The sequence below is a fragment of the Erpetoichthys calabaricus genome, chromosome 13 (genome assembly GCF_900747795.2).
Source record: "Erpetoichthys calabaricus chromosome 13, fErpCal1.3, whole genome shotgun sequence".
NCBI classification, from domain to species: domain Eukaryota; kingdom Metazoa; phylum Chordata; class Cladistia; order Polypteriformes; family Polypteridae; genus Erpetoichthys; species Erpetoichthys calabaricus.
The window spans coordinates 80085992-80230170 of record NC_041406.2 but is presented as its reverse complement, the minus strand read 5'-3'; the positions used below and the strand labels follow the sequence as shown (position 1 = coordinate 80230170).

The window sequence follows — 144179 nt, the reverse complement described above, 5'->3', positions numbered from 1 at the left end:
TCATTCTGGCCAACAGCGCATGACTTCATCTTATAGATGGAGTGATTCCATGAAGTACAAGATTTGTTATAAATATTATTCCATCTCTGTTAAATCAATATCTCTTTACAAGTTCATAGTGGTCCAGCATTTCAGAAACTTTCTGTTTTTCCTTTGATGTATGTGCCGACGTCTGCTTAAACTCCATTTTCTGGCAGCTCCTAGGAAGTTATGACAGCTCACAAGCTCTCCTAAATCCTGGTGAAGTTAGGAATAGTTTCCTATATTAGGAAAATTGATAAAATGCTCTTATACCTATATATCAGAGTAGGACCAAAGTTGTGTCACTCTGAGATTTTTGAGCCTGTTATGACCATTTTGCTACTCTGAGACACTTGATAAGAATGTGTACAGATCTCCATATATAACACTGTATAGCATGAGTGAAAAATAAGGAAGATGGAGAAGTTCTTTCAAACTAGTAGCGATAACACAAAGTTCAAAAGTAGGATTTGCATTATCAAACAAACAACAGTATGTAAAAGTGAAATGTGCAGTAAATAATTAGCCTATTTAACGGAGTGTTGTTGTCAATCACTTCAATGGCAGCATTTCCATGTATAAGCATAAAAAGTAGCATTTCATGTGTTAAAGAGATCCATCACTAGTGACTCCTGCTAAGGCTGTTTCCGTACGCTGACTACAAAATTTGAAGTAATTCTTAATTGTTCAGGTAAATATATTTTTAAGGCTACACTTTTTGATTAGACATTAGAAGGAAAATGAAATTTTGCAATTATTGTGATGAGCTTAAGTACATTGTAGGTTTTATTTCTGCAATAAACGTCTATCAGCAGTCACCTGAGATTCAAAAATGAACATGACCAGTTACAACGAAAGGGGCTTATTAAGACCATGAACTGATTTTTTCAGTACAACAATAAAAATGATGGTTGGTGTCTCCTTAAAATAAAGGCTTCCTAGTACAACTTTCCTTTATCTACTCTATCTATATTTAAAATCCTAAGCCTAAAAGTGCAACGATTTTGTGCAACGATTTTATGTGACTTTTTATGTCACGTTTTTTGTCACGCTTTATTTTAAAACCTACATATATATGTTTGGTATCATTCTTTTCAGAATTTACCAAACTTTAATGTGATGTTGTTAGATTTTCAGATTCTTATTCCTTTTTTAAACTATAAACTAAACTATCAAGAAAGTCGTGGTTTTTAATATCAAGAAAGTTGTGGTTTTTATTTTTGATCGAGTAAATTTTCTTTTACAGGAACAAACTATTAAAAAAATGATATATTCATAACACCAATGTTTGTATTTAGGTGACTTAGTTAGCTGTAGGTCGAGGCGTCAAAGGTGCCAGTGGGGCAAGCACCCCTAGTTTAGTAATAAATGTACAAAATGATGTTTGCACCCATTAGTTATTTGTCACATAACGTTCTTGTATTCATTGTCATAGGGAGCCCATTACTTTCTGAAAACTTTGAGAAAGCAGGAACCAATCATGAAGGGCATTTCAACCTCTTAATATGCTCGGTATGGTTTGCTTGTTATTTATTGATTGCTTCTGTGTAGTATCAGACAAAAGGAGTGCTTTAAGAGTCAGTGCCGAGTAAATATTAGGAAGCAATTAATTGTGACACTGCTGCTAACTTTTGTTCTATCTGCCTCCTTAGTATTGAGAAGTGGAAATGTCTGACAGACTGATGAAGTCATTTTTACTTCAGTGAAAGCCAATCCGCTTCCGGTCACACCGGTATATAACCCAGAGTTTCACCAGAAGTCGACGTTCAATTGTGGACCAGATTTTTAGCACTATGAATTTGTCTCCACTTTTCGTCATTCGGACACTTAAACAGGCCAGTGTGGGGGATACCAACCCTAACATCTTTCTTGTTTGCTACATTTTACAGTAAGTAAGAATAAAATTGAGGCACAATTTAGTAAACACACTGTGTTTGCGAAGTGTGTAATACAGTATTTATTTCACTGTATCTCGTGTCCTGTTGTAATACATTTTAGATATGTAATAATAATTTTAATGACTTATTACATTTTAAAATGTTGCATAATTTATTATAACTACAACATCAATTATAATCCCTTTTCTTAATTCATCCTTGATTTATTTCCATTGACCAGCTAACTCAGTCTGACTTTCTTGTTCTTAGTTCATTTCACATCCACCAGACACTTTCAAATGTAAGCAGGGCTGTCACAAACACAGCCATATCAGGTCCTCTGAAAAATGTAATATTAAACACTCAGACTCATACTAGTTCAAAAACATTTTTTTTCTTTTTTTTACATAAAATATACAGGATATACATTGGTGAAACTGGGATATGTCCATCCATCCATCTCCCTAACCCAGTTATGCAGGGAAGGGTTGCAGGGTAGCTGGAGCCTATCCCAGCATTCACAGGTTGCAAGACAGGAACAACACCCAGGCAGATCAGTAACATAGGGGGATATTTGGTGATCAATTCAAGGAGCATATTTAAGCCATTAAGATCTAAGATGTACTGTACAAAGCCTATTGTAGAATTCTTAAAAACCCTTGTTCACAACCATACTGAACTCTCTCAATAAAGGTTGAACAAGTCAAAGGAGGTTGTGTTCAAGATTTATAACTCACTGGTTAGACCTCATCTGGAGTACTGTGTGCAGTTTTGGTCCCCAGGCTACAAGTCCTCACAGGTGGCGCAGTGGTAGTGCTGCTGCTTTGCAGTAAGAAGAGTGTGGGTTCGCTTCCTGGTTCCTCCCTGTGTGGATAGCGCTTTGAGTACTGAGAAAAGCGCTATATAAATGTAATGAATTATTATTAAAAAGGACATTGCAGCGCAAGAAAATGTCCATAGAAGATCAATTAGGCAGATTCCAGGACAACACAAGATGAGTTATGAGGAAAGATTAAAAGAGCTTTTCAGTTTAAGCAAAAGGAGATTAAGGGGAGACAAGTGTTTACAATTATGAAATGAATTAGTACAGACTATTACTTTAAAATGTGTTCATAAAGAGCACGGCGACACAGTTGGAAACTTGATAAGGGTAAATTATGCACAAACATTTGGAAGTTTTATTTTACACAAACAGCCTTAGACACATGGAATAAGTTACCAAGTAGTGTTGTGAATAGTAGGACTTTAGGGACCTTCAAAACTTGACTTGATGTTATTCTGGAAGAATTAAGTGGACAGGACTGGTGAGCTTTGTTGGGATGAATGGCCTGCTCTCATCTAGATTGTTCTAATTTTCTCTCTTTGTGTTCTTTCACACGGTTTCAATAACACATTTAAAAGAAATTAGAAAAAGCAAAGCAATGCTTGGGTCACACATTTCCCCAAAATTAAATGACTGGTCGACTTTTTAATCTTTTCATTCATCTTCTCCACTGGCTATTTTTCACAACAATTCTAGGTTTTCATTATTTTAATCACCCCTAGCCAGTGCTTGAAGTGGGCCAGTACACATTGGTATGGAGTATTTATCAATATTTATCAGTTACTGTATATATTCTCTGTCAGTTCAACTCATCTAGCTCATTGATCAACTGTTAGTGTATTCGGGCGCTCGAAAGTATGGCACAAAAGTATTGTATGTCCACTTCAGGTACTGCCCCCAGCTTTGTCCCCCCGCCCCACCATAAATGTAACAGTGCTAAACACATACCATGTGTAATTAAACTTCATTCTTTCTAAATTTACACTCTTGTTTGTCTGAGATTGCAGCAATTCCTTTGAAACTTGTACAATCTCCAGCTAAAGTTAAATGTTTCACATGATACCAGCATGTTGTTGTTATTAACTATTTTTATTCCAGTTATTTTACATAAAATAAAACTCTGCTGCAATTAATTTTATGTTAATCATTTCAGCATATATTGGGAAATACTATTTTCTGCAACTAATCCAAATTAATTTTTTTTTTTAGAATTATAATTAGTCAAAGACGACTTTCAATTTTTATTGTCTAATCTTTTTTTTTTGCTAAATATTATATTTATTTATTACTTTGTCCATTCCTATGAGGATTCACTGTATCGTGGGTGTACTGTCTTGTGAAGCCTGTATCACAATATTGTATGCTGATTTAGTGTATCGCCTCAAACCAATTTTATGATGGGGATGGGATTGGGCTAAATGTCCCTTGACGGCATTATTTAAAGCACCGACCCTGTCTCTGACACAATTAAATGATATACCCATGAACGTTTGGTGTCTGTCTGTTAAAGGAGGATCTGTGTTTGAGGCAAAACAGAAGTAAGTAGAGAAAATGAAGACTGGGTCACAAATTAAAACCAGTCAATTTACAGACTTTCAGCTGTTTGCAGCAATATTCAGCTCTTTTAGGATCACAAGGTCATTTTTTGGAAGACTTATTTTTTTTTAAACTGACCGGCTGAAGAGAGTACATTCCATTTGTTTCCTTTAAGACAATTCTTATGCTTACACGGGTTCACTACAGGGGTATGTTCTATGACTCCTTTTGTCTTTTCTCAACATAAATGACTGTAGTAAAAAAGCTCATGATAGCTGCCATAATGTTACATTCTCCTCTCACTCTTTTCAGGACCTGAGCAGGATTACGGACTGGCATGCTGTAATTTCATAAACTGGTGTTGACTCTGCACTGATTGAGCTTAACATGTTCTGTTTGAATTAAAGGCTAATTAATTTCTGAAGTAATCAACCAAAACAAGTGTGGTAGCAAATCTTGCAAAACTCTTCATAATACTTTAGGACTATCACTGACAGCACCCCAAAGTCTAAGAGAAAAAACGGAAGCTAACATATAGATGGCAATGTTTCCCTTGAAGCAGATCTGAGTCTGTGTATTAACCCACCCTGCCAAACTTTAATGATTCCTTGATTGAAAGTATTTAAAATTTTGTCTGTATCTGCTGGTTCTCATCACACAGTTTTAGGAACAAGAGCCATTTTCAAGCCATATACTGTAAAACAGCTGCTTTGAGATCAACAGTATGCCTCACTGAAGTCTGGCCTTCTTTAAGAAGGAAGGCATTTTTAAATTCTGGGAATACATCACCCATATCTTTTATCTCTTGTTTGATCTGCTGGCCTTCAGATGTAACATGCTGCTCCCCAAGTGTAACTAATGGACTTTCTTTGAGCCTTAGGCCATCTGCCTGGTCAATAAAGCAGTAAATGACAATTCTTAAGGCTCCTGTGTTGGCGAAGGTTGCTGTTACCTTTTAAATAATGATTGTATTTGTTGTTGCTTGTTTTAATTGCTTACATGTGTATTTGTCCAGTTAGCCATCCTTTTCAAAGAAATTTGTGCTGCGCTCTATCTTAAAAAACTGCACCATGAAGTAGAATTAATTGCAATAATTTATTGAATTATTGTAATTTATTTCCAAGTCTAAAAATGAAACACAGCATAATATTCCCAAACCCGCTTAATCCATTTCAGGGTCATGGATGGGTAGACACTTTCCTGGCAGCATCAAGGACAAAGCAGCAACCACCCTAACAATTTCAGGTAAAAAATAAAAAAAATATTACATGTCACATATGCTTTTTAATAAAGCAGTATTTAGGAGGGAAAATGCTGTTGATTTGTTTTGTTATCTAGTTTGTTATAACACATAGCGTGAATACCCTCCAATTATAACTTCTGTAATTTAGATATGTGATCACATACAGTATGGACATTTGGTAGCACCACTTACAAACCAAGCACCAGCAAATGGTTAGAATTTATTTTGAATTTTAACTTTAGCTGCAATGATTAAGCAGTGGAGCTACTGAGAGTGTATGAGAAATCTGTGTTATAGTATAAATAAGCCAACATCAATTAAAAATTGTATGCCTGTTCCTTCTAATCTCTAAATAAAGCTTTATTTATGTTATGTTCTTATTGTTATGCCAATGATAAAACAATTGCAGGCCAGTAGGGCTAGTAAAAAGAACCAGGAGAGTTAAGAATCAAGCACCAAAACTCAAAATGTAAATCAAACTTAAAACAGAAAGCCTTGCAATAATTCCAGAACATAAGTTCATAAGAAACAGTAATGTACTGTACACAAAAAGAGATGATTCTTTTTATCCACAAACTTTAACAACATTAGCAAGTCATCATCTGCTTTACCGGTGCACCTGTTACATTATTTTCTGATACTTGCAGTGACGAAGAGATAGCAACAGTAACCCATTGCTAACAACAAAGTCCACAAAATGTTGATAAACAAACTGGCAGCTAAGAAAACAATAATAAATAATTAATTTACCAAAACCATAAAACCAAAATGAAAGTAAATAATAAACTGATTTAACAAAAGCAGCAAAATCATAACATTTTTGTTCTTTATTTGTTATGTGTATAAGCCAGGGTCCCATCACCAACTTATGTTTAAATTACTTTATGTTTTTTTATTTATTTGAAATTATTATAGTTTATATTGATATTATTTATGTTTATTCTTTACATAATTATGTATTTTTTGTCAGACCCAAAAATCCCCCAAAATTTAATCAGTCCATCAATTTTCATTTTGCTTAGCTGACTGAATGCATGTTTCTGATATTTATTCTACAGTTGGCGGGTGACTTTGGTCATTTTTTTTTCTACAATTCTGTCAGGTCATATCAAACACCAAGACAATGACGATTGTGTTTTTTTCAGTATTAATGAACTTGTTAGTAAATAGTTTTCCCTTGAACAGACTGTTAATCATCAACATTACACTGAACTACTGAGGCATCTGCTGGAAGAAAAACATCCTGAACAGTGGCACATGTGAAACAGCATTTTGCACCATGGCAGTGCACCTACACACACTGCTGCACCATGACAGTGCTCCAAAACATACCACATTATCAGTCAAAGTGGTTTTCACCAAAAACAAATGTGGTTGTTGCTTCACACCTCCCATATTTCGCAGATCTTGCTCCCTGTGTTATTTTTTTTCAACAACTATGGGGCTTTTCCCCCTGCTCACTTCCCTCGCCAACCCCCTCCATTAATAATTCATTCATTACATTTATATAGCGCTTTTCTCAGTACTCAAAGCGCTATCCACACAGGGAGGAACCGGGAACGAACCCACAATCTTCCACAGTCTCCTTACTGCAAAGCAGCAGCACTACCACTGTGCCATTCCCCCCCCACCCCTGCCTGCGCTATGTGCCGTTGTGAAGAGGGGGGCTGAACGCACCCCAAGGAGACCCGGTTGCTCCTCCAAAACCCCTCTTAAACGGTAATACAATGGGAAACAAATACAGGTTTTTTTACATACTCGATTGCTCGATCAGCTGCTGGCTTTTTGCTGCTGCTGTGCCGCGTGATCTGCATCTCGTGCGCCGCTTAGAATGTTTAAAAGCCTGTACAGCACCTGTCTTTTTGTCTCACTGCCCTGTCTCTCTTCTCCCCCAGACATCCTCAAATACTATTCAATCTCTTTTCGCTGTTTTGTTATTTCACCAAGTAATATTTTCCGTTTGTTTGCTAATATGATCTTTACCATCATTTTTTGAGACTTTTGAATTTTCCTACTTCCATTATCTCTAATCTGCTCTGCGATGTGAATTTCCCCTTGGGATTAATAAAGTCTATCTATCTATCTATCTATCTATCTATCTATCTATCTATCTATCTATCTATCTATCTATCTATCTATCTATCTATCTATCTATCTATCTATCTATCTATCTATCTATCTATCTATCTATCTATCTATATGTATCACTCCAATGTTTTTGAATTCTTTACGACGTTCTACTTTTCTGGCCCCGGGCGTGGTTAAATCTCAGCACAAAGTCTAGTCTTGCGTAACGCGAAAGTGTCTTTTTGAGAAGGTCACATCTCGTCTCTCTGAAAAGGTCTCATCTCGTCCCAAGTTTTTTTTATATAATAGAGAGATTAAAATTGAGACGGAAGGAAGACAATCACTCACTTCGAGATGTATAAAAACTAAACTTTCCGCATACACACTTTTCTGCTTGGTTTTGCAAACTGGTGGCACCCAGCGTCAAAGGCGCCGTCGCAGAATGAATGTGCTTATGTTCATAGAAAGCATTTCCACTCTATTAATGTGCAAATTATCTGTGATGCGAAAATGAATCTCATTAATGTTGTGGCGAGATGGCCTGGCTCAACTCATGATTTATTCATCCTGAGAAATAGTAGCATTGGGAACAAACTTGAAAAGGGTGTTGTGCTTGTGTGGCTGGCTTCTTGGTAAGATAAGACATTTAATATTACCCCTTTGGTCAATTTTGTAAATTATCTGTATGATGTATCCATATAACATAATTACTTAGGTGACAGCCAGTACACGCTGAAGACATGGCTTCTCACTCCGCTTGCCAACCCCCTGACTGAAAAAGAGTGACATTATAATGACCTCCATGATCGGGCTTGGGCTGTGGTAGAACGTACTATAGGGTAGCTTAAGGGCCATTGGCGCTGCCTGGATAAGACTGGTGGAGTGTTTGCTCTATCGCCCACAGAAAGTGTGTTGCATTGTGCATCACTATGTACAACATATTTTTCTTATCTAATATTTTTCACATTTTCAATAAATTCCTCAGAGAATTCATACTAAAATAGTTCCCTAAAGAATCAAGTGATCCATCATGATTTGATATTCTTTTAAAACACCTTCCAATTCAAAATTGTATAATCTTAGATATTGACATTTCTTTGCTCAGAAAAGCTATGAATAAAAAAAATGAGTAACTTGTGTGGAGAAGCAAATGAATAGCTATGACTTACAGTGTCTGTAATGGACTGGCAACATGTCCTGGGCTGTTTCCTGCCTTGTGCCCAGTGCTGCAGACATAAGGTCTGAATAACCCACACCTACAACCCTGAACTGGATTAGTCAGGTTTGAGAATGTCATTTTATATTATGACATGCTGCAGAAGTAAAACTATTCCATAGACTTAAATTTTTCAAAATAATTTTACATAGCTCACTAATTAGCAGTGTACTGTACATGTTTAATTGTTGCCCACCTCATTATCTTACATTTATCGAAAGCAACATTTTGTATTTTTTATTTTACTTGAGTAAGTGATCACTTTAACACCTCAAGTAAAAAATGCCCGGAATGGCTCACCAGGGTGCATTAAGCAAACAAACAATTGTGGAAGACTGATTACTTTTGGTCATGTCTGTCTCCTGCCAACCTTTTACTCTTTCGTTGTTACATAAATTTTAAGCTCCTGTGGAGAAGGAGCAGACAAGGTATCAAGGGTAGTGTTTCAAGTGTGATTGTTAGAAGCAGACATTGTGAAGCTACATGTCTGAAATAGATTTTTTTACATTAGTGGCATTTAAAAGAAATTCAGAAAAGTAGGATTTAAAAGAAGGCCAGTCTGCTTCCTAAAATAAATAAAATGTGTACAAATGCAACTAAGTACCACTTTAAGTTGGCAAAAATTATGTACTTCTGAGGTGGGCTGGCACCCTGCCTGGGGTTTATTTCCTGCCTTGCGTCCTGCGTTGGCTGGGATTGGCTCCAGCAGACTCCTGTGGCCCTGTAGTTAGGATATAGCAGGTTGACTAATGGATGGATGGATGAAAAATTATGTACTTGATGTTCATGAGCAAATAGTAAGTTTTCCTCATGTAAATTATCATAGTGTTGTTGGCAAAGAATGTCTAAATCTGCACATTTATTTTACAGGTCCAATAATTGCTGATTTGTTTTTCTTTCCTTAACATAATACTAAAATATCTTCTTCAAGCTCAAAATGCTAGAGGTTTGTAAAAAAAGAACATGAATAAATCTTTTAGTTGATTCATTTGATTTTATATGAAATTAGATCATTGAAAATGCAATAATTTTATATGTGCAACATTCTGATTATAGTTTTAACTGAAAAATGAATAATCTCAAGAAAAGTCATTTCTTTATATTCATTGTTTGATCAGTATGCATTATGCACCAGAAATAATATGTGTTCTAAATGATCCTCTTGCTTATGCTGGTAGCCTCTGTCTTTTTCCAATGAATGTGCACTGAGACAGTATGCTGCACTAATAATGATCAGAAGAGCAGTATGCTACATCAAGACAGCATAAAGGCTTGGGAAGATTTGTGGCAGTTGAAATTTAATGTAAGAAAATGTAACTTATTGCATGTAAGTAATTGTAAAGCATTAAGTAAAAATTTTACATTTGAATAAAAAATATGAGATCTGAAAATTCTTCTTATGGGAAGAATTTAGAACTCATAGTGGACTCGTCACTATCAAGTTCCAGACAGTGTTCAAAAACCTTTAAGAAAACTAACAGAATGTTAGGTTATACAGTAAAGCACAACATGGAGAGTACCCCTCCAAGAAGGCTATGCTCAAGCTTTATAACACACTGGTAAGGACTCATTTGGCATATCGTGTGCAGTTGTAGTCTGCAGGCTACAAAAAAGACATAGAAGCAATGGAGAAAGTCCAGAGAAGAACGGAAGGGCTGATTCTAGGACAGCAGATAGATAGATAGATAGATAGATAGATAGATAGATAGATAGATAGATAGATAGATAGATAGATAGATAGATAGATAGATAGATAGATAGATAGATAGATAGATAGATAGATAGATAGATAGATAGATAGATAGATAGATAGATAGATAGATAGATAGATAGATAGATAGATAGATAGATAGATACTTTATTAAACCCAAGGGGAAATTCACAAACGACAGACGATGACTTATGAGGAAATATTAAAAGACCTGAGTCTTTTCAGTTTTTGCAAAAGGACATGAAGAGATGGCATGACTGAAGTGTTTAAAATTATGAAAGGAATTAGTATAGTGGATCGAGAATGTTACTTTAAAATGAGTTTACCAAGCACAAGGGGGCACAGTTGGAAACTTGTTTGGGTAAATTTTTCTCAAAAATTAGGAAGTCTTTCTTCACAGAGAGTACCATAGACACATAGAGTAAATTATCAAGTAGTGTGTTAGACACAAAGTCAAACCAGCAGTACCCAAGGACTCTCAGAAAAGACACAGTACTGAAGGAGTCCAGTCTTCATCCCAGGTCACTGGATAGCATCCATGTCTTGCAACCATATAGAAAAACAGGAAGCACCAGGTCACTAAAGACTATGTCCTTTGTCCTTTTGTAAAGATATTGAGAGGGCCACACACCCCTTTCCAGTGATCTCATGATCCCCCCCCCCCCCCCATGCTGTCCCAATCCATCTACTGACTTCATAGGAAGAGTCATCAGAGACACGAATGTAAACCTCTTGATACAGTCAGTACACTCTCCATAGACAGACACACTGTTGATGGCTATACCTAAGAGGTCATTAAAGGTCTGGATCATGGTTTTTATCTAGGACCATCGCAAATATATACACTCAGACTCCTCGCTCAGTCTCTTGAGAGCCCTGATCAGAGCCTCCATTGATTCCATGAAGATCACTGCATCGTTGGCAAAGTCAAGATCATTGAATGTTTCTTCACCAACAAATGCCCTACAGCCGCTGGACCCGACAACCCTGCCCAACACCCAGTCCATGCAAAGATTGAACAGAGTAGGAGTAAGACCACACCCCTGAAAAAACCCAGAATCAACCAGGAAAGACACAGAGGTTTCACCTCCACTCTGCACAGCACTCACAGTACCAGTGTACAGGCCAGCCATGACATTCAGCAACTTCGGAGGGATCCTGTGGAGTCTGAGGATGTCCCACAGGACAGCATGATTAACTGAACTGAACGCTTTACAACAATCGACAAAGGCTGCAAAGAAACTCTGTCGATATTCATGTTTGCAGTCTATGAGAACACTCACTACCAGGATGCAGTTGATGGTAGACATTTTAGATGTAAAACCAGACTGTTCCCGGTCACTTAGTAGGTGAGCAAGTGATCATGGATCCTATTGAGGATGACCCCAGCAAGGACCTTACCCGGCACCGAGAGCAGTGTTATACCTCTCTAGTTGCTGCAATCCAGGCAATCACCCTTCCATTTCCAGATAGGGACAACAAGTCTGTCTTTCCAGTCAGTTGGGTTTTACTAACATTGTTTCAGTAAATTTACAGTAAATTACTGGCTACTAAATTGCAGTACTATTACAGTTACCATGTAAAAAATCAGGAATTACTGTAATTCAACAGAAGTGCACTGTTACATCACATTAATTGTGTGGCCCAGTTTATTGTGAAGTCACTGTAGAGTATTATATTTTTATTGGAATATCGTGTAATATGATACAGTAAAATACTGAGAAAGTGATGCAATTAGTAGGCACTCATTTACTGTAAATTTACAGTCATTTTTTTACAGTGTGGAGATCAGTGTCATTTTTAGCATAAATATTCTGTTGGGGATACAGCCATGTTTTCCTATATGTATGCAGACTTCTCTGACGTAAATATTAACTTTCATAACTAATTAGTTCTGTCCACTTTTCCTAATTATTAGAGAAATGAGATTGATGCACTTTTTGCTTTGCACCCTCCCCCACCATAACCTATAATCTATGGGGGGGCAAAAGCTTTAGATTCATCAAAAATTTCGATCTTCTGTTTTCGACAGATCTCAACATTTTAGGGACCCCTGATACCAAAAAACATTGATATCTCGATGATGGGTGTGTGTCTGTCTGTGTGTGTGTCTGTGTGTCAGTGTGTCACAGTTTCTTGAGGATGGTCTAGAGCTAAAATGGCTGGATGGAAAAATACCAAACTCAAAACTTGACCTGTTACGAGATGACGATGTGCTGATTCGTTTTTGAGCCAAATCGTGCAAGAGAAAGAGGCACTCTAGAGGAACCCTCAAATACCATAATTCTGCAATTAATTTTGAATTCTTCTCATCAATTGCTATCGTAATGTCCTATTTTATGATCAGAAAGATCAGCATCAGAGCGGTAAATAATTACTAAAATGTTCTAGAATAGTTCGGGAAACTTCATTCCTAGGGTGCATAGCCTACTGACACTCACGCCCCAAATTTTTGTGTCACAAAAAAATTAATCAAACAATGAGAAGCTGGTGCCTGGTGTGTCTTGAATTGCATCAGATAACTGTGATACCCACGGATGTCATCATCTGATAAAATACAACCATTTTAATGTAAAGGTTAAATAAACTGAGGGCCTTGTAAACACACACTGCTCAGAAAAATACATTGCCTAAGAACTGCCTAAAATGAAACAGCATCACCTGAAGTTTAGAATGAAAAAGCTATGAGACTAAAAAGGATAAGCCATAATAACATGGAAAGAATAAACTGACTACACTCACCGCACAACTCGAAATGTACACTTCCTGTCTAGTAATGCCACTAACTGACATATGGGCAGGTGTTTGCTGGTTTGCACAAGGCCAGAAAACAATTTAAACAAGTTTTTCTACATTCTTTCTGTCCAAAATTCTGCACTTCTTTGAAGTGGGAGCACCATAACATGGCTTATTTTCCACAAAGCAGAAGGAGTACACATAAACTTTCTTGGTGGCTTTTTCAAATTTAGTGTTGTCCTCCTCAGCAGTGGGTGAAAATCAAGATGCAGCACAATGTCTAGTGAATGATGCATTGCTGACAATATTGACCTCCTTTCTTTTTTCAAAGCATTACTGTGCCTACCTTTAAACAAGCAAGTGGCACTGGATTTTTTTGTACTTTTTCTGTGGCATGTGCTGCAAGGGCTCAACTGAGAAAAGTTTAAAACCATGATTTAAAAAAAAAGAAAAAAGAAACAACAAAAACAACTGGTGGTCCTCATTTTAATATAGACGATGAGCTTCAAGCCCCATTGCTAAATTGGAAACTTCATGTTACACATGCTTACACACAATGAAGGGTATGGAGAGCACTACAGGGACAGTTGGTCCAGTCCCTCAGCCAGAAACAGGCTTACAGTACCTGGCATAAAGATAATTTCACAATTTACAGTCTGTATTATTTTTCCAGCATTAAGCGTATGATAGAAAATTGGAAGGAATTGTTTAAAAAGACAAAGGTGAGGGTTGTTAGAAACATTTTAATAAAAAGTTAAATTACTGAGGGAAGCACTACTTTTTTTGCACAGCACTACTTTTTTTTGCCCCACTGGCCCTTAATGCAGTAACGCCACTTCTGGGGTAGCAATGAAGAGATGTGAAATATCTATCCATCCATCCATTATCCAACTCGCTATATCCTAACTACAGGGTCACAGGGGTCTGCTGGAGCCAATCCCAGCCAACACAGGGCACAAGGCTGGAAACAAACTCCGGGCAGGGCACCAGCCCACCGCAGGCCGCACACACACACACACCAAGCACATATTAGGGCCAATTTAGAATCGCCAATGCACCTGCATGACTTTGGACTGTGGGAGGAAACCAGAGCACCCAGAGGAAGCCCACGCAGACACGGGAGAACATGCAAACTCCACACAGGGAGGACCTGGGAAGCGAACCTGGGTCTCCTAACTGCGAGTCAGCAGCACTACCACTGCGCCACCGTTCCGCCCCAGGTGTGAAATATTGCACAAAAAATGTATTAATTAATAAAATACCATAGCTCCTTGGTTTTACTCTAGACAAAGAGTTCAATCAAGCAGGAGACTCATGTGTCTTCTAATTGTGAGAGTGGTTCACAGTCAACCTACCAACCTAAATAATTTATTAGATTATGACAAACAACAAACCCTCTTTAATATAAATCAGAATGATTAAAAAAAACTTAAAAAAAAAAAAAAGAAAACTTCTGACTTGACAATTACAGTTGTAGTATATCCACTATAGATAGGAGTTCTGTCTCACAATAATCATGTACTGGAAAAATGGGTTCAGCCCAACATACAATAATGAGCATTGTCTTGTTGCACTTTTAAACAAATGTTTAACAACTTTTTAACTTCAGGCTTATTGATTCTGTGTAATGATTTGATTTCTTTTATGATATTCACTGCAGCTTTACAGACGCATTGTCCCTGTGTCTCCATGAGCTTATCTACTATATTCCTAAAGATGTGGTGGTACCAAACTGGCCCGGTGCTTGTGTCAGCCCTTCAATGGACTTGGGCCTTGCTTTACTTCTGGTGTGGCTGGAATAGGTTCTAAATGTCCCAACCCCAATCCCCCCCAGGCGCCTTTGAGAACATCCATCCATCCATTTTCCAACCCGCTGAATCCGAACACAGGGTCACGGGGGTCTGCTGGAGCCAATCCCAGCCAACACAGGGCACAAGGCAGGAAACAATCCTGGGCAGGGTGCCAACCCACCGCAGGACACACACAAACACATCCACACACCAAGCACACACCAGGGCCAATTTAGAATCGCCAATCCACCTAACCTGCATGTCTTTGGACTGTGGGAGGAAACCGGAGCGCCCGGAGGAAACCCACGCAGACACGGGGAGAACATGCAAACTCCACGCAGGGAGGACCCGGGAAGCGAACCCAGGTCCCCAGATCTCCCAACTGCGAGGCAGCAGCGCTACCCACTGCGCCACCGTGCCGCCCTTTGAGAACATTATGCTAAATTTTTATTATGCAAAAAAAGAGGAAAATGATAATAACACATTCACAAAAATGAAAAACTAATTAAGTGTATCACAGATAAATGTTTGATTTTAAAAGTAATCTGCCTAAAAGTGGTACATCAAGTGTCTGTTTTCATATTGGGAAAGGTACCTTTAAACCATCCTGCTCTGAAATATTTTTGAAACCATCTACTTACCAGATTGAAGTCCTTGAAAAAAATAAAACACTAAAATGTGCAAATTCAGGCTTTCTGAAAGGAATTTGTGGAATTCTGTGCATGAATTATTTAATGGTCTGGGTGAACATTTTCAGAGATCAGGAAAACATCAGTTACAGCCTCATATGTTATTATGGAATATTTTACACTTGCACATAATCCTAATGGAATATTAATACTCTTTTTTGCCAGAGTCAAAATATTTACTTAAATATTGATTTAACATATGACCCTTTTCTGCCATAGGTTATCATCACATAGGACAAGCTTGCTTTCTTTGAATACCAGTGTAGGATCTAATTGAATATGGATAGAAAAGGTGATACATTATATAGTATTTCAATTTAATTTTCAACTTATACAAGATTAGACCTCTTACACATACTGTAATTGCCACTATCTTATGATAACAATATATTTCCACACCATATAACATGCATAGCAGTTTAAAACAACAGTATTATTCCTTTAATATAATGCCAGAGATATGGTGAAAAAGACAAAAGGTCCACAAAGCTCCAGCTTTCCTGAAAAGGTTTGTGGACATTTACAATAAGACACACCATTAAATGGAGGCTTCTGTTGTAAACAGTAACATCTCATTTAACATAAAACATATGAGAAAGTATTCTGTGTTACAAATGTAATTCTACAAAACTAATTACATTAGACTTTATTAACTGTTGCTCTGGAAATTGCCATGTATTTATTTCCTTTTACTTGATAAATTGCTATTTGGGAAGTGTAGCCTGTTGCCGGGGCGCCTCCACGCTGGGAGGATCGGGGGAGCAACCATGAACAGAGCATTACCTCCTTCGGGACGCTAGATGGCAACCCCCCTGGGTTGTAGCGTTGCTTCAGACTCCTACAGGGCTTCATGGGAATTGGAGTTCGATACAGCTCTGTTGGGATCCGCAGGCACCGCAAAGGGGTGCTGCAGCAAGAGTTACTGAGCCCTTATGTGCAGTTCTTCCGCCACACCTGGAAGTGCTAAGGGAAATGCGTAACCAAACACCTGGAGCACTTCCAGATGAACTATATAAGGGACCAGCAGACACCACTCCGGGAGCCAGCGTCAGGAGGAGAGGGATTAAGCTTGCCAGAGAGGAGTAGAAGAGAAGTGTGTGTGTTTCAGTGCTTATTGGGACTGTGTTGTGCCTGTGGGAAATGGGGAAGGCGTTTCCCACGTGCTGAAGAATAAATATAAAACATTTATTTGTTTTATAAGTGTACCTCCCGTGTCTATCTGTGTCGGGTCAGGCATTGATAAAACGCCTTTTTGTTGCAGAAGATAAACCCTGCCTAGAATACATAGCAAGGAGATAAAATTATTAAATATAATGTCAAATCTAGGAAACATTTCAATGGTTGATTTTTAAAAGAAATGTGTTGTTTCATGCAAAATAAACTAGGTACATAGTCAGTAAGACAACACAATTTAAATTACACTGGTTGAATAGAGGATTTAAACTCTATGCAACTGACAGGTCTGCACTATCAAAAGGTTTCCCTTTTCCTTTATCATTGATGCCACAACTGATGTGACACCAATGGAAATTTTTTAGCTACAAGAGTAGACTGGCTCCAGATCTTCTGAAAAACTTGTGATGTTTCTATTATTTAAGGTACAAAAATGTTTCTTGAATTTCATGAATAATCAGTCTTTTCTATGACAGTCCACTTCATCACTACCAACATTTAATTCTGTCCATCCATCCATCCTGAGCAGGGTGGTGGGGAATCTGGAGCTTATCAATCTATTATTGTAGATATTATTCCTTAAATTTCCTAGACCTTTCCAGATACCTAGCTTTAAAAGAAGTGCACATTTTACAAGTATCTAAACAGATTGATTTTAGATTTTTTATTACAAGGTGGCAGAGACCTGTAAGCTGTCAAGGTAACACTGAATGTGAGGCTCGGGTCAGTTGTCCTGGTGTGTGGACTGGATAATGTATCTCCATCCACAATCACACGGCCCCCCATCCAATCCCATCTGCCCCCCAATCCATACCACCCACAACTCATACTAGCTTTAACATGTCTCACACACACATCTTTGGAAACATGAAAAACTATACATATATGATATAGGGAATGTGTTGAGAGCTTGGAGGTAGAAACATTAACTGCTACATCATCCTGATGTAATTTAGTAAACAACATATAAGAGACTTTTCCAATTTCACAAGTTAATGATTAATTTCAAAATGGTTAGGTGGACACGGGAATACTGACTAGCTTGGCCATATATAAATGTAGTTAGCAAATGAGGAACATTGTGTAATGTTTACTGTCCAATGTGAAGGGTCTGAACTTAGGTTCTGTTGATGCAGGTTTACATGTTATACGTATAAGTTATAAGCAGCACTAACTGCTACATAAATTACAAGTGTTTTATTTTACATTTATGTTTATTTATTTGTCTGACGCCTTTATCTATTATATTTCAGATACAATCGGTTATATTTTTTTAACAATAAGAGCACAGTGACTTGCTCATGGTTACACAGAATCATTAGCGGGATTTGAACCCATAACCATAGGGTTTGATGTCCAAAGCTTTAACCACCATGTTAAATTAATAGAAAAACACTAAAGTAATCAACAGACTAAAGGGAAATACAACTACTTATAATGCAGAGACTGAAATGAAATTTAGGGTTTTTAAGTGATTCTCAGAAGAAAGACCTATTAAGCAGTAAGACCAATGAATAAAGGGATTGATCTGAGTAACATCCCAACCACAAATAAACATCAGATTTTTCTTCTTTACTGGGAATCTATGAGCCATAGAAAAATGTTATTTGCACCCCTGGGAGAGACTGAAAAAAGTAGACTGATGACTTCACTGCCAGCAAGTGTGCATTCATAACACGTAAAACATTCCTTTAATGTAGTATTATGATTGGGTCAAATATTATAAGAAATCAAAATATACAGAGTATTTGTCTGGTTGTTAATGTATTTCTTTTATTTTATTTGCTACAGATATGAGAACAGTCTTTTGTAACATCTAGTTATTTAACAAGGAACTATTTACATTACATATTATGTGAACATTTTTGTAGATAATAACTTTTCAAAATGGGCTAGCTTTAGAAACAGTTTTATCCTTCAGTGAGTCGCTCAATGGTATTTCATGTTTTCATTTATTGAGACTCATTTGAGAGTGATTGGTAGATCTGGCTAAATAACAGAAATATATACAAATATGCTGCCAAATAGTCAATTTATCTAAATTTCTATATCTTATGTACAGTAGTATACAAATATGTGCACCCAGTAAAGATCACCACGTTAACATGCACACTTGAAACGTTATACTCCATGTGGTGGTCCTTTGCAAGCAACAATTCTTAAGACTGCATCACTTGTCTGCAGTTTGTGCCCATCTGTTTTTTCAGTCAACACAGTGAATATGGTAGAATTTGTTAAGAGCTGCACATTACAACACAAATTTTGAAAGCACAAAACAGGATTTCAAGTATTTACTGGAGAAATATGTCAAAATAACCCAAACAATGAAATAATTTTGATCTTATCAAATTACATAATACACACTGCATTTTTGTGGTATTATGTCTCTAAGCATTCTCAGTTTAGAATACTTTGATATTTATTTTCTTTTAATTATTGAGTAACTGGCCATTTCCTTTAACAAACTTTACGTTTACTTTACACTGAAGCCATTTTTATGGAATTTTGTCTTAATTGTGGCCTTTTCTTGTAATAAGAGACCAATCAGCTAATCCTCCGTGAAAGCTACTCTAAGGGTTATAATAATGTCAAAACATTGCATGTACAAATTAACCTAATAAAAATTGTTTGAGCTTCACATAAATTTTTTTTTTCAGATTAACATGTTAAATTTAAATAAAACTTATTCTAAAAATCTAGTGCACTCTTCTGACAGCTGCTGTCTGTAAGGTTGTGCCCTTCAGTTGCTCAAATGGCTCTAGCAAAATGAAAAATGATATGAAGTGTGCCCTATGACCTTAAACTGGATTAAGTGGTTTCAGAAATTGATGGATGGATGTTAGTCATATAACTGCATACAAAAATGACACAAGAACTTAAGAGACCTATAACCCTCTGCTTCATTCCTACCAGTGGATTTGACTGTATCATTTGGATAGCCTCCTAAATAAATATTTATTAGTGGGAATGCATTTCTTAATATTCATCAATAGGAAGGTTTGATTAATTCACTAGTTTATAATAATTTCCTTCGAGGCTGTAAATTGTACTTCAAAGTAGAAAATATTCTTTCTACAAGGCTACCTAGAGACAAATGTGTATACCACATTTTAATAGGGAATTAAACAGCAATGAAAATACAAAGTCTGGGAGAGGCCTATATATGTCAGAAAGTTTACATTAGCACATGAATGAAATTTAACTTCACATTTACACACATTTGTGAACATACTAAACTCTAAATCATGTTTTTTTTTAACAATCTACAGTTTAAATATACTCTAAAGTGATGATTTCACTATGCTTTGTTATTAAGTTATTTTTGTCAATGCGTTGTTGCATATACCCTAGATATCCAGAGTATACTGGGCATACATTTCCATTGAGCCACTTACTCACGCTGACAGTTTTGTATATATTTAACCTAAAGGACGTTACCATGTGCTTTCCAGCTCTCTAACAGAGCATAAAAATAACCGAGCACTCAGTTAACTCAATGACACATTCTTATAGACCTGGAATATTGTGTTTCTGTTAACTGAAAAAGCTGTGATATCATCACAAGATACAAGATACACTCTAGATGTGCTACTCCAAATTTCCAGTAATGTTTCACTGAAGATTAAAATGATCAACAAACATTTATTACATTGTTCCTTGACACAACTTACTTTTAATAAGAGACCTAACTGAATCTGGTACAGTATGGAAACAATTGTGTTGGTATGGTCCATGGAAAGTACAGTCAGCAAAGTGACTGATTGAAATAAGCAGTGGAAATGAGGAGAATGTAAGAACATCATTGTGCCATATTGTGGCACTAGTCAGCACTCATTTGAGGGCATTATTAATGGCCATGAATTTAGAAAGAACTAAGATGTAATACAGGTATACAAATACTGTATGTGTGTTCTTTTAAAGCAGAAAAGAAAGAGCAGTTTGAAAATATCCATACATCAACATAGACGGACGGACAGACAGACAGACTAGGATTAAACTACTTATGACTTCAGCATTCACCATTATGAACTGGACTCAGAACATGATAACCTGATTGAACAGATGATGTTCAAATAATCAAAAATCAGGTATCAATGATCTAAATTTCCACTACTTCTTAAAACATTTGTTGACTGGCTTTGGCTAATGAGTCAACTGCATGTAATGTACAGTGGGACTAATAGTGCACTTTGGGAGTGAGCAAGTAAGCAAGCATTAATAACTCTGTGAGAAGCAGTTTAACAAAAGTGTCCTATAAATAATAAAAATACCTACTAATTTGAGATTCCCACAAAAATTCTGTAAAACAACATTTTAGCGGAATAAGTGAAATAATGGATACAAATTTTATTTTAATTTCTTTCTTAGGAACAGGAACCACATGTGGTATTTAGAAGGAAAGTAATTAAAGCCATTCAAATATAAAAAATACTGTTTTTACTACTTTTATACAAATATGTAATAATAACATTTTTTTTGCAATTTGTTTTAAATTGCTACATGAAAGTAATTCACTAATTACTCAAGTTAAAATTTGAAGAACAGACAAAACGGATTCACAGTGCTAAGTAATATGATGCAAATATAATTGTATGCATTTTTCAGATTCTTTAACTTACAACTAAGATTTCTGTTTTCTGGACAATCAAAGAATGTTTCCTCTTATCAAATTTGTTTTCTGAGACTGACTTTTGTTTGGACCCATGCATGTTTTGTTGCGCACCAGATGTTTTTCTTACTTACCCCAGTGTCAGCCATACACATTCTTGCCACCAGCACATTTTCCACCAACTAGGGCCCTAGTGAAAAGAATGTGGAGACTGATGAGGAATCGGATGGCTTGTCATTCTCAGCCTTGTCTTGTCGTCTTAAACATGTTTTTTATTGGAGCCAGTACTTGATAACAACTAAATAATCTAAAGAAATACAATCTTAGCAACTTTACTATCAAATTTCCACATCTCACATATGTAAATGAGGATTCCTTAAGAAATCTCAGAGAAATCTTTTTTTTTTTTTTTGCGTTACTACCCTACACAGTCAGACTCAGAACCTAAGGACACTTTCATCTGTTTATAGATAGATAGTTAGTTGAGATGCAATATGCATTTTTTCTCTTTGCCACTCTGCCATAAACCTGCCACTGGGGAAGCACCCATTCAACAGCTGTCATATGCACAATCTCTGCAGTCAGAGACAGTGTAGCATGCAACTCTTTCAGAGTTATCTCAGGTCTCTTGGTGGCCTCCCTTGCTAGTCTTTTTCTTGCATATTTACTAGGTTCGTGTGGATGACCTGCTCTAGGTAGATTTACAGCTATGTCATACTGTTTTCATTTCTTAACAGTGTGGTAGTTCAGCCTCGGCACAGACAGACACGGACACAATGTTCCAAAAACACACTCTTTACTAATAAAAGTCCAGCACACAACACAGTGCCCCTGCACCAAACACCCTTCTTCCGTCCTTTTCTCTCCTCTCTGGACTTCTCCTTCCACCTTCCCACCTCTCCTCCCCAGCATTGCCTTCTTCCTCCCGACTCGGCTGTCTCACTTGGAGGAGGCGACCTCTTTTATAATCACCTGGATGTGCTCCAGGTGCTCTCTGATGAGTTTTGTGTGTGGCGGAAGTGCCGCATGAGCACCCAGAAGCACTCCGGGTGTCCCTGGAATCTCTTCCACCAGCACTTCTGGGTATGGTGGAAGTGCTGACACCTAGGGCTCCACAGTCCTCTGGGTACCCCCCCTGTGGTAGCCATGGACCCCAATGGGGTTGAGCCTCCAAGCTCCGTTCCTGTGGTCCCCATACAGACCAGGGTGGCCACCCTCTCGTGGCCCAGGGGAGGTATAATCCCTCTCCTAGTCCTTCTAGACATTCCAGCCGGGCATGGGTCCTGGCCGTCTGACACAACAGACTGATCTAACTTGACTCCGAGGGACATATATCCCTGACTTATCATTTCAATCATCTTTTCACAGAGTTTCTTGGAGTAGATAGATAGATAGATAGATAGATAGATAGATAGATAGATAGATAGATAGATAGATAGATAGATAGATAGATAGATAGATAGATAGATAGATAGATAGATAGATAGATAGATAGATAGATAGATAGATAGATAGATAGATAGATAGATAGATAGATAGATAGATAGATAGATAGATACTTTATTAATCCCAATTTATTGTGAATACATAAGTTTATTGCAATGTTGTAGTTAAAAAAAATGTTTTAATATGGTTGACCACTCCAAATGTCACCATTTCTGTTTTTGTCAAATCTTTAAACCGTTCACAAGAGTGACCTACACGTCTTGCAGCAATTATTAATGCCATTACATTCTTCCTTTCTTTAAACAATTTATACGGTTGTTTTCTATGTTATAATATAATAGGATGTGTATAGAATATATGGATAACATACGGTTACAGCCTACACAAACACACATATTTTAAAAGTACTTGTCCTCTTTCCATTACTATAGAACTCAGGCGACAGTTTTATTTCGGGTACATTTTATCCCCGCCTTTTGTTCTTATACATTGTACTCCTTCCGTCGTTGATAAATGAGCTTGTCGTGTTGTGGAGAAGATTGGAAAAGGAGTGGTTTGTCTTTGGGGGTCCTGCATGTTCCTGTAGGGTGTTCCCCCCACTTACGAGAAAGTCAGTGATCTGTGGACCTCTCACCTAAAAAGAGAAAGCCTGTTTCTTATATCACAGCAGCCCCTGACAAACCGATGGCATTCGCTGCTCAATTCCTTGTGCGTATGTATTTCTGTGTGGGTGTGCTGGCTCTAAGCAGCCAATTTATAAGGCTATTTTGTAACGTTACTCTCTACGCATTTTTCGCTTTAGACGAAACAATGCAATTAACTTGGCTCTAGCCTATGGTGCGCATCGCCCAGTGACTCGAGAACTGATGCATTAAACTGCCCAAATTAGGCTGCGAAAATTTTCCTCCCTTAGCTGTTACTGAGGCGCGGTACGCGATCTCACACGGTCGGCTCTGCTCACTGGGGAGCGCAAGCGACCCGCATCGCCAGCTGTGTGAGAGCGACAAAGTGGAGCGTCCAGCTGCGCTCGAGCAGTTACTGCTCTCAGTGAGAGACGCGGCGCTGCTGTCTGTACTTCTCACGAAACAACACTGGAATACTGGCTGATCTGAGCAGACAAAGTAATCGGGTTAAGTGAGAGGGACCGGAGACTAAAGACACGTCGGATGTCACTCACCATGGCACTAGGACATTTGGTACAATATGTTGCAATAAGGATTACCGTGATCGTTCTGGCGATGACTGCTGGACACTGTCAAATAGGTAAGACTTCACCACTGCGTGTATTTTGCGCCTTATAACAAACTGACTTAGCCATTAAGCAGAGAGACTGAAAATCCTAAGCAGTTACTGAAGAAGTTCCTAAAGACATCTTTAAATTATTTTACCCTTTTCCAAATTTGAATGTATTTAAATTGAAGACCTTCAGTTATTATTTATTTATTTTTGCTCGCTCTGCTTTCTAAATAGTTTCAGGGTGTTAAGTTGGGGAATGTTTAAATTGCATTTTTGCACTCCATCAAAAACTCCATTACAATGCAATTTGAGCTAAATGCCTATCCCCCTAGCGTATGGGCAGAAAAAAATAAACACCACGTGTTTGCAACAACTGCAAAATGCGGGTTTGTTCGTGTCATATGGTACCGTAAAACCCGGGGGTCACTTCATTTACTTTCTTTCTTTCTGCAAGCTGACAGAGTTTTCTAACTTCTACTTTAAAATGCTGTAATAAAAGGAGAAACAAAATATTACCCTATTATAATTTTGAGTAGATTGTGAACAAAGTAAGTTACATTGATTTCCTGAACCTAAGAATAAGAAATATTTATTAACTGCGGATAATACACTATTATTATTATTTCCTGTTTTACAAAGAAATGTGTACACGTTTCCCCTCTAAACCTTACAAATAGCCACATGGGCACTACTTCTGGTTACACCTCTGTCTTTTATGACTAACCTTTCTGTATGGTACTGTAGACCAGAGAACAACTGCACAGTGCATTATCCTGAAGGCTTAATGGAATATTGAGTTTTTATGTGTCAATCTAGTCATTTTGTGCACTTGCTTTCTCTAGTACTGGGGAGTAGGTAATAAGAGTATTCACAAATGCAGATATACGACATACTGGACATCTACAATCATTGTAGACAATGAAAAATCAGTCCAGATCTTTATGCTTTTCTTTTTATGAGGTTTTAAAACCACAGATGTTCATTCATCATCTGGATTTCATTTTTAATAAGGCATGTCTGATACATTCTTACAGTTATGCACATAAACATTCATCAAAAAAGTTTAAAACTTATAAAACTCTAGAACAATTGTTTGGACAAGAAAAAAAAGAAAAAATAGTGAATGTATTTGCTTTGTAATGCTGTGTTAGGCAACACTGCTGTTTCAGTTTATTTTGTTTTTCAGTGTTCTTCCACTTATATGCCCAGTGTAATATACAATCATTCCAACTATAATATGAAAAAAATGTGCATTTTCAAAAGGAGCTCATTTTAAGTTTGTTTTAAGATTTCAAGTTAAACGTAAATTGTTTTTAGCATTGTTAGACCTGTCTTCTTGTTGATTCAGCAATTATAGTCAAGAATGAATGAAACAGCCATGCCCTGTTAAGGACTGGAAGCGCACAAGTGAGCTGTTTGTGTCCATAAACTGAAAAATAACAGAAAATATTCAGGAGTGCAGCATGCATGAGTGATAAGAAAGCATTAGCCTGACAACATGGGCTGTGTCACTGAGAAAGCAGAACTTTTGGGACATACACTGGGTGTAGATCAAAATTCCATTGGTACACTACAGTTTTAGATCATACACACAACATAAAAATAATTTCTTTCCTAGTAGGAAACAATGCAAAATTATCTGGAAAATGTAAAATTCAGCTAAAGATCAACATATCTCTCGATTATAATAAAAAAAATCCTGGGACAAGACAAGACTTTTTAGCCTGGGACAAGACGTGACTTTTTCAGACAGATACTTTCATGTCCCGCGAGACGAGACTTTGTACCAAGAGATTTAAGCACGCCCAGGACCAGAAATAAAATTCAAAGAGTAGATGACAAAGTAGAACGTCATAAAGAATTCAACAACGTTGGCGCGATACACATGCAGAGCAGGTTAGAGATAATGAAAGTACTAAAATTCGAAAGTCTCAAAAACACGACAGTAAAGATCACATTAGTGCAAGCAAATGGAAATTACTACTCAGTGAAATAACAGAACAGTGAAAAGAGATTGAATATATTGTTCGAATTTAAACTTTAAGTCGGAGACTTGTAGATCGTCTAATTCGTGTTGCCATCAGGGAAAAGTAGGGTTTCTTCCCAATGAAAAGGTGCATCTGCAAGAATTAAAAGATTTGTTGTTTGGTGAAAGTCAAATCCACATACGTGAGTGGCAGAGACACGAAGTGGCTGGCAGGTAGCGCAGGCCGGGGGGGCTGGCAAGCAAAGCGAGCAGGTGACACAGCCCCCTACTATTCATATAAAATTGACTACACCATAAATGTAAATTTACATTTTATACATTATTAGTATGGGGCGGCATGGTGGCACAATGGTAAAGCTGCATGCCTCACTGTAAGGTGACCAGGATTCACGTCACAGGTCCTCCCTGTGTTGAGTTTGCCTGTTCTCCCTGTGTCTGTGTTGGTTTCCTCTGGGTGCTCCAGTTTCCTGCCACACTTCAAAGACATGCAGGTTAGGTGAACTGGTTGGTGTGTGCATGTGTTCATCCTATGATGGACTGACACCCTGTCCTGGGTTTGTTCCTTCCTTGCACCCTATGCTAGCTGGAATAGGCTGAAGCACTCCATGGACCCTGGTCCAAATTAAGCAGTTTAGAAAATGACATTCTAGAATAACATTTTTGAAAAGTAATACTACATTATGGAGTTTTGCATTTACGATATCATGCACTTCAGTCCACTAAGACCAGGGGTTGAACCTGCTGAAATCAAGAAAAGCTCTGGTTCATCACATTCTAAGGTAAGATAAAGAAGGCACTAAAACTGACATGCTGAGTGGGTATATTCTGTTTATATTAATTGGAAACATTTATTACAGGAATATGCTTACAAGATGACCTTGAACAATTTCTAATATAGTAGTACTGATGTACAAATTTTGACTTCCAGAAAACCCTAGCTGTTTTACCACCTGCAGAGGATGTGGTGGCATGTTATTAGTACTGGTGGTATATAGGATAGCACTGCTCCTACGTTTTTCGTAAAAATCCTGGTCTGGTCACTGTAAAGTTTGTATATTATCCCTTGATTTGCATGGATCTCCCCTTGCTAGTTTGAGTTTTCTCCACATCTTGAAGACGAGCATATTAAATTAATAGGTGACCCTATTTTGGCTTGGTGTTTGAATAATTATACCATTTTTTGCAATGTAATACCTGTATAATGGCCTAGTGTTAGTTATTAGCTTACAACTAAAGAAATGCCCCAGAAAGATGAAGCAGGTTTGAGAATGGATGAATGGATTTTTGCAGGACCGCCCAGTGGGAATGGCCAGTTATGAGCACGTCATACAAACTTTCCCACTTGCACCAGCAAGTAAAAAGAAAAGAGTTGTAAATTGCACTACATGGACAATTTTGAAAAAGTAACCAACTTATTGAACTTCAGTGCACACATTAATAGTGTGGCACAACAGTACTAATATTAGCTTTTTCAGTCTCTAGACATGCAATAAATATCCATTTGCGACAGAACTCAAGCCATATAAACGTTTTACCATGTATCTTTAAAGTAGTTGAATGATCAAGTAGATAAACAAAGAAAACATGCAAAATGCAGTTTCTATAAAAAGTATTCTCTCCCCTTGGATGTTTTCACTTTTTTTTTTTTGCACAACATTGAATCACGGTCACTTTAATTTGTTTTTGTGGGTACTGATCAGTAGAAAAAGACTCTAATTTCAAAGTGAAAAGAGTTTTCTGTAAAGTGGTCTCAATCAAAAGCAAATATACAGCAAAAAATAACTGGTCACAGAGATATTCACCCCTTTTAATACGACACACCTAAATCATCAAAGGTACAGGAAATTGGTTTTAAAATTCATACAGTTGGTTAAACAGACACCACCTATCGATAGTCAAAGGGATTCGGTTTATCAGAGCATAAATGCACCTTAACAGGAAGGTCCACGTGTAGTGAGTCAGTATTGTCACCTAACCTACACAATGAAGACAAAAAAAACACTCCAAGCAACTCCATGAAAAGGTAATTGAAAAGAACAAGACAGAGGATGGATACAAGAAAATATCCAAGACATTGAATATATCTTGGTAGTCCAGTTAAATCAAGCATTAAAGGATTGTGGCACAGCTGTAAATCTGTGTAGATTGTCTAAAAAAACTGAGTGACTATGGAAGAAGACTAGTGAGGACGGCCACCAAGAGACCTATAAGAACTATGAAGGAGTTACAAGCTACAGTGAATTAAATTAGAAAGACTGTACATACAACATTTGCCTGAGTGCTTCACCACTCTCAGCTTTATGTGAGTGTGGCAAAGAAAAAGACACTATTAAAAACAGGATATGACATCTTAATTAGAATTTTCTAGAAGACCAATGGAGATTCTGAAGTCAGCTGGATGAAGATTCTATGGCTGATGAGGCCAACATTGAGGTTTTTGGCCATCAGTCTAAACTCAATGGTGGAAGTATGGTGGTGGTAGCTGCATGTTATGGAGATGCTTCTGTGAACCAGGCCCTGAAAGGGTAAAGGGAAATATAAATACAGCAATATGCAGGGGAATCCTGGAGGAAAACAAGATATCTACTCCTTAGAAGAAATTAGTTTTCTAGCAAGACAACAACACCAAGCATAAAGTCAAAGCAACACAGGAATGGCCTGAAAACAACAATATTAATATCCTGGAGTGACTGAGTCAGAGTCCAGATCTCATTCCAATTGAGAATTTGTTGGTAGACTATAAAAACGCTGTTCACTCATAATCCCAATACAACCAGACAGAGATTGTGCAGTTTTGCAAAGTAGAATGGGGAAAAACAGCAGTGTCCAGATGTGCAAAGCAAAGACAGACAGACTCAAGCCTGGAATGGCTGCCAAAAGTGCATCTAATAAATACTGACACGAAGGCAGTGAATATATACTGTATGTGATTAATGATTTTGTGTTTTTTGTTTGTAATTCATTTAGACCAATTTGAGATCTGTTTTTATTCTGACATTAAAGCATCTTTTTGTTGATCAGTGTCAAAAAAGCTAAATTAAATCCACTGTAATTCCATGTGCATAAGAATAAAATGTGAATATGTTTTATAGGCACTGCATATTAATTGTTTCTCTGTGCTGTTACATGCAGCCTCATGATTCACCTGGGGTCAAGGCTGCCTCTGCTGTAACAATGTTCAGCTTGTGAGTAAATTAGTGAGAACTGGTGGCACCGCCCCCCACAGATAGCAGGGATGCGGCCTGCTCAGAGCTCAGTCGTTCAGGTCAGTGATGTGTCCACTGTTCTGCAGGATTGCCAGCGTGAGGGCGTAAAACAAACGTCAGGGGTTAATTAAGGAGTAACCTGATCTTGTTTTTAAGGAAGGCAGAGTAGATTGATTGTTCATGTAGAACAGTTAATATGGACTTGTTCTGTATAGTAGAAAAATTAATCCAATCAGAGTGCTTAAGACTAAATTTGGTTGAATTATTTCTATTTCTAGTTTTTGGTTCAAGCATACAGTATGTGAAATACAGACCTCTGCGATACATAAGTAAATGTACTAAGAAATACTGTTTTAATTATGCAGTACAGTCACAGAAGTAGCACCAGAAGTGCTACTCTGTATTGATTTTGTTATGCCAGGCTTCATTCCTTTCTTTTTAAATTGTATCAACACCACATCAAGAATACTGCAATTATAATATCAAATCAGAAATTAAACGGTTTTAATTTACTAATAAGTGATGTTGGCAAAAAATGCTGTGTAATGTTGTATTGTGTAATGTTGTGTGTACTCACGTAGATTTGCAGAGCTTAATCTGCCTACCTGCAAGTTTGAGAAACTTCATTTAGTTACTGCGTCAATCTGTGTAACCTTACACTTTTTTCAAGCTTTAGTTCGTAGCTAAACATCTGAGACTTCTTTTTACTGTCATTCCCCTACATTTTGTACTATAGTTGGGTGAATGTCTATCAATAATAGCACTAAGTGTGAACAAAGCAAAGTCTCCTCTGGTGGGTGTTGGGGTCAAAGGAAGCAAGTATTTTTTTCTTAGACATGTCGTGATATAAAATTTCAAATCTGCTTAATCTATTTCATAGTCACAGGAGTCCACACCTAGCAACATATAAGGATAGAACATCCATATATTGTGCGTCCATTCATGCAGAACCCTTTTAGAACTGCCAGTTAACATAACACATACATCTCCAGAGTACTGGATAAAAACAGAAGTATTTGGAGGGCAACAGGAGGAAAACATGAAAACTCTACACAGACATCAACCAGCAAAGGGATTCCAAATCAGGACACTGGATCCACAAGGGAACCAACAATTGATAGGCCATCACACCAATCATTTCATAGACAGTCTTAATAAAATCTTATTATAGTTAACCAGTAACAGTGCACTGCACGATAACGTGCAGTGAATACACTTGACTTGAGCATTCATAGTTTTCATACTCTTTCTCTGTATGTTTAGCATTCGTTTGCTCAGAGGTTGATGCGCTTGCTGCTTCCTGAGCAGCTCTTCTTTTCTCTACCCTAGTGGCTCACTTCTTCTCTTCTTTCGTTGGCATCTTTTTGCATTAAAACTGATTAAGTCAGTGTTTGTGTTGCAATTACTTAGTACGTTTTCTTTAATTTTCACTTAAGCTGGCACTTAAATCTTCAATCTGCCTCAAGAATGATTTAAGATATGAAGAAGTAGGAGAAGTGACAGCAAAGGTGGTAGGGATTAGAATGGCGCCCATATGCATGCGCCACACGGCTGCCCTGCTGGCCGCTACCAACAGTTGATTCTGCAATAAAATAAAAATAAAAAGAGGAATAACCTTGGAGGTCAATCATCACCCCGAAAGCGGATAGTAGACGTCACGTAGTATATGTGTACCAAATTTCAGGTCAACAGTTCAAATGGATTGAGAGTTACGGGTGATTTAAAATCCTGGACAGACAAACATACAGCCATGGTAGTGCATTATATAAAAAGATTATTTAGGTAAAAAGGGCTTTTATCAAATAAAATGTAAAAGCCCTCAAGTATTTCCTCAGGCATATCCAATAAAAGCTGTGGAACAAGAAAACTATTCTACTTATCTAGAACAATTTTTGGGGTAGAGTGCTGGCTGTGAGGCTAAGGATCTGTGCCGGTATCTGCAACGTTGCCAGTTCAAATCCCCGTTACTGGCAAAGGAGATCCTACTCTGCTGGGCCCTTGAGCAAGGCCCTTAACCTGCATTTGCTCCAGTAACATTGTAAAATAGCTGACCCTGTGCATAAACCCCAAGGGGTATGTGAAAACTAAACAAGATTAAATAAAGAACAAATAATGCATATTATTTTTTTGTAGTTTCTAAAATAGTCTTTGTGGTTGGTTCTGTAGGCCTGTTTATGGGTGATGGGTCTGGTCCAACAGACCCTGCTTCCAGTGTCCCAGGTTCGCTCATGGGTGTATGAGGAGCACATGTACAACCTTAACACTTCAGCTCCAGCCAGCCTTTGGTCTCAGCATTAAAATGAGAGCTTCCTTATTTTTTTATTAATTGTGCATTTGCATTTCTGGTTCAAGTCTTTCCCAGTGAAGTCTATGTAGTGCAAGCCAGCAAAGAGACCAGAACCAATTGTTCCCTTGTTTGAAGAAAAAATTGCAGATCAATTTCAGGAATGCATTGAGCATAAGCCATTCACAGAATGGGCTTGAACAAGACATTCATCTTCAGCCAGCATTGAGAAGAACCACCTGGCAGTGCCAAATTTGGAAAAAAAAAGAAAATCTTACTTGAGGTCCTTCCACTACAGAGGGAAAAACAGCTAGCAGGTTGTCTCAAAGAAGCACTGAGTCCGAGTGTAGACTTAATAGGTGCACAGGGGTTAGAGCTGCTACTGGACAGCACCACAGATTTAATTACGCATTTTGCACAGCTCTTCATATTCTTTCTGAGTTAATGTGGATAGGCCCTTTTCAACCAAAAGATATTCGATACTAAAGTTGACATTTTGCTGTTTAAATATAGACAGGTCATAGACAATTTATCTGGTGGGTGGTTGTGAGGCTCTCTGTTTACTTTAAATCTATATGGATTTGCTTTATTTTATCATATAATAATGATGTCAGAGGACATCAAAATAATCTGACAATATTCAAAACAGACAAAGGAATCAGCTTTCCATGGACAGATGTTTTTGTAATGCAAGTGGTGTGTGTGATCTTGCATGATTTGCTAGTCATTAGGAATAGGGGGGCAGATAGTATTAATTGGGTAAATTAATGACAAAGAAATTTGACCAAAAGAAAAAAAAGAAAAATTCTGGTATGGTCTCACCAGAATGTTCAAGTCAAAAACGTCACTAATCATGATGTTTCCTGGAGCTCAGTGTGATTTATGCAGTAAAGTCTTATTTCCATCACCATAAATACACACACCCCCTTTCATAGTCTAACATCAGTTGCATTTGTTCTGTGGAAAGTGTAGAGTGTAGTGTTGCTTCCACCTCTTTCATTGACTATTGGTGTTATCCTAAAATAGTTTACTTGCCATTTTAATCATTGTACATGCAGGTAATCTGGATCAACAGTCTGATTATGAGAAATGTTGTAGAAAAGGGACCAAGTTCAACACACATCATCATTATTCGAGGAGATTTGTAGCATAAAAATAATGAAAGATATGTTTCATTGTAAAAGATTACTGGAAAAATTATATACTATGTTAATATTTCTATTACATTAAATCCAATATATTCTTATATAACATTACTTCTTTCTCAGTATACAAGCTTTGGCAGGTATATATCTGCAGGTAATTGCAGGTACAAACATTTGCTGATAAATTATTTCATCAGTGTACATAGTACTAGGGTGTTGTACTGTGTTAGCCATTATGGATGCAATGAGGAGTCAAGCAAAATGGCACCTTTTATTGGTTAAAAACTAAAAAGGTGTCATTTTGCTTGACTTCTCATCGGTGTACATGTTTATAAAAGAAAAATAATGAATATATATGGCAGTATAGGATAGAGATAGAGTACTGTATAGGAGTTAGGTGGAGAATTTTGCTTCTTGATGCAATGAGAATAGTCATAACTCAACATCAGTAAAATCAAGGAACTGGTTATGGGCTTGTACAACCAGTCAATATTCTGGGAGTGAATGTGCACATGGTACAATGTTCCAAGTACATAGGGGTCCACATTAATGATAAGCTAGACTGGTCTCATAACACAGAGGAACTCTAAGAAAGGTTAGAATAGACTCTTTTATCCTTGGGAGATTGCGTCTATTATAATTAGCCAAGTAAGAAGTTTTCCTTCTTTTTTATAATTTTTGTGTGTTTCTTTGAGAAGGATTCTTACTGTTTTTGTTTATTGTCATATTTCTAGACCTTATGGAAAAGGTAAATTTCCCATTGGGACAAATCAAGTACTTACTAACTATCTGTCCCTATAAGTTGCTCTGCTTGCTCCCTCTGACATGTCTCCTATCTCTCAGTTCTCTCTTTCTCTTGCCAGTGAAGCCCTCGTCCATACCGATTCTCACCATTCCAAGTGTACTATAAACTGGGAGTCTAATTTAATCCACAAGCCTTTGAGTAACTCAAAGGTGAATGGTAACATGAATTAATTTGGTTACCTTGATATGTTGTAAATTTGTCAGTACAAGAGTAGCATTGCTTCGTGAATCCATTGTCTTGGGTCCTATACCAGATCATTGTTCAAAGTTTCCACTTTCTCCCTTTGTCTGAATGGATTTTCTAGTGTTTCTTCTCACGTTCATAAAAAGACAGGTAGGTTTCGAAACTGGCTTTTGCAAGTCTTTTTTTTTTGTCAGAACAAGCACACAGATTATGGAGATTTGAAAATGTCATGCCATTATGCCATTTTCTATGATATTTTAGTTTAAGCTGCTTATTTAAACTAATTTTCCAGTCTTTCTTAAGCATAGAGTTAACAATTATTTAGGCATGGATACACCATCTCCTTGAAATATTAGTAATTAAAATGTTAATTATTATATAAAATTTTGCTTTAATACAAAAAAAAAAATAAAGCCCAAAAATAACAAAACACCAATTTTTATGGTCATGACCTTAACAATAAGTCCACTGTTATTCTAAACACAACCAGCATTCCATTTTCTGCAGTACCTCTGCAAAATCAATCTGAGTTGTCTCATGAGAGATAGTATAGTCAGACAGTTTTTTTGGTTCATTCTGCTTTTATTTTTAATATATGATTTTTTTTTGTATATGATTGAATCAAGTATAGATGACATGGTTGTTCAGTTTTTAGCAAATATGCCTCACACAGATCTAGACACATATGTTCAGGTCTGCTTTGAATTTACATGCTCTTCTACTAGAGTTTAGCTGGTAATGGTCTGGAATCCCATTCAGCGTTGGTTCCTGTCTTGTGGCCAAAATTACTGTGATAGGGTTCAAAAGCCCAGAACTACATAATGGATAAAGTAGGTTTATGCAAAGGAAAGTTGGATGTATGAATTAAGCTTAACAACAAAAGTTAAACAGCAGGTTCACTAACTATAATGTGTTATTTTTGTCAACTGTTAGCCATTTGTCCATCCATCCATCCATCCATTTTCCAACCCGCTGAATCCTAACTACAGGGTCACGGGGGTCTGCCGGAGCCAATCCCAGCCAACACAGGGCACAAGGCAGGAATCAATCCTGGGCAGGGTGCCAACCCACCGCAGTAGCCATTTGTCACTTTTGTTAATTTTGGAGTCTCAGAAAAAGTGACTATATTTAATAATTTTGGTTTTGCAAATTCAATGTACGGTAGTGCAAAATTCAGTCTATTCTGAAACGTGGTTCTCTGTAACCTTTAGCAATTTATTTTGTTTATGACACTTGGAAAGCAACTCTGAAAGGTGAATACAGAATATCATCCTGGAATAATCATACTTATAATTCATGGTGAAATATAGCAGTAGGTGAACTTTTAAGGGGTATTTTCCCTGTATCTCAATTGATAAAATAGAAGCAATAAAAATGTAACTCGCAGTGTCAGGTATAATCAGTACTTATTAATAAAAAAAAAGAAAATGTATTGTCAATTTCTGTAATAAATGAAGAGGAGGGCTGAGTTTGTAGTAACTATGGGTTTATCTGAGAAACTCTAGAAGGTCCAAACATAGTCTGACTTTTGTTCAGTGCAGTTGTTTTCCCCTTGAACGTTTAGAACCCTATTTGTTCAGCTTTTGTAGTTTACATAGTTGTTAGAGTTCTCAATTCCTAATGGAAGCAAAGTTTTGAGTCATTGGGTAATGCATTGTAATCACTGGAACCAATATGCTTTCAATGGTAATTTTCAAAAAATGTGCTTGCCCCTAAAAAGAAAAAGAAAAAAAAATTTTAGAAACAGAAAATGTGCAGCTGTGAAGCACACGTTGTTAGGGTAAAACAAAAGATTTTTATTCCTTTCCCAGGCACCTCTTCACAGTCCTCCAAATAACAAGACAAAATTATACAATAAATGAACACAAATCACACAATTCTTCCTGCTTCTCTCCTCCGCTGAGTGATGCCCATTAACTCTGACTCGTCCACATGTGGCAGCGGGCTTCCTTTTATGGTGGATCTGGGAATGTTTCCGGGCTATGCCACATCTTCTGGGAAGCATTTCTAAGCTATAATGAAAGTGGGGAGGTTCCACCCCCCTGCTGACAGTGCCCACTATCAAAATATTTATCTCCTTAGCACCCCTGTGGGTGTCTCGACTGGGTTCTATTATGAAGAACACTGCTTCCTAGCACATGGGGGATGGAGCCACTCCCAAGTTCCAGCTTCTGCTGGTCAATCCATTATCGTAAGTGTCTGTCCTCCCAGACGAACGTTGCTATAGGTGCATCCGCTACACAAACATGTGCAGCACCATGATGAGCTGGGGACCAATCAGCTGATGCCGGTACCTCACTTTCGTTTTCGATCTATATCTCAAAATCACTTGCATCAAAATCAGAATCTGATTCAGCGATAATACGTAAAAAGTCATCCACGGATTATTTTGCTTTGAGCATTCACTTTGGTATCTCTCCACATGCCATTTTAGAAGCTGCTTGCTTTTCACTACTCATGCACACACAGGGAATCAAGGTCAAATCAACAAAGCTAACTTTCCTTCTAGCAAAAGCGTATCGAAAAGCGCTGTAACAAGAAGATCACTGATCTCTATCAATCGCTTGTGAGACTGAGGCTTTCAAATAATAATAATAATAATAACAACAAAAACTGTGTTAACGTGTGATGAAATAATTGTCAGCATCTATATATATAATTCACTAAGCCGGAAGACAAGTAGCCACCCATGGAAAGCACGCCGGAAGGGGCGTGGATTCACTAAGCCGCTGACAAGTAAGCCGCCCATGGCGCACGCAGGAAGGAACCACGCCCACCAACTCTAAGACCATTGGATTAAGACGACAACTCGCAGAGCCACGCCCACCAACTTGGACGCGTCGACTGGGAAAAAACGCCGTCATTTATCTTCGTCTGGGCTACAGTACACATGCACCTCTGAGCCACGTTGACTTTTCGCTTACGACGCACGACCGCGTGCACCATAGCAAACTGTTTTACACGCTACATGCAGCAATTCGTTTCCGTGACAAACATACGTCTTCATAGATGGTCCTGCAGGAACACGGAAAACGTTTCCCGCCCACCAAAGCAGGACCATGTAAAAAGAGGCATGTTTGTTGCGGATGTGAATTGCTGAATGCAGCGTCTAAAACAGTTAATAGGCTGCAACAAAATTATGAAAGTACGGGCGCATTTTTTCACACAAGCTGTGTGTGTGTGTGGGTTGGTGTTAGTTAGTTAATTAGTTCCTCGAAAGATTTCAACATTTAATATGCACAAGCGGTAACACTGCAAAATCAGCCCAAACCAGAAAAGACGGCTGGCAAAAAGTGGCCGACAAATTAAACGCATGTGCATTGTACTTACTGAAAGCAGCGTTACGGATTTTGCAAATTTTCATTTTTTTCCCTCTGCTTAAAAAACATTTAAAAAGCGCCGTGATTATGCGGCGTATACTACGCCGTGGCTTGGTATGCAGCGTTTATAACAGTTTGTTTGTCGCGGATAATTTGCCTTTTACTATATAAAGGCATGTGCATTGTACTTACTGAAAGCAGTGTTACGGATTTTGCAAATGTTCATCATATATAATCCACCAAGTTGTCCGACCATGCGGGCGCATTTTTTCACACAAGCTGTGTGTGTGTGTGGGTGGGTTGGTGTTAGTTAATTAGTTCCTCGAAGGATTTCAACATTTAATATGCACAAGCGGGGTTGGTGTTAGTTAGTTAATTAGTTCCTCGAAGGATTTCAACATTTAATCATCATCATATATAATCCACCAAGTCGTCCGACCGTGCGATACAAACGACAGAGCACCGCCCAAGAACTCGAACCGCTAGAGAGACACGCCCACCAACTCTAAGAGCACCAACTCTAATATGCCTGCCCGCCTGACTGTTACCAGCGTTCACCGCAATGTGCTGGAGTGTAAAACCATCACAACTATCAGACGCTGTCTATATTTAACAAGACATATAGATGCTAATTATTCATCCGGCACGCGTCCACCCACGCTCTCAAGGAATTCACAGTGCCTGCTCATGTGCTCGAACACGACAACTCGCCACACACAAATCTTGCTTTATTTGACTCAACACGGGAAACCTCACCCTGCCCAGACACGGAGAGGATTGACAGATTGATAGCTCTTTCTCGAATTGTTCCCCACTAAGAAGAATACCCACTGAGTGCGGGTCATACGCTCCCTCTGGATACGTCCCTGCCCTGTGTACGCTCCCCACCCCCCTCCTACTACCATGGTCGGGTGACTTGGTGGATTATATATAGAAAAGCAGCCAAAATCGCAAAGAACAATGAAAGGACAACGTGGCTAAGAGGTGCACAGACGACATCGAGTCAGGTGAGGAGTTGGGGGCAGCAAGTCTTTGATAGGCTGCAACAAAATCATGAAAGAACCGGCGCATTTTTTTCACACAAGCTGGGTGGGTGGGTGTTAGTTAATTAGTTACTTGAAGGATTTCAAGATTTAATATGCACAAGCGGTAACACTGCAAAATAAGCCCAAACCTGAAAAGACGGCTGGCAAAAAGTGGCCAACAAATTAAACGCGTGTGCAAAAATCCGTTACGGATTTTGCAAATGTTCACTTTTTTCATTCAAAGCGCTATCCACACAGGGAGGAACCGGGAAGCGAACCCAAAATCTTCCACAGTCTCCTTACTGTTAACCAGCAACACTACCACTGCGCTACAAGGCAGAAAATGCAGTTAAAGAATGCACCGGGCTCAATTTTATTTTCACTTCTGTTTGGACAACTGTGTCGTTCATGAAGTGTTCACCCATCAATACATAATTATGCGGCATATGCTACGCCGCGGGTTGGCTAGTTAATTAATAAATGCATTAACGCGTTAATAATGTGTCAACTTGCCCATCCCTGATAAATATATATATATATATATATATATATATATTAGTGACACTAGGGTCGCCGTTGCCCTGTGAAACCCACAGACAACACGTCCAAACACCAGGTAAAAGTCCCAGTAATATTTTTAATATCTTCGATAAAGTGCACAAAGCAACTCCACCTCCACAATACTCAATAATCAATACAATAATAGCAATAATAATACAATAAATCAATCCTCCACTCCCAGCAGCTCCGTCACACTACCTCCCAACTCCAGTATCCAGCAGGGGTGTGAAGCCGAACTCCATTTTCCATGATGCCCTGGGGGGATCTGGATTACCTCCATGATGCAGGGAGGACTCCATCTAGCGGTCTGGTGGTGCTGGCCAGGATAAACTGCCGGCCGTCTCTCACAATATATAAGCAATGAAGGTTATTACTTCAACCTTGTACAGTATCCCAGTGTTCAAGCTTTACTAAATCACCCTTTGAAAAACAGAGTTGGCTTTATTAATAGCACAGAAATGGTTTCACAGTTAAATCTTCCTGTGCTTACATATATTGCCTTGACTTTGTATATAGGTAAAAATTAGGGTGAAATGACACCTTTTATTGGCTAACTAAATAGATTACAAATGCAAGCGTTCGACGCAGCTAAGGCCCCTTCATCAGGCAAGGTGAAGCTTGCATTTGTAATCTATTTAGTTAGCCAATAAAAGGTGTCATTTCACCCTACTTTTTCTGTATCAATCTATGGCTAACACGGTACAATACTCTACTGCAATGTATATAGGCAAAAGTAAGCGACGAACTGCACAATGGTCCAGACTGAGCCCAGGAATTCAGGTGAGTTGTTTGAGACATACATATATTTTTTAATTGTGCAGTTTGCAAACTCTGGCTTCTGTCTAGTTATCTTTAACACTGGGGAACTAATTTATAATACTGAGGGGTATAAATCATCTAGATAGCCATTTTATTGAAGTTAGTTATTCTTTTTTGAAATAACAATGTTTACATTACCCACTACTAATGTTGATCCAGAACAGAGACACCATTGATAACTTGTGGCTCCAGCAGATTTTGTCCTGTGGTCTGATTTCCTGACCCATAGACTGTCCTGCTGAGATCTGTGGGATACTTATCGAGGAACAGTAATCACTGTTGAGCCATCTTTTTATATTGCCTGACCACTTTGGTCTATCTCCACACTCTACAGTATACTTACCATTTAAGACGATGGTGAACAATATTAATAATCTAGTGTACGTCTATGAAAGAAAATGCTGTTTCTATGAATGTAATGTTTGTTTTTTATTCTCTGTAAAAATTATTCTACAGTAGAAGCATGTCACATTGTATATATTTCTGTCCATTTTATGAAAAGTATCATTTAAATACAGCAGGAATTATTACATTTTATCAATGAGAATAATTTATATGAATATAAAAATTATTTTGTGTGAAGTGGTATAATAAATATGATCAAAAATCTGTCAACTAAAAAAGACAATGGTACTTACACTCACCAATCATGGTGCCAGTGAGTGTTGACATATTGCATAATGATTAATAAATATAAGTAAGATTGTACTCTGAAAAATTGAGAATAATGACTCTATTAAACCTATAAAACACAAAACTAACTCAAAACACCAATAAAGTTCTATATTGTTAAATTAAAGCGACTCTACAAGGAATCTCCTGATCCAGATCACTGACCTGGTGTTAATATTGGGTGGAACTCATTTGAACTTCTGTCTGAGATACTTTATGCAGACATTCTGTGGCAAGTACTTTTTTGCAATAACCAAGGTGACGTTTAAATTGCAAGAAAGCAAGATTTCTTTATAATCTCATATTAGTATGTAGTGTGCCAATATTTCACATGTTCTTGGAACTTGGGACAGCGCTTACAACATTATCTAAGAGTTTTGAACGAACCTTGATTTTAGAAGACACGACACCAGTAGTTTTACAATCTTTCTTTCTTTCTTTCTTTCTTTCTTTCTTTCTTTCTTTCTTTCTTTCTTTCTTTCTTTCTTTCTTTTTTCTTTCTTTCTTTCTTTCTTTCTTTCTTTCTTTCTTTCTTTCTTTCTTTCTTTCTTTCTTTCTTTCTTTTTTTTTTTCTTTCTTTCTTTCTTTCTTTCTTTCAGCTACATATTATCAGTTTATTGGAAATTTCTGGTGAGTATTTTTGTTTTTGTTGGTATTTCAACCATTTTTTGCTTTGATCTTTAGATTATTCTATTATGTATTGTGACTTAGTTACCTGAAACCACTCCTTAAATTTTGTGTGTGACCTTTATGATATTTTGAGACTTTAACGTGCATTTGAACTTTAGAACTCAATTTCCTCATTTTGAGTCTGGTTAGAGTAAAGCCAGCAGTTAGTTATTGGAGGGGAACTGGTCAGGGGTGAGCTCTTCTGTGCTGGCCAGTGAAGGTTCTGGGCCAATGGGTATTTTTGGAGGCTTCATACCATTTAGTTATGTCCAAGACTCCAGTTCGAAACAAGATATGTTGCAGAAATAGAGTATAAAAGTCTATCTATCTATCTATCTATCTATCTATCTATCTATCTATCTATCTATCTATCTATCTATCTATCTATCTATCTATCTATCTATCTATCTATCTATCTATCTATCTATCTATCTATCTATCTATCTATCTATCTATCTATCTATCTATCTATCTATCTATCTATCTAAGGACACTTCCTTCCAGTAGCATATTGAGCTTGGAGTCATGAGGTGATTTGGACTAAACGCTTGACTCTCTGATGAGTTGTGCAGCAGGCAAATAGAAAGATAAACAGAGAGATTGGGAGATGAACAAAAGAATAGTTATATGACTAATTCACTGGGCTATATGCATTCCTGCTTTAATCATTATTTCTTTGTGCTTTTGGGTGAGTAAAGAACCTCATTTTGTTAAAGCTTTAGTTTAATTTTATCTAGGTGCCCTCCCCTATCCCTAAAGTCATACATATTAAGCTAACTGGTATTTCCAAACTGGCACTTGTGTGTGTGTGCGTGTGGGTGTGTGCGTATTTTTGTGTGCAGAGATAAGCTGCAGTTTCTTCTGGTTCTCAATTGGATTAAGTGAATTTGAGAAAATTATGTTATGAAACAAATTCTTTTAGGAAATACAGACAAGCTCAAACATGTGAAGGTGTTGCAATATACTTAACAAAGAATTTAAATACAACACTTCCTTAAAGAGGAAATTAGGCATATCTGGGGGCATCTTAAGTGGACTGGATAGGAGCAATGGCTTATGAATGTATGAGAGTAAAATCTAAAAAGGAAATTAGAAATTCCAAAAGAGCAGCTGGAGACAAATATTGCTTATAATGCAAAAGAGGTCCTTTCACTGTTTTAGCAGTAAGGACCAGGTGAAGTGTATTAAAATCAACATGTGGTACAAATTCATTCAGACAAAGATACCAAATAGCCTTAACTTATAGTTTATAATCTTATTACTGAGTTTCTGAAGAGCAGAATAATGCAAAAATATTATTCTGTATCACTTATACAAATACAATATTATTTTTTATACTTTTGACACATTAAATTTCTTTTCTACTTTATTCCCTACTATAGTACAAGTATATGACATTATAAAAAGCATCAATAAGAAAAGAAGGATCTACTGTCTACAGTTGCCTTGAAGGCTGGAAAACAAGACCTGACTCTAAGAAATATGTCATATTTTGTAGAACAGTTGGGTTGTTCCCCATTGAGTTATGTTACTTTATTTAATTGTTTTGAAATAGAAAGGCACGTCTTTAAAGTCAAAGGTGGTACAAGGTTTTTTTCAAATGAGAAAATTTAGTTTGTGAGCCACATAACAAAGTCTACTACATTGCAATAGCCATTAAAGATGGGTGTTTCATTAAGGATACTTTTAAAAAGGCCAATAAGAAGATAAAAGTTTGTTCCAAGGCCCTACAAACGCTTAAAACAGATGAATATTATTTGAGGGAAACGCTAAAACAAGTGTGTAAGCGCTATTGGTACTTAGTGCTGATCCAATGCACATCCATCCATCCATCCATTTTCCAACCTGCTGAATCCGAACACAGGGCCACAGGGGTCTGCTGGTCAATCCCAGCTGGCCAATCCCAGCCAACACAGGGCACAAGGCAGGAACCAATCCCGGGCAAGGCGTCAACCCGCCACAGTACAACACACACACACACGCACACACACACATACCCACACACCAAGCACACACTAGGGACAATTTAGGATCGCCAATCCACCTAACCTGCATGTCTTTAGACTGTGGGAAGAAACCAGAGCACCCAGAGGAAACCCATGCAGACATAGGAAGAACATGCAAACTCCACTCAGGGAGGACCCAGGAAGCGAACCCAGGTCTCCTTACTGCATGGCAGCAGTGCTACCACTCCGCCACCGTGATCCAATGCACATATAATTTAATTCTGGGTCAATTTTAAAAAGTTTGATCATAGAAAGTAGAGCTCTAAACTTAATTAAATTAATTTACAGCATAAACTAAGGAGGATTCATTCTTTTAGATTTGCTGTTTTGTTTGAGCTTTTTCAAACAATGATTGTTTTTTATGGTAGGTAAAGTATGTACTTTTGGAAATTCTGGTATATTACAATTAACAAAATCTCTAGTTTGGAAGAAATGAAAAATATGTTTTTGCAACTTGTTTTTCTCACAGAGTGGAATTAACCTCTATACATACATCACTAGGGGTTTCAGGGCTGCGCTCATGCCAGAAGATAAATACTTCATGTTTCAATGTTGCAATGAAACTGCAACAACAGAGTGTATGTAGCATCACACAAAGTACTGTACACCGTGCAAAGAGGAAGACATTCCAGATTCCTTGTTTATAGCAACCCATGAAGATACAGTCTGAGACATAAATAACTGATGTTAGACTCCCAGTCCATGCTTCTGCACAGTTGAGGACTCAGTAGCAGAGTATCACTTTTAGTCTTCCAAACATAAGCACCAGTCCCTTAAGTTAAATTATTTCTCTTTCATATAAAACCTTTACTTTTACCTTCATAAGATCTTCCACCCAGTTATAAATGACAAATAATAAATGTTTTGCTTGATGCTTACCTGGAGATCTGATTCCTAAATAACTTATTTACTAATTTTATAACATTTTGATTTGTCAGTGGCATTAATTTCGGAAACATCTGTTTTATTTTAAACTGATTAAATGTTATTTCTGTGTGGTCATAAATTGTGTGTATTTAGCAGACAAAAGATCACACTAGGTCAGAAGTTTTCATCTGTAAGTGTTTCTCTTTCAGCTTATTTATTTGGGTTTCATTCCTGCCCTTTACATTTAAATTTTACTTTTTTGTGATGCCCTCAAGCTGCTCTGGGTGTGGCCATATTGTCTCTGAAGGTATTTTATTGCAATTTGGGGTTCTTCACACCAGAAGAAAATGACTAAATCTACAAAATCCAACAAGTTTAAGGGTAATATATAATTTGTAATTATCACTTCTACTTTTTCACGTTCTCATTCTGGCAGTGCTGGATAACTCTGTATAGATAAAGGGTACACAGCTGAATAATTAAGACTTTTTTATGTTATTTATTGAATGAACAGAGCTATGCAACATCATCTGACACTGTGTGAAAATGTAATCACCCCTTAACTTGTTTACATAATACTGTAAATGGCTGAACCACCTTTAGCTGAAATTATAGCAACCAAATACTTTGTCAGTCTTCCACATTACTGTAGAGAAATTTTAGTTTATTCTTCCTAGCAGAACTGTTTTAAATCAGAAACAATGAGTAGGTTTTTAAACACAAATTGCTTTTTTTACATCCCACCACAGAATCTACATTGGGTTTAGGTCTAGACTTTGATCAGACCAGTACTCAACTTTAAATGCATTTCTTTTTCTGCCATTGTGTATTTTCGCTTGTGTTTTGAATCACTGTTTTGCTGCATGACCAAACTAAATTTCAGCTTAAGTGGATGACTGGACATTCTCATTAAGAATTTTCTCCTATGGATAGGATTCATGATTCCTTCAGCTATGTTAAGTCATCCTAGAGCTAAGGCAGCAAAGAACCCCCATCCTGTCTCACTTCTTCCACTATCTTTGATTGTTATTTGTACTACAGAACACTGTGATAGCATCAGACATAATGAGACGAAAATCATCCAAAAATGTCAATTTTTCTTATATGAGGCTATATAGATCATTTTCCCAAAATGTTGGGATCGTTCAGGTGCCTCCCAGCAGACAAATAATTAATTGGTTCTTCGTTACCTGTGGTTACTGTCTTGTTGCACTCCAATTTAACCCAGTGTCTAACTGGCTGTAGAGTCATTAACACTGATTTTAACTAAGATAAGGAAAGTTTGCAGATCATTGATTGTTTGTTTAGAATTCATTGTGACTTAATGGTTGACTTTATAAAGTACCCTTGGAGTAGTTCTGGTAAGCCAGCCACTCCTGTGAAGATGGTAAGGGTCAAATTAAGTTGAGGTTTATATTGAGCAGAGTTGCATGTAATCGGGTCTGGTTATGTTCAATCAGTTGACTTTAATTGTGCTTGTAAATGGGTTAATTTAACTTGGGGGCAATGACTATTTTGCATGATACCAGCTGATTTAAGATAGCTCTGTTCATGTGATAACATACAGTTAGGTCCATAAATATTTGGACAGGGACAACTTTTTTCTAATTTTGGTTCTGTACATTACCACAATGAATTTTAAATGAAACAACTCAGATGCAGTTGAAGTGCAGACGTTCAGCTTTAATTCAGTGGGGTGAACAAAACGATTGCATAAAAATGTGAGGCAACTAAAGCATTTTTTTAACACAATCCCTTCATTTTAGGGGCTCAAAAGTAATTGGACAATTGACTGAAAGGCTATTTCATGGGCAGGTGTGGGCAAGTCCGTCGTTATGTCATTATCAATTAAGCAGATAAAAGGCCTGGAGTTGATTTGAGGTGTGGTGCTTGTATGTGGAAGATTTTGCTGTGAACAGACAACATGCAATCAAAGGAGCTCTCCATGCAGGTGAAAGAAGCCATCCTTAAGCTGCGAAAACAGAACAAACCCATCCGAGAAATTGCTACAATATTACGAGTGCCAAAATCTACAATTTGGTACATCCTGAGAAAGAAAGCAAGCACTGGTGAACTCAGCAACGCAAAAAGACCTGGACATCCACGGAAGACAACAGTGGTGGATGATTGCAGAATCATTTCCATGGTGAAGAGAAACCCCTTCACAACAGCCAACCAAGTGAACAACACTCTCCAGGGGGTAGGCATATCGATATCCAAGTCTACCATAAAGAGAAGACTGCATGAAAGTAAATACAGAGGGTGCACTGCAAGGTGCAAGCCACTCATAAGCCTCAAGAATAGAAAGGCTAGATTGGACTTTGCTAAAGAACATCTAAAAAAGCCAGCACAGTTCTGGAAAAACATTCTTTGGACAGATGAAACTAAGATCAACCTCTACCAGAATGATGGCAAAAAAAAGTATGGAGAAGGCATGGAACAGCTCAATATGCAAAGCATACCACATCATCTGTAAAACACGGTGGAGGCAGTGTAATGGTTTAGGCGTACATGGCTGCCAGTGGCACTGGGACACTAGTGTTTATTGATGATGTGACACAGGACAGAAGCAGCCAAATGAATTCTGAGGTGTTCAGAGACATACTGTCTGCTCAAATCCAGCTAAATGCAGTCAAATTGATTGGGTGGTGTTTCATGGTACAGATGGACAATGACCCAAAACATACAGCCAAAGCAACCCAGGAGTTTATTAAAGCAAAGAAGTGGAAAAATTCTTGAATGGCCAAGTAAGTCACCTGATCTTAACCCAATTGAGCATGCATTTCACTTGTTGAAGTCTAAACTTCGGACAGAAAGGCCCACAAACAAACAGCAACTGAAAGCCACTGCAGTAAAGGCCTGGCAGAGCATTAAAAAGGAGGAAACCCAACATCTGGTGATGTCCATGAGTTCAAGACTTCAGGCTGTCATTGCCAGCAAAGGGTTTTCAACCAAGTATTAGAAATGAACATTTTATTTCCAGTTATTAAATTTGTCCAATTACTTTTGAGCCCCTGAAATGAAGGGATTATGTTAAAAAAATGCTTTAGTTGCCTCACATTTTTATGCAATCGTTTTGTTCACCCCACTGAATTAAAGCTGAAAGTCTGCACTTCAACTGCATCTGAGTTGTTTCATTTAAAATTCATTGTGGTAATGTACAGAACCAAAATGAGAAAAAAGTTGTCTCTGTCCAAATATTTATGTACCTAACTGTAAATACAGTTAAAATGTTATTTGTTCGCTCAGGTGCCTTTTATCTAATATTTGATTGTACTTTAAGACCTGATTACAGTCCATCCATCTAGTTTCTTAACTCGATTACCCAGGACAGGGCAAGCTTGAGGCTAACTCAGCAATTATTTTTTGCAAGGCAGGAACAGAATGGGCCAATTTAGCAAAAGCAATTTTCCTAACCTGCATGTGGACATGAGGTGAACATGTAAACTCCACACAGGAAGCACAGAGGATGTGAACATTGGTCTCCTCACTTAAAGGCAGCAGTGCCACCACTGCACCACTGTGCTACCCAATGGTAAACAGTGTCAAAAATTTCCAAAAATAAAGGGAATCAATTAGGTGCAAATACTTTTTATAGCACTGTTTAATGTATTTGTGAAGCAAATCTTAAAATATTACATACAGTTTAGTTTCATTATTTCATGAAGTTCATGGCAGCAATTGAGAATGTTAAATAAGAAAAAGCAAGTATAATGTGTGTGAATGCTAAACAAGTAATGGTGTTTCCTGCCTTGCGCCCTGTGTTGGCTGGGATTGGCTCCAGCAGACCCCCGTGACCCTGTAGCTAGGATACAGTGGGTTGGATAATGGATGGATGGATGATGGAAGTGATTAAAATTATTAAGAGTAATTAAGCCAGCTTGAACTTTAAAATCCATTCTTCAATAAAATACATGAAGTACAGATGGAGGAGCCAGAACACAGTATTGTGAAGTATTACCCACAGATATTTCAGGCATAATCACTGAAATTCCTTATAATGACCACTGCCAGTGGTACAGTTTGAAAGGTTCATTTTGTGGCTGTTTTAATCATATACAGAAGCCTGTGCACTAGCAAGTGGGCCGATCAAACACAGACCATTCACACACACAGTCAGATTAAAGAGGGCAGATGTTTTTGAAAAGTTTTAAAATGTGAGAATATAAAGTAAAAAAGTAAACAGAAGCAAAACGTGCTGCCACTTTAGGATCAACTAAGCCTTATTGCCTTGGTAGAGTGCGTACTCATTTGTGCAACATAAAATGCCTTCAAACATACAGTATCTAACCTTTTATCTTTCTCCACTTCCTTCAATCAGTTTAGGTTCTGACCCAAACTATTCTAGCAACTCTAAATGCAATGTGTCTTTGACCATAAGGTGACTTTAAAACAGAATCTTCTGCGGTCACTTCTGGCATCAGAATCAGTTGCAGTGTCAGAGGTTGCCCTAATTTTGCCAAAGAATCATAAGGTTAGAGTGCCTTGCAGCAGCACCTGGTGCCCTTGGAATCCCAAGCATTAGGTTGCCCTTAAAAGACAGCAAGTGTCTTAAAGAACCAACATGGCTGGATTTTTTCCAGCACAGGCTGTAAATTTAAGCCAGCCATCATTCTCCTTCTGAACATTAAATATATGCACCTGGAGGAATCTTTTATTCATTGAGGGCCCATTCCAGGGCATACAATACACATACTGGATAAGTCGCCCAATACAAGTAACTGTGATTCCACAATAGTACGTGTGGGACCTCTTATGCTGCAAGTATATCAGAGAATGTATGTGTTGTTGATTCTTGATTTTTACAGATTTGATTTACAAATTAAATTTGCAAGCAAAGAGAATTTTTTTTGTTTATTAGTAATAATGGTTGGTAGTTTTGGCAGGAATAAGACTCTCTATTTTGCTTCATTTTATATACATAAAATGCTAAAGTCTGTCAATCTTTTACGGGAGTACTCACAAACTAATAGGGCTAGAACCCTGATCTTGGTCTTGATCAAAAGCTTATGACAAGAAATCTTCTGGAAATTCAAAAAAAATTCAAGTAGCATTAACTTCAGCAAAGTGACTTGTGGTTGTGTGTTTATAACAAGAATAAGAGCAGCAGAGACATCTTCTGTGCATCAAGCAAATTGCAAAGGCTGATAACACCATAATAAGAATGGGAAGGATAAGAGCAGTTCCATTCACTGAGCATCAAGTATAGGACGCAGAATTCTAAAATGGCAAGGACAGAGACTTGCATGTCAACAACCGCGGAGAGTTTACTGTTGTTAATATCTAGCCAGTTGTTGAGTTACACAACCCCCTTTCATAAGAAGACAAGATGCTGAACCGCACTGACAAGCAAGAAGGAATCTTTAATATAGACGAGCTGAGCATCAGACAAACATGATTGCTCATAGGCATGCAAGACAAATTCTAGGATACAGAATGCCTCAGGGACAGAAATGCATGGTGCCAATTGAGAATATCATCAATTAGTCAAAATTTCCGACTATGTTAATGTTTTGCTTTTACATCCTTACATGAATGTTTTTTTGAAGACTAGAGGAGTAGAAAGATACATATAGAAAACATAAGAAGTGTCAACAATTCCTTATCTTTAACTTGGTTTTTATTTGCATTTTATTTTAGGACTGTGGGTCCATGTGTAACATTACAATTTCAGCCCTGGTCAGAAAGGGAGCAGTAAATTAAAGGAGCCAGAGCCAGGCATTTCATCTATGAGTGTCAGAAGATATTTAGGCTATATCCCCTCATGTTTTTAGCATATGCCCTTTTTATGCTATATAATGCACCCTTTCATTTCACTCCTGATTTTAGGAATATCAAGTTGAGCAGCTTCATAGTATGAAAGACTGGTAAGATTCAGTTTTTCAGGAAAATAAATTTATTCTGAAAAATACCAGAATCAAGGGTGAATCGTTTTTTTTTGTAATGTTTAATTGTATTTTTGGTACAGTTCTTAATTTTTAATATTGTTCTGAGTAGCAGAAGAACTGGCAGAAAGAATAGACAAGGAGATGAGTGAGAGTGCTAGCAAGGCCCATTACCAAAGTCAAAAGTTAAAAACTACTAAGTTCAACACACAAGCCAAAAAAAAAAATCAAGAGATGAGGAAATAATTCTAATTGATAGCAAAGTAAAAGTTTTTTGTTGTTTGTATTCAGAATCTTGGTTAACCAGGAAGTGACGCTGACATTTATAATGTTGGAAAAGTGACATCACACTTAAAGATTTTTGGTTCTCACTCTAGTGGTAGGAATGTGAATAATAACAAAAATCTTTGTATCCATAAGAAAATAAAATGGTGGTACACCAAAATATGAAACATTTTTGGTAATTCAAAAAGCTTAAATTAAGAAAGAAATTAATTTCTTCCTACTTCTGCTGCCAAAAAAACGTCACGCCTTGGTTTACTGCTAAATCAATCATTATAATATAGAGGTTTTCGTACTCCTGAAGCATAACATGTGAAGGAAGCTCATGCTTTCAGATTAGCAATAATAAGCATAATTAGTGTATGACAGCAGAGAGGGAAAGAAAGGGAAGATGTAGTTAAACTTTCCCGAGCTTACTTCCTTTCCAATTCTGACAACATAATTTACTAGATACCTACACAGCTTTCTCTTGGTCCATCTAAATACAGAAAATACCATTAAAACAAACACAATTAAAAACGTTCAATAAAATGACTTACGCCAAGGGTGTCACACATACTTATTTAAACACCATTAAAACTAAATGAAACCTACTGAAGGACGACATCATTTTTGTTTTACTCTTAACCAAAAAAGTGGAAGATAAAGATTGAGTCTTCCAATGAGTTGACATAAGGTTTAGTCAGTTCACCCCAGTCAGACAGCTGAAACCAACCCTAGGCAGGAAGTCAGTCTATCACAGAGCACACTCGAAGCACATGTCTACACTTACTAATACAGTGCCACTTTAGAAATGCTGGTCTTTCAAATATTCACATATTTAGTGCAAGAATCTATGGAACACTCAAGGAGTAATAAACGTAAAAGAAATACTATCACAATGTCTGAATGCTAGTTCCCAATCCAACTTTGTACTAGAAAAGGCAAATTGTGGACCTGGCAAGGAAGAGTGTTCCCTTGTGGGGTATGGCACAATGAAACAGCCTAAAACAGGGGGTTCTCAAACTCGGTCCTGCGGACCCACTGTGGCTGCAGGTTTTTGCTCCAACTAGTTTCTGTTTTTAATCGGACTCCTGGGCGAATTAAGTGAACTGTCATTTCCCAGATTCTGTGTTTGGGAACAATATATATATTAGAAAAAAAAATCCCTCTTGATTTTCATTCTACTTTTCCATTTGTTCTAATTTTTTAATTAATCAATTACTTACTAATTAGTGAGTCTGATGCTAAAGTAGTTGCAACTTTTCTAGATTCAGTGCTGTTTACCTGGGTGTCTGCTCTGCTCGTTGTCATTATTAAGATACTATGAAGGGAGTAAACTGCACGGAGAAAGTGCAAAATATAATGAAATTAACTAAAGAGAGTTAAGCATTTAAATTCATAGCAAAATAGTAGTATTTCTAAATGTTTTATAAATGTAAAATCATGCTGCTCTATTTTTCTGAATGTAGAATAAGAGAAGAGAAAAAATATCAGCTAATTAAATGAGATCAGTATTATCAGTTGTTGTCACTGATTATGAATCTGGTTGAAACAAAAACCTGAAGCCACCAGTGGGCCCTAAAACATAGACCTGAATGATCATGATGATGCCAGCCTCAGTTCTTGATCACAGAATTTTGCTGACCTCGCTGCAAAGGCACACTAAAAAGTTAACTTCAACTTTAGAAAACATTCATGTGTAATGATTAAGGAATTTATTTCCTCTGTTTCTAAAGCTAATTTAAATGCTTCAGTTGCAGCTTCTGAGACAGTCACTATTACACTCTTTCTCCTGAAGGACTCTATTATCCTCCCCTCAGATGAATGAGGGTTATTCCTCTGTATGTACATTTGTTGTCCCATAAATTTAATTATTTCTGAGTCTCTTTAAACCTTTTCATTTACCTTGAAAAAGGCTACAACACCAACTTATAATACAGCAATACACATACGTCTTAGAGCTAGTTACCTGTCTTTATTTACTCATAAAAACATTATGTAAGATTAGACTAAATACAAACAAGCATTGATACAATAAAAATAAAACAACGTTTTCTCCTGTTTTCCAAAAACTTATTGATAAAGTACCTATAAAAAGGAAGTTTTCCCATTTCACTATTGCACAAAATTTAATCACAGTGAATTTAATTAGGCTTTTTGGGCCCTGATCAACAGAAAGACTTCTTAATATAAAAGTGAAAAGAAATCTCCACAATATGGTCTAAATTAATTACAAACATAAAACACAAAAAAAATAATTTCATAAGTATGCAGCCCCTTCAAGTCAGTATGTAGCAGATGCACCTTTGGCAGCCATTTCAGGCTTGAGTCTTTGTTCACAAGTCTTTATCTGCAATTTTTCACCATTCTTCTTTGCAAAAATGCTCAAGTTCTGTCAGGTTGCATGTGCATCATGAGTGAACAGCCTTTTTCAAGTTCAGCCACAGATACTCAATTGGATTGACATCTGGACTCTGACATGGTCACTCCAGGAAATTATTAAACATTATTATTGTTGTCTTTGTGGAAAATAAATCTTCTCCCAAGTTGCAGGTTTCTTGCAGACTATATCAGGTTTTGCTCTAGGATTTCTCTGTGTTTTACTTCATTCATTTTTTCCTTTATAATCACAAGCCTTTCAGGGCAGAGAAGAATCCTCACAGCATGAAGCTGCCACCATCATGCTTCACAGTGGGGTGGTGTGGTTTTGATAATGTGCAGTGTTCAAATAAGGCATTTAGTCTGATGGGCAAAAGACTCAGTTTAGGTCTCATCAGAACGTAGAACCTTTTTTCATCTGATTTTAGAGTCTTCCATTTATCATATGGCTAATTTTAGTTGAGATGCAATATGCATTTTTTCTCTTTGCCACTCTGCCATAAACCTGCCACTGGGGAAGCACCCATTCAACAGCTGTCATATGCACAATCTCTGCAGTCAGAGACAGTGTAGCATGCAACTCTTTCAGAGTTATCTCAGGTCTCTTGGTGGCCTCCCTTGCTAGTCTTTTTCTTGCATATTTACTAGGTTCGTGTGGATGACCTGCTCTAGGTAGATTTACAGCTATGTCATACTGTTTTCATTTCTTAACAGTGTGGTAGTTCAGCCTCGGCACAGACAGACACGGACACAATGTTCCAAAAACACACTCTTTACTAATAAAAGTCCAGCACACAACACAGTGCCCCTGCACCAAACACCCTTCTTCCGTCCTTTTCTCTCCTCTCTGGACTTCTCCTTCCACCTTCCCACCTCTCCTCCCCAGCATTGCCTTCTTCCTCCTGACTCGGCTGTCTCACTTGGAGGAGGCGACCTCTTTTATAATCACCTGGATGTGCTCCAGGTGCTCTCTGATGAGTTTCGTGTGTGGCGGAAGTGCCGCATGAGCACCCAGAAGCACTTCGGGTGTCCCTGGAATCTCTTCCACCAGCACTTCTGGGTATGGTGGAAGTGCTGACACCTAGGGCTCCACAGTCCTCTGGGTACCCCCCCTGTGGTAGCCATGGACCCCAATGGGGTTGAGCCTCCAAGCTCCGTTCCTGTGGTCCCCATACAGACCAGGGTGGCCACCCTCTCGTGGCCCAGGGGAGGTATAATCCCTCTCCTAGTCCTTCTAGACATTCCAGCCGGGCATGGGTCCTGGCCGTCTGACACAACAGACTGATCTAACTTGACTCCGAGGGACATATATCCCTGACTTATCATTTCAATCATCTTTTCACAGAGTTTCTTGGAGTAGATAGATAGATAGATAGATAGATAGATAGATAGATAAATAGATAGATAGATAGATAGATAGATAGATAGATAGATAGATAGATAGATAGATAGATAGATAGATAGATAGATAGATAGATAGATAGATAGATAGATAGATAGATAGATAGATAGATAGATAGATAGATAGATAGATAGATAGATAGATACTTTATTAATCCCAAGAGGAAATTCACAAGTGTTCTTTTGTCTTCATTGTGTAGGTTGGGCCACAAGCCTTATACAGTTAAGATTTTTTTACAACAATCAACTGACTGCAGACACATGATAGCCACTGAAATAATTATGTAACTTCTAAGACCAGTTGGCTGCACCAGTGATGATTTAAGTGTGTCATATTAATGAGGGTGAATACTTATGTGATTAATTAATTTGTGATTTATATTTATAATTATTTTAGCCCATTTTGTAGAGATCAGTTTTTACTTTTCACTGTTAAAAGTATATTTTTCTGTTGATCAGTGTCAAACAGTCAAACTAAATCCAATGTTATTCAATTTTTCTATCACAATAAATTGCAAAAACTTTTAAGAGTGTGAATGCTTTTTATACAAACTTTATCTTGTAAAATGGCAAGAATAACAGGGATATGGTTCCCAAACCTCCCCTCATCTTACTCCAACCATTCCAACGCATTTGTTAGGTTAAAACAACAGCATGTCTGATTGAAATTAATGAGTTAGTGATAAGTTGAACCCAGTGTGTGCAGTGATCCACTCACTCGAAATGGACAAAGTGGTGTGAAACCTCCAAAATGGCAAGGAAAGCAGCCCAGAATCTTCACTGGCCTGCCCAGAGGGGTATATGCAAAGGCAGTCTGAGATCCACCAACACTGGCTGGCCTTGGCCTACACTGGAGCCAAACTTTAAATCAAAGTTTTAAAATATATTTTGAATGGCCCAATTATACAAAAAATGTCCAAATAGGAAAGGGATGGCCATAAACACTTGGACAGAAGACAAAAAGGGTAAATGAGGAATCTTTATAAATAAAAGTTACTTCACAAATGCACTGCATAACAAAAGAAAGCTCAAAGAGCAGAAAGGAACGTTAAAAAGAGCATTCCTGATACAAACAGAGATCATATACACAATTCAAATAGATTGTTCAAAAAAGACAGCTAGCAAAATTCAGTATTCCAATAATAAGATAAAACACAGGGGAACTCAAAATCAGCCAGCTCATACAATGTACCACAGAAACACTGCAATTTCCTTGAGCCTTTATAGGGCTGGGAACAGAAACTGACAGGTGGCCCTGCCTGTTTGGAAGCCACACAAAAAATAAAAGAGACATTGCAGAATAAATGTTAGTATATAGAAACTACATAATAAACACAACTGACATAAAGTACATAATTAGGCAAATAATAACAAAAGATTACAATATTAGCATAAACAGTGATAATCAAGGATCAAAAATGAACAAAGCGTAAGCCTAACCTGGGGTGGGAGGGGTGCATTGGATAGTTTCTCAAGGAGACACTGGTCAATAGCTATGTTAGCAAAATCATAGTGTTGTACCCACAAGGCAGTAGGAGACCAAACCAAGATGTGGTGTTGAAGCTGTCAGAAAGAACTTTTAAAAACAATTTGGAGGCAAACTGATGACCCTATCTGATGAAAAGTACTGAAAGGTAACTTCCTTACGGGACAGAAGAAAATACATCAAAGTGTTTGCTGAGCATCTGGCATCAAACTACACACTTCAACAGTTCAAAGAAGTCTTAAAAAAGACAGTCTTGTAGGGTGTGCTGCAGCAAAGAAAGTTAATCTTTCTGAAAGGCAGAAGAGATTCATGTACAGTATGTGAAAGACCATGAATGTAAAACACCAGCCAGTGTAGCCATTTGAAATTTTTGGTTCTCATAGATGGCAGTATTTTGGGAGAAGAGTTAGTGAGAAGTATATCAATATGAGTCTGCAGCCTTCTGCGAACAATGAACAGTGGGGTATGTTTATAGTTTTCTTATTAACCAGATACAGTATATATTAACATTAGACTGTGATTTTTACAGATTTGTTAAAACTGCAATTTCTTCATAGTCAAAACTTTTGAGCTATCTTTATATGATGACAGAGAAAATAATATGGATTTTTGCCTTTATTGGTAAATAAATAATATATAAAACTATCCTACTACTTATATTATGAGATTATTATCCAGTTATCGCATCAGTTAATATAAAGTCTTGTCAAAGCTATATTGTTTTTATTAATTCCAACACTTTACAGTATATTTACTTTTGTTTTTCAAACAGCTCCTGAATGTAGTCCCAATGGCCATCGTATTCTCCAAAACCCTTATAGAAGTGTTACATTCGATTCTCAAAAACTTCAGCAGTCAGCAATACAGGACTTAATATGTGATCATTCTTTAACTCCTGGATGGTATCGTTTCCATATTTTTGATAAACCAGCCGATATGCCAACAAAATGTGTGGAGGTAATAAAATTCCTAAATTGTTAACTATTTTCTATATGGTTATAGCTCCCTAATTGTAAATTGTTAACCCATTTGCCTTTCTTACTTTCCTTATAGTAAGAATTGTTCATAAATAGTTCAAGTACTGCTTAACAGTGTGTGATTTTATGGTATTCTGAGTAGAACGAGGGTTAGCATCTTTCTTTTAAATCTTGTGTTTACATTTCTGTTTTGAAACTGCACTTTTTGATAGTGGAAGTGAAGCCAATGAAGCAAGTGATGGACTAGCAAATGTCCATCATTATTTGTCCTATACTTCTTATCACAAAAATCTGGACAAATTAAACCCAATCTGTTGCTACACACACTTTCATTGTAAACCTTTACAGCAGTCTGTTTGTGGAGCATGTATTTTTCTGCACTGATCTGCATCATTTCTGGCTTAAGGCACTAACAGTTAATATATGAGGCATTTGTCCTTTCCTTTAATTTTGTGTGGGGGAAAAGACGATCCCTGTGTCATAAAGTGGCTTGGCTATAGTTCACCTGTTATGAAGAAGTAGTGCTAAGCACTAGTGCAAAAATAAAATTCATATTGATAAGTGTTTGGATGGCTATCCAGTCACAGACACAGTTGTCAAAAAAATGACTGTAAATCAGCATAGACAACACATAGACAGCTGGCAAGAGAGAGCTGTGGGGTGCCAGTTCATTGCAGAGTACACTCAGGCATGAATCCACACTTGATCATGTCACTCTATTAGATCTGCCAAAAAGCACATCTTTGGGATGGAAAGTGTGTATGGTGTGTGTGTTTTGAGGACCTGGGGAAAAAACACACCTATCATAGACAAAATTAAGAAATTTAGAAAGAAAGTGTCCAGGTTGGGGTTAGGATTCTAAGTCCTGGCGCTACAAGGCATCATAGCACTGCTAATGCCTGGGTCTGTGTGCCATGCACAATTATTAAAACTGTATAACAATAGTTTTATGCAGGCTCATGAGAAAAGTCTTCTCTTTTTACCTGAAGCATATAGTGAATCGCTTTTACATTAATACAGTTCATATAAATCAAGTAGGTTTAGGATGGAAGATTTTTTTTAAGTGCATTTACTTGAGAATTAATATCATTGTCAGTAGACCAGTAAAGGGATATTGTTTTTGAAACACAAGTCATATGAAAACAATACCTTTATCTATAAAGATGCAAAAATATTACTGATGACACACTGTTAAAAGAAAACAATAAACTAATATTTCATTATTGGCTCATTGATTACCAAAAAAGAATCTTAGTAGTATTTCCTTCCTTCCTAAGGATCCCCTTTATTTTTTCATAGAAATATTAATAAATGTTTTATTGACTTTCATGCCGCATACTGACATGAATTATTTTATCTGATAAAGAATTGGCATGTCTGGTATCATAACATACCCCATTTCTGAGCACTCACTGCATGTAAGTTAATTAATTCAATGTTATTTCATCCACATCAGTCTGGATAGAGCCTTGGGAAATAGTAAGGAAAACAGTTTAGGTTTTTTATTAAGTTCTGACTCTTTTAGCTTTTTCAAAAATATAATTTGAATATTGAAATGCTGAAAAATGAAATGAATACTGAAAAATGTATCCATCGCTGAGGATGAGATCATAGTCTCGTTTGATATTATGTCACTGTGCCCCATGACTCCAATTCAACTGGCCACAGAAACTCTACAAACAAAGCTAAACAATGACCCCACCATAATGACACAAGCAAAGAGCCCAAGAACAATATAATGCACCTAGTTTCACTTTGCCAGAAAACTCTCTTTCAATTTAATGGGAAATATTACAGACAAAAAGAAGGCATGCCAGTGGAATCACCATTGTCAGAATTCTTAGTGGAACTAGTAATGCAGCGATTTGAAACCGTGGCTCTCAGTACACACTGAAACTTTGGATATGCTACATTGACGAAAAATTCGTCATTTTAAAAAAGTCCAGCTGAATGATTTTTATAACCACACCAACACAATATTCCCTGAGATCCAGTTTACTATGGAAAAAGAAATAAACTAATGCATCAGTTTCCTGGACATATCCATTGAAAGAGGTAACAACACCACCCTGATTACAGGTGTTTATTGTAAGGAATGTTATGCAAACAAAATGTTACACTTTACTATCAATCACCCACCATGACATAAACAGAGCTGTGTTAAGACTGTTTTCAGAAGAATTCATGCCCATTATAATACCAAGGAGACTAAAAAGAATAAAAGGCACTATCTTTACCAACCATCCATCCATCCATCCATTTTCCAACCCGCTGAATCTGAACACAGGGTCACGGGGGTCTGCTGGAGCCAATCCCAGCCAACACAGGGCACAAGGCAGGAACCAATCCTGGGCAGGGTGCCAACCCACCGCAGGACACACACAAACACACCCACACACCAAGCACACACTAGGGCCAATTTAGAATCGCCAGTCGACCTAACCTGCATGTCTTTGGACTGTGGGAGGAAACCGGAGCGCGCGGAGGAAACCCAACCATTCACATCAAATGGCTACCCAAAGACATTCATCAGACAATGCTTATGTGAAGACACCAGAGATCCCATCAAACAATCAACTCCAACATGACCCCCCCATCCCACATGGCACACACTTCCTTATTATCATGGGGTATCAGAGGGTACAGCGTGTTTCCTGTCCAAAGTAGCGCTCAGGCCTACAAACAAGCTGCGCACAGTCTTTTTTTAATGATAAAAGTAAGAAATCATCAGCAGAGATATGGAACACGGTTTACAGCATACCATGTAATGCATGTTCAGTGGTATACGTGGGATAAACATCAAAAACGCTTGCCACAAGTATATAGGAACATCAACATGCAGTCAGAAGAAAGGACCCACGGCCTTTGATTCACACACATACAAGTTCGATCGGACACACATTTAAATGGGACACAGTGCAAGTAAAATTCAAGACTAATACTAAAAGTGGCAGAGAACTGGCTGAAATGTGGCTATCCAATGAAAACGCCATTAACAGACATTTGAACATGAACCCAGCATATGCAGGCTTGAAAAAAAGAACAGACACATAAATAAGACTTTATGACCAACACCCTCTGAACTCCACTTCATCTACCTGTTCTCTCCTCCTTATTTGCTATATATTGCCTTGGGTTCTTTTAAGTCTAATCATTTTTCTCTGATGATGATTCCTTGTAGGAATGCAACGCTTAGGAATAAAAAACTATTTTAAGATACATGATTCATTTGCTTCCTTTGTGGATTTCCAGCTACAAATTTGAATATTGTATGAACTTGTGTCAATAAGAGCAGGAGGACACACAGCTGTCATGCATTTTCTGAGGTTATTTCTCTTTTCAGTTCCATAAAAATGGAGCACTATCGTTAGCTCTGCCTCTTTGGGTTACAGTCTACTTTCAAAACCACATCCAATTATTAAAGTATTGTTAGCTGTCCTATATCAGCTAATCTACATACCCATTAGATTTCATTTGTTACCGCCATCCATCACCTTTAGTCTCCTCACTCCAAATCAACTTCATCCTGAACTTCTGCCCCCTCTTAAGCCTTATACCCCTTTCACTCATGCCTTAGGAGGTGTATCTGCCCCTTACAATTAAAAACCTCTCCTCCCAGCCCTCTAATTGCCTCTCACAGAAATAAAGCACATGACTGCCGGCATGTCACAATATTTTAACTTCCATAGATCCATAAAAAAGCTCTGTTCAAGAGTCTTCATATAGGTAAAAGCATACATTGCCACCGTGACATATTATATGTATGTATATACATCCATCCATCCATCCATTTTCTAACCCGCTGAATCCAAACACAGGGTCACAGAGGTCTGCTTATGTATATACAAGTAAAATAAAATTAATTCAGTATATTAGCTTTGGGCGATGACTCAAGGCAAGGTACAGGACTTCAGCAGGTCTGTCTAAGTTGTTAGACTTCTTTTATATTAAAAGAAAATGTAATAACTAACTAGCCTATTCTGAATGCAATCAAATTATTCAAGTTTAATTACTTTTGATTACCATGACAATTTTGTAAAGGGATTCCCCTGTGATTTTATGTTTAGGAAAGTTTGACTTAAGTTCTGTTCAGTTACTCTCTGACATTTTGTTTAATCTTTTTGGGAATCTAAAGCTGATCTGAGTGTCTTCATTACAGTGAGTGGAAGGGAATTCAGTGAAGAAAGTACAATAAGACAAACATTCCACTGACTGCATGATTGACTTCTAACTAAAAAATTTGTTAAAATCAAAGTATCACTCTAACTGTCTATGATATATAGTCATTTAAAAACCCTAGGTATAGGTAAATCTGCTTTTAAAAACCTTTACATTTTCCCTTTATTTTCCATTAAATAAAATATTACTATTCAAATATATTATTTAATTTGAATTACAATTGTTTCTGTTTTTTGCTTACTTTTTGGCTGAGTGGGTGGTTGTGTCCTATGGTGGATAAGTGAGCCCATCGAGGTTTGGTTCTTTAAAATTCCTTCATTCAATATGTTGAACAAAACAAAAATTCTACACATTTTACATCACGTTTTGTTTTTGTGTGACACTTCTTTCAGATGAATCACTGTGGCACACAGGCCCCTGTGTGGCTGTCGCTTAAAGAATCAGAGTCTCTTCCTCGGCCTGGGGAGGTGAAGCAGCTCACAGCCTGTGCAACATGGCAGTTTTTCTTTAGCACTACAAAGGACTGCTGCCTGTTCAGAATTCCTGTGACTGTGCGAAACTGTGGGGAATTTAATGTGTATCTACTGCAGCCCACACAGGGATGTATGGGTTATTGTGCTCAAGGTAATTTTTTTTTTTTTTTGCACAGGTGCATGCATGAGTAAAATATATAATGCACTAGAACCTGTTAGGATTGTGTTCATGTTTTGCTCCCAGTGTCCCTGACATAAGCCCACATCTTTCAAAACCTGAAAAGTACAAAGCAGGTTTGAGAATGTTAGGTTATGTCATGTTATATATTGGTTGGTTAGTGGCCAGTAAAAAGTGTTTTACCTGACCGTAACAAATTGGTCACCTCCATATTATTACAACAGAAAGATGCCTGGTTGTCCTTGAAGTATCTGATTCTTTGGCAACCCTCTATGAACATTCCATGTCAGTCCAGAATTTACCATTGCTTTTTACTTCTGTTTATCAGTGCATCCCCAATGTTTAGACTACTCTTTTGAAAACAATGTCTCTACCTCCTTTCTTCCTCAAATAATCATACTTCCAAATGTTTTGGCGTATATTTACCTTAAGTTAACAACAGATTCTTACTATGTGTAAAGCCCATTTAATTTTAATGAATGCTGCTACTGCTATGGTCTTGAGGAACAATCATGGATTCTGACCTATAATCAACATGATTCAATGACTTAAGCCTGTATGGTTGCATGTTTTTATACGTGGGAGTTTACTGATGCTATCATGATCTACCTATCCCCAAAAGATCAGTCAGTTGCAAAATAGCTTACAGTTCTCGCTTAAAATGAGGTATATTAGAGAGTGTGCTGATGGTCAAGGACGATTACATTATCCCATTATCGTCTTCAGACAGCACCTTTTCTCTTATTAACTATATTTACAACCAAAATTCAGTTTACTTGTCTGTATCAAGCTTACAGATAGAATCATGATTCTGTTTTATCTTATATAAGCCTCAAAATATACATTCCAAGCAACATTTGCTCAGAAGAGACATCATTTGTCATCATGTATCAGCTAAGTTGGAAGGTATAACACAAACTAAACTTTTTCTTAAAGGAGGATGTCCATTCTACAGAAGCGTACTACGAAAGCATATTAGGGCCAGAGAAAAGAAGAAAAAAAAATAGGGACACCTTGAAAAAAAAGTCAATTTCGAGATTAAAAGAGAAATTTCAACTTTAATCTCGAAATTTCCACTTTAATCTCAAAATTTCAACTTTAATCTTGTCGTTTATGTTGAAATTGAAGTCAAAATGTCAACTTTAATCTCAAAATTCCACTTTAATCTCGTAATCTATCCATCCATCCCGCTGAATCCAAACACAGGGTCACGGGGGTCTGCTGGAGCCAATCCTAGCCAACAAGGCAGGAACCAATCCTGGGCGGGGTGCCAACCCACCACAGGATACACACAAACACCAAGTACACACTAGGGCCAATTTCAGAATTGCCAATCCACCTAACCTGCATGTCTTTGGACTGTGGGAGGAAACCGGAGCGCCCGGAGGAAACGCACGCAGACACGGGGAGAACATGCAAACTCCACGCAGGGAGGACCCGGGAAGCGTACCCGGGTCTCTTAACTGCGAGGCAGCAGCGCTACCACTGCGCCACCATGCCACCTCTCGTAATCTATTTTCTCTTAAAATCGATGTTTAATTTATGCGAGTTTCTTAAACCTCATCATAAATATTGTAGCACGTTAAAGGCTTCATATTCTAAGTGTTTCCCGAAACCCAGTTGTAATTCGCTACGTGTCTCTTAAATGGACTTCTTGTACTGAGAGAAACCACAGGCAGCGATCGTCAAATAAAATACATTAACTTCATGATATTACAGCTTTCTGGACATTTTGAATACTAAGATAATTATTTGATATCATTTTCATGATGAAATACATTAAACCATTTATTAAAGAATGGATGGCAATGCTGATGGACAGGTTGACAGACAAGATTAGACAGGAGTCCCCGTGGACTATGATGTTTGCTGATGACAGTGTGATCTGTAGCGAGAGTAGGGAGCAGGTTGAGGAGACCCTGGAGAGGTGGAGATATGCTCTAGAGAGGAGAGGAATGAAGGTCAGTAGGGACAAAACTGAATACATGTGTGTAAATGAGAGGGAGGTCAGTGGAATGGTGAGGATGCAAAGAGCAGAGTTGGCGAAGGTGGATGAGTTTAAATACTTGGGATCAATAGTACAGAGTAATGGGGATTGTGGAAGAGAGGTGAAAAAGAGAGTACAGGCAGGGTGGAGTGGGTGGAGAAGAGTGTCAGGAGTAATTTGTGACAGACTGGTATCAGCAAGAGTGAAAGGGAAGGTCTACAAGATGGTTGTGAGACCAGCTTTGTTATATGGGTTGGAGACAGTGGCACTGACCATAAAGCAGGAGACAGAGCTGGAGGTGGCAGAGTTAAAGATGCTAAGATTTGCCTTGGTTGTGACAAGGACGGACAGGATTAGAAATGAGTACAATAGAGGGTTAGCTCAAGTTGGACGGTTGGGACACAAAGTCATAGAGGCAAGATTGCGTTGGTCTGGACATGTGAGGAGGAGAGATGCTGGGTATATTGGGAAAAGGATGCTAAGAATAGAGCTGCCAGGCAAGAGGAAAAGAGGAAGGCCTAAGAGAAGTTTTATGGATGTGGTAAGAGAAGACATGCAGTTGATGGGTGTGACAGAGCAAGATGCAGAGGACAGAAGATGTGGAACAAAATGATCCACTGTGGCAACCCCTAACGAAAGCAGCCAAAAGAAGAAGAAGAAGGGACACCAACTCATCACAAGGTGAATACGAGCACAGATATACACTATGGTCAATTAAGCATCACCAAATCCCCTAACCTACATGTCTTTAGAAGGAAACTGAAGCACGGCAAGGAAACCCGCCAGGAAAAAATAGAAACTCCAGGCTGGGAACACCCAGGACGTGACCCCCTTACTGAGAGGCAGCAGCACTACCACCATGCTACCATGGCCCCACATGTTTAATTATTAATAATATATATTACTTAAATGAAGTTAACAATTTAATTTGTAAAATGTAATATACATGTTTTATTGCATTTCATCATGAAAATGACATCAAATATAAATCTTAGGATTGTAAATGTTTAGAGAGCAGTAATATCATGAAGTTAATATATTCTGTGTGATGATTGCTGCCTGCAGCTCCTCTCAGCACAAGATGAAGTCCATTTAAGAGGCACATAACAACTGGATCAGGGAGCACTTAAAATACAAAGAATTTAACGTGCTACTTTAGCTATAATGTGTTTTGAGAAACTCTAGTAAACTAAACATCGATTTTAAGATGAAGTTTATGACATTCTACTTTAATGACAAAATAAACTATGGGATTAAAGTGGAAATTTTAATTTTAATCACTTTTTTCCCTTCACTGTGTCCCTATTTTTTTTTCTTCTATGTGGCTGTAATATGCTTCTGTACCATTCAAAAAATGTGGACAATGAAAGTTTATTCCTATAACGAAAAACAGAGGTTGTTTAAGTTAATGGTAATATGTCTTTAAGTTGTTTCAGACATAAAGCAAGACCTCTGTGGCCCGGCTGAAACAGACGTCGGTGGAACTTGTAAAGGTATTGAAAAATGTATTCATATTACGCAGTAATTAAAATCAAGTTAGGAACAGTTTTCCATATAGTGCATTTGAATATTGTCATAAAATATGATGCCTCATGATATTTAAACTTTGAAACTTATCTTTAAATAACACATTCAAACAATGTATTAATTGTACAAGGAATTAAAGAAGTATTTTATTTGCTTATTTTTTTCATTTTTTTTTCTCTCAGCTAAATATCCACCCTCGCCAACAACACCAGAAGTAGTGGCTGAGCTGACTGGCAGCACTGTTACTTTAAAATGCTCTTTTGATAGTCCTGTCACAAATAGTTCTCTTGGACATGTTGTGTCTTGGACTCGACTCTCTTCTGATGGAACTAAAGAAGAACTGAAGCAAGAGACAACAGTACAAAGCTTTTCTTTCATTGAGCTAGATGGAATAAATCTTCGACTTGGAGACAAGGTAAATTGCTCAATCATTACACTTTCTATACAACTATCATAAGGAGTGCCCCTTAATTATACAATTTTTTAACAAAAAGTTATAATAAATTATAAAAAAATAAACTGTTTATTATTATTATGACTATATCTAAGCTTTAACCCTTGAACACAAGCAGTACATAAGACTGAATAACTTAAGTCTTATGTTTAAGAAACATTGTTGTTTTAGATTGTTCATCTGAATTTATTGCCCTTGCAACCAAGTGACATTGCAGCCAAGTCCCACCCGTGACTACCTTCTTTTATTCTCACTGATGCACATGTTAGTTCAGTAGTGGCAGAGAGGTTAAGTAGCATTGTAGACCTAAGGATAAAAGATGAACCTACAAAACAGGCATGCATATTTTATGAAAATGTAATGAAAATTAAAATATTAGCAAAGTTATCTTGCTCAAAAAATATTGCACAAGTACTAATAATACTTTGTGTGTGGCCAGCAGCAATGTCACCTGCACTTCAGAACTGGAGTCCACCTGAAGCTAAGTATGTGAGGGCTCTCCCAGTACTTGGATGAGAAACCATCTAGAACAGTGGTTTTTGAACTTTTTCATAAGTGGAACAGTTTAGGTTTAAAAATCTCTTAGTGTATTGTTACGGAGAATTTGTCCACCACAGAAAGCCCAAGATGGGGATTTTTGTGGAGGTGCTACCCTGTTACCCAGTTTCTAGCAGCAACAATCGCAATCGCATTTGAATAGTGAGCAGGTTGCTTCCAGATATATTAACAGCAGAGCTCTGCAAATTGATGATAATAACTTGCCACCTTTTCATGGAACAGCAGTACAGAATAACAGTGTTAATATATCAACCAAGCTGGATTTAACAGACTTTTCTGACTGATGACAGCCTGTGCACTGGCAGTTGGGAAACACTAATATAGGAAAAGCTTGGGTTTCTAATGGAAGATGTGTTGGTTAGTCTATCAGGGGGTGTTTACCTGGTGGTCTGCGTGTGGATCCCAGTACCATGATGGGGACATTGTACATTAAAAATTAGCACCAATTGGATGGGATGAAAAACTATGGTCCTGACTGTCTGTCATCATAAAAGATCCATGGGCATCTTTTGAAAAGAGTAAGGCATTTCACAAGTCCATTATGGCATGGTCACTCTGGCCTTCTAATCTTCCCTTGTTCCTTATTGTACTTTGAGAAGGGTTAGAAAAGAGCTATTTAAATGTATATCAAGTGGCAGTACTCATAATATTTGTATTATGATCAGCTAATGTACCGTTGAAATGAAAATACTGAAGGTTTATTTTATTTTTAATGCATGCAGGCTGCAATGGCTGACATCCTGACATCACACATGAACAAAGCAGATCGGGCATTGCTTTTACAACACGCAGGCAAGTTCTGTGCATAGCTTCTACAGCTCTGCGATGTCACTTTGGCCTCAAAGCTGGGAAAAAAAATGATGTCTAAGGCAGTTGCACAACAAAATTCTAGGAAAATATCTGGCGTACACAACATATTTGCTGCAAAAACCCTGTCAATACCACTATCCACTTATCCATTATATTGCCCCACAATTCTTATTTTATTGATGAAAAATATTAGCAAGTCATCTAAAAATAAATGTTTTGCATTTATTCTATTTTAATGAGTAAAAGTCTGTTTGATTAGTACAAAATAAATTTGGTTTAATTATAAAAATGTTTAAAACATTTAGATCTACTGCAAAATATCCAGCTTTTTCTTGGATTCTCCTGATATTCAAGGACCTACAGCTGAAAGCAAAGAATTTTTTGCTGGCATTAAGGTATGTCAAAAACCTTTAAACAATAGAAAGCAACTCATTTGAGAACTGTAACCTTTTAGTAATAAATTAAGTTTTTGTTGTTCAATTATATATTTCTTATAATTTTTATTTTCCAAAATACAAATTTTATTTACATTTTGTTGCTTTTACCTTGCCTGATGAGATCAAATTGTTCATAAATCAATTAAGTGTCTTTCATATTTCCAAAATGTAGCTTCACCCAGAAACTGTTTCTATATCAGAAGATGGTAAAGAACATAAATTACACATTAAGAGTACAATACCCATTCCTTGCTCTTCATCTGGACAACCTAAAGAGGACTGCAAGATCACTTTACAACTGCACACACTAAATGAAGGTAAATCAAAGGTTTTATTAAAATTGGGTTAGTCTGTCAAAGAAAGTAGCATAAAATGCCTATTTCAGTGCATTTAATAACAATTAATTTTGAATTGCTTATATATAATTAATTTATTCCACCTTCATTTTCCCTACCTATAAGTTAGAGCATTTGGACTGAATTTAATCAGAAAAAAAATCTCATTTTGCTTTGTTTCCTTATTTCTTTATGTTTAGACAATCTGAGACCAGATCTTGTTCTCTCTTCTTGTCAAGTGGAATTACAACATACTCCATGTTATAAAGGAATATGTGCTTCTGCGACTACATATTTCACAGGAGTTACCAATTTTATTATGGATTCTGATAAAATATCAGAAATTGAGGTGCTACCCATTGTTAGTGATAACTTCTTATGGAATGGCTACTCTCCACAAGGCACCAAGGTTAGCACTAGACTGTTATAAGCATTTTCTACTACAGGATTGATTATGTTAATGCTTCCTAATCGGGCCTAATTTAAAATACTGAGTTTTTTCTGTTCTAATTTAAAATCTCAAAAACAGCATGCTTATATGAAACTCTGTTTTCTCAAAACATCCACACTACATGCTTTTGTGTCTCTTCAAATATTTTTGAATGCTCACTAACTACATTAAATGAGATTACAGCTTACCTCATTTTTCACATGACCATGTGGAATGCTTGACGATGAATGTATCTGTCCTTCCGTTTATTCAAAGCAAGCAAACAAGAACTAACAGTGAACGGTATGCCAATCAGTCATAGCCTGTCAGCATGCATGTATCACAGAAATTATTTAACTCTGAGAGCAATTATTTATTTTGTAAAATTTATGCCAACAAGCAATTAGAAGTGTGTGGCTTAAATGTTGTTCGAGAATTTCCCCACCTTCACTGTATTTTGTTGTTGGTGTCTCTGCCGTTTACAGAATCTTTGAGCATCCTGCAATCTGGAGCTGTGCCTTCATGGCACGGTCACTTCATTATGCTGAATTTCACTTTAGAACTGATAGGTGTGCCAGCAACACTTACTGTCACTGCCTATTGTCTTTTCTCTTTCTTTCTCTATGGTATATACTATTTTGTTTTGTTAAAGTTCATTTTCAGCACTAAAACCATCAGAGATTTCATGTTACCATATATGCAGACATTTATTGAGAAAATAAAAATAAATATTCAAAACCTTGGCAACTCTGTTAAACTGTTTATTCACTGAGAGCATACAGCATTCAAGTGTTACGATTTACCAAATGCTTGTGACTCCAAGCGGCTTATTTGCTTTTTGAGTTTTGATTTAGAGCTGTTGTTTTGGACATTTCCTAACTCTTCTAGACTAAGATTTTTGGCTCCCATTTTTTGGTTTTGATATAACAGAATTCTGACCACCTCTTATAACCTTTTTCCTATTCTCTGCATATTCAATTGCCTTATCTCTTTTGGGCAGTTTCATCTCCAGGTCCATCTGCAATTGTCCTTTTCAGGACAAGCCTTTTTTTTTCTTTAAGGTACAATAAAAACTTGTACTGTGTGAGCTGTATGCAGCCATCTTTTATGTCATGGCTGCCGTTACATTATACCCCTAAGTCACACGACTCATAAACACCTAAGTATTGTAAACTACATTATACACTGCGTTAATAATAAAATATTACATTAAATACCTCTTTAAATACATAAGAAATGTTTCAAATATTGCAGAGAATCATGACACAGCCAGAACAAAGGAGATTGTAATCTAATTAGGGGTCTAACCCCTGTGATGAGCAAAGGAGTTCTCAAGCACAAAGAGTCCCAAAATTACCTTAAAAGCCCACTATAGGGGTGGAAACCATCAAACCATGGCTAGTCAGGAAAACATTTATTATAAGAAATATTCAGAAAACAGTGAAGTGTTGAAGAGCACAAAAAAAAAAAAAACGCAGAAGACAATACCTTCAAAATAGACAATCCCAAGAGTGAGCAAAGTCCCAATATAAAATTCAAAGAATGGTCAAAAAGCAGAGTGAAAAGTCACACAAATCCAATAAATCACAACAGAAACAGAAGAACTCTCCACCACCACAAGTATATTTACAATGAACTGCAAGGGATTATGGGATTTCCTTAGCCTTTATAGGTCTGAGGGCAGTCCTTTGCAGTGATGGGGAGCTACCCCCAAAACAGAAGAAAAATAGCAGAATATACTTTGACATATAGAAAATAAATAGTCAACAAAATTAACGTATAAAATGAACAAAATAAACATAAATTAGTTTGTTGAGATTATTGAACACTGGAGCATGGCAACTCCACCTCTATAAAAAATATAGTAAGACAATTAACAAGAAACAGAGTGGACATACAGTAATTAAACTAAATAAAGAAAGTAAAAGAGGAAAGTAAATGATAATGAAATAATTAACAAAAACAAAACTGTAACAAAAATAGTAGCAAAAAGTAACAGAAAATTAAAATATATATTACAAAATTCCACAAAAACAACACCCTACAAACACTAGAGCACAAAGGCAGAAAGTACGTTGTGCTAGTAGAATGTCTCCAAGATCCCTTTGTTTGTTCTTCCTGCCTATCCTATCAGGTGGCAGGTGCATAGTATTGCATAGCAACAGGCACAGATAGGTGATGTCAAGTGTAAATAGTAGGCAAGGGGGGAAGCCACACTCAATACATAACATGCAATATCTTAACCTGCAGACCTTCTTCAACTAAGAACAGATTTGTCCTTATAAGTAAAGAACTCTATTCCCTTTTCTCTCTGGTAGCTTAAACTACCCTCAAGTTTACCAGCTAATAAATAATTTATTTATGCAACATCTGCATTTGATCTTGCATCATCACTTTAACTTTCAGAATTACCAAACAAAATCATTTTCTGTTTTGTAGTGAAAACTTCCCTCCTTAAAAGATAAAGAATAGGTTGTCTAATTTCTTGAGTGTTAGCAATTTAGCATTTGCACCCCACACCCAGAAAGCCTTAGGTAGAGTGGCATTTGAAGTCAGTTAAGCCTTTACATTTGTTAGCATACAACAATTGGAATAACTGCCTTTTGTGAAAGCAAAATGTGAAAGAATTTTTTAAAAATTTTAATGGAAGAGTATTTAGTGCCACTTTGTTATATGCCAGCTTCATTTTTCCATGCCAAAATAAATGCTCCACTTCTATGAGTTTTTGTAATAAATTGTAGAAAATCTTATATTTACCTTTCGTTTCAATTTTTGTCCTCTTCCATGTTTACAGGGTTCATTAAAAACCATAACCTCAGCTTGTTTGCCATCAGTACTGAAAGAAACACTTTAATCGACACTACTCTTAAATTCTGATATTTCTCACACTTCCTAATACTGTCTCATCATAACATTTCAAATAGCAGAGTTCTAGCTTCATTCTTTCTCCTCAATTGTTAGAACTTAGACTTGCCAATTAAGGTTTTGACTGAGCCAGCTTATCTATTTACCACTGTAGAACTTTCAAGGAGAAGTAATCCACCACTATGTTATAAGTGATGAGTAAGAAACTGGTGTCTCATTTATGAAACTTTGTGTGGGTTCAACTGTGAAAGTATGCTTACACCAAATAACAGCATACAATCTGGCATACACACATTTGTAAGCGATTTACTTTTATAAATCGCAAATCACCTTGTAAATGTGCATACATGAATGCACCTTGAGCCCTGCCTGGTTGCCACCCTGAAACAACCATACATGGAGCATGCTAATCAACCTCATACATATGCAATCATGATGCTGTTAATGTTCATTGGCTGGTAGAGCAGCCTCCCAGATGACCTAATGTTCTGCAAGACAGAAGTTCTTGTCTCTAAATTAGAGGCACACAAAACATCTTTATTTGGTGGCCTAAGTGCGTGTGTCACCAAGAAAAGCAAAAACTTGAATGCCAATATGCTGCCATACTGCTGCCACGAATGCAGTTCAACATCAGGCGACAAAGTGGACGCAACAGGAGGAGGAAAAAGCAGGTCTACATTTTCTGATTTCTGCCTGCAAATTGCGTCTGTAATCGGAGATGCCTTATTATGCAGCATTATGCCACAGTAGTCCTGACATTGGTCAGTCTCATCCTGGAATCAGAGATGACTTGTGTGTTAATGGAATGAAACTGCTTATAGTTAACAAGAACAGATTAATTTTCTTATTGCAATATGTAATATTATGTGAGGAAAACCAGATACTGGTGTAAATTGAAGTTTTATGTTGACCTGTACACTCAGGCTACAAGTAAACTGAATGTTGTGCCTTGCCAATTGGTGTATGGCTTCTAGCACAGCAGGAATGATGGAACTGAAGCTTGACTGTCTGTCAGTTCCATCTCATAGTTGGTTATTGTCATAAACACAACTGTTTTTAAAACTTGGATATGAACAGGTAGAGCCAAATTTAGGGCAGTCTATCTTTCTAAGGCTAGGGCCAACTTAGCACATTGTTCTAATAGAATGGCTCTTGGAAGCCTAAATTGGCTTATTAGCTACTCATCATCATGGAGAAAAAACTCCCTAAAAACTCATTCTCATCATATATGATCACTTCCATACTCTTCAAGTAGACCCAAACAAGCCTGTGTTTTTACTTAATGCAATAATTGAAAAAAGAGATTGCTTTGGTTTCTAATCCTAAAAAGTAAGAGGTAGCTGATATAAACTGACAAAAAAACCCAAGTAAGTTATTCAGTGCAAATACCTAGCATTGGCTCTCTTAAAAACCAACTACAACAGAGTCTGTACATTATATTAATCACTTTTGAAGTTTAATGTTTGTCACGTCAACACACATTATAATAACAGCTTGCAGATATGAATAATTACATGCATGACTCTTTACTTAGGTGGTTTGGCTGCATTTCCCTACTTGATCAAGGATGCTGTCATTTCCCTGTTTCTCTGAAATGCTGCCTCCAGATGAGTCAAAACCGCTGTAAATATAAGCAGGTTCTCTGGTCAAGTTTTCTTTTATAAATATTGACTTTTGTGTGGAAAGTTGTATACGTGCATTTTGGGCCTTTTTTGTGCATATGCCAGTTTTATAAGTCTGTCCCGTGGGGATAAGTGTAAACACTAGAACCTGTACCAAAGGAGAACAAATTATATTGTTAAAGACAAAAGACGTTCACATAAAGTTGGTGCTTCTACAAATGGCATGACAAGTACATATACTATATGGTATCTGAAAATCAGAAAACTGAAAGTCAATATTATGCACTGATATTATGTATCCCCCAAAATGTTCTTGTGTCGTTTTGATTTGCAGTGCAGTGAAGCTGTGAAAATTATATGGAATAAAATTTTTATAATGAAAATATTTTTCACAATTTTTAAAGACAGTATAGGAAAAAGGAAGTGAATGCATCTATAATTCTCAAGATTCATACTTAATTGCCATTTATTAATATAACTTTTTTGTAATGTTAAAAAACCATATACTTTTGCATGAAAATTGCCTCATCACCTCACCCCACACACTGGCTCTGACACTGCATTAATTGCTAGTAGAATAACAAATTGGATTGGAAATTGTAAGATGAAGCTAGCCAATTAATCTGCTAGTTGTAATGAAAACATGTAAATAATTGTAATGTTTTAAAGTGCCTTTCAGTGTTGTTTGATGCAAGATGTCAAAATTCAAGGGAATTTTTAAATGCAACTGTGAAAATAATTAATTAAACACTCATGTTTATCAGAACAATACATTTTAAACCGACTAAATGTGACATATTTAACAGTACAGTGTTATTTTTAGGAGCATGGCAAGTGTTTGATCATGCTTTTCTTTCTTTCTTTTGGCAGATTACAGTTAAAGATGCACCTTTTGCATATTGCTATTTATTCACAGACCCTCATATTATTACATTTGATGGGAGGTAATGTATACTCACTGTTTTTGTGTTGTGTTTTGAATGTTTCTCTATATCTACTTACAGCTGTAAACTTAAAATAAACATCATTGTTTTTTAAAAGTATATAATACAAGATGATACAATGATTTGTAGCTACATAAGTAACTTAATGCTTGAGTAAATACAATATATACTCTTTGTGTAAAGACTCCAGAATTCCTTTTTGCCTTGATTACACTTAAGAAATTATATTAAATATGAAATATAAAAAGCTGAACATTTTCCTTTCTGAATAGCATAAATGCTGTTTCAGACACTGTCCTTAAGGATCAAAGTGTGACTTGCATTTCTGTTTGTTTTTTTCAGTTCATAAAGGATTTTAAAGTTTCACAATTCATGAAAGACAAAATGCTCTTACAATCAATTGCATTTTCAATTAACTGTTTGTAGAGAAAAGCCAAGCAAAATGACACCTTTTATTGGCTAACTAGAAAGATTACAATATGCAAGCTTTCGAGGCAACTCAGGCCCCTTCTTCAGGCAAGATGTAATCAAGAAGAAGGGGCCTGAGTTGCCTTGAAAGCTTGCATATTGTAATCTTTCTAGTTAGCCAATAAAAGGTGTCATTTTGCTTGGCTTTTCTCTACATTCATAATGGCTAACACGGTACAACACCCTAGTACTACAATTAACTGTTTAAAATTCTTTAACTCTGCAAACCAACTTGAGAAGGTTCAAAATAATTTAGCATACAGTATGTGTTATATTTGGAGAGACACTGTAATCAGGTGACTGCAGACTCTAAGCATAATGGTTCATTGACAATTAAGGCTTATGATAATGATATTTGCTATTGAAATTATTATTAATTAATTGTTATTAATAAAATATTGTTTTTCTACAAGAGTCTTACCAAAAGGTATGAGCGTATTGTACAGTAATTACAGTTTTTATTTCACTAGCCAACCCGCGGCGTAGCATACGGCGCATAATTATGTATTGATGGGTGAACACTTCCTGAAAGACACAGTTGTCCAAATGGGGTTGGTTTGAGGATACGACTGTAAGTGAATGCAAAGATGGAACTCTGGAGAGAGGGCGGGGAAGCGGGCCTGAGAGGTTTCAGGTCCTAACCGTCCAACGACGGGTCGGCACAACCGATAACGACCCTTCCACAGGTTCACCTACGGTACCCATGTTAGGACATTTACATCCTCTAGATAGGCAAGTTCGATCGCCTGATGCCCATTCCGCCTCCGCCATTCTAGTCTGCTGATTTCTTAAGTCATCTCTTAGTCATCGTTCAGTACGCACTGCCTGCTCATGTGTCCGCCCCCAACTCCTCACCTGAATTGCTTTCATCTGTGTACAGTCCACATGCACTTGTGAGTCACGTTGACTGTTCATTTTCCACACACCGCCTCAGTCGCATGCACCTGTGAGCCATGTTCGGGCCGGGTGAGATTTCCCGTGTTGAGTCCAATTAAGCCAAAGGCTCCACACCTGGTGGTGCCCTTCCGTCAATTCCTTTAAGTTTCAGCTTTGCAACCATACCCTACAGTTCACATACACCTGTGAGCCACGTTCGGGCCGGGTGAGGTTTCCCGTGTTGAGTCAAATTAAGCCACAGGCTCCACACCTGTTGGTACCCTTCCATCAATTCCTTTCAGTTTCAGCTTTGCAACCATACTCCCCCCGGAACCCAAAGACTTTGGTTACCCGGTTGCCTGCCTGGCGGGTGATGGGAATAACGCCGCCAGATTGCCAGTCAGCATCGTGTATGGTCGGAACTACGACGGTATGTGATCTTCTTCGAACCTCCAACTTTCATTCATGATTAATGAACACATTCTTGGCAAATGCTTTCGCTCTCGCACCATGGTCGGCTGTTTAGTGAATTGTTGGCGGGTGGGACTGTCTTGCGTGCGTCTTGCTTGCCATGGACTTAGTGAATTATATATATAGATAATCTCTACTTTTTCCTTTTCTACAGAAAATATGATAATTACAAAACTGGAACATTTGTATTATATAAAAGTACGGGCCGGGAGTTTGAAGTGCATGTTCGCCAGTGGGACTGTGGAAGCCACAATTACTTAGCTTCATGCATCTGTGGCTTTGTTGCTAAAGAAGATGAAGATATGATTTCATTTGACATGTGTAATGGTCAACTACGTGAGACAAAACCACACTTAGCAATAAAGAACAAAGATTCTAGTAGTAAAAATATCATCATAACAGAATCATACCAAGGAAGAAAAGTCACGGTAAGTAAATTAGAACAGAGATGGGAGTTTGAGCCACTATTTTATTATTCTGTTGTCTACTTATAATTTTTTATAAACACTATCAAGTTGCCTTATTTTAATTCATATAAGTAATTTCTCAGCCATTAAGCTGTCATTAAATCACTTTTTGATCTTTGAGTACAGGGCCAAACAGATATAATAAATATAACAAATCCTGTTTTTACAGAGGCAGCATTCTGATAATTTGCCTGTCCTGTAAAATCTTGGTTAATGTTTTTGACTTAGTAGTAATATGATGATTATACAATTATCTTTACAAGAAAAACATACAATTAATCAGGACAAAATAAGAACCTAAATAGACGTGTGTAAATTCAGGGCTTTTCATGTACAAAACGTAAATGTGTAATGAAAAAAGTATGTTTAGAAAAACTGAAGGTGATTAAAGCAATCAAAACTTTTAAAAGTTATGAAAAAAATATTTGAAACATGTCTCAAAAGCATGGAAAGTACTGGGGTAATTTGATGTGAGGTAGAGAATAAAAGTGGGATAGCATGCATTAGTTTTCCTTTGTGGTACCAAGAATATACAGTACATTCTGTACATGTATTTGGTGTAAAATATTCTAAAAACAGGCCATGGATTTATAAAGTCAAATTTTGAAAGTGCAAATATTTTAATAGTTGTTAAAAATTGAAACATCTCGAATAACTTCCCTTTCTTGAATTATAAATTCTAACGTTTTGCTTCAATTTACCATAATCTTGCCACTTTTATATTTTTTCTGTGAAGGATCTTTCTTTGAAACAAACTAAAATTGATTTTCTTTATTAGCAGTTCTTTATTCTTCTTTTGAAGGTTACATTTTCATCAGGAGCTTTTGTTCGAGCTGATGTAAATGAGTGGGGGATGAGTTTAACTGTCCGAGCTCCTAGCTTGGATCATCAGCATACTGAAGGCTTGTGTGGAACATTTGATCAAAATATAGAAAATGACTTCCGTGGTGCAGACGGCCATTCTGTACTTCAAAATTCATCTGCTTTTATTGAGGAATGGAGGTAGAGTATACATATTTACAAACTTCCTTTGTTTTATTATTCATTTCTATCATTTAATGGATATGTTGCTAAAATGACACAAAATCTTGAGTAGTAGCAATTAAATACACATTTGGAATACAAAACCCCTTATATACCTGTACCATATAGGTCCCCTGATGAAATCTAGATAATCAAATGACTGATATTTCAGTCTTAGGCTGACAGTAGACTTTCTTTTTATATTTTTATGCTATCAACATTTTAAGACCTTTTTTTTTTAAGAATGTGTCATTGTCATTGACATCATTAATTACATGGCAAAAATAGATTTTTACCTCAGTTTAGATGACATTGAAAATTAGCATTTTGGAGGAAAAACCAGGTTATTATTAAAAATCCTAGCAATAAATATGACATAGTTTAGAGTGGGTCCCTAGCTCTGGTCCTGGTGGACCACAGTGGCTGCTGGTATTCATTGTAGCCTTTTTCTTAATTAGTGACCTGCTTTTGCTGCTAATTAACTTCTTTTGAATTACTTTTAATTGACTTACTCTTGAAGACTCAACCCCCTTGTTTCTTTTTCCTTAATTAGTTGCCAAACAATAATGAGATACAAAATAAGCCAGAACATGACCAGCAAACGGTGTCAATCATACAGTATCTGAAAATTAAGAAAGATGAAGGTCTCAGGAATGTTGATTCACTCAGGTCCTCAAAACATTTTAACAGTGCCCTTAGAAAAGAGAAAAGCAACAATTTCGGAAATGTGTGCTATTGCACAAAGAGAGCAGCAACAAGCCATGGAATTAAAAAACGGGTTTAATAAACGACAACACTCAGTGCCTAATTAAGAAACTTGTTGGAGTGAAATTAGTTGGAGTTTGAGGCCCTGACTTAGTTGGTCTTCTGTTGGTTCACTCACTTCACATGAGTGAGGCATGTGAACTGAACCCAGGAAATTGAATCCATGAGGCACTGCACCATTATTAATGCAACCAGGAGTTTCTAATTTTTAAACTGAGGATAGAAACATCTCTAAGAGTATCTCACTCCATGGTAATTAATGTCAAGAAGATCATTATAGCTTTAAAAAGGTCGGACCAACATTTCTGAAGTATAGGATTTCTCACATGTAATATACTATACTTACGGATGAAGTACACACAGGTGTTTTGGGCATAACTACTCATTTTATGATTCATTTTCAGGATGGAGTAAATGACTAATACAACCTGAATGCACAGAGTTCATATTTACTGTAGTAGCATCATCTTCAACAGCTTCCTATTCCATTGATGAAGGCCTAATATTTATTGGCACAATATTTTGGCTAAATTTTGCTAAACATGAAAACATGTTTTAAACGTGTTTTAACTTAAATGGATAAATGCAGATTTCTAAATAAAAAACTAAAATTTGTACATTACAAAGTGTACCATACGTGTCTCCTTCTTTGGTCTCTACACAGCAGCCTATACATGGTTACAAGGTGCTAATGTGACAGCCGGGCACAAAGTAGGGTTTAACCCTCGACAGCCTTTACAGCCAGTGTCTTTAAGATATCTTTTGGTACAGTACCACAGGACTAACCAGAGAATAGGTCTTCTTCAAAAAAGAATTCATTACCTTGCATCATAAACTAGCTAACCTTGCTAAAACAATATATGGTTTCTATGCCTTTTATTGTTCACTTGTAAGTTCTCAGACTAAGTGTTTGCATGAATGGACAGAATTTACTTATAAAGAGTATTGAAATATTCCTCCCTTAGGACTGAGATTATATTCTGTGCACAGATTCTCCAATTGCCTATGTTAAGTTAATACGGGAGTTCTTATAAATGTAAGATTTTATGTTTTTTGCACAACATCCAATATAATGCAACACAGAATTTAATGACAGATTGTTTAATAAAATATCTTTTATGTCTTTCTTCTAGGGTGGCTGCAGGAAATAGTTTATTTGATCATTCACCATCATTTAAAAGTACATTCCTGAAAAAGCACTATTGTAACTGTAAAACACTGAAGACACATTCTCCATCAAACAAGTTTAATTTTCCTGCAAATGCAGGGGTTTCACCAGTCTGTTTAAACAATGCAAATGTAAGACTTTCAACTTTAATTCCAGTTTTGGACATAACTGCCGAATACATAAATCCAACTGAACATTTCAGGGAATTGCATCGACGAGAGGCTGGGACGGGATTAGATTCCTTTTCTTCTCCCCTTTCAAGAGTATTTCATAAAAATAATCAAACCAATTTAGAAGAAACATCATCAGGACACAGTAATCTGTTTGCTAGGCGACATAAATATATTACAATGGAAAGAGGTTCTCCCAGCAGAAGTGCTGTCACTGATATATATAAACATGGTGATCTGCAGAATAAGTGGCAGCCTAACAATCGCCGAAGAAGGCAGAATTATTATGAATATGTTTCAAGCTTTCCCTATCAAAGTCTCAGCCAGACAGACCTAGAAGGCTTCAGTTATTTCTTCCCTGAGGACCACACACCTAATTCTGCCTTTGACACTGTGCCTTCTTGGCCAACTCCTTCAGGATTGACAGAATCAAAAGTAGCTGAATTGTGCCAACATACAGTAGCCAATTCAAGCATAGGCAAGGGATGTGGAGTCCTTCTTGGTAAAAGAGTAATGGATGTGATAGACATGTGCATTCTAGATATTCAACTGAAAGATGACATCAGCTGGTCAACAGCAGGATTGCCCCTTCTAGAGAATGAATGTGAAAGAAAGCTTATAGAGCAGAGCCACTCAAAGGAGTATAACAGCATTTTGTCATTACTGAAATGTCCAAACCTTTGTAATGGGAATGGAGAATGTGCCGAATGGGGATGTGTGTGCTTTCCAGGATATGGGGCCTATGACTGCAGTATAGTTTCTGGTAAGTGCTTTTCCTAAATTAATACATACTAAGGATTTGAAATGGAGCTCCTTATCTTGACTCATTTGTGATATGGCATATCCAGAAGATCTTTTTACACTGTTACTGTAATCTTTTCAACAAAGTCCCACTCTAATGATCAGTGGGTATGAATTTAACCTACCACAGAGTCTGCCATTTTACTTGTACAACATATAATATTGATCACAACAATGCCTCAATCAGTATAGCCTGAAGTACAGTGGAGGTATTGTTTTAAGTTTAATTGATATTTTACAACAGATTCAAGAGAAACAATTCAGGGATGATTTAACTCACAGAACTCCTGTTTACCAAAGCATTCTAAATATGAACACTTCAGCACTGACGTGTCCTTGATTGCTATAAATCTTTCTTACCCCATGACTACCTAATTAATTTATCACAAAGAAAAAAAAAAGAAAATGCTTAAATAGTACAAACAAAATACTGTATTTATCTAACAACATTATTATGCGATATGCACAAAAGTGTATTAAAACTGCTTAAATCTTTTAACTCATGAAATGCACAGGTAACACACAATACATGGAACACCTTCATAAAATGTGTTAATTTGATATTAAATCATCACATGCTGCAAAAGCAGATTCAATGTACCTTGTTATGGAGTCAACAAGTGTCTTAAAACTGTATTAGAGGGATGCAACACCATAATGCCATTAGAAATTCAATCATTTGGTGTTTTGATGATGAATGCAGAAAATACTGTTTCGGGAGCCATAACTGCTCAGTTGTGTTGATTTCTGGTTATTAGTCCTGTTGTTGTCAACCTAGAACATTCCACTAACATCAGGATAGGATTGACGAGAGTTCTAAAAATTAGCAATCCAGCCATCCATCTTCTAAAACTGCTTATCCAACAGAAGGTTGGCAGAAGCTGGTTACTGTATATTTATTGCTATTTACTTTTAGTCTTTAGGGCATCGGTGAACCTAAAAGATGTCAGAAATATACATCTGTACCATGTTTAACCCACTATGGACATTGTGGGTATAAGCATTTAGGTCTGCAGACTTCTTTAGTTGTGCACCACATGAGAACAAGGTGGATCAGAAAACAGAATAATTTTTATTTTCCAGTACTTAATGTCCAGGAATTTAACTTGGTAGCTTTGTACCTGTTTACAGTTAGGTCCATAAATATTTGGACAGAGACAACTTTTTTCTAATTTTGGTTCTGTACATTACCACAATGAATTTTAAATGAAACAACTCAGATGCAGTTGAAGTGCAGACTTTCAGCTTTAATTCAATGGGGTGAACAAAACAATGGCATAAAAATGTGAGGCAACTAAAGCATTTTTTTAACACAATCCCTTCATTTCAGAGACTCAAAAGTAATTGGACAAGTTAAATAACTGGAAATAAAATGTTCACTTCTAATACTTGGTTGAAAACCCTTTGCTGGCAATGACAGCCTGAAGTCTTGAACTCATGGACATCACCAGATGCTGGGTTTCCTCCTTTTTAATGCTCTGCCAGGCCTTTACTGCAGCGGCTTTTAGTTGCTGTTTGTTTGTGGGCCTTTCTGTCTGAAGTTTAGTCTTCAATAAGTGAAATGCATGCTCAATTGGGTTAAGATCAGGTGACTGACTTGGCCATTCAAGAATTTTCCACTTCTTTGCTTTAATAAACTCCTGATTTGCTTTGGCTGTATGTTTTGGGTCATTGTCCATCTGTATCATGAAACGCCGCCCAATCAATTTGACTGCATTTAGCTGGATTTGAGCAGACAGTATGTCTCTGAACACCTCAGAATTCATTTGGCTGCTTCTGTCCTGTGTCACGTCATCAATAAACACTAGTGTCCCGGTGCCACTGGCAGCCATGCACGCCCAAGCCATCACACTACCTCCACCGTGTTTTACAGATGATGTGGTATGCTTTGGATAATGAGCTGTTCCATGCCTTCTCCATACCTTTTTCTTGCCATCATTCTGGTAGAGGTTGATCTTGGTTTCATCAGTCCAAAGAATGTTTTTCCAGAACTGTGCTAGCTTTTTTAGATGTTCTTTAGCAAAGTCCAATCTAGCTTTTCTATTCTTGAGGCTTATGAGTGGCTTGCACCTTGCAGTGCACCCTCTGTATTTACTTTCATGCAGTCTTCTCTTTATGGTAGACTTGGATATCGATACGCCTCCCCCTGGAGAGTGTTGTTCACTTGGTTGGCTGTTGTGAAGGGGTTTCTCTTCACCATGGAAAGGATTCTGCGATCATCCACCACTGTTGTCTTCCGTGGACATCCAGGTCTTTTTGCGTTGCTGAGTTCACCAGTGCTTGCTTTCTTTCTCAGGATGTACCAAACTGTAGATTTTGCCACTCGTAATATTGTAGCAATTTCTCGGATGGTTTTTTTCTGTTTTCACAGCTTAGGGATGGCTTCTTTCACCTGCATGGAGAGCTCCTTTGACCGCATGTTGTCTGTTCACAGCAAAATCTTCCACATGCAAGCACCACATCTCAAATCAACTCCAGAACTTTTATCTGCTCAATTGATAATGACATAACGATGGACTTGCCCACACCTGCCCATGAAATAGCCTTTGAGTTAATTGTCCAATTACTTTTGAGTCCCTGAAATGAAGGGATTGTGTTAAAAATGCTTTAGTTGCCTCACATTTTTATGCAATCATTTTGTTCACCCCACTGAATTAAAGCTGAAAGTCTGCACTTCAACTGCATCTGAGTTGTTTCATTTAAAATTCATTGTGGTAATGTACAGGACCAAAATTAGAAAAAAGTTGTCTGTCCAAATATTTATGGACCTAACTGTATAACATAATACAACATCACATACTAAAACCATAAGTTAAAACAACATACATTTTAAACAGCTACAAAATTAGTGCAATTATAAAGGAGATGTACAAGTGCATGTATAGAGTGTACATACAGTATAAATCTTCATATATGAAAAGAACAAGTGAATGAGCAAGAAAGATGGACTAAATTACTTTTATGGATGAGTATTTTTTTAAATCAGATGTTCTGCTCTTTTTACCCTCAGAAAATATTTCATGCATTTCATACACTGTTGCCGAACTTTAGTATTTCTTACTTTCAAGCTGTTAATTGTTTTGATAAATGTTCCTGCTCTGACTTTATATTGATATTAGCAGTCAAGTGATCTGGGGTTGCGTGCTTGGTTTTCCCTGCACAGGCAACACGGTTAAGTAGTTTGTTTTTTTATTCACAATTACCCATGGTTGACAATGTTTTTCCCCTCCAACTTCCATGCTAACATCACCTTAGCCACTAGTGTTTGGAAAAATAAGTCATTCAAATAGTCTTTATCATTGAAGCTCCACAAAACTATGGTACATTAGGAAAGGTGCCAAGCACTTGGGTCTGGGTCATTTTACTAAGTGATAATAAGATGGGATGTTAATCACTGAATTATCTAAAAGACCAAACCAGTATGTAAAAACTCATTTTTAACATAATTTTGTTCCCCTTTCTATTTTTGCTTTACCCCAGACTAGATAGAAATCAGGAAATTAATAGAGGCATTAATTACGTATTTTTTTTCTAAAGCATTTTTTTTGTTAGTGACCTTTAAATACATAACCTTAGGACTCACTAAGGCAGTTCATACTTTAACCATTAGATGGCAACATTGTGAAGACTTTTTCAGCAATGAATATGTGTATGATTCGACATGAAGGCAATGTTGTGATTAAAAAGGAAATGAAAATTTGAAGCCTTTGAAATGTACTGCAGAGTCATTAAAAGAGTTGAGTCGCCAACGAACCAGCAGACTTTATGCACCCACAGATGAACTAAATAATCATCTGGTACATAAAACCTACTCAAGTAGAATTAAAACTTGACTTCAGTTCAGTTCATATAGTGACTGCTAAGGATGTAATTTGGACATTTAATTGCACTTCTGTCATGTAGAAAACTATTCTCCTAATATGGGTTCCAGTAAATATTTAGTAATTTAAAGTTAACTTAAATTGTGTTTGTAACATGTTCCTTCAGCCTGAAAAGTCATTCCTATATGTTAACCATTTCAATGTATATCTTTATGCTTTTTAATGATCAATCCAGAGACAATGATATGATAGAATATGTTATTTGTACTTGGAGTAATTTGGAAAAAATCCTCTATCAGATCTGCAGCTATAAATGTTTTTCTAAAAAAGCAATTTTCTGTATCACCTGTGTTTGCTTATTGAACATTTTTAAACAAACTTAAATTTACAACATGACTTCATGCACTTTGAAGTGTATTAAACAGTGCATTGTAAAATATAATTGTCATTTCAAAAGTGTGTTTTTTATTAATAAAGTAATTAATTAAAGTCTTACATAGTTAAATTTATCACAGATGTTTTCTTATTGAATATTTTTAAACAGACTTAAATTTGTAACATGTAGGTTTCAAGTACACATTTAGATATCGGACACTCTTAAGTTTATCACACAGTGCATCCTGAAGTATAACTGCCGTTTCAAAAGTTTCCTAAGTAATTATGTGGATGTTTTTTTTTTTTTGTGTTTGTACCTTTTCCATTGCTCCGAAGATCAGCCTCCAGAAATTATTGAGCTAGAAAATGTTGGATTTTGTGATGTTCGTCAATATGACTGCTCTTCAGTGAGAGTTTTTGGTCAAGGTTTTAAAGATTCACCAGACTTGAAGTGTGAAGTCATAAAAGAACAGGTAAGGTCATTTTATATCAGACTTATGAAGGGACCAAAGTATAATTGCCTCCGCATCCAAAATACTTCCAGTGAGTCCAAAATCTAAAAATAACTAGAAAAAAGAAAATAAAATGGCAAATCAAGCAGACAGTAATAAGCAGATAAATAATAAACACCTAATGCCTCTGTGGACCTTTCTACTAGTAGTACAGGCTGTGGGGTGGCTGGTCCACTTAACCACACACCAAATGAGCTCCTTTAGCTCTAATCTCTCCATGTTTGTCTCTCACTTTCTCACTATCTTTCTACGTTAATTGCTCCTGTCAGTGAAGAATTTGCCAGATTCCAACCTCAACTACCAAGAGAGGAATAGGTGGCTTTCACTCCACTTAAGAAACAATCTGCAAAACTATTTCAGACACCAGAAATGTGCCATAGAAATCCTGGGCCTGTATTTCCCTTGGACCCAGGTGCTTCTGCGGTGCTAAGCAGAATTTTTCATTTAGACAGTTTGCACTCCCCTACATGGAGGTGAGGTACACAGAGGACCAACTTGCTTCCATCCAGCAGCCTTGTGGATTCTACTAGGGGTTTTTTTTGTCCCACACTTCCATTTTCTTTTATTGCTTCTAATGAAATCACCACTGTCAGGATATTTAATACAAACAGATGAACTACTGCCCTTAGTGGTATTCTGTTCCTAGATTAGTGATAAATGCTTTTTCCTTTCACGTTATCAGTACCTTGTTAGGTCAAACTCATATCTTGTGGCAGTCTCTAAGCCTTGTGACATTACCACCTTCTTTGCAATATTTTGTTGGAACTGTAAATAGTACTTTGATGAGGCTTCCTGTGAAAGAACAGGAAAAATAAAGAATGATAAAATGACCAACTGCAAATGTTTATACTGCAAATATACAAATTACTGAAAAAAAATTCATAAAGCTATTTATATGTTAGTATTGAATCATGATACACAAAATCTTAAAACAGTGGAACAAAAAAAAAAAACACAAAAAACTAAACCTGCCCTCAGCAATGGTCTCCATCCACTAAGCTTCACTTCAAGCAGCCAAACCCCAAACTCAAGAGGCAAGACTTCAAGCCTGCACAGGCCCAAAATGAGGCAGTGGTTTCAAAAGTTCAAAAAAACTTAAACCATTATGAAGAAAAAGCAGGAGAATCGCCATCAAAACTCAAACTCACAGTAACAGACTGTATCTTTATTACTAAAGAATTTATTTAAAGAATTCAAAATAAAGAAGCACTTAAGGCAAAGCAGAGAAGAAGGAGGAACAAAATAGGTACTGTATACATAAAAGGCAAAATCTGCAGCAAACAATACTGCCATATAACTAAACAAAGGGTATCTTTAACAAGAGAAGGGGACTAAAATGCAAGAAATCCAAAAATCAAAACAAGAAGCACAAAACCAGTTATCAAAATCAAGACACAATGCTGAAACACCTGTAGAAGCAGAAATTTTTCATTTTATAAAGCAGGGGCCAAAGAGTGCATAGTTTAAGAGATAGCGTGAATAGCTAAATCATTCAATATTAACATAACACAAAATAGCAAAATAATTGGTAAATGTAATATTAATAAAAGCTTAATATCACATAAATAAACCAAAGAAATGAGAACATCAAAAACAGAATTAACTACCTAATACACAAAACAGTATTCAAAGGACATCAAAAATATTAGATAAACAAATCATACTTGAACCAGGAATTAGACTCTGGCTAGACCATAACATATATATATATAATAAAAAAATCTTGGGACAAGACTTTTTTCCGGCGACGAGACGTGATCTTTTGAAGAGAGTCAGAGAGACTCTTTGGAAGAGAGACAGAAAGACACTTTTCAAGAAAGACACTTTCACATCCCACAAGACAGGCACGTCACGTCATACTTACAACATTTGGAAGCAAGTCCTGTGATACACATGCAGAGCAGGTTAGAGATAATGGAAGTAGGAAAATTCTAAAGTGTCAAAAAAATGAGTGAAAAGATTACATTAGCACAAAAAATGGAAAATATTACTTGGTGAAATAACAGAAAAGTGAAAAGAGATCGCATAGTGTTTGAGGACAAAAGGATAGGTGCTGTACAGGCTTTTAAACGTTTGAATGCGCTGCCCGAAATGCCGATCACACTGAACGAAAGCAGCAGCAAGCTAGCAACAAGCCATTAGGTGATCAAGCAAAGAGGAGGTAAAAAAAACAACTGTTACTTGTTTCCCAATATATCACCGATTAAGAGGGGTTTCAGAGGAGCGACCACGTCACCTTGGTGTGCATTCAGCCACACTCTTCACAACAGCGTGGGGGGGAGGGGGGGAATTGGTATGTGGGTGAAGTTCAGATAACATGGCATAACAACAGCTGCAAGCCAACAGATGATTGAGCAAAGAGGAGTTAAAAAAATGTATTTGTATCACACTGTATCACCGCTTAAGTGTGGTTTCAGAGGAGAGGACGCATCTCCTTGGGGTGCGTTCAGCCCCCCTTTTCACAACGGAGCAAAGTGCAGGCAGGGGGCAAACCCCCCAGTATATATATATATTTTAATATGCGTTTATTCCTTTTACCAGAAAGATATACTGAACAGGTACAAAAAGTCTAATAGGCTGTGGGAGAAATAGCTTACTATTCCAAAGTTATACATTACTTCTTTCTATTCAAATCAGATAAATAATGGGCAGCATCTCTAGATTGATTAGCCCATGCAAATAAGAATTTCACTATACTCTGTACATGTGACAATAATGACTCTATAATCTTGTTTTTACAGTGGAATAATCTATCGGGCATGAAATTGATTCTTTAGATTGATGCGCTGTTTTTTTTAGAATTCATAAAATAAAAGACATCACTGACTTTGCAGTTTGAGACGTAAAGGGCCTGTTTTGTCCTTGTAATAAAAAGGCATGCATGTTTATGCTTAGCTTGAGGGCATGTTTCATGTTAGCTTCCCATACATGTTGTCACCTGTAGGGGCATCCCAAACCTCAGACAAACTCACACAGACACCAGTTCGGATTGCAAAAGACCTTTTATTCACAATACCTTTACAGGTTCTCTTCCACAATAAACAGAACTCCCTTTTCCACTCCTCCCAGGCAAGCTTTGTCCACCATCTCCTAAGCCCAATGCCCAGAGTGAGGTGAGAGGACTCATTTTATACTGGATCCAGGTGTACTTCCCAGGAAGTATAAAGGTTAACCCAACGGGGCTGCCCTACAGAACTACACTTTTCATGCAGCCCTGTGGGTATCCAAACCAGAGCCATGCTAGATGAGCATTACTGCCTAATATATTGGGATATGAGCTGTTATCAGCAGGCAGCCTCCCCCAGTCATCCATTATTTCTTTCCCTGACTGGTAAAGGGAATAGGAACCATCCCAGCCAGGATACACATCCATCCACACTGTTCTTCGACAATGACCTCCAGGCTGGGTAAGAGGCCGCTTTAAGAAGCAAAGCTATCAGGTGATTACTTTGTTTTCTGGTGACCACTAAAGCCATAAAGTCATAAATAGTAAATAGACTTGACTAGGTAAATGTGAACTTTGTGTGAGATAGTTAGAAGAAATACTTTTTTTTAGCAAGGTGAAAAAGTAGATAACAGAAGAGAGGAAAGCTGAAGGTGAGGAGGAGAAGAAGAGCGTATTTTAGTCTTTGTTAGCCGAACTTGTTTTGCCTCTTCCTAAACCTTTTCACTGTTTCCAACAATTTTCTTTGACTAATGCATTTCCTTTTCATTATTATAATATCGTTTTATGAATCTGAGAGGCTTTAACACTCTTGACCACTCAAACCTGATTGCAGGCCACTAATTGTGAAATTGCAAAATGAACCTGTCCCAATTACACATTAATTTTAAAATGCAGACTAAGTGCAAATTACATACAAAACCGTCAAGACTTCCCCCATACTGCAGTAGATATAATCCCCTTGAAAACATGTACTGACTCTGGGCATTATTTTTAATACACAAAGCACCTTTACTTTTTGAATTACCGTTGTACAATCTTTAAAATGCTGTGTGTGTACATTTTCTGAAAAGAAGGATTCTATGCTGAGAAGCAGGTAAATAATGTCAAATGCTATAAATGTGTATACAGTTCTGTTATTAAAAGAAACTGGATGTATTCTTCCATGATCATGAATGTGAACAGGGAGGGGAGAACATAAAATGTCTGTCAGCAACCAGTTTACAGTAGATTGACTAAAGGTTTACACTGAAATATTTTGCATTCTAATCGTATGTCTTAAAAAGAGATGATGTATAAAGAACAGTGCCCACATTTAAATGTGAAATTGTTCTCGGTTAACTGTAGTAGTAAAGTGTCGAGAATGGAAGTAAAGCAACATCCACATCAGCACATTGCTATTTTGTTTTATATTTCTTCCTTTCACATTCTGTTTTTTTTTTAATTTCAGTCTTTTATTTCTTAACAGTTTATTTCTGATGAATGGAGTTTAGGTGATCCCCAGCTTACAACAGCTTCCTTCTTGAGCAACACTGTTTTAGACTGTCAGCTACCAAGAGAAAATGATCAATCACCTCATAATATGGACATTGATATAGTTGATGATAAACCTCTTGCCAGATGGCAAATTAAGGTATGAAGAAAGTAAATCAACTCATTCCAGAATTATAACTAATATAATTTATATTTGACTAATTATTTGCATATGTCTAATTGCTTATTTTATTTCATTTCTTTTCTTCTTAGGTCTCAAATGATGGTTATGAATACAGCAATTCAAAAACATTAACACTATTTGATGGAGCTTGTCAAATATGTGAAGCCAGTTCTGATGGACTGTGCTCATTAAAGGTACAGAAAACATAAATCTATTTATATTTGCCAATAAAAGGTACAGTTACTAAAAGAATTATAGCCTGCATTATTATTTTTAAGGAAAGAACTTGCAACATTGATGGACTTTGCTATGGAGAAGGTGACCCAAATCCAATAAGTCCATGTCTGCTGTGTAAACCAGACATTTCAAAATTTACGTGGTCAATTAGTGAAAGTACGTAAGTACTCCATTATGCATCTTGTTTTGTAGTCTTGAGTCCAGCTAAATTTAAAAAAAGGAATCATTTAATTTATGTATACTTTCTTGGTATGGTCAAATCAAGTCAACAGATTTTCTGGATAAAAATGTAATTGTGATTGGTAATACATAAAACATTTGGGTTTAGTTTCTTAATGTTTTACATTACCTGCTTATTTTAACTTTCATAGCTGTTACTCCATTACTTGAGATTTAGAACATTAAATGTAGATAACTAGTACTGATATCTTTACAGCTACAAGTAATTTATAAAATCAATTAACGCAAAGAGTCATTCAACAATTAACAGCAAATTTACAAATTACTTAAGAAATAAATGCAGTTTAAGTAATTTTGACTGTAGAATGGTTTCCCTCAGCTGCAAGATTTGTGTTGAGGCTTTTTTTTGGTTTCTCACAAGTCAAAATGGCATTTTATAGTGAACAATCACAATTTATTTATACCTTCATTAGATATCTAACTTCATTTTTGAATATCCATTCTTTAAGTTCAAACAACATCTCTGACAATAAGTGCAGTTTCTTCTACTTTTTGCATTATTGCACTTAGTACTTAGACATTCAACAATAGTTCCCTGTATTTTTGTATACTAACCTGACATTACTTCCCCTCCCACAAAACTTATTAACCAGTGAATTCAACCTAATTTCTACTTCACTATATTTTTTAATTTAATGACATTCACTATCATTTTTTTATATTATGAGTTTTTGTTAGAAGTTCTCCTTCTTGACATATGTGCTTATTACAACATTTGCCAGAGCCTTTGTTATTATCCAAAATGGTTTTGAAATTGTTTTTTGATTTTTAATAATTCATATTGTGTGACAATAGCGCATTTCTTAATATATAAATGAGAGTTAAACAAAGAAAAACGTTGAGGTCCCAGTTACTGTGTATCCAATTTAATTACAACAACAACAACATTTATTTATATAGCACATTTTCATACAAAAAGTAGCTCAAAGTGCTTTACATAATGAAGAAAAGAAAAATAAAAGACAAATATAAGAAATTAAAATAAGGCAACATTAGTTAACATAGAAAAGGAGTAAGGTCCGATGGCCAGGGTGGACAGAAAAAACAAAACAAAACTCCAGAAAGCTGGAGAAAAAAATAAAATCTGTAGGGGTTCCAGGCCACGAGACCGCCCAGTCCCCTCTGGGCATTCTACCTAACATAAATGAAATAGTCCTCTTTGTAATTAGGGTTCTCACGGAGTCACTTGATGCTGATGGTCATACAGACTTCTGGCTTTTAATCCATCCATCATTGTTGGAACATCACGGTGCTTTGGGTAGATGCGCCACCACCAAAAGGACACCGGAAAAGGAAACAGAAGAGAGAGTAAGGGTTAGTACAGATTTTAGAGCCACCATGAATAGTTATTATAATGAATTGGATATACAGAGTATCAAGATTTAAGTTACAGTGAAGTTATGAGAAGGCCATGTTAAAGTAATGTGTTTTCAGCAGTTTTTTAAAGTGCTCCACTGTATTAGCCTGGTGAATTCCTAATGATGGTGATCAGATGCTGTAGGATTAAGAAGATGCTAGTGTCAGTCAAAGCACAGCACAGTTTTTACACAATGAATACAGTGATGGGTTTTTACTAGTGTCTTTTTAAAGGTCCATGAAGTTGAAATGGCAGAGGGCAATGAGGGACTGAGAGTAAGCTATGGTTTTCAGATCATTTCTGGGACAGTGGGTTTAGAGGTTTGGATGAAGCAGAGAGATCCGTGATTGTCTAAGCATTTACCCAACTCACTTCTATGATTCTCTAAGCTCATTCCCATCAGGTACAAGAAACAAGAAGTACATTTCAACTTGTAAGCCTTAGATAACATGAATTCATTTTGAACTACTTTGATAGTTTATAAGAAAACAATTGCGTCTACACTTTCCTTAGTAGGACTATTACAGTCACTGGAATGAGTAAGGTGTGTTTATAAGGTATGTAAGATGGATTTTGATATTGAATGGGTTTCTGTTAAGAGGGCTATTATAGTAATGGGGGACTTTAATTACCCAAATATTAACTGTCTAAACCTGAAAAATAGCCCAGTGCAATAGCAGGAAATTTTAGACAGTAATTGTTTTTAATACATTATGTTAAAGACCTAACATGGGGTAAACCTGGTAGATTTAGCATTTTGTAATAACCAGGATAGAATTGAAGGGGTAAAGGTCAAGTGAACATAATGTAATACAACTCACAGTAGTTTGGCAGGCCTAAGTTGCAAAGATTAAAACAGTTAAGTTTAACTTTAGTAGAGCAAATTGTGAATATATGTGGCAAAGTTAAAACATATAAGCTGTGATGAGCTTTTAAGTTTGTGACAGTTGAGGCACAAAGGATAACAACATGTGTAATGTGAGGGAGTGGGTAACTTCCCAGTAGCAACAGGGACTACTAAGGAGGTACTGAATGATTTGGAAATTGTAGAGGAAGAAGTATTGCTTATATTTTATAGGCTGTATTCTAACAAAGAACTAGGATTAGGTAACATTTATCTTAATTAACCTAGAATGATGCATATTTTTCAAAAGTCACTGCACACTGGGGAGATTCCTAAGGCGTGGAAAATTGGAAATATTATCTTGTTAAACAAAAAGGGTGATTGGGCAGTCCCAAGTAACTATAAGACAGTAGGCTTACTGTGCATCACAGGCAAACTAATGGAAGGAATTAAGGAGAAAGTTGAACAGCCTGTGGTAGAAACAAGAGTTTTAGGGAGCTGTCAGAGTGGATTCAGATGGGGGAAGCGGTGTTTACTAATATGCTAGAATTCTATAAGAATGCATCAAAAGGTTACAATAACCTTACTTTACCAGAATTAGGCGATGAAAAGAGTTGTGTCCCTCAGGGGTCAGTGCTGGGGCCAGAGGATACCAAGCTAGGTGTATTGGCAGATAATCTAGAATCCATTGAATCATTACAGAGGTACTTGGATAGTATACTGTTTTGGCAGATTTGTGGTGGATGAAGTTTAATGTAAATACATGAAAAAGTATTACAAACAGGAAGTAAAAAGGTTAGATATGAATACACAATGGGAGGACTGAAACTTAAAAGTACTGTTTACGATAAGGACTTAGGAGTTGTAGTGGTTTTGTCACTATCACCTTTCAGTGTACAGAACCAAACAAGAAAGCTAATAGCGTGTTAGGTGATATGTCACGGGTTATGGATTAAAAGTCAAAGAAAGCTATCCTTAAAGTTTATAACATGCTATTGAGGCCTTACCTGGAGTTCTACGTGCAGTTTTGGTTCCCAGGGTTCAAAAAAGACAAAGCAATTTTTATGGAAAGTCCACAGGAGAGAGTGACTGGGCTGATTCCACAGCTGTGGAGTATAAATAATGAGGAAGCATTAAAGAAGTTGAACCTTTTCATTTAAGCAAATGGAGATTAAGTGGTGACATGATTGAAGCATTTAAAAGGGAATTAGTATAGTGGATCCAAGCTGTTACTTTAAAATGAATTCAGCAAAAACACAGGTGGGAGCTGAATCGCCTGTTCTTGTCAAAATTTTGCTAATGTTCTAATCTCTGCTGGACAATAGTTTAAGTATTTTCAGTATTCAGTAAACATGGTTTAAAATAGTTTGCGGCATCTGTTCTGGCTCTGGTGAATGTTGTAAGGTGACCACTCCGTATAGTAAAATAAGTAAGTATTGTTCTTAAGGTGTACAAATTAACTACAGGTGTCTGATTCTGCCAGCACTGTATACATTTTAGTGTTAAAACAGATGTGCACTTTTATGAAAATAACTTTTGGCATCACTGGTATTGATACACGTTTTGAGGTATACAGGATTAACAGTATGCACAAATTATTTACAGCTACAAAATAATAATAATGATAACAACTCATAACAAGTGTTGGGGTCCCAGCTGAAGAAGTATCATTTAATTGTAGTGTTCTGAAAAAGTATTTGAGAGAAGATTAAGATGGTATGAGGTGAAAGTTGCATTGCTAGTCTAATGACTTCATGACAATGATTTCATGCCATCTTTTCTCTTTATTTTGTCCAGCCTAAAAGAAAAGTGGTTGGGGGTGGTCTGATGTAATGTCAAGGTTCCTTGGGAAGTACTTCCTCTGTCCTGGGAATGGGAATGGAGAAATCTGTCATATACATTGTAACACGCTCTCCAATCCCTCTTAATTACCTATAAATTTGTCTCCGTAAGACATTCACAATGATTGCATGTATGACATAATATAGTTTGTAGACAGCAATTGCAATTGTTGCATTATAAATTGGTAAGAGTTGCAACAGAGTCTGTTCCTGCAGAAGTTTGAATGTGTACTTATTTACAATAATAAAGTGCTATATTGTTCGGCAAGCCCTGTTGCATTCTGGGAAGAATGTCAAACTTCATGACACAAAATGGCTGATTAATCCCTGGCACCAGCTTAACCTTTCATTAAAAATATGTTATGCATTATAAACAGCTTTGGGTGAAAACATGAAATGATCTTATGGATAAAATTATATATTTTTTTCATAATTAATAGTGGTGTAATATGGGCATACCTTTCACTTTTAATGAGAAACAGAGGTAAGCATTGGGATGCTTGTTACACAGTAAGTGAATTTTAGCTAATTTTAGCTATATCCTCTACCTTTGGCAACTACTGGAAATTTACCAGTTGATAAGGAAAATGAAACAGCTGGTGTGAGAATTCTGGCATTTTGTAACTATTTTACCCTTGTTATTTATTTATCAACAGAAAATGAGCCACCCATTTTCCAGCCATCGCAAGCAAAGCTTAAAACATTCAGAGGTGGAAAATTTTGTGTACCAGTTCTTGGCCACAGACCCCGAAGGTTCTGCAGTTCTTTTTACACTGGACCAAGGTCCAAAGGATGCAGTACTCTCACCTGCTGGACTTTTGATCTGGAAGGTGACATCTGAAACAACGGAAACATTCAGATTTTCTGTAACAGATGACTGCAATTGCTGAGTCTAAAGCATCTGTAGAGGTATACATACAATATACTGTATATGCTAAATACATATGTATCATGGTTTGTTTTGCTTGCATTTAATATATTGATTGCAGAAAAATGGAGTCTATACCTACAGCAGCCTGACTTTAACAAAAACTAGCCAGTAGATGGACACCAAGCAAATCACAGAGCATATTAATTCATGTACTCCACAAATAATTACCATCCACACTTCATCAAACTTACTTAATACAAATCATAAAGGGGCAGCTTAGTGTTGCAATGTTATCTGATGTTAAATGGTTGAAATGTGGAAGAAAACCCAAATTACACTGTGCAACTCTGCAACACAAAAAATAGTATGAGCAACTTGTAACAATTAAATAATGAAAGTATCCTTCTCAAAAATTCACTGCTGACCTAATTGTAGTAAGGCATAACACTATCGACTGCCCCACCATGCCACTAATTACTTGTATTAAAGTCAGTCAGCACAGGGCGCAAGGCAGGAACAAATCCTGGGCTACCACAGGACACACACACACACACTAGGGACAATTAGGAACGCCAATGCACCTAACCTACATGTCTTTGGACTGTAGGAGGAAACCCACGCAGTCACCGAGGAGAACATGGAAACTCCACACAGGGAGGACCCTAGAAGCGAACCCAGGTCTCCTTACTGTGAGGCAGCAGTGCTACCACTGTGCCACCATGCTGCCCTATATTAAAGTACTGTATTTAAATTTTACTGCAGGGACTCAAATTCAAAACAGTTATTACCACAAAAAATAAAAATAAAAACAGCAAATAACTCTTTCTTTAAATCTATACTAATAAAAGGCAAAGCCCTCACTGACTGACTGACTGACTGACTGACTCACTCACTCACTCACTCACTCACTCACTCATCACTAATTCTCCAATTTCCCGTGTTAGTAGAAGGCTGAAATTTGGCAGGCTCATTCCTTACAGCTTACTTACAAAAGTTAGGCAGGTTTCATTTCGAAATTCTACGCGTAATGGTCATAACTGGAACCTGTTTTTTGTCCATATACTCTAATGGAGGAGGCGGAGTCACGTATCGCGTCATCATGCCTCCTACGTAATCACGTGAACTGAAAACAAAGAAGAGATTTACAGCACGAGTCAAACGCAGGAACGAAGGTAAATGACGTTAATTGTTGAGTGTCTTTTAATAATATGTAAGCATATACATATTAACACATATACAATTAAACGTGTGCAATTTACGGGGTGATTTCTCAGGCTTAAAAGCTCGCCTTTTATCAAATGCGGGAACAAAGGTAAATGACGTTAATTGTTGAGTGTCTTTTAATACTGTGTAAGCATACATATCAACACATGTGTAATTAAACGTGTGCATTTACGGGATTATTTCTCAGGCTTAAAAAGCTCGCCTTTTATTAAAAAAGATAAATGCAAACTGTTTTCATTCTGAAGGGCACAAACCACGTTGGATTTCAGCCGTTAAACAAGCGAAAATGTCGGTACACCAGATAAATAAGCGCAAAATATTATCAGTTGTATTGTATGCTTACAATACATATAGAAATGTGTTAATCGTTAACTAATAGTATGGGATGGTGTTTTTCGACTCGCGCCTTTATTTAAACGATTGCATGTCTTGGTGGGTTTGCGTAGCTTATTGTCAATATCTTTACACTTCTTTTTAAGACTTATTGACTGAAACGGGCTTTCACGGAAAAAAGTTAGGCTTTGCTACAGGATACACCCTCCACAAGTTAAGGAAGTAAAAATAAAAGGTATATATTTCTGTTTTTATTTAAACCTTTTAAGTTCGTATGCATAGCCCCATTTAGCTGTTTTAGTTTTTTTTTCTTTCTTCAGTAATATTTAATCTCCTTAAAGAAAACAGCATATGCATTTTACTTTTTTTTTGTATCTCTTTAGTAATATTTTAGTGTAAAAGGATAACCAGAATTTAAAACTTTTATGTTACTTTATAAAGTTATTTTACACAATGTTGAAAATTAATAAGAAAGCTACATATTTTGGCAGCTGCTGCTTTAATTTTCAATGAAATGAAAAAAGCTCTCCAAGAGAAAACCTCAATGAAGAAGAAACAGTTTGCACTATCTAAAAAGGAGAAACCCTCAGTTATAAAGGTTTGCTGCAGATGACTTAACTGAAAATAAATGAATAGTTTTCCTATGTGTATAATACATATTTATCTATTTGACTTATGCCTTTATTCCAGCAACTTGCAACATCTGAGGTACAATTTGTTACATTACTTTTGTTTTTTTGCAGCACAGGCAGGTGAAGTGACTTCCTCAGGGTCACACAGTGGTGTCAGTACCAGGATTTGAACTGACAAGCTCCGGGTTTGCTGAAATATTACTGAAGAAAGAAAAAAAACCAAAACGGGCAAAATGGGGCTATGCATACAAATGTCCATCCATCCATTATCCAACCCACTATATCCTAATACAGGAGCCAATCCCTGCCAACACAGGGCACAAGGCAGGAAACAAACCCCGGGCAAGGTGCCAGCCCACCGCAGGGCGCACACACCCCACACACACCCACACACACCACGGACAATTTAGAATCGCAAATGCACCTAACCTGCATGTCTTTGGACTGTGGGAGGAAACTGGAGTACCCGGAGGAACCCAGACAGACACGGGGAGAACATTCAAACTCCACGCAGGGAAGCGAACCCAGGTCTCCTAACTGGCACCTTTCACTGCGCCACCATTACCGCCCGCATACAAACTTAAAAGGTTTAAATAAAACAGAAATATATACCTTTATTTTTACTTCCTTAACTTGTGGAGGGTGTATCCTATAGCAAAGCCCTAACTTTTTTCATGAAAGCCCCTTTCAGTCAATAAGCCTTAAAAACAGGTGTAAATCTAAACTTGCAGCACCACTATTCAATTACACTTGCCTAACGCCTCTCCTAAGGGGAAATACTGTGGGATCTAGGCATCCGTCAAAGCACCAATCACAGGCCCGATTAGAAAGCAGGAAGCTGTGATTTGTCGTCTCCCTCCCATGTAACAATCACAGCCCGTGTTACAACGCACTATGTATGTATGTGTATATATGTGTATGTGTGTGTGTATGTATGCGTGTATATATGTTGATATGTGTGTGTGTATATATATGTTTACATAACCTCTTTAACACACTACTTCTCCGCTGCGAAGCGCGGGTATTTTGCTAGTAATAATAATAAAATATCTGAAAAAAGTATAAGCAATTGGTTTGTGTAAGTTGTAAATTTAGAAATTGATATTCAATCTTTCCAGTCACTTCTGAAAATGTATTTGTGCACTGTGTATTTCATGCCATATACTTATCACCTAGAAAGAAGTCAAGCAAAATGACACCTTTTATTGGCTAACTAAAAAGATTACAATATGCATCTATGCAATATATAACTTGCCTGAAGAAGGGGCCTGAGTTGCCTCGAAAGCTTGCATATTGTAATCTTTTTAGTTAGCGTGGACGCTGAAGTCGGAAGAACAATGGGAGTCAAAAACACCAATTTAAAATAAAAAGCAATTTCTTTTATTCTTGGTGAGAGGAGAGGCTGCCCGCCTGCCAGCTCAAGTTGCTACAGACAGGTCAGATCAGACAACCTGCCCAAAGCAGGAAGTTTTTTTCTTTTTATAACCATTCTTTATTCTTAAACAAAAAGGAAATATGACAGTTCATTTTGAGGTCATACATAGATCATTATAGCTTGCGGTCACACCCTGGATTGGAACATACAGGAGCACACACAGTGTGTCTCACAGTTAAAAGAGTTATTAGCACATTCACAGTCTTAAGCAATATCCCTTGTGAGCATCAACACACACAAGACCAACTGCAGCGATCTCCCAGCTAACTGTCACAGGATTTGTGCAACCTAAGCAGATTTAGACAATACTCACTTCCTCATTCTTTCTGCATCATCAGGGTTACAATACTTCAACGGCTATGTGGCAGTTACAATTTAAGAATCTTTTGATTAAGCTTATAAAAGGATTAATGTTATACTGTCGGTTAATGCACAGCACATTCTTATTATAGCTTACATTTCGCACATAATGATCATCATACATAATAACTGATTATACAATATCAAAAGCTACCTTAAAAGTTAGTTTAGTACATTTGTCTTACAGGAATACACTTTTACAGCTTAGTGTCTGTTTTAAATTACATTTGTTCAGTTAGTTTAATACATCCTTATTTATTTATACATAAGTGTCACGCTTCTTATAGTTCTATTAGCATCATACTTTTATTATTTGGAAAGACTGAAGCACCTTAATTCTAAATATTTCTTCCTCATTAGCCAATAAAAGGTGTCATTTTGCTTGACTTTTCACTATCATTCATAATGGCTAACATGATACAACACCCTAGTACTACTTATCACCTAGAGAAAGGGTTAAGTGTAAATCTCTCTTTGATTTTTCGAGCAAGTACAATAGAATTATTTTTGGCCCTTTGACTCTCTGTACCAAGCTTTGTCCACTTTGATGGTGAAATTTTAAGAAGGGTGCAGTTCCTGCAAATTCCAATTTTCAGTTTAACCACTGTCTACAACCAAAGAAATCTGAAGAACTTAACAGCTTCAACTGACGCGAAGTTAGACCTGAGCTGAGTGTAAAATGGGTCCTTCAGTCTATTAAATAAACAAAAATAAACGTTAAAAGATGCTGTATTTATTTCATATTTAAAAGTGTTATCTGATTTTTTTAAGTTGCCTTTCTAGTAGGACTTTCTGCTATAATTTCTGTTGAAAAGACCATTTTGTCCACCAGATGGTGACAAAGTAATATAAAGCAGTGTTTCTTAACCCTTTTGAGACTGCAGTACCCTATTTAAAAAAAAAATTAAGATTCATGGAACCCCTTTACAAATTAAAAAAGGAAGGAAATTACAAGATAATCAGTTGTGTGAAAAATATCTTAATCAATATTTTTTATAAATATATGCATATACAGTATATATTTATGCAAGTAAGTATATTAATAAAACTACCAATATTTCAGGCATGATAAATGTGACTGAGAAGTATGTGCTGCCATTATATGACACAAATCATCAATTTTTGGTGAAAGAGTTTATTAAAGATAGCCATAATGTAGGTGGTCATATTAAGCTTATTTTGGTATTTTGTTTTCATACCAGTGACCGTCAAAAATCTACTTTCACAGAAGCACATAGAAGCAAACTGGAGTAGGATCCTTAATGCTTACTCATTTAAAAGACCACACTGACTGATTTTTTTAATTTAAATTTATAAAGAAGTAACTTAGTCTTCATATATTTTAACGTAACATCAGAGGAAAGAAAAGTCAATATTTCTTTTTCATTCGTAGACAGATCACTCTTAACTTGTTTATTGAAATAAAATGGATCCAGAACTCGCAAAAAAACTTCTTGAGTCCTCACTTTGAAGAAAACTGTCTTCAAGTTTAACTAGTGACATCTGTAAATGATAAGTCACAATAAGTTTTGGTTGGTTAAATTGTAATCATTTCTCTTTTCTACCTCCTTCATTCAATTAGTTAAGTTTTGAAGTTGTTTTCAGTTCTTTTCTTTAGTTCTTCTTTTTTATTATGTGTTTCCTGAAGTGATAAGTTAAATTTTATCTAAAGCAGTATACCTGCAGGGTAAGATAAGTTCATGTTCAAATCTGTATCTTTTAAGAATTGTACAAAGTCACAGTTGTTGTTTGATAGGAATAGAATTATTTCTGCTCTCCGATCACAACAAAGTCTCTGATCATGACAAAGTCTTTATAAAAATCTGACTTCATAAAAACTAGAAAACATCAGCGTACAATAATAAGAAAGAAAACTAATGAGTTTTGATGTTACCAATACAAGTAAAGAAAAGTGATATTAATATATTCAATTAAGTTAATGCACACAACTAGATGCATGGGGATGAATTAGGGTTGCTAACTATCATGAAAGACAGCAGAACCATTGGTTTCTGATTTGGGTGAGCTCAGATCAGGTATAGCAAGAGATGTAATCAGTACTGTGTCAAATTCATGCTATGCATTGATTGCAGCTAATTTTTCCAGTAGCTACACCTGATTCAAGCCATTTTGACTAAATGAAGTTCTAGACGTTTATGAAGAACAAAGTTTAAGAAACACCAACATAAAGCACCTCCTTCTCTTTTAGTTACTTACACATATAGAATGATATAAGACTGTGCACATTTACGTTATAATCAGTAGTTCTCAGGTTCAGTCCTGGGGACGTATGTGGATGCAGGCTTTTGTTCCAACCAGTTTCATAATCACCATGTCATTTTACCACTAATTGATCTCATGGTTTGATTATCTAGTTTTTTATTTTTTTTATTTTATTCAGAAAAACATTGTGATGTGAGGTTGACTAAATAAATAAACTAACTGTTTAAGCCCGTGCTGTAAAAAGCACGGGGTCCTAGAAACTATTGAAATTGTCAGAAAAAAATTGAAATGTAGAGATGTCAGGTAGTTGAAAGGAACTACTCTGGTCGTCTCTCTCTTAGGAGGTTTCGTTTTGCTGATGTGCTCGCCTTGCTTGTCTATCCTTGAAAGTGGAGCCCTTTGCCCGACTCCACCTTTCATTTCCGGGATGGACAGACACACACTTCCTATTCATGTTGTTCAATGGAGTTTGCTTCTCAATTGTAACCTAACAATGACAATTAACAGCACTGAATAAACACCAGGACAAATAACAATCAATGATGAAAGACTGCTGGTAATTCAGTATCATATCCTGTAATGTGCTCATTAGTAACTAACAGCTTAAACAACCAGAAAAGCAGAATTTAAATGATGATGACTGTGATGATAATAAAAAAAGTTTTAAAAACTAAAGATAGTACTAGGGTGTTGTACTGTGTTAGCCATTATGAATGTAGAGAAAAGCCAAGCAAAATGACACCTTTTATTGGCTAACTAAAAAGATTACAATATGCAAGCTTTCAAGGCCACTCAGGCCCCTTCTTCAACCACCCTCAGTCTGTCAGGGTAAACAACATCCACCCTTACCCTGAGCACTAGTGTGCCGCAAGGATGTATACTAAGTCCCCGTACTCTATGCACTCTTCACCCACGACTGTCAACCCATCCACCAATCAAACATTATTATTAAATTTGCGGGTGATACAACTGTCATTAGGCTTGTAAGACAGACAACAATGAAACTGCATATAGGCAAGAGGTTCAGAATCTGACAGCATGGTGCAACACCAACAACCTGGTCCAAAAAGACCAAAGAAGTTATTCTGGACTTTAGGACCACTAAAAAGACCAATCACAGTCCGATAACAATCAATGCAGATGCTGAGGAGAGAGTTTCCAGCTTTAAGTTTCTAGGAGTCACCATCTCAGAGGACCTGTCCTGGGCTGACAACAACTTGGCTATAATAGGCAAAGCACAACAACGCCTCTATTTTCTCAGGAAGCTAAGGAGAGCTGACCTCCCCCAGAAGCTGCTGGTTAATTTCTATAGATGCACTATAGAGAGCATCTTAACTGCATGATGGCCTAAGCCCTGCAGCGGGTCGTAAACACAGCAGAGGCCATTATTGGAACTGAACTGCCATCACTCAAACTCATGTATAAGACTCACTGTGTGAGAAGGGACAAAAACATTCTCAAGGACAAAACTCAATCCGTGTACGCACAAACAGACTAAAAAATAGCTTTTTTCCATCTGCCATAAACTTTCTGAACTCTGAATCTCTTCAGTCTGAGATCATTTTCAATTGAACATATGCAATAAGCTATATTGGATAATGTGCAAGGGCGGCACGGTGGCGCAGTGGTAACGCTGCTGCCTCGCAGTTAGGAGACCCGGGTTCGCTTCCCGGGTCCACCCTGCGTGGGTTTCCTCCGGGCGCTCCGGTTTCCTCCCACGGTCCAAAGACATGCAGGTTAGGTGGACTGGTGATTCTAAATTGGCCCTAGTGTGTGCTTGGTGTGTGGGTGTGTTTGTGTGTGTCCTGCGGTGGGTTGGCACCCTGCCCGGGATTGGTTCCCTGCCTTGTGCCCTGGGATTGGCTCCAGCAGACCCCTGTGACCCTGTGTTTGGATTCAGCGGGTTGGAAAATGGATGGATGGATGAATGGATGGATAATGTGCAATATACTAATGTAATACAATTATATAATATGTAATGTACTATTCATTAACAGGTGCAATAACAATTTATGTTGCTGTACTTTGTGCAATAATAATTTCATCTGGTTACTTGATCACTTAACACTGTATACGACATATTTGGATTTATTTGACTTTTCTTTAACACTTAGAATTACCAGAGTCTACGAAAAAACTCGTAGATCCAGCCCTCCTTAAAACCGTTCTCACCTCTCCTTTGTCTTCTAAATGTGCAGATTAACACGAGCAGCTCGCAGCCGGCTATTCCATCCCCCACCGCCGCAGAACGTTCACTAAGTTTTCCCAGCTCATGCCTTGTTTGATTATCTGGGAGTGACTGAACTGCTGGAGTTTTAGAGTGGAAATAATAGTTCGTTATTTGGAACACACGCAGTTCATGTATGTTCCATTTCTACAGTAATCTGTGTAAACACATTTTTAAAACAGAAACGTTTTTCATATTTTAGTAGTAAATGACAAAATGTAGGCATAAACTATATAATGTATGAAGCCTGAAGTCCAAGGATCAAGTAAACACTTTCACAAAAGGTTCAAGGGTTAAACAGCAAGACAAAAGAAGACAAAAGAGAGCTGAGAACGGTTTTAAGGTGGGCCGGATCTACGAGTTTTTTCGTAGACTCTGGTAATTCTAGTGTTAAATGGACCTTGGGGCTGTCACAAAAAGTAATTTCGTTGTGTTACACAATGACAATAAAGTGCGTGAACTTGAACAGTCACATGCATACATAATTACTTCATTCCAATGTAGTGAGAGAAAGAACCTGAGTTGCCTCGAAAGCTTGCATATTGCAATCTTTTTAGTTAGCCAATAAAAGGTGTCATTTTGCTTGACTTCTCACTACATCCATAATGGGTAACATGGTACAACACCCTAGTACTTCGTTCCAATGAAAATTTATCAGATTTAGTTTTGTAATTTCTGAGTTGACATCACAAACTAAAAACTGGGACATATCAGATCGCTTAATTAATTAAAAGTAAATGTTGGTTCAGACCAAAACGTGCACCCATAGAGATGTCTCAGGACTGACTGAGTATGAGAATCAGTAATATATACTCTCTAAAGTTGATTAACCAGGATTGAGAGTAGAGAAATTGGGGTTAGACGATATCCAGCAACAATGGACACAAATTGAGAACCCTCCCAGGACTGAGTGCCAGTCCACTGCAGGGTACAGTCACACACACATACCACTCACCCATACAGAGTCCCTAGCAAAATTTAATTAAAGTACTTTCAAACACACTCATTTATTAAATGAAGTCATAGAAACAAAACAACATGCAGAACAAGAATACTTAAATCATGTTGACATAAAGATGGATAGATGGATGGATGGATGGATGGATGGATGGATGGACAGACTGTAGGTATGTAGGTAGGTAGGTAGGTACTTTACTGATCTGCCAGTAGCAAAACAGACCATGAAGAGTCTAAACACACAGTGCAAGACAAAAAAAACTGTACACACAAGTCACATATCATAATTTCATGCACACATACTTTGACACAATAATTTATTCATGTATGGTGTCCTTAACAGACACTATTGCTATGCCAATAAGTCTGTTATATCTTATATATTATACATTTTGATGACTGCAGGCAAAAGAAAAGCCCAGTAGCACCTGTTATTCAGTTATTGTATAATGACAGTAATTTGAAAAAAAAATTAAAGATAGCTAACTGTTGTGGTCAATTAATTTAATCCTATTTATGAAACAAGTTGGTGACAAATAAGTAGTGCTTTTCAGATGTCAGTCAATATCACTGCATTTCTGATCTATGTCTTATTCTAGGGTTTCATCCCTTGAGCTGTCATTTTTTAACTTGTTTAATTTCATCACAGAGTGTAGGAACAGGAAGTGATCTTGGCAACATCTGATACAAGGCAGGAACCAACTGTGGACATAGATCATACAGACCTACACTTTCACACAGACACAGGCAGGTTGTGTAAATGCCACTAAGAAAATGTCCAGGTAACTATTTATATTAGAGACTCAGAAAGAACCACTACAGTACATAAACATGTAGCTCAATGGACATTTATGGTATGTTTATAAATGTTACTAGCCAAACTACCTGTCGAAGACAGGTAATAATCTAAAAATATTTGCTCTCTCTTACCTGTGTGTGCCTTCAGCACCTTTCCTCTGTATGTGTGTGTGTCTGAACCTCCTTTGATGGGTGCTCCCTCTCTCGAGTGCGTTTCTGTAAAGTCTGCTTTTCAGACTCTATTTTCGATGCTCCTTTCTCTCCTTCTGTCACACACACACACACACAGACCCTAATCTTTAATTATATATTAGATTTCTTTGTTGCTTCCACTCCTTTATTGCCTTCTCATTGATGTGGGCGGGTGTTTAAATTAAATGCTTTGTGATGGACTCAAATCCCACTGCTGCCCTAAACCTGCTTCTGTGTGTTGGCCTTGAGAACCATAAATTATAGATGAGGAAATACAAAGTTCTGCAAATAGGTAGGAACAATAGGTTAATATTTTTAGGTTTGATCATAATAAATGCAGTATCAATAAATCTTTTTATGATATGTCATGTACATATGTTTTCAGAAAAATATATAATACCAGTCTCACAAAAGCTCTATTAACACATAAGTAAATTGTATCCCATTTTCTTGCTGTGCAGATTAAAATTTAAACTAATGTACTATATTTGGCATTTTGCTATGACACTACTGTTATTGTTACTGTTTATTATAATGCAGCATTATTAGCTTAACATATTAAATAATGAAAAATTTTTCCTACAGGTAATTGTTGAGCCATGTAAGTGTTTAAATGGAGGAACATGTGTAACAAATATTAACTTTCCTCCTGGAAGTGGGAAATATGTTTGTGTCTGTTCCCAAGGATTTGAAGGTGACTACTGTAACTTCAGCTCTGACAACTGCAAATCAAATCCCTGCATCTTCGGCAGGTGTGTGGACGGCCTCAATGCGTATTCTTGTGAATGTTACTCAGGTTTTACAGGTCAGCTTTTTTTCCCACTTTATCTTCCAATGTTCATGTCAAAATAGATTTGTTTTCTTAAATTTTCCACCTTCTCTTATGGAAGATGATTCATGGCAAAATTAAATGCAATCCATTGATAATTTGGTTGATATGTTTTTAATTATGACATGATAAAACCATGCAGAAATAAAAATGCACCACGTGCATATGCATTACATTTCAATTTAGTGAACACAATTTTTGGCAAGAATAATCTTCCATATTCATTACATGTTGAGTACACCTGAATTTACTTTATTTGCTGTATTGTATAACATGTAGACAATAACATTCAGAACGAACAGCAAACATTGGACAGCACTGACATTTCATATTGCTTATAATCAGGTTCTGGTTTGTGTTTCTTCTGCATTGAAATTAAAATCAATCTTTTCATTAATCAGCATGATTTTTATATTTTATATAGGACATATCATCACAAGGCACTTTCCAAACAATTCAAGAATACATTTCAAAGAAATAAGACTAAATATAAGAGAAATGTCTTATATATATATATATATATATATGTAACAAAAGGCGCTATATAGGCACCTGACCCGACACAGACTCACACTGGAGGCACATATAAAACCAAGAAACTTTATATTTTTTCTTCACCTGTGGGGCACGTCTTCCCCGTGACCCCCACAGGCACAACACAGTCCCGGGTACACAAAAGCTCAAACATTCTTCCTCTTTGCACCATCACTCCTCCCAGCAAGCGTAGTCCTTCTCCTCCCGACTCAGACTCCTCAAGTGGTGGCTGCTGACCCCTTTTATAGCCCACCTGGAAGTGCTCCAGGTGCCTGATTGTCAAGTTCCGGCTGCACTTCTGGGTGTGGCGAAAACATTGCCCATAAGGGCTCAGGAGTCCCAGCTGTAGCACCCCCTGGCAGCACCTGCAGGACCCAACAGGGCTGCACCCAACTCCAAATCCCATGGAGCCCTGCAGGAAACCGAGGCACCACTCCAACTCAGGGGGGTTGCCATCTGGCATCCAGGGGGAGGTATTGCAAAGTCCAAGGCTGCTCCCCCTGAACATATACTGAAGGGGCGTCCGCCACAATATATATATGCTGCGTGACGGCGTCTGGTTCGTTTATTTGACAGCCTGTAGGTCTAGAGTAATTACATTCATTGCATTCGTAGTCTGAGTCTCGACGATCTGAATTGTGTGGGTGCTTACCTAGCAGGTAACACTTGTGGTTCGTGGCGCAGCATAAAGGCGCTTGTCTCTGACGCTGATGTCCGAGGTTCGATACCCTGAGAGGGGAGCAGTAGTGTGTGTACGCCTGATGAGCCCAAATGAGGGCAAAACATGTGTCGCATACTCTGCTTTATTTGACAGTAAACTATGCAACATTCCATGATTTGCTTCTCTCAACTGAAAGAGGGCACCGTGGTTACCTGGTAGGTCACCACCCACACAATTCAGGTCGTCGAGACTCTGACTACGAATGCAATGAATATATATATATATACACTATATATATATAATTTTTTTTTCTTCACACAGTTAATTGACATTGCCAATTAAACACTGCTTAAATGTAAATATACATACACTTATAGCTTTAGTAATTTTAAATTATTTATAACACTACAGCTTTTTTGCTGTTAAAATATACATTTACTATATTTATACAGGTGTGTTTTTTTCTTCAGTGTATCAGATAGACATTTGTAATTCTTGATGTATTATTATAAATATGGATTATCATTTTAATTATGTAATACTTGTTTTCTATCAAAACTTATGCTGTGTGACATCTGGCAACAAATCATAAATACAGTACAAATCTTTAAAAACAACGCAATTATATATCAAATGTTTATAAGTTCTTTATCAAGAAGACATAAGACTAACATGCTTAACAGGTTTATAAGTAAAAGATACATGTGCCGTTAAGCTAACATGCCTATTATTTACTAAGCAGCAATTTCAAATTCCCCATCCATCAATTATCCAACCCGCTATATCCTAACACAGGGTCACAGGGTTCTGCTGGAGCCAATCCACAACACAGGACGCAAGGCATTAACAAATCCCGGGCAGGGCGCCAGCCCACCACAGGGCACACACACACACACACCAAGCACACACTAGGGACAATTTAGGATCGCCAATGCACCTAACCTGCATGTCTTTGGACTGTCGGAGGAAACCCACGCAGACACAGGGAGAACATGCAAACTCCACGCAGGGAGGACCCAGGAAAAGAACCCAGGTCTCCTTACTGCGAGGCAGCAGTGCTACCACTGTGAATTTCAAATTCTTCTTTATCTAATTTGTTTTCCAATTAAAAATGAAAGCTGATGCACTTAAAACAAACATGCAGTCCAAACAGAAACTAAAAACATCTGAATTCATTAAAGTATCTTTTCTTGCTGTTTCTCTAATTGCACAGGAAGATGACTCCTCTGATTCCTTTATCTCAGTTAAATTCATTATTCCGCTTTCTATTAACGTAAAGACTAATATTCCAAATGCCTCACACTTTCTGCAATACAGAAGAGTCTGCACTGCTAACACAAGCCTTGACTTGCTGCTCTTTGTTTACACAGCACAAAGTTTGGTGATGTTGCTGCTGCTGCTGCCAAAAAAAAAAAAAAAGATGGTGCTGGCTCAACTACCATAATACCTTTCATAAAGGAGCACTGCAACGATTAGCTTTTGTAATCGGACAATTTACCAATCACTGATCTACTCTTTTTGAGTGAAAATCAGCCAATTTAGATCAGCAGCCAAATGATCAGAGCTCTATGGGGTCAACAAGATGCAAGCGAAGCCTGATGCAAAAGCTGTGTATAAAGGGAAATGATAAAAACACTGCACATTTTCATTAAAAATGTATTGTTAAGTGTATACAATATAATGAGATTATTACTAAAACAGCTGCCATAGACTAGTGATAGTATGGCAGGACAGACAATAAAGAAATCCAACACCAGACAATTCAACACCTAGCATTAAATATGACATAGAACAATATACTGTATACACTTGTGAAGTTACAAATATGACTGTTAACATGTCTGTTGACTAACCGTAAGGCTTGAGGGTAGTGCCTGAAATGGACAGATGTAAGTGCTGGTACCCTATGCAAGCTTCAAACTCTGAACTCCACAATCCACTAAAATATGATTTTAGATCGAGGGGTTGGATGATCACCTTTAGGGTTTTGAGTATCTCAATAAAAGATTGTTTCCCTTGCAGTTTTAAGGTGGCACAATACACTACAAATAGAATTGAATTTTGAATATACCTAATGCGAGCCAGTACACTCAAAAACACTTCTGGTATGCAACTGCTAAAAATTCTGAAATGCCGCTACTCCATACCAGTGTGAACCAGCCACTTGAACCCCTGCTTTAGGGTAAAATTGTTGCAAAACATAGTAGTGTAAGTGCTAATGATCCTATACCACCTATTGAGTGTGTCAATGTGACGAGTGATTGAGATCTTACATAATTCTGTTTGCCTTCATAAGGCATCCTAGTATCAGTAATATTATCTGATGCTTTTACCACCCTCTGTAGTTCGTTGGTATTCTGAGCTGCGCAAGTGCAATCCAAGTGTTTTGCTGTCACTTTAGAAGTTGGTGAGCATAAAGTAGTTGTAGACATCCACATATTTCTCAGGGACTCCAAGAAATTTAAAGCTGATAATCCTCTTTGCAGTCTACCTCCTGTTTCCTGAAGTTTATGACCAGATCCTTTAGTCTTGCCGATATTAAGGAAAGCACTCTTATTCTGGCAAAACTGCATCAGAAGGCAAATCATTTTTTGTAAGCTAGTGTCATCATTGTAATTAATCATTTCAATAATTATGGTGTCATCTGCAAATTTAATGATGAGTTAGTGCTATATATGGTCATACATCCATAGGTTAACAAGGAGCATAGCAGGGGCCCTGGAAATTCATTTTGGCAGCAAATGGACACAAATGATTAAGAGGTGATCCTTGAAAATTAAATATGGTATGCCATAACAGGCAGGCCCAAAACACAAGTTCAGAAAACATATGTACTATTGTTTGGGTATTAATGGCAGTTTCTTTGTCTATTCAAGGTGAACAATGTCAAGAGGATGTTGATGAATGTTCATCAAAGCCCTGCTTTGTAGGAGTTCGCTGTAATAACACTTTTGGATCCTACATCTGTGATTCATGTCCAGAAGGATACAGAGGAGATGGCAGACACTGTAAAAGTAGGCACATGATATGCATTTATCTAAATAAAATTATATATTTCTGTTATGCTATTTAAAATTATGTTCATCCAATTGTCACTTTAATGGTATGATTATTATGATTTATATTATTATTATTATTATTACTACTACTTTTTTACACTGTAATTGTTAGTTCTTTTAAATGTTTTTTTTTGCTTGTTGCTATGTTTGGTAGTTTTTCAGTTAGGAAGCGCAGAGATGTGCATCCAGGTGTAGTAGTAGGCTTTGTCTGAATTACACAGTCATTTAATTTTCAGTAAATAATATAATGCACAAATTATAAAGGTAAAATGAACAGTAATTTAAAGTTTTAAAAATACTGCAGTGTCACTACTGTAAAGGATATATGTGTGCGTGTGTTGGTGGGTGTGAAAATGTGAAACATTATTTTTATTTTCCCTCAGCTTTTATATTCAGGTGGATGAAATGATCTCACCGGGGTGTTATTCTGTTGTGAAAAAAGAAAAATGGTAAAAAAGGTTAAAGGCCTCGATAAAGACCCCAAAACCAGACCAGAACCTTCACTGGCCTGCCTAAAAATAGGCTTCACCCTAGGCACTCTTATCCCAAGCTAAAAGAAGCTTCAGCCAGGTTTAAAATAGGTGACAGGCATTTAAACTTTCGTACTATGTTTTAAATTTTGCACCAAATACATCAGCTGTCCATGAAGAGAGAACATAAACTGTCAAACCTCTGCCTTGATAGACAAGGCAAATAATCTATATAAATAAAAGATTTAATCACAAAGAAATAATGAAAAGACAAAATAATCCCAAAAACAGTATGCCTTAAAAGGCAACACAAGGCAACAGTGTCCAGTCCAAAATCCAATGAAGTAGCAAAACTTCAAAAAAACAGAAAAAACAAGAACAACACTCTATAACCTCAATGATGGCCTGCTAGGATAATCTCTTCCGCATGATTATAAAGGCAGAGGTTAGTCCAAGCAGCACTCACGTCAGGGGGCACTTGCCTCTTGGAGTTCTACCCACAGGACACAAGAAACATAGGCAAACATCATAATTACACAATTCATAAATCTTAAACAATAAATTAACATACTCCCAAAAACTACATTAAAACAAAAGCACATTAAAAGTAATAACTAACAATTAACAGATACAGCCACGAAAAGGAGAATAAACATAAGCCACAGAACAAACTCTGCCTGTAGCATAACAACGGTAAGGTTAAATTAAATTTTATTGTGATTTGCCTCACCTTTCATTAAGGGACAGTTTTACAAGATCACTTGATTCAAAGTTGATGTCAGTAGCTGCATTTATGATAATGACAATTAAAGTTACATTCTGTTTTCTCTCTGTTATCAAATTAACATGGGTTATGAACTTTACATTTGACAGAAATATGTTTTATTTTAGCGGTGGAAGAATCTTTGAATCTGAATCCTTTTGATAAAGAAGAAGAGGTTAAGGAGGTTTATCCTGAGAAGGAGGAAAGCAATGACAATAAATCTGGGCCGGAAATACAAACACAAATCAGTACCCCAGCCGAAAATGAAATAACTGAAACAAAGAAACAAACCAGTGTTCACCGTCAGCAATCACCAGGACCTAAATTTAGCTCTGGCACGTAATAATCTAATTCTTTTTTATTTTTTCTTCCTTAAGCAATTTATTCAATGTTATGAGCACTGGAACTCATTTTTAAATCAACAAATAAGGTGTTATTTTAATTTATAGGCATAGTGATTGGAAATGATCAATAAGAGCAATTAATGAGCATTTATTAAGTAACCTGAATTTTGGAAAAGTCATGTGTTTACTATTGCCTACCCGACATGCTTGTAACATTGTAAATGCACATTTCTTAAAAAGCATATGTTACAATTATAGCTTGATTGTTTCATTAACATTTTTTGTGTTACTGTAACATCATTCAGATGAAATTACTATTTAAATGTAGTATAGTATTATTTATTTATGTTCCTGACACTTTTATTTCCCATAGGCACTCAAAAGGGTTGTGCCGCTAAGCCGTGTTTCCCAGGTGTGCAATGCTTTGAAGATCCAGAACAAGAATCAGGATTTTCTTGTGGTGGCTGTCCTCCAGGATTTCATGGTAATGGTTTTACATGCAGCAGGTTAACTCTAACAGGTAAGTGTTTTTTCCTTATTTATTTATTTATTTATATATATACAGTATAGACATAGTATTTTCCCACAAAATGCAGATACTCATCACATTGAGATAATTTTTTACTGCATTGAAGAGGCTAGTTGTGCTTCTCAAAGATAAAACGTATCATTCCCCCAAACGTACTGCATAATATGTTCATTATTAAATAGAGCATCAAAAACAGAAAGTAGGCTATTTGAAACACTTACAAGTATACAGTGTCTTTAAAAAAAATTAATCTCTTTTCCTTTAACATTTAAGAGTGTTACAACCCGAGATGTTAAAGCATTAGATTAAGAAATTTTATTTGTGAGTGTTCCATTTTTCTGCAAACAGAAAAAAAACAAAACACTAAAGAAAATAAGAAAAAGTAAATTTTGTATCTTAGTAAATGTTTGTCTTCTAGATAAAGTGTTTATTTCATCCACTTCTAAAACCTTTGCTAACTAGTAAACCTTTGGCATAAATCTTGGTTAACACTGAAAACCATAATGTAACAACATTTGCTGATTCTTATTTTCAAAATTGACGTATCTTTCCTATGTCTAACTAAGCAACACGAGAACATCTATGTTGTACATCTTAAGCCTTTGCAGTGTTGCTCTGGCAATCCATTCAGTATACTTTGAAACAGCATTTATTTTGAAAATGTCTGTGTGTGAGTCATAATTGGGATGCTATAAATATCTGTGTGCCTTTTTGCTTTTTTTGGTAGTTCTCTACAGTGAGCACCACAATAAAACAAGTAATTCCTCCAGATACTGTAATAATATAATATTTAAAAAGAGAATGCCAATAGTCAGGGCATAACTGGCAGTGTGCAGTGCATTTAAATGTAAAAAAATTAACAAGAAAGCAAATATAAAATGTCACAAAATATAGTAAAGAGTTAATTAACTAAAGATGCTAATCCAAATACATAACTTATCTGGGAAAGCTAAAGTTAAAACCGAAAGAATCCTATTCCAAAATGTCTCAAAAAGAGAACACAATACACTAATTTACTTCTCACAATATACAGTGAATGGTCACACCGGAGACGAAGACTAAGAAAAGGCCTTTTAAAATTAAGAGCCTTATAAAAGTGGGCCCAAAAACAAAACAGCAAAGGCTAACTTATGCCACTGAAAACAGCTGGTGGCTAGCAGGCGTTTTTTTTAGGACTCTCGGGTAACTACTACTTTAATGTTCCCCAGCTGCTGAAAGACTTCATTTGGAATGAGACTAAGACCCTGACGGTTTATGCTACAAGTGAGGTTAAGCAGATGAGTGTGATAAACACCCTGAAGACTTCAATATACGTGATAATTTTTGAAACAAAAAATATAACTGGGAGATAAAATGTTACTGAAAGATGAGATATAATCGTACACAAAATTAAAGCTGTGAATCAAAATTAAAACTCAAGGCCAAAATCTGAAAAATAAACATTGAAAATATTGAAGTTAGTTTTCTTTTGTTTAAAAATAATCTGACACTCAAATAATAGACTAAGCTTTTGAATTACTGAACAGGTGGAGCGTGGTGATTACGTTAACAATTTGTGTATTTCATCATTTTTTGATGCAGTGATTATTTTTTGGGTTGTTTTTCATTTTGGTAGTCTTGTTGCTGTTGTTTACACAATGCTCGGTGTAGTGTGACATCTAAAGGAATATAAATATGGCTGTGCTCACAACAGTCGCTCACTCTCTGTAGATTAAATGAAGTCTTTTATTTCTCAGGGTATTTAGCATTAGGTTAATATATGCCCTAGTTTTAGGTGTTTCATAACTTTTTTGACTTTAATGTGTTTGCCGTTTGATTATCATTTTGACCCTTTGTTTGGGTTGCCAGGTTACTTTGATATTATGGTATAGGCCCTTGCATTTTCCCCTGAACACATCAGTTCTCTACAGTTTTCATCTCTTGGTCACAAAAATCGTGTGTCTCATAACAGTTAGAAGTCTTCATTTTGAAGCTTTCTTTTGAAAATATTTTCCATACAAAGAAAGAAAGTACTGAATGCTTGGTAATGGATACTGTTTAATAATGTTGCTTTCTTCTTTTTTATTTAAAGAGAATAAATCATTTTGTTTTTCTTTTGCAACACTATTATGTTTTGGCAGGACAAAGATCAAGAAGTACAACAATTAATACAGCTACACTAAATGCAGTTAACTTACCTACTCCACCCACAATCACGATGACTACAGATTCAATATCCAAGCATTCAGCCACAATTAAAAAAGCTGGAAAGTTTACAGTCTCAACAAAGACCACAGGGCAAATCCCACTTGTAGTGCCTTTCCATAGGACTTCGAATTCTCGCCCTGTGTCTCCTCAAGCAAAACCCAAACTAAGCCTGCCATATTTAAATACCAGGAATACATTGCTTAACATTGGTAATAAAAGAAACAGTTCTGGGGAAGAAGTGAATGAAGACAAAAGAATTCCAAAAACTAGAACTTCTGGAATAACATATAAAGGATCTAAGGTGCATTCTGCCATTGTTCTTCCACAAGACCTATATGAATCACAAGAAAGGACTACATCATTACCAAAATTACTCACCTGTGCTGATTCTCCATGTTACCCTGGTGTCCCTTGTGAGCCATCAGAACATGGGTCATTTAAATGCGGCCGCTGTCCATATGGTTATTCTGGAAATGGTGTCAAGTGTAAAGGTACTTTTTTCTGAAAATGCATAAGTTTTTGAATGTTTCTGATGCTAAATGTATCATTCAGGATTAGTTGCCACAACACATAACACCAATAATTGATATGAAAAGAATACATTTGAAAATGTATTTAACTCAATTTTATTCATCAAATGAAAGAAAACAGAATCACACATCCAGTTTTCTTTCATTTGAGGAGACTAATATCTCCTGGTAATTAATGTATTAAAGGTACAGTATGCATAGAACAATATAAAGCAATGAGTTGGACCCATTGTTAATTTAAATGTGTATTCTTGTTGAAGCAATTTGCAGATATCCATGTGGCAAGAATATGGAATGTTCTTTACCAAACACGTGCAGGTGCAAACCAGGGTATACTGGATATAACTGTCACATTGGTAAGTAACAGTCTCAGTTTTCTGTTTTCAATGTTGAAAAAGTCTTTTATCTTCACTTTGTATATAAGGATTATATGTTATTAAAAGACAAAGTGAATTCATCTTGATTATCTTTTTACATATCTTCCTGTCATTCTGCATCTTGCTCTGTCACACCCAGCACCTGCATGTGCTCTCTCACGACGTTTATAAACCTCCTCTTGCCTGGCAGCTCCATCCCTAGCATCCTTTTCCCAATATACCCACCATCTTTCCTCTGCACATGTCCAAACCAACACAATCTCACCTCTCTGGCTTTGTCTCCAAAACCACCAAAAAGAGCTGACCTTCTAATGTACTTGTTCCTAATCCTGTCCATCCTCGTCACACCCACTGCAAATCTTAACATTCTCAACACTGCCACCTCCAGCTCTGTCTTCTGTCTTTTTGTCAGTGCCACTGTCTCCAACCCATATAACATAACTGGTCTCACTACCGTCTTGTAGACCTTCCCTTTTACTCTCGCTGGTACCCATCTGTCACAAATCACTCCTGACACTCTTCACCCACTCCACCCTGCCTGCACTCTCTCCTTCACCTCTCATCCACACTCCCCGTTATTCTGTACTGTTGATCCCAAGTATTTAAACTCATCCACCTTTGCCAACTTTACTCCCTGCATCCTCACCATTACACTGACTTTCCTCTCATTCACACTCATGTATTCTGCCCTGGTCCTATTGACCTTTATTCCTTTCCTCTCTAGAGCATATCTTCACCTCTTCAGGGTCTCCTCAACTTACTCCCCACTCTCTTTACAGATCACAATGTCATCAGCAAACATCATAGTCCACAGGGACTCCTGTCTGATCTCCTCTGTCAACCTGTCCATCACCATTGCAAATAAGAAAGTGCTCACAGCCGATCCCTGATGTAATTCCACCTCAACCTTAAACACAACTGTCACTCCTATTGCAGACCTCACCACTGTCACATTTCCCTCGTAATTATTCTGTACCACTCTTCTATACTTCTCTGCCACTCCCGACTTTCTCATACAATACCACAACTCTTTTCTAGGCACCTTGTCATATGCTTTCTCTGGGTCCACAAAGACACAATTAGGGCTGCAACTAATGATTATTTTAGTAGTAGACTAATTGTTGAATTTATTTTTTCGATTAGTCACAATTATTTCATGCCTGACTATTTTGATGCCTGCGACCTGTGGTTGCACATCCTGTTCTGGGCTCCAGTGCATGTCTTACCTCACCTGCTCACATCTGTCCACCTGTGAATGTCACCCTGATGTCTCTGTATTAACACGATTAAAATGAATAATAATCAAATTAAAATAGCAACCAGTGAAACATATGAATTTGAAAATAATCAGATGTTTTATATTAGTGTGACCACCACAATAAAAAAGAAATACATTAAACAATACAAACTAAAGTACACATAGTCTTTAAACAAAAAAGTGCATTTAACTTAACCAAAAATGGCCACTGGTGTGTCTTAAAGTCCAAATGTTTAAATAAAGCTTCAATTCAAATAAAATCAAACAATAATGTACAGTTTATAAAAGATTCAGTTCATATATTCCTGATTGCAGTGCAGGAACGTGAGCATTTCGACATGCTCTGGTGTGAGGCTGGCTCTCTTCTTTGAGACAATGTTCCCAGCTGCTGAGAAGAGACGCTCAGAGGGAGTAGAGGTAGCAGGAATACTCAAGAATGATTTTGCAGACAGAGAAAGATATTTTAATCATAACACTCTGAAGGAAAAGTGTTGTAGTTTATCACATCATGTATTATGCCAAAATAAAAAAATAACAGACTAAAATGTGTAACAAGCTAATTACTGATATACTCCAAAACACAAGTTACCTAACGTTAGTTAGAGATGGTTTACTATTCATATGAACTCTAATATTATACGAAAAAAGAAGAAAAAAAAACAGGACGGCTCAGCTACTCCTATTCACTCGTTTACTATAGCTCCAAACATGTTAGCAAACATAATTGAAAATTATATTCAGTTAACCCTTAAATCGCCATTTACCACCACAATTTGCCAGCACGCCGGAGCCATTATATTCGGAAAAGTACATTCGTTGAATGCTGCAACCGGCTAGAGTTGGGTTTCCAGTGCAATTTGGAAACACGCCAAAGCTGAGTATATGTGGTGACATACATTCGATGACGTACATTCATTGAATGCTGCAACTGGCTATAGTCATGTCTCAGTGTAATTTGCTGGCACGCAGGGGAGCGAGTATATTCAGCGACGTACTGTACATTCATTGAACCACCACAACTGCTATATTTGCTTCACAGAGCAATTTTCCAGCACGCCGGAGCTGATCAGTCAGTGTTGTATATTCGTTGAGCAGCCAACTCATGACCACTGCCGGCCCCGGCAGAACTGCAGCACCACTGTCTCTGGGATTCAGCCGCTGCACTAGACGAGCCTGCAATCATCAGCGTTTACCTCTGTGTGTTTGTGTGCAGCCAGTTCAAGTGCAGTTGGCTCGGTGATTTACTGAATTTCATCAATGGCTTCAGTTGCACCTTGAACATATAATAATAGGTTATTGCAGTAGCTTTTTTTTTTAATAGTTTTTACAGTTTGTTTGCAGTGTGTAAAATGATTAGTGTTGCAGCAATTGTGATGCTCTTTGCATGAAAAAAATACGTATTCCATTAAAATTTCACGTTTTCATTGTGAATTGTGACGTTTACTTAAAAAGTGCAGCTAAAAAGTATTTGGCATCCAGGGGTGCATTAAACCCCAAGTATGTGGCGGTTTAAGGGTTAACTATCATTGTCGAAACCTTGATATACACATTATAATACAAACATCAACATTAACACATGACACTAACTTTACACACTAAAACTTACCTCTCAAGAGACGGCAGCATCACAGCTCCAGGATGCTTGCATTTCAGATGCTCATACATCGCAGTGGTGCTGCCATGAAAAGAAAGCTCCGCTTTGCATAATCTGCATTCAGCTTTTTTTTTCTTTTTCGGTGAAGTGCTCCTATACTTTAGAAAGTTTCTGTCTCAATTTTTTTCTATCTCCTTCCCTCTCCTCTATCCGACTCGCCATTGCAACCACTTTTATTTTCCTCTACATTCTTCTTCTCCTCAGATGTTCTTCTTCGTTGGTAGGACTGTGTGCAGTCTTGACAAACAATAACAAATGATACTGCCCCCAGACCTAAATGTAGTGCATTGCAGTTACAAAAACCAATGTGGTTCTTTGTGACTGGAGCCTCTATTGAAGGCTCTATTTATGACGCATCGACAATAAAAAAATCCGTGTCGACGATTTTTTGTAGTCAACGTTGTTGATTACGTCGACTAATCATTGCAGCCCTAGACACAATGCAATTCCATGTGACCTTCTTTGTACTTCTCCATCAACACATTCAGGGCAAACATTGCATCTGCAGTGCTCTTTCCTGACATGAAACCATACTGCTGCTCACTAATCATCACCTCCCTTCTTAATTTAGCTTCGACTACTCTTTCCCATAGCTTCAATCTGTGGTTGACCAAGTTTATCCCTTTGTACTTACTACAGTTCTGCACATCCCCCTTATTCTTCAAAATTGGTACCAGTACACTTCTTCTCCTCTCCTCAGGGATCCACTCACTTTCCAAGATTGTATTAAACAACCAACAAAAAAAAACAAAATAAAACACCACTGCCATCTCTTCTAAACACCTACATGTTTCCACAGATATGTCACCTGGACCAACAGCTTTCATCCTCTTCATAGCTTTCCTTACTTCTTCCTTGCTAATCTACTGCACTTACTGGTTCACTATCTCCACATCATCCAGCCTTCTCTCTTTGTCTCATTCTCTTCATTCATCACCCTCTTAAAGTACTTCTTCCATATGCTTAACCCACTATCCTTACTTGTGAGTATGTTACTATCATTATCCTTTATCACCTTAATCTGCTGCTCATCTTTCCAGCTCGGTCCTTCTACCTAGTAAATCAGTACAGATCATTTGTCCCCTCCTTAATGTCCAGCCTCTCATACAACTAATTATATGCCTTATCTTTAGCTTTTGACACCTTTTTCTTCATCTTGTTAAATCAAAAGTGCCACAGAATATAAAAGCAGGGTTAGATTTTTGACATGACAAAAACCTAAATGATAACCTGAAGAAAAACTGTGGCATTATTATGAATGGTAAGACCTCTGAGCAAAAAAACCAAACTCATTGTATATATGCTGTACATTTTAATTAGCTGAGGAGCATACACAAAGTGACAGGTTGTCCATCCATTAATGTATCTTCTGAACCTGCTTTTGCCACTGTATTGTCACAGGATGTTCATCCCTGCAGCATTGAGAAAAAGAAAGATGCCAGTCCTGAACTTAATTAAACTTTTGAATCACTCCAATTAATCACTAGGATAGCTTCTTACATGCCATTATTTCCCAGCTTTTAGAATTCCCACTGACCTCCATGATACCCAAGTTTATAGGAGCAGTGCACACCCTTCCGTTGTATTCTGTAAACATGAAAATACTGCTATTACTAATATTACTGTAGTTCTGAATAGACAGTGCATCATACAGTATCTAGTATTGGATTTTGCCTGGCTTTCATTACTACAGATATTCCTCTGTGACCCCAACATGAAAGAAGTGATACTCACAAAAAATGAGTTGGATTTAAACCTTTCCATAGCTATCAAATTTTCCATTTACAGGTACATTATAAAAAAGGAGTCTATATTTTGTACTTCGGAGAGATATAACTTGTCTTTCTGCATAATATATCTGGAAAATTTTCCATAACTGATCTTTACAAACCTAATGACATTGTTTTTATTTGTCTCTCTCTCTTTCTTTTATTCAGCTGTTTGTCGTCCAGACTGTAAAAACCGTGGGAAATGCATAAAGCCAAATGTATGTCAGTGTGCTCCAGGATATGGGGGGCTAACTTGCGAGGAAGGTAAATTATTAAAACCTGTGGAATGACCTAAAATTTTAAGTAACATAATTTATATAACAACTAGTTATGTTACCACAAGTAATAGAAAAAATATAAAAATACTTGATATTTGATATATCTTGCTGTACATGTGCCTTCAGTATTTGTCCCTTTTCGATATCCTTGTATGTCTCAACCTCTATTGACTGACACTTCATCTTCATTCCTGTAAAGCCTGTTTCTCAAACGTTCATTTTTACTTGTGTCCTGTCTACTTTTTGACTTCTGCTAATGGTAAACAGGCCTCCATTACCTGCTGTGAAAACATCGTTCATATCCTTGCAAAAACTTTCCATGTTTGAAGGTGACTCTAAGCCTTCCTACTGCACCCTTCCTCAGTATCCCTGTAAATCCTCAGTATCCCTTGCCCACAGCTTCCTATTTTCATCAGACTTCACTGAGCAACCACAGTGAAACTGACCAATCAGACAAAAGCCAAACTGACCAATCAGACAAAAGCCAAACTGACTAATCAGATTCCTTTGGAGATTATAGTAAAACTCCTAAATTTTGAATAAAACATATATTAAATTTGCGTAAGTATCTGCATAATGTCAGACACTTAAAGAATGTACCTTTTTTCATTCTACTTTAGTATACTTACTATTCATGTGTTCATAAACCATTTCATTTTGTAATCTAGTTAGTCAAATTCTGAGTCATTGAGTGTCTGAACATATTTTGCAGAATTGGGTTTAAATAAGGAAGTAACACTCTATGGGGCACCATTCCATCACAAGGCCCACTCACACAGACAACTTCACTCATTCAAAATAAAGCAAGTCTGAGTTGCCAGTAACCTTAAGATGCATGTCTTTGTAATGTGGAAGAAAAAAATTACATTTAGAGGACAAACCCAAACAGATATAGGAAAAACTATAGACTCCAAACAGACCAATTTAAACCCAGGACTCTTAAACTGTGACAAAACATCTTTACTATGTTGATTATTTTTTCAGTTGATTCTACTGCCTCCAGTATACAAATGCTGACCGTACTGGATTGTTTATCAGCTGTTACCATAAGTTGACTTCTGAGCAGATTTAATTAATTATTTTTTATTTTCATTTGATGCCAAGACCATTCTGTTTTTGTTTAAAGCATTTTGTGATGACGATACTGGGTGAGCAGATTTTTACCTCCTTAAATAGTGGAAAATGTCACAAAGTACAGTCTTCACTACTGAAGTGGAGACTGCACTTGCACAAGCATCTAGAAAAATACAGAATAAATTCTAATGTATCAATCAGTAAGAAGATATGAAGAAAGCTGGTTTTATAAGCCATATAATAGTTTTCTTCATATGGCTCACTAAAACACTGTAATATTGCTTCTATCTTAGGCTTCTATTTTAGACAAGTTTGTTGTTGTTTTGTTTGTTGACTATAATATTAGATCAATGGTCCTTAATTTGCAGTGGGTTGGCACCCTGCCCGGGATTGGTTCCTGCCTTGTGCCCTGTGTTGGCTGGGATTGGCTCCAGAAGACCCCCGTGACCCTGTGTTTGGATTCAGTGGGTTGGAAAATGGATGGATGGATGGATGGTCCTTAATTTCATTCTTCTTATAGTATTTAGAAATTGCTGCTCCCCATCCTTTTCCTTAAGAACAACCTTGCAAAACTGAAGGATGATTTTAGTACAATAAAGAAAATGTGAAAACAATCCACCTTTATGATTGACCGAAAATCTTGAAATACTAACTTTAGAATTGTATATGTCCAGGTTTAAGTGATTAGGGTGGCATAACTGCACTAACTGCAGTATATTTAGATTAACAATCTATGGTTCACATGGTCTTTAATGTACAAATAGATTTTTTTTTCTGTAATTAAATATAGTATATAAATCATTACCTGTTTACCCACCATGTGAGAATTTGATGAAGTCATTATTTTTTAACAGTAGCTATGGCCAGATGGTAATGGAAAAATAAAAAACTCCATCAAGAAAATCCTATAGAAAATAAACACATACGGCCTTTGGTTTTTAACAAGTCAAGAATACAATGTTTTATTGACTAGAGCCAAGTGATTACATAGTCTACCCTGGGCATCGCCAGCTCAGAAAAGGAGTGGAACTCAGACAAATATAGAATACACTCCAGTTCTATCCATGTCAAGCATTCTATAATTCAAATAAAGATCTGTTGTTGATCACATTTCTCTCATTTAAATTTGTCCAAAATGTATCCAGGGCAAGACTCAATCTGAGAGTTTTGCCATCTAGCTCCAGCATCACTAGGCCACATGTTTTGGGAATGCACTAAATTAACATCATTTTGGATCAGAATCTTTACATACTTATCAGACAGCCTCAGTGTTACAATCACTACAAATCCATTAAATCAAAATGGCATTAAAGTGCATAGAGAACAATGGATTTTAATAACTTACACCTCACTAAGAGTATGCAGACTTATCTGGATCAAACTGAAGAATCCCAATCCACCTTCTATAACTCAGTGGGTAAGCAATGTCCTATATTATCTGAAATTAGAAAAAATATTCTCTTTTATTGGATGTGTCAAAAACACAAAAGAACACATAACTGTCCCTTTATCTTGTCGTGCTGATTACAAACAGGCCATGCCCCTAGAAACTGAGGGAAGCTAACCTAACAACGGAAACTCAAAATGGCACCAAACGAAGACCTAAAATGTTGTCCAAGAAGTTAAAAATACAAAACTCAGCACCTAAACTATTAGAAATATTGAGTAATTAAAGGCAGAAACAGAAATCTCAACATCAAAAACACCCAGTTCAAGCACAAGATAATACCATACACTCAAATGTTCCAGCAACAAAACCAAATCGTGACACATGCTGGGCCAGTGCGTGACTCTTTAATGCCATTACCTGTTTTATCATCTCTTTAAAATGTTAGAGGGGTTTTGTTTCTTTTTTTCCATTTTGTCTGAGACTCTCTTCTTTTTCTCTTTCTTTTGAGTGGGGGTTGAATCTTTTTCGGTTTTTGTCTTTTTTATTCTACTTTTGTTTTTTCTTTTGAATTTTTAATATTATTTTCCTTTCTTTGTAATAAATTTGAAGTAAATGTTTGTGTCTGGTATGTTATTATTATTATATGTTTGATCTGTTGAATGCCACTGAAGTGTTCTATTTTTGGAAAATAAAATAAAAAACAAAAATAAGTTGAAGTTGGTATACATTACTGCTTTACATTTTTTACTAATGAGGTAACATACATTTATCTTCTATATTTCCATATATATATATATATATATATATATATATATATATATATATATATAATTTTAAATAACTTATCTGTGCTTGATACAAGAAGAAACAACAACAACATTTATTTATATAGCACATTTTCATACAAAAGTAGCTCAAAGTGCTTACGGAGTAAATAAAGTAAAACAAATGTAATATTAATAGTTAGACACATCATTTGTATTTTTTGCAGCAAATTGTGACCCTCCTTGTCTCCATGGCGGTACATGCTTGGCAAGAAACCTTTGCACATGTCCTTATGGTTATGTTGGTCCCAGATGTGAAACAAGTGAGTTCCATCTCCATTTTAGTAAAAAATAAATGCATATACCAGTTTATTTATTTATTTATTTTTTTACTTTGCAATATTCGTTATTCTGGCTTTCGGTGGTAGGGTGTGTAAATTACCAACTATTCAATGTAAGTATAAATGCCTATCTTATTTATTGTTTTTTATGTTGTACAAATACAACTAAGTATATGGCTATGGATTATACTACAAAAAAATTACACAAATAATCATTATTAACCCTAATTTTACAGTGGTGTGTAACCGACATTGTGACAATGGAGGAGAATGTATTAGCCCAGATGTCTGTAAATGTAAGGAAGGATGGGATGGACCAACCTGCAGCTCAGGTATACTTTATCAATTTTGTGTTTCCACAGAAAATGAATAGAATCATGCATAAACTGAAATATTATATTAAGTACTATATTGGTTGGTTGGGAGCATGCACTGGTATAGCACGTTCCCGCACAGCTGTGCAATGGGACTATATGCAGTTATCAGACTAATTAAACAAATTTGACATTTCCAAAGGGTAGAAACATTTTTTCAAGATAAAAATTTTTCTTGACAGAAGAGTCTTATTGTATTTTCTAAATTATTGTTATTTTGGAATTGTCATCTGTTAATTAAACAGTACATGATTAGGTAAGGGTTAAACCACAATGCTTTTGTTAACATTGATCCTTCAGTCCAGAACTTCATAGCGAACAGCCTTAGCTACTAGACTACATTACCTACTAATACTTCTGTTAGTATGATGGTGACCTTCAAGAGTGATAGCTTCATTCTTTATTTTTTACTTCACTACTGTTTGTTAGCGGAGTAAATAAAGCACATGTGCTACTTCCACAAGTAATGTACGTAAATTAGAAGTATTGGGAATAAATAGAGAAACTGTGCAGCAAACTTAATAGAAAAAAAGGATGCAATAGCCATACAGTATACTATTTCAATAAATGCAATTTTGTAAAAAGAAGAAACTCCTACAAGAGCTGTATGAATTAAATTTGCGTGAAGAGAAGCAGGAGCTCCAAACCTTTTTGATACTTTTGGAGTGCATTTTTTAAAACTTTTAGACAAATTAAGTCTTAATTTAAATTTTTACAACTTACTTTTCTGCAACTTTTTCCAGAAGTTCAAACCTCAACTGGAGAAAACTGAAACTGAATTTAAAGTTCCTCATCCATACCTAAAAAAATAAACAAAATGCTTGATAAATTCTTGAAATATTCAATAAGTATAGGCCAATTTTAATTAACCTATTTCAGTGACACAGACACTTGAAAATGTTGATCTTCATACATGCTCTATGTCATGCCTTAACTTGATAAAAAGGTAAAACTATTATTATTTCAGGAGGCACTAAACATGGCCCTGAATTGCCTTGTTGAAAACCCCTTTCAGACTCTGAGAAAAAAGCACCAAAATGAGGGCCAGATCTTTACACTCTGAAAGGACTTACTTTGCTTACTTGATGCTATGTACTTAGCATAAGTACCTGCTTAATCGTTTTAGCTCCTACTGAGCATAATAGTACCATAATGCCTAAACAAAAGAATGAATATAAACGCAAAGACATGGGAAAACCCTCAACATCAAAAAGAAGGTTATGAACATACAAGTATTGCTGTAGTATAAAGCGTGAAAATGACTTTATCACTTTCTGAAAAAAAAATTATTTTTGCTACCATGCCCGAATAATGTTATAAAAAGAAATGTTTTTTTAATAAACACCACAGATTGTCTTGAACATTAAATGAAATTGAAACCATTAAATATAAGACTAGTAGGAGAGCAGGGAGTGTATTGCAAATCGCTTTGAAATACTTGTGCCTTTTAAATAAGTTTTCCATTTCAGATTATAGTTCATGCTCTTGACAAGCATTCTTGCGGGGGCACTGTGTTATACTTATTGAATTTTATGCATATTTTTGCCTTTTTTTAAACTTGTTTTCTCATATTTTTACTGTTGGTTTGCAAGATAGGAAACTCCTCTGCTCTTTGCTTCCTATCGTAATTTAGCTTTTATTTTGTTAATTCAATTATTTGTTACTAGATTGTTTTCAAATTTTAACTGTGAAAACAGCTTTACATTTTTTAGTCCCAGAGTATGTTAATGTGATTACCTAATACATCTTCTATTTTTAGGTTAGACTTTTTGTATAAACTTGATTTTTGTACTACAAATTTTTAATGTTTTCATTTTATTTTTTCAATATATTTACCTTTTGCTGTGAGTTTTCTTAATTCTGCTTGAAAGATGCTATTTAAATAAAGTTGTTTATTATTAGTAACTAAACTAATGGTGCCAGAATATTAGAAGACAGGTTTAGAATTGCTAACCAAATATCAGTTTCATATGTCTTCTACAAATATGATGTACCACATCATTTAGAAGAACTTGGCCAGTATCTTCAGTGATTTACGGTACACTCAGGAAACTATGTCTTGCCAATGGAGATAAGCTATTATAAGCAGCAGATAAGCATTATAATTAGTGGAAAATCTTCATAGAGCCGTGTCTCATACATTAAGTAACAAGGAGCTATAAATGTAGAAGCTAGTAAATGTCCAGAAAAGATGACTTAAAATGAAGCAAAAGAAGTGAAAGTAAAGACATTTTTGCTTCTTTAAAGCACTTACGTGACTTGCAAGTGGAGACTCTAACCATGTCATCGTGAATCTTACTTTTAAAAGATATGCTAAACTTTTGTATTATAAGGACATCTAGACATGTTTACCAGCTTCCCATGGCAATTCTATCTGCTATGCAGTATGCACTTTTGACTGTACATATTCTGTATCTAGATAAAGCATACAGTGATATTGTGCCACCCTGATAAAAGTGCTTCGCACACACATGCAGACACAGTCCCCACCTCACTCCTCTTTTATTATTTCATTTGAACACCTTCCACCTGTCAGATGCCGTGCCATTAATCAGTCAAAGGTCCCACTGTTTTTTCTAAGCCTTGACATAAAGCCTTATTTACTGTATTGTAATTAACATAGAAATATTGTGCAGTATGTTTTATATATCATTTTTAATATACTTTTGCTAGCATTTGTTTGACCTCTGCTGTTGCTTCTTTACTGAATACATGATCAGAAATGTGCAATAATTTTGCTATCTGCTCTGTTTCTTTATTTTTTTTCAAAGCTGTTTGCACACCTGTATGTTTAAATGGTGGAGTATGTGTTAAGCCAAATGTCTGCATGTGCCCTGCTGGTTTTTATGGAGCTCAGTGTCAGATCGGTAAGAGTGCATATGATTTTTAAAACAGATGTAACTTTGATGCAATTCAATGTTCTTTAATGACATAAAACTCTGCTCCCTTTAGCTGTTTGTAACCCACCTTGTAAAAATGGTGGACACTGCATGCGGAATAATGTGTGCTCATGCCTAGATGGATACAGTGGAAAGAGGTGTCAAAAGAGTAAGTTTTTATTCATTTTCCTTTTAATTTTGTCATCACATTAAATGCAATCTTTTAATAAGGTCAAAAGTTTGCACCAGTATTTTTTTTTTCTTTTTTTAGCAAAGATTTTTTCCTGTACTATATATTATATTTATATATAATATTCAGTACAGTGTTAATCAACAATAAGACCATTCTTTGAAAGTGTACATGATATTGTGGTAGCTGTCATGTTACTACAAAAAGACATGGACGTGCCCAATAGTGTGGAATAATTTTGTACTTTACTTTAGGATTTTCAAAATATACCGTGAGAGTATTCATAGAATATACAATATATGAACAAAAAGGGAAAATACTGTTAAGAGACTTTAAGGTTCACCAGAATACGTGGTATCTGTGGTCCAGCACGATTACATAAAAACATAAAAATATGACAAAATGAAGGGAAACCATTCAGTCCGTCAAGCTTGTTTGTTTAGCTAATAGCTAAGCTGTTCCAATATCTCAGATACTTCTCGGTAGTTTGTTTCAGATTCCTGCAACCCTTTGCATAAAGCAGTGCTTTCTGGTTTCAGCTTTCAAAACATGTCCCCTTAATTTCCAATGGTGTCCTCAACTGTGTGATTCACTATTAAGTTGAAATAATTTTGCTGGATGTACTTTATCAATGCTTTTGTGAATTTTGAAAGCCTGGATTAGGTCCCATGCAGTGTCATCTGCTCAAGACTAAATGGGTTTAATTCTCTCAGTCCTGGGATGCACTTGGTTGCTCTCTTCTGCACAACTTCAAGTGCTGCCATGTCTTCCTGGTAGGGTGGAGAAACTCAATTAAAAACAGATAGTAATTGAAACACTTACATTATTTAGAGAAACCTGTCGATTCCAATGTTGCCTGGATATAAAGTTTAAAAATATGTAATTACAAATTGTTCTTAGCATTAATTTTAATCTAGTTTCAGTTTTTTTGCCATTATACTTTGTTTTCAAAGTTTCCAATTTGTTTTCAGCACTTGAAGTGCTTGCACTTCACCAGCACTAGACCATATTTGTCTACTTTGCATAAAAAAATTTTGCACAAAATATTGGATGTTTACAAACAAAATGCATTGTTATGAAGGTTTGAGTGCAGGCTTGACAAGGGCATAATGTCACAAACTGCATTGGATCTGTGACTGCAATTTCACAAGCAGTCTTCTTGAGGCATTGCCAATATGCCAGCGGCTCTACATATACAGTACAGCAAAAACCAGCTGTGCTTTAGGGATTTTACGGTCAGTTCCATGGACATTGGGAAACATTCTTTGCCCTCTTTCTCCTTTCTTTTTGTTTTTTTTTTGGTTGATAGTAGAAAGAAGGCTTAAGTGATAATTAGATTATTTTCAGTCAATAGACATTAGACCTAGTAAAGGGCTGCATTAGCATGCATCTCCAGAAGAAAAAAAAGGTTATTTCCATACTGAAGAGAAAAAAAGGCAACAGACATAATTTTCCGGCTGTGTAGCTTTCATCAAATGTGTACAATTACAGTATACTGTGTAGAGAAGCCACTAATGTGCTGCTGATTTCTCCCATGCTTTTTCTTTGCAAACTGTATGCTATTCAGAAGAGGTTTATAAAATTCACAGATACTGATGATGCCAAAAAACTGACTGGAACCTAGATATCAAGGTGCAATGTTGAATACCTTTTATTGTAATGAATGCTGACACTGAGTTGAACAGTACAAGAATATGATTGTCAGTATAAAATGCATTTCATTGTTCACAGGTGTCTGTGATCCAGTGTGCATGAATGGTGGAAAGTGTGTAGGACCGAATGTTTGCTCCTGCTCCTCGGGATGGAAAGGGAAACGATGCAACATTCGTAAGTATACCTTTCCTACCTTTACCAGAAATATTTGATTTTTCTAGGTATTTAAATAAGTAAAATGCTTATGTACTGTATTGTGGGTAAATTGTACTGCGATTAGTGTTCTAATTGAATTCAAATGAATATGTAGTCATACACAGTCTGAGAAAGTTTAAATAAAACACCACTTTTAAAATCATTTGGGATATTAGACCTCATCTTTATTTGATCACACCTACATACCGTGTTGTAGACATGCAGATAAATAGAAGATGTAAGATACCTTTATTGCCACTGCACAATACAATAAAATATTATTTGGAACAAGTCTCTAGATGCCTTAGATAAAGGTATATAAGAGGAGGCATTTAACTACAAGAAACACAAATTTAAAAGTAAACATTAAATTAAATAAAGGTAAATGTTATATATAAACATCTACATGTGTGTGTGTATCTGTCTGTCAACACATCCCAGAAGTGCAGGGCAGCCTGAAAGTGCGAGGCTACAGCATGAAGAGCAAAGAAAACGACTCTGTTGCCAAAGTGAAACCGCCGTCAATGATAAACAAGCAAGGCAAACATACTGGCAAAACAAAACCTCTGAGGAGAGCAAAACTTCATTTAGCCGCTGATAGACAACGAAGGCGAGTGCATCGGCAAAACAAAACTGAGAAGGAACCGCTAATGCACAACCAATGTGACTGAATGATTGAAGTGCCAGAATCCATGGTTTCTAGGAGCCCAGGCTTTTTACAGCGCAGGCTTCTACAGCTAGTATGCAATAAAAGTAAAGGTAAATATGTAAGCATAAATAAATGATAAATGAAGTCACAGTGAGAATTACAGTCAGTGTAGTGGTCATGAGTTCCACAAGGGTCATGTACAAATATGTAACTGTGTGGGGTTGATGCAGAAGTTCAGTTCAATCAGTGGTAGTTTCGGTTATAGGAAGAGGCAGTAATTGCTGTGCATTTAATAGGCTGATTGCTTTGGGGTAGAAGCTGTTCTTCAGCCTGGTAGTGCAGGCATGGAGGGTTTTGAAGCACCTACCAGAGGGCAGAGGAGTGAAAATGCTACGGCCAGGGTAGGTTGCACCAGGTAGTGAAGATATCTTCCAGTGATGGTAGGTGAGTACCAGTAATTCTCTGAGCCATTTTGATGATATGCTGGAGGGCCTTCCTGTTCTCAGATTGCGGCCAGAGTACCACTCTGTAATGCTGTACGTGATGAGAGACTCTATGGTACACATGTATAAGTTAAGTAGCAACTGATGTGGGAGTTATGCTTTTTTCATTCTCCTCAGAAAGTGAAGCCTCTAAAGACCGTTCCTGGTCATTGCTGTCTTATTTGTTGTCCATGACTGGTCCTGGCTGATGCAGACTCCCAAGAATCTGAAACTGTGGGCTGTCTCCACTCTTTCACCATTAGGGCCAGTTTATACTTCATGCTCTGAACGTGTACACGCACACACATCATGGCCGCCACGCATTCTCAGCATTCATTTGATGCATCCTCTGAGCATGTCCTCAGAAATTAACGCAACACGTGCACAGGTTGCAGTGCCAGCCAAAAATGGGGGGGGGGGGGGGGGTAATGGGGTGCAGTGTGATCACAGTCTGTGTTTACTATAAACATGCGACATCAAGCCGTTTTGAAGATCCTACAGGATTGATGTGTATGCTTCGATGTTTGATGAATGTGGTGAAGCAAAATGCATTTGTTGTGCAATTATATTCAAGCATCACATATTCCCCAACGTAATAACATGATACATTTTAAAAGTCTCACACACCATCTTTGGTGCTGTCTTTTTTTTTTTTTTTTGGCACTTTCACAACAGCATTAGAATGTACAGCAGCGTATTCAAGCCACAGAGGAAAAAAAAAAATAGGGACACAGTGAAAAGGTCTATTTTGTGATTAAAGTGGAAATTTAATCTCGTAGTTTATTTTGTCATTAAAGCAGACTGTCCTGAATGGTCTAAGAAATAAAAGAAGGTGACAGAACATGAAAAATGGCAAAAATATTAGTAAAATAAATAAAACAAAGGGTTGCAATAAGAAGTGTAACAAAAAAATAAAGTGAATCATTTTTAAAAGGCGGGTGTGTGGGTGTGTTTGTGTGTGTCCTGCGGTGGGTTGGCACCCTGCCCGGGATTGGTTCCCTGCCTTGTGCCCTGTGTTGGCTGGGATTGGCTCCAGCAGACCCCCGTGACCCTGTGTTCGGATTCAGCGGGTTGGAAAATGGATGGATGGATGGATGGAGTATCAAATAAAAGCAAATGTTTCTTTTAAAATAATTGAAAAATGCTAGTGTAATTAGGAAAATAATGGTCTTGTCCTTCTTGGTCCCTAAGAATATCAATATGCAGTACAGGAGGCCTCTAGGATATTAAATGGTGTTTGCAGCCAATTTGGAGAAACATTGCACCTTTGTCCTCCTAACCTTATTCAGGATTTATTACAGCCAATAAAGAGCTAAAATAGTTGTGGTCTACTTTCTTAAATTTCAACAAACATATTTACTTAAGAGATAACAATTCCAAACATGGCAAACAATTAACTGCACTTTACCCCACTTTTGCCATTTGTTTATCACATGCTGAACCCCTAGACCACCTGTAAGACTGTACTTAATTAAAGCCACATCTAACAGCAAGCCCCTTAGTGATATCTCACTTAACATAAATATTGTGGGTTTAATTGAAGGAAATTCAGAGACCTTAATGGTAACCGAAATAAATGTTTCAGGAACTATGGCAGTATACATAATTAACAAGGTTTGTAGAATAATGAAAAGACAAGAAACTAGAAAAATGAAGTTCTTTGCTTGGGGAATAATTGTGAGTAACTGAAAAAGAAAAACAAATGTCAATATAATAATAAAAAAAAAGAAGAATAGGATTCCCAATAATCTTAATATCAATCAATATTTATAAATCACATTTAAAAACAACAAATGATGAGCAAAGTGCTGTACATATAGATAGATAGATAGATAGATAGATAGATAGATAGATAGATAGATAGATAGATAGATAGATAGATAGATAGATAGATAGATAGATAGATAGATAGATAGATAGATAGATAGATAGATAGATAGATAGATAGATAGATAGATAGATCCAAAGAAAAGCATGATCACCCTTTAACTTCAGTCGAGACTAGGGAATGGACAGAACTTTTTGATCAGATGATCTCAAAGGCCTAGAGATGGAGTAGGAGTGAAGGAGGTCTATAATATAACATGTTCCCAAACCACACTGAGTGCTTTAAAGACAAATAATAAAACTGCAAACTGTAACCTGTATTTTAGAGGCAGCCAACGAAGAGAGACCAGAACTAATTACAATTTAGGTATTCCTCAAATTTAGAACAAAAACTGGCTTTGAAGTTTGAGTCACTTTTGTGAAGCACACTTAGTCAACACAATGTTATTTCAAACTCTCATTACCATGTGATTGATGATGTCCAAAGCTTTAAACATCAGCAATGGTTTCACATGTGCTATAAAAGTGGACATGGAACTGCAAGCCATATTTTATACATTTATACAGATGATACTGAATTAAATATGGAGTCCCAACCTGGAACTTATAATGTTTCATTAATATGGTAGGGACATTGCCTAAACCCATTATGATTCTCTTTGCCCCTTAATACTATCCATCCATCCATTTTCCAACCCGCTGAATCCGAACACAGGGTTACGGGGGTCTGCTGGAGCCAATCCCTAACACTGAAGGGAAAATATTAATCTTTCACATTGCCTCATAGCAAAAATCTCCTCACATGAAAATGTTGTCACATAATTTGGAATCAGGTGTGGCTTAAAATTGTTTATGATGTTTGCTATCATGGCAACAAATTACATCTTTAGGACACCACATTTAAACATAATTTTACTGTAGAAAATTGTTGCACATACTTACATGTACAGTTATTGCAATATTTTAATGGCACTATGAATATCAGAAGATCAAAGTGAACACACAGAGTGTTCTTAGAATTTTAGTGCACATGTTATATGCATGTTTCTTCCGCTGTCTCAAGCTCATGACTGCTATAATTTCTGCAAAGCATCAGATTTTATTGTTTATGAAGGACCAAAACTTTATGTTTTGTTTTACAGCACAATCAGAAAGAAGCTTCAAAAGCTTTTTGGGGCTTTATCTGCCCCATTGCTACAAAAAAGTTACATAGTAAATCTAAACCTGAAGCATGATGAAACAAACAGAATTACCAAAACTTGAAATCTAAGGAACAGAAGAAACTGCATAAATATCCAAAAGCTTATACTAGAACAATTCAAAGAAAACAAAATACTTCTATTGTTCTCCTCTTTAATGTCCAGAATCCCACCTACAAAACAAATGCTTTGAAATTATTACTTATTTAGCCAATCAGGGAAACAGTCAAGCAGGAAGCATAACCGTAATTAAGGATCTCCACATGACTGAATATAACTAAAATAATGGGTGAAACACAACATGGAGTACAGCACAATTATGTTAGGCTAAAGAGGATGAAAGGAGAGGGGCCATGGGCAGAACCTAGGGCCAACCCATGAAATTGCTACAGTGTAAGAGAGCAGCAGCAAAAAGAGTAATTTGATTTATCTTTTTCTGTCAGCCATTTGTTTACAGAAGTGTAAAAATGGTGGAGAATGTGTGGGACCCAATACATGTCACTGTCCAGCTGGATGGGAAGGGCTACAATGCCAAACACGTAAGCTGTGAGCATGTTCTAATAAATTGAGTAATTTAGAACTTTTTATAAACGTAAGATGCTAACCTGCCCCTTTTTTTTTCACAGCAATATGTCACAATAAATGTTTGTTTGGGGGCAGATGTGTGTATCCTAACAGATGTTTTTGTCGTCCAGGATTCTCTGGGGCTTTCTGTAGCACAAAGGTCAGTTCTGCTTTCTAAACACATTTTTAATATAACACTTTGCATTTCTATACCCCCATCAATTCTGAATAGAATTTAAGCAAAGTTTGAGAATGAAGTGAGAAAGAATAAATGTATTTTGTTCCACAATAAGAATCAAAATGCACGTTCATAACGTCAAAACACACTTTCACAACAATTTCTAAATATTTTTCTTTACATACTTTTCAATTAAAGGGTTGTGACAATCCTTGGTCATTTTGAATGTGCCAGGCTCCAGTCCTGTTTTCAATATCACATTGATCTTCATTTGGTTTTTTGAAATATTTTACTGTTCTGTGTGTTTTTCAAACGGACATTGGCATTTGAAGTTTCAGATGCGCCACAGCACACTGTAACATGGCACAACTGCATTTTAAAGGAAGGAAGCACACACAGCCATCTATCCAAACTTTAAGACCTCTTTACTGTGATATTCAGTCAAAATGGAAAATAAATATTTGTAGGGAAAACTTAAGGTTAAACACTTTGATTTTTTTACCTTTAAATTTACTTTAGTATGTTGGTTTTAACACAATATCCTACAGTAAATCTTCATGTATATTGTACCAGGTCTTTGCTTGTTATTTGACTATTCTTTTTTATTCCACCCATAAATAAAGATATTAACTCAACTCAGATAGATAGATAGATAGATAGATAGATAGATAGATAGATAGATAGATAGATAGATAGATAGATAGATAGATAGATAGATAGATAGATAGATAGATAGATAGATAGATAGATAGATAGATAGATAGATAGATAGATAGATAGATAGATAGATAGATAACTTTATTAATCCCAGGGGGAAATTCACATACTCCAGCAGCAGCATACTGATACAAAAAACAATATTAAATTAAAGAGTAATAAAAATGCAGGTAAAAACAGACAATAACTTTGAAAAATGTTAACGTTTACCCCCGCGTGTAGAATTGAAGAGTCGCATAGTTTGGGGGAGGTACAATTTCCTCAATCTGTCAGTGGAGCAGGACAGTGATATCAGTCTGTCACTGAAGCTGCTCCTCTGTCTGGAGATGACACTATTAAGTGGATGCAGTGGATTCTCCATAATTGATAGGAGCCTGCTGAGCGCCCATCGCTCTGCCACAGATGTCAGAACTGTCCAGCTCCATGCCAACAATAGAGCCTGCCTTCCTCACCAGTTTGTGCAGGCGTGAGGCGTCCCTCTTCTTTATGCTGCCTCCCCAGCACACCACCGTGTAGAAGAGGGCGCTCACCACAACCGTCTGATAGAACATCTGCAGCATCTTATTGCAGATGTTTAAGGATGCCAGTCTTCTAAGGAAGTAGAGCCGGCTCTGTCCTCTCTTGCACAGAGAATCAGTATTGGCAGTCCAGTCTAATTTGTTATCCAGCTGCACTCCCAGGTATTTACAGGTCTGTACTTAAATTTTTAAAAATCTATCTATTTGGACCATTTAGTTTTTTTCCCACACCCTGGAAGGAGCAGAGCTCTCTCTCTCACACACACACATACACACACACACACACATTGGTCAATTCAGAATTTAGAGTGGACAATCTGGCACTGGGTGGGGTAGGTTTTATACTCTTGTTCCATTGTTTCTTGATCGTTCTTTTGTTGGCAATTTGAGCTTTATTGATGATTAGTTATTTTTTCTAATCCTTTATTATTTATTGCTAAACTCAAATAAAAATATTGTCCCAAAAAAGGAACCGATCATTGCATTTGTATGAATCTTTTTGGGATGTGCCAGAAACCAGAAGAACCAGAATGAATCTTGTAAAACAGTGAGACAATGCTTAATTCACTTACTCTGACTTTGAAATCTGTATATGAAGTAGCAGCACTTACCGCTGTGCTAAGGTACTGCTCTTTATCAATTGTATTCAATACTACTCAGTTTATTCTTATATGCATTTAATGGCAGAGACATATTTGGGGCACATACACTAATTTCTAAATAAAAAACCATAACAGAAAATGCAACACCATGTAGTTTGCATACATACATAAGAATGTAAGTGAAAAGAAATTATTATTATACAGTATTTTGTTTTTATAATTCTCATAAATGAAAAATAAGAAAACAAAAATGAAGGAAACACAATTTAACTAAATAGACAATGTCTAGAGAAGATAAGCATTCACAACATTTTGATGCCTGGCTCATCTAGACCAGCTGACAATCTAGCCCCACCTAAAATATGTTACAGTACATGTAGACGTTCATAACTATAACAGGTCTCTCCCAGACAAAGATTTCAAAGCAGACTGGGGTTTCAAGATGTGCTGTTCAAGCTTTTTTGAAGAAGCACAAAGAAACGGGCAACATTGAGGATCGTAGACGCAGTGGTCGGCCAAGGAAACTTAGTGCAGCAGATGAAAGACATCAAGCTTATTACCCTTCGAAGTCGGAAGATGTCCAGCAGTGCCATCAGCTCAGAACTGGCAGAAACCAGTGGGACCCAGGTACACCCATCTACTCTCCGGAGAAGTCTGGCCAGAAGTGGTCTTCATGGAAGAGTTGCAGCCAAAAACCCATACCTCCGACTTGGAAACAAGGACAAGCGATTCAAGTATGCACGAAAACATAGGAATTAGGGTGCAGAAAAATGGCAGCAGGTGCTCTGGACTGATGAGTCAAAATTTTAAATTCTGGCTGTAGCAGAAGGCAGTTTGTTCGTCGAAGGGCTGGAGAGCGGTACAATAATGAGAGTCTGCAGGCAACATTGAAGCATGGTGGAGGTTCCTTGAACGTTTGGGGGCTGCATTTCTGCAAATGGAGTTGGAGATTTGGTCAGGATTAATGGTGTTCTCAATGCTGAGAAATACAGGCAGATACTTATCCATCACGCAATACCATCAGGTAGGCATATGATTGGCCTCAAATTTATTCTGCAGCAGGACAACGACCCCAAACATACAGCCAAAGTCATTAAGAACTATCTTCAGTGTAAAGAAGAACAAGAAGTCCTGGAAGTGATGGTATGGCCCCCACAGAGCAATGATCTCAACAACATCGAGTGTGTCTGGGATTACTTGAAGAGACAGAAGGATGTGAGGAAGTCTACATCCACAGAAGATCTGTGGTTAGTTCTCCAAGATGTTTGGAACAACCTACCTGCCGAGTTCCTTCAAAAACTGTGTGGAAGTGTACCTAGAAGAATTGATGCTGTTTTGAAGGCAAAGGGTAGTCACACCAAATATTGATTTGATTTAGATTTCTCTTTTGTTCATTCACAGCATTTTGTTGATTGATGAAAATAAATGATTAATGCTTCCATTTTTGAAAGCATTCTTTGTTTACAGCATTTTTTCACACCACACTTTTGCACAGTACTGTATATACAGTATATATATATATATATAAAATACGCTACCGTGGCAGTCCATTTTTCTGTCCAGGATTTTAAATCACCTGTAGCTCACAAACCTATTTACCTGAAATTTGTTACACATATACTACATGACCTCTACTGTCCGCTTTCAGGGTGATGACTTTTACTACTCTTTTTATTTTTATTTAATTTTGTTGTAGAATCAACTCTCTGTAGTAGGGAGGCCGTGCAACGCATGTATATGGTCACCGTTCTCATCCCTACCACCTTCGCCATCACTTCCTCTACCTCTTCATATCTTAAATCATTCTTGAGGCAGATTGAAGACTTAAGTGCCAGCTTAAGTGAAAAATTAAGAAAAATGTACTAAGTAATTGCAACACAAACACTGACTTAATCAGTTTTACTGCGAAAAGATGCCGAATACATAAGAGAAGAAGCGGGCCACTAGGGTGGAGAAAAGAAGAGCTGCTCAGGAAGCAGCAAGTGGATCAACCTCTGAGCAAACGAATGGTAAACATACAGAGAAAGAGGATGAAAACTATGAATGCTCAAGTCAAGTGTATTCACTGCACGTTATCATGCAGTATGTCGTTACTGGTTTATTTATGATACAAGAAACACTAATGTAGTGGATTCAGAGTAGGGTGCGGTCGACAAGAACATTCTACTTGAGGCCCCAGTTTGACTAGGGTTGGCACTGTGTACAACAGTCAGAAATATGAATATAAACAAAATAAAAAATGATCTCAAAAATGCAATTATACTTTTGGACTGTAACACCTTCCTTGAATACTCAGTGTTTTTCACATTCAAAACTACTGGTAGCTCTAAATTCAACTTAATTGTATTGTCCTACCATGTCCTTTAAACATTTTGCTTCTGTCTTGTGGCTCATTTCTACAGGGATAAGCTCTGGCTGACCTATTACTTACTTATTGAATTGCATTAAAAAATGGGAAGGTCAGTTATTAGTATTAATTAAAATAAATTAATACCCTACAGTGTTACTACATGTACTTCATGAGTGTATTTCTTTTCAGGTGCAGTACCATTTGAAGTAACAAAGAGCTAATGATTGCTGTTACAGATTTTAACTAACACACGCTGCTGATGACTGGACTTCACTCAGAAGAATACAATTTGAAGGAGATATTAAAATTACATCCAAATTAAAATCCACATACAGTCTTTTCATGCATAGGAAATTCTTTTAATTAAAAATTACTATTTTTAAATTCAGATTTTAATTTTCTTTTCAAATTATTCATCCCCTACTTCACATGTATATGTATATATGTATTTAACAATTTGTTGCAGATTACTGAAGAATGAGTGGATGAGTTAATCATTCTGTTTAATTTTAACTGTGAAAGTAGACATCAAACATAATGCCCATTTGCTCTTTAAAACAGTGTGGCCTTGGTGTACATTATTATATGTAATTGACCACTTCCAAAGTTATTTTATGATCTAATAAAATTTCAAAATGACATACATTTTTATCTTCAGAAATGGATGTGTATAGTAGTATAAATATATTTTATATCTCTATATTACATACAGTAAATCACATCCATAACCATAAAAAAATAGTTTTACTTTTGAAATCAATTAAACCCAAAACATAAAGGGAGCCTACCTATAATATGTCAAAATATGTTAATATTTTAACAAAATTGCAACTCTTGAATGATTTACGCTATATGGGCAAAAGTTAAGCTTGCACAGAAACAGTATAGAAAAAGTGGAGCATTTTGTTGACAAGGAAACCAAAAATGGTATATTGTGTTTTTACATATGTATAATAATGCAAAATATGACAGTTTCAGTTATTCTTTGAAATGTGTTTTCTTAACTTGTAAATCATGTACATGGTAAATAGACGATTTCTATTTAAATACTGTTTTGTTTTATTTTATATCACCCCTATTTTGACTTGTAGGTTTTTGAGGTTTAAAATGTAGACATCCATTATTTAAAAAATGAACTTTGATTCCATTCTTGCCTGAAGTATAACTAAATATAACAGCTTTATGATTCTCATTGTGTGGCTCCTCTGGGGTTATAATAAAATTGTGCCTTACTGCACTCAACTCTTATGTGTTACTTACTGAATGCATTTTGTGCCTTTAGTTTTACTTTAATTTTGTAAAATAATGTGAATGTCATTTTTTCTTTTGAATAAACATGTTTTTGTTTTGTTATTTTTTCTTATTCTATTAAGCTGTATTTCCAAATGTCAATGTTTTTTGGTGTTCACTGATTAATCTCTCTATATATATAAAATCCAATGTCTGTATGTCTGTCCGCTTTTCACGAGAGAACTACTTAACAGATTTAGATTGGGGTTTTTTTTCTATAATTTGCTTGAACATTCCGGATGATTTTGCGACTTCTCTCGTGGCGCTAAGAATCATAGTTCGCTTGCAGGAGTGAAATATTCGCACTAATCCAAGACAGAGGCTGTGGGCCGAGGGGAGGGGAAAGCATAACGTCAGGAGTGGGGAGCCGGGCAGGGCCTTCCTTACTGGCCTGTTTCACTACTACGCAGGCGGAGCCACGAGGGTTGGCTAGTATAATATAATTGACAATATTCCATGTACACTGCTCCTGTCATAATGTACAGAATGTATTTTACTGAAATTTGATGAGTTTGCAATTGAGGTTAACAATGCATTTTCTGCTCCCCACTCAAAAAATTAACACCGCTTTGCAAAACATGTTCTACAATCCAAGAACCTTAACCATACAAAAAAATGGACACTGATCCAGATATGGCCTGCATATGCTATCATAATGCACACAGACCTTGTCCAGTATCTTTTACACAACCATACAAATCCAGCACAGATCAGCACTATGTATCTACTTGGGCAAGGTTCAGCTCAGAGCTGGACCAAGTACAAACAATTTGGTTGAAATTGGGACCAATTCTGTCACATATCAATTACAGTACTACAATGACTCTATGGCAGATCTGGCCCAAATACAAAAATCAGCATTTGGAAAACTATATGGTGTCTTTTTATCAGATGTTATATCTGATCCAGATGTGGGCCATATTAATTATGAATTGTTAAAATGAGCTCCCCTTCAAATGTGGACACGACAAATTGGGCTAACATCTGCTGAAATAAAAATATAAAGTTAATACATTTTTCGATGAAACAACTTATTGATGGAGTAAAATGGTCATCCTTCTAATACTGCATGCAGTTTGTGTGAGGAAGTTGCAGATTTGGCTGAGACTGCCAATCCTAATGTGATGTGGGAGTCCTTCCTGAAGGTTGCTGAGTGCTGTGTTGGTGTTATCAGTGTTCCCAGAAGGTAGTGTTTCATGTTGCACGGTACCCTGGACATCATCGTGAGGAGTCACATTGCACAGCTTGATGGCAACTCCAATCTGTACCCGGAACTGAGAAGGATGGCTGCGAGGGCTCTGAGAGCAGATAAGGAGGCATTTGTTAGAGGAATCTGTGAGTAAGTCACACACCATCTATAGTCTAGTGACCCTGCTTACAAAGTAACCAAAACATTATGCACATCCGAATTTGATTCTTGGAGAGTTGCAGTCAGGACAGGTGATGGAATGGAATGCTGGCTACTTTGAGCAGCTGCTTAAAGCTGATCCTCTGGCTAGGACGTTGGACATCCTCCAATTAGCTGTGAACTACCTAATCTCACTGAGATTGCACAGGTGGTGAACCACCTGATGGTCAATGGCTGCAGGGATCTGTGGTATCCAGGGTGAACTTTTCCAGGCTGATGGTAAGGCTGTCCTCCTGGCATTGCAAGCTATTCTTCCTTCCATTTGGGAGACAGGCATCATTCCCAACTGACTGGAAAATGGGATATCCCTATCTGGTAAAGGAGGGGTGATCACCTGTATTGCAGCAACTACAGGATAACACTGCTCTTGGGGTCTGTGATTATTTGCTCACCTACCAGCCATAGGAGCAGTCTGGTTTTACGCCTAACCATCGACCACATCTTAGCATTGAGGGGTCTCATCAAACGCAAATGTGAATATTGTCAGAGTTTCTTTGTCAATTTTCGTAAAGTGTTTGACTCAGTTGATCCCCCCGAAGTTGCTGTAAAATTATCCCCAGTCTCTAAACTGGTACTGTGAGTGCTGTGCAAAGTGGAGGCAGAACCTCTGCATTTTTCCCAGTTGATTCTGGGGTTCATCAGGGGTGTGTTCCTGCTCCTACTTTCTTCAGTGTTTGCATGGACTGGGTGTTGGGTGGGTTCATGGAGTCCAGAGGCTGTGCTGCATCTGTTCATGAAGGAAGAATTGCTGATCTTAATAATAATAATAATAATAATAAATTTTATTTATATTGCACTTTATATTTTAGCAATCCCAAAGTGCTACAGAGTAAAAATAGAATAATAAAATAAAAAAGAACAGAAGAGTCTATAAAATACTTTAACAAAATGTCTTTGTGAAGTCAATTGAGGCACTGATTGGGGCTCTCGAGAGACTGAGTGAGGAGTCTATGTGTCTGAGCTTGCGAGTTTCCTGGATAAAATCAAAGATCCAGGCTTTCAATGACCTCTTGGACACAATCGTCAACAGTGTGTCTGTCTGCAGAGAGAGTGTCAACCTTGTTGAGAGGTTTACTTATCATGACAGCGACATTCAAGTTTCTGGTGACTCTTCCTATGAAGTCATTAGATGGATTGGGAGAGCATGGGGAATCAGGAGGTCGCTGTGCAAAAGAACGAAGGTCAAAGTTTTTAGAGTCCTGGTGCTTCCTGTTTTACTATATGGCTGTGAGACATGGATGCTACCTTGAAACCTGAGATGAAGACTGGACTCCTTGAGTACTGTGTCTCTTCAGAGAATCCTTGGGTACCACTGGTTTGTGTCGAATGAGTGGTTGCTTACGGAGTCCCAAATGAGACACATTACCCGCATTGTGAGGGAGCATCAATTATGGCACAACGGCCATGTGGTGCGATTTCCTGAGGGTGATCTGGCTGAGGACCCGAGCGGCTGCACCAGGCCAAGGGAATGCCGACATAACACCTGACTGCAGCAGATAGATGGTTATTTCCAGAAGGTGGGACTGGGCTGTGTATCTGCCTTGGGGGTTGGCAACCAGGATCCTGAGGTGTTTCGTTGTGTAATGGGTGCAGCAACGCGGTGTACCAGTGCGTGTTTCCCAACCTGACCTGACCTGATTGCATCCACCTTTGTCTACTTGAACAGCATCATTCAATCAAGGTGTGGACTCCATGAGATCTTAAAAACATTCTACAGAGATGCTCGTCTACATACCCAGTTAATGTTCTCATAAATATTGTTTTCTTGCCATATTCTCCTTCCCATAAACAATTTAAATCTGTATTTTCAAAATAGAAGAAGAGAAAAATAAAAATGGATGGCAACTGTCAATATTTAACTTTTTTTATTGCTGTGTTATATAAAGTTATTGTAGTTCCATGGACCAAAACCTGGTGCAACTACAATTCTCAAAAATCATTAGAAATGACTATATTCAGTTTAAATCTGAATAGAACATTTCTGACAGAACATTCTAACAGATCTCAGATATAATTATATACAATTAATACATCTGCATAACAGTGTAGGATCTAAGTACACAAATAAAGGAATCTGGCCACAATAGATGGTAAAGCAGGGTGTAAACTGTGACTACTAAAGTGTTTAGTTACATAAGTCCTTATTCAGAAGGTGTGGTTCCCTGCATGCTCCTCCACTGCTTCTTGTGAGTGTCAAATTGCCAAATGGAACCATCTAATGGCATGTTTATTATGTCTATATCATTGGTTTTGGTTGTCACATGACTATGGTGAACTACACATGCAGAAAAACACACAAAGATAATGATCAAGTATGAAATAGCCAACAGTAGCTTTTGAGACACCTCCCACAGTAAACATCCTTTTGACATAAATGTTGGTGGTGTTGCATGATGGCGACACAGCAAAGCTCTTTTATAAATATTGGGGAAATACAAATTTGAATCATTGTATGAAAGCAAATGTGTTTGATTTAAGTGAACCAGTTTTTAATTCTAGACAATAAAGTGAATGAACTGAATGTGGACTGACCTGGTAAACCCCTCCAGATTTGTTTGGAGGACAAGTAGAAAAAAACATTTAGTATTTCTGTTGTTACATCAGATGACGGTAGCATTTTTTCTTTCTCTTTATTTACTCATGATTTAGGGCTTGTATATAAACTCCTATGGTTAACTTCTCTTTTTAAATAAATGTTTCTGTGTTATAATACATAAAAAACCTGAAACCTAGTCCTAATGCACCATCATGAGGAAGAAGAGGCTCTGTGTTCTGGAGTGGTAGGAGTTTTAGGAGGATTTGGAGGTGTTAGAGAAAAGTCTGGAGGTATTGGTGCCTTCCTGTTTTATATCATTGTCTGATTGAATGAAACATTAAATTATTTGTTCTGTGTAATTAATAAAGGAGCTCCCAAAAACACAAATACCATGCATCTTCACAGAGACTGCCACACTCCTATATACAGTATATTAATATTTAGTATGTATTGAATTTTATGTCCAAACATGACTGAATAAATCGTCTGCCAAATTCAAATCCACATACACCTCTGACTGGACAGCAATTATTGCTAATTTAACTAAAAGAAGAACCCATTAGTGACTTACTTGGGGAGAATTGTTTGTGTGCTGTGCTTGTGCTCAGACTGTGCTGTACTTGTGGGAAATGGGGGAAGGCGTTTCCCACGAGGTAAAAAGAAAATAAAAAAATCAGTGTGTGCCTTGAACTTGTGTCCCACGCTTGCCTATGTCGGGTTTAGGTGGCAGTGCCAGCCTGCGTGGTGCACTTTTATGTTCCCCCGGATGTGCTCCAGGTGTGTTCTGGCAATCTTCCACCGACACACCGCAGTGTGGCGGAAGTGCCGACTGCATCTCCAGAAGCACTCCGGGTGTCCCTGCTCTTCTTCCCCCCAGCACTTCCTGGTGTGGCGGAAGTGCTGAGGTCTAGGGCTCTCCAGGCATTGGGGCGCCCCCTGGCAGTGATCACGGGTCCCTACAGGGGTCCCCACAGCAACCAGGGCGGTTGCCCCCTCGTGGTCTGGAGGAGGCGTCAGCCCTCCTCCGGTCCTCTTGGGCATCCCGGTTGGGTACCACCCCCAGCCGTGTGCCACAATACATATATATTGTGACAGATGGCCAGCAGCTTATCCCGGTCAATACATCCAGGCTGCTAGATGGAGTCCTCCCTGCAACATGAAGGTGCCTCGGATTCCTGCAGAGCATCATGGAAAATGGCGTTCGACTTCACAGCCCTGCTGGATACCGTGGGTGCCGCCAGGGGATGCTGCAGGGAGACACGAAGATTGTTGTTTCTGTTATAACCCGGAAGTACTCCCAAGTCATGGGGACGGAAGGACAGATGTACTTCCGGGCTGAAGAAAAATATGAATTTTCAACTGACCCGGAAGTGCTAGTGAAATCACATGGACTGAAGGACAGGAGCACTACCGGGTCACAAACTATTTAAAGGAATTTGAGAAGCCCAGAAAGCTGAGTCGGAGTTGGGAGGAAGTGTGACGGAGCTGCTGGGTGGAGGATTTATTGTGATTATTGAAAATTGAATTGTGTATTGTGGAGGTGGAGGTGCTTTGT

At 37.0% G+C, this 144179-nt stretch overlaps 1 protein-coding gene across 1 annotated transcript; it reads left to right on the top strand.

Moving 5' to 3' along the window:
- Window positions 1-23580: 23580 nt before the first annotated feature.
- Window positions 23581-137774, top strand: vwde (von Willebrand factor D and EGF domains). Its single transcript, XM_028817157.2, is given in 34 exon segments — window positions 23581-24200; window positions 55910-56094; window positions 60686-60917; window positions 64359-64424; window positions 64641-64873; window positions 66586-66675; window positions 66890-67034; window positions 67253-67461; window positions 72840-72913; window positions 74883-75156; window positions 75998-76197; window positions 78117-79084; window positions 83655-83791; window positions 88243-88407; window positions 88521-88625; window positions 88710-88824; window positions 93607-93662; window positions 93664-93834; window positions 93836-93859; window positions 104788-105007; window positions 109103-109240; window positions 110647-110853; window positions 111236-111382; window positions 113512-114069; window positions 114369-114464; window positions 119335-119430; window positions 122900-122995; window positions 123250-123345; window positions 126159-126254; window positions 126340-126435; window positions 128188-128283; window positions 132905-133000; window positions 133088-133185; window positions 137580-137774. Coding segments are annotated over 34 exon segments (5703 nt in total). The 5' UTR covers window positions 23581-24103; the 3' UTR covers window positions 137601-137774.
- The last annotated feature ends 6405 nt before the right edge of the window (window positions 137775-144179 follow it).